Source organism: Lissotriton vulgaris, chromosome 2_1 (assembly GCF_964263255.1).
Source record: "Lissotriton vulgaris chromosome 2_1, aLisVul1.2, whole genome shotgun sequence".
NCBI lineage: Eukaryota > Metazoa > Chordata > Amphibia > Caudata > Salamandridae > Lissotriton > Lissotriton vulgaris.
In genome coordinates, this window is record NC_141687.1 from 2,073,252,180 (window position 1) to 2,073,396,358 (window position 144,179).

The window sequence follows — 144,179 nt, forward strand, 5'->3', positions numbered from 1 at the left end:
AAAAGACCAGATTAAAAGCTTGGGAGTTTGGCTAGATAAATCTTTTAACTTTAATAGCCAAGAAATAAAATTAGCCGCATCCTGTTTTGGCATTATCAGAATGCTGCAAAAAATCCTTCCACTCCTCCCCGATCCGGCACGAAGAGTTATAGTCCAGGCATTGGTGCTCTTGTGGTTAGATTAATGTTGTGTCTCCTTGAGGACTTGAAACAGAGTTCCAATCATGAATGAATTATATTGTTCACTTCTTTCAATCTCCAACTGCACAAGGCACCTCTATTCATAATATTTGCAGCAAAGGTCAAGCTAATATGTTTTATATTTTTAGTTTGGTAGTTTTAATACCAGGAATGCAAGACAAGCACTAACCTAATTATTATGTTTTGCCCTAATTAATATGTTTTGCTTCCTTAGGTCCTGCTATGTACAGCAATTCTTTTTCTCTCCTGTGTGTATGTAAAGTGTTCTGATACCCACGGGTCAAGCTAGCAATACATAAAACTTTTAAAATAAATAAATATGGGAATTCCTTATATCTAGGTTCCACAAATACCACCATAAGAAAATTACAGGTGTGCACAACTGCACAGCCAGGCTGCTTCATCATACCCCTTATCCCCAATCAGTCAAGCCGAAAAATAAAAAAACTCCATTAGCTGCCAATAAATGAAGGGATTAAGTTCAAGATGTTATGTAAAGCTCAAAAAACGGTCTGGAAGATAGGACCAAAAATAAACCACTATTTGATGGCCTTTTATCACCCTACAAGATGTCTTAGGTTCACCAACCAGTTCCTGGCAGTGGTACCCAGAATTAAAAGAGCACGATCAGGAGGCAGCACCTTTTCATACAATGCTGCCATACTATGGTATATGCTCCCTGTTCAGCTTCGCTCAACTATCCACCATCTTTCCTTCCAGAGGCAGTTGAAGACCTTGCTCTTCCTGAGTTTGCCCTGATGTGTCAATCTCTTGTTCTCTGCTTGTTACTGATAGCGCAGGAAAGCCTAAGGGTAGCCAGGAGCTCTATAAATACTCTGGGGGTATGGCTCGACAATAAATATCTTTCGAGCAACAGACGAAACAGCTGGCAGGGACTTGCTTTGGCATCCTGAGAGCTTTGAGGAAGACGCTGGATATACTCCCCCTACCTGCCAGAAAAACCATGGTGCATGCCCTTATTTCGTCCAGATTGGACTATGGAAACGTCCTGTATTTGGGGGATAGTGCAAAATGCATACATAGGCTACAGCGGGTACAGAATGCGGCGGTCCAGCTGGTTCTCCTGCTGCCCAGGAGGGCCTCTTCTAAGAGAGCACTCAAATCCCTACACTGGCTACCTATTAGGGACGAGTGAAATTCAAAGCCCTCTGTGTAGGACATCGCATCCTACAGGGGATATGTAAATTGAAACTTGTATAGCGCACTACTCACCCGCAAGGGTCTCAAGGCGCTTGTACGAATACCGCTGAGGAACCCATCCTGGCTTTCCCTGTGAGGCGTCCACTCCTGGGCACCCCCAAGGTGGAGGCCAGGCATCCTCAGCGTTGTGGGGGCCGTTGGGGAGATTAAGCAATCTATTGCCCAGAGTTGCAGAGTGGGACTCCATGATTGGAATAGGCACCGAGGCGAGAATTATCAGGTCCGTGGAATTTTGAGCCCAAGACCCGCCGAGGCGGGGAATTGAACCCTGGTCCCGGGCTAGACCTCTGAATCAGGGTCTGCCGCTCTAATCATTGAGCAACACTTCACATAGGACCCACCTATCTCCGTAATCTGTTAAGCCCCTATCACCCTACCCGTCAGTTAAGATCGTGCGGGACTGGACGAGTAGCTGTTCCCAAGTTTAGCAGAGTGAGAATGGGTGGACACTCCTTCAGAGTCCTGGCTGCCCAGCAATGGAATCAAGTACCACAGAAGCTACATCTGGAAACATCAGAGCAGGCCTTCCGCAAAGAGTTAAAAACCTTTCTGTTCCCAAAGGACATCTGATCTGCCGCTAAATACCTTGGCGGAACAAGTCAATATAGGCTAGTTATAGCGCGGGGACACACTAGTTAGTGTAACCAGGCGCATTATAAATTTAATAATAATAATTATTATTATTATTATTATTATTAATAATAATTTATTGTTCAGTTAATTAAAACTTATAAGTGTATCAAGAAAAACCACAAAATTAAAACAGCACAAAAAAATCCATAATTTACATGTATCTATACTGCTTTCCTTCCTTTATTATAAATCAGAGCACGTTACATACACTCGGGCGAGAAAAAGAATTGCATTACATAGCAGGACCTAAGGAAGCAAAAATAATATTTAGAGCAAAAACATAATAATTAGGTTAGTGCTTGTCTTACAATCCAGGTATTAAAACTACCAAACTAAAAATATAAAACATATTACCTTGACAAATGCGAATATTATGAATAGAGGTGCCTTGTGCAGTTTGAGATTGAAAGGAGTGAACAATAAAATGTATTCATGATTGGAACTCTGTTTCAAATCCTCAAGGAGACAAGACAGTGTGCTTGGCCTAATTTAAAAATTAATCACTGGTGATGCTGGAAACAACTGTCTAACAATCAAATAACTATATAATTACAAACACACAAGGAAATGTGCTCGGTGCGTGTCCTGGATTTCAAATCATTCTGCTGAACCCACAAAAATAAAAATTGCTAAAGGTTAAAACATAATTGCTATCCTAGAGTGCTTGATCCTGGAAAACAAGCCGTAGTTGTTTAATTTGGAAATGACCGAGTGGGGCGGGGGAGGGGGCTGGCACGGGAAAGGGTATTCAAAAACGGCCCCGGTAAATCCGTGACGGAGTTTTAGGCCGGGTGGCTCTCGTCAACGGAAATCCACTCGTCAACGCTGCGACACACAGACGGGAGTGGTGGAAATCTCTACACGAAGCGACACACCACTGACCTAATATCGAAACGCAGGGCTTTTTGGTGGAAATCTATTCGCCGAAATCTATTTCTCAGAACCGCAGTCTAACGGGGAGGCGGCCACAGGAAGTGACCTCCGTATGACGTGAGTGCCGGGTGGCTCTCGTTGGCGGAAGTCTGTCGGTGCTGTTGTGCGGGGAAAGTGGGCTGAAGGGGGCACAGTCTACTCCCCAGCAGCGGTTCTCGTCGCAAGGCCGATATACAGGGGTTTTCCAGCCGCCGTAGGCTGGGACGCCGGTGAGAGGAACTGACCGAATGCGGGACGCACAGCAGGTACGTTCTGTTCAAAAGGTACCTTTGTTAGGAAGCGGGAACAGGGCGCCTGACGAGCACGACTGGAAGCGGCGACCTCTTTCTCCCGCTCACAGCAGAGGGATGGCGATCAATGTCAGGCCGGGGGTCTCCATCGCGAATCCGCCTCTGCTACCTGCGGGGTGACTGCCGCTAACCCCAGCCCCGAAATGGTGTGGCTTTCAAGCCTTTGTCCTGTCCGCTTCCGCAGTATGACCGGCCCTGTGACTGGTGCATTGTTCGCATTAAAGGGTATTTTAGACCACGCGACTGACATCCCAAACTACGCTAGCCTGCATTCACTGTCTGATGGGCTTCATTTCAAAAGTCTGAAATCTTTTCAGTGCAGTGCGAAGGAGAATCGACTCATTGTGGCAGGACATTTAACAATTTCCTTTTGACATCTAGATTTGTACTAAAGAGCCAATTTGCCACTGCCAAAGAGATATGTTGTAGTTCTAGATGTAATTTTCAAAGTGTCAAAACACGTTAAGAGAATCAGTCTCTGACCCCGAATCAATTTGATAAAGCTGATTTCCCTTTAAAGCTTGCGTGTTTTGGTAACCGAATGGTAGAGGGGAAAGTCGGAAATAAATGTTAAATTAAATCATATACAGCTATGTTCTCCTGGTTTGTGTCGTGAATGTCACCTTTGATGGATTAAGTAAATATTGTTTTGTTTGGAGTTCAGTACTCTAGTCATGTTAGTGAGCGTCTGCGATTCTTTTGTTTTAGCTCTGTAATCACGACTAAGTAGAAACAACATTGGAAACCCATATATTTTGGCACATTCCTCCTCCGCCTCAATCTGCGGGTATCTCGATGAGTCATGGGTAACTGACAGTCACACTGTTCCCATTTTTAAAAAAACGAACTCCAACCCTATTGCCGAAAAGAAAATTATCATATGGAAAAAAAGAAGCACTGCAACTATTATAGCTTAAAGAGCTCAAATAGAATGTATTTTAAGATGGCGTAAAGGGTTAATGCAACTGCTGATGAGATGCATGTTTAAGTGTTTAATTCCATTGCGATCATTATGGTGAGTGTTTCACTTGCTAGAGAGCACTGCCACTGTGTGTAATAACCGATCATTGGGCTAAATGATTAAATTGGGGTAAGTGACTGTGGCAAAGAATTGCACAAAATGTGTAAAACACACATTTGTTATGTTGGATTGCTCAGTGAGTTAATGCTTTTGGTGCAGCAAGTCGTATTTAACCCACGGGGCATGGATTACACTCGGGTAAAATGTCTGAGTTACGCATCAATTACAAACATTTGTGTGCAACCTGCAACGCATAATTTTAAATCTGTGCATGTTTCAAATATTCGTGATTTAAGTTTGAATACATTTGATAGAAGGATTAAATAGGAATACTTACTTGTTACGTCTCAAAAACAATCGCTGTGTATTGCCTGCTTTATATAGATGATTGTTAATACATTGCATGTCTAAGAAGTGCGAACTATGGCCAAGTCTTAGAAGCTTGTTAGGTTACTTCGGTGTATATACCGCTGTTAGTCGCAATTTTGAAGTACGATTTAACGGAGCACGCAACCCCTACTGGGGTACTTATTGCCCAGCTCGGCAGGCTACATCTACGCACCGAGAACTGAACTGACAGCTCATGAATGTGACACGACGACATCGCAGATCGGGACTCATTTCGGAACGTACCGTGTGAATAGCACCAGGGATACGGCTGCATTCCTCTATATTTATACAGTATTTACCGGTGTTAGAACACATGTTTTCACTTGTCTAAGCTGATCACCAAAGAAAAGAGCTGTTTGTCTGTGATCGCTCGACGAGTCCGTTTTGATCAGACTCGGGACAGCCAACCCCTGCCTAGCCTTTTAACATACGTTCAGTTGTCTTAGGGCAGTTCTAGTGGCTGAGTCTAAAAGGAATCTGTTGCCGGACTGCTGCTACTATCCTCTGTGTAGTTTAAGCATCACAGGAGACCACTCATTTCTGGTCGGAACGTCCCGCCCTTCCACTCTGTAATACTGGAAGGCTTTTGAAACTCCGGACCATCTGCATTCGCAGTTCCTAATTCGGGTTGTTTGTGTGTCACTAATGCATAATGCATTTGTTAGTCATATGCAACAGGTTTCCCCGAAGAGTGTGAGTAGGAGGGCGGTGGAAATAGAGCAGTTTTCATGACTTCTCCCGTGACTCATGCTTTGCTCACTCAAGCGCAGGGTGGCTGGTGAATCTGTACAGTTAAGTGTGCGACGTGGCTGCGGTCTCTAGATTTGCAGTGTGGGACGTGGCTGCGCTCTCTACATCTGCAGTGTGCGACGTGGATGCGGTCTCTACACTTGCGGTGTGCATCCAGCTAGAGCGGATTTACTCACATTGTAGCTCGATAGCTGTACGGGGCTAACTAAACCCGAATATCTGACACGGCTTTACGTGGTTTTTGGTTACAAGATTTGCCTTCGAAGTACCTCCGTTCGGTGATGATTTAGCAATATATGTTCAGCAAGCCTTTTACCGAAGAGATCTGTCAAGAGTTCTGGCCCCCCGGCACGTCGTGATCTTTGTGTTTCGTAACATTTAAATTGCCTATAAGGACCTCCCCTAGCGCTTACGTCACTCCGACTCCTTGGATGGAGTGGCAACCGAGATCGGCAGTACACACGGAGCACACACATTCTCTTCTACCCGTGTGTCGAACCTTCTTCGGGAACTTGTAGTTGTGGTACCGATATCTATGCGTTTTGTTCCTCCTGTCAGATGTCTCCCGCTGCATTCGTTTCTGGTAAGCCCCCTCTCTTTGGTGTTAACTTTTGGAAAGCGACTCGTGTTCAGTGAATAGCGGCAGCGTCATACATCTAAGTTCAACAGAGTTCTGGACACATTGCAGTCAACTGTTTGCATTTTTGTCCCTTATCAATTGGCTGTTATGCTACTTTACGTATGCGCGGCAATAGTACTTTATTCTATTAGTTTGGCTTGTAGCAGCTCCCAAAGCAAGGTTTTTTGTTGTATAAATGGCGCTGCTCAGGGATATCATTTAGACGGAGTTGCATCAGACGCTGAAATTGATTCCCGAACATGTTATGATTTCTGCTGTAGTAAGAATGACGTGAAGACTAGTTTGTTCGACGTCAGTGCTCAGCGCATTGACATGCTGCTGATAAAAAGAAAGTTGATTGGTTTCCAGCGAGGTATTAGGGTGTAGTTTTTACTTACCAATTTAGCATATCCGTTAAAAGAGAGCAATTGTGTGTCGACCATGCCATACTTATTTATTTATAAAGTTTTATATAGCGCGAACAAGATTTTTACCTGTTCTCTCTGATTGGTTGGTTTACTTTGAACTTTATACACTGCCGAAGTACAGTCGGATCACATGATAGTCCACGTCATAACACCACTACAGGGGACAACCCTTTTCATGTAGTGTTTTATACAATTAGTACGAATACTAGTCAAATAACTTTGGTGTGCCTGTAATCGTACAGTCACAGTGTTGCAGACATATGGGCCCTCAGATTGCAAATAATATTTTACTGACGTTTACAGTAAAATCACGGTTGCACTAAGGGTGGAAAACGACTACATGTGAAGCGTAGCCCAGTGGTATGATGCTAGTGTGCAGACTTCCATAGTAATTGAACGTTAGACTTAGTCGAATATTCCTAGTCCAAGGTGAACACACAGCATTGCTCCCACAAGAAACCCATGGGTTCTCGTGCGCATATTAATCAATTGAATTGGGCTTTTGCTTAGTATTTTCTTTAGTCTTCAACATGACTGGAGCAAATCTTCCATCCAAGCCCTATCAAATATAGATTTTTGTAATGCATTAAAATAAATTAAATTTTGCTTATGTTTCTGAACAGTAAGAGATTTTTCATTCTTTGCCTACAAAACAATTAAGTTGGCATTTTCCCTGCTTACCTCCCTGCCCGTATTATATCCATTGGTGCCTAACCATCCATTTAACCACTTTTCTTAGGTTATATGTCCTCTGCCTGAGAACTGGAAACCATTTTTTTGTGTTTTTAGCAGCAAGGAAGGTATTTAGACAACAGTCCATCAGTAAAGTCAGTCAAAGACTAGGGGGCACTATTCTTGTCGGTCGGAAATACTGAATTTATGCCACAGGAATTCAAAAAAAGGATTCTTAGCTTGTAAATGGATCTTCTTCACCTGATTTTTTCATCCTTGAGCGCTGAGAATACAACAGACCGGAGACTAACTCCCCTGTCTTGGACATCAGTAATCCCACTTGTTTATGGAAATATTTTGTATTACAAAACAGGTGTTTCATGGCCTTCTAAGAGTTACACTAATCTAAAGGGTAACAGCCTTTACAACAAACTCTTTACTACACAGTGCCTTTACTAAGTATTTGAGGATTTACCACACAGGTAAGTATTTTTTTTTAAACTAGCATAATTAAGTCATTTGAAAAAAGGTGAGGGTAGTGGTAAAGGGAGATAAGAGTAATTTTAGTGTTTACGGATGGGCAGTGGTGAGAGTAAGTTTAGGGATGGGTAGTGGTAAGGGGAATTTAGGGGTAAATTTGGAACAAGAGGAGTTATGAAAGTTTACCAACTTCTGTCAAAAGCTATTACTTGATCCAAAAAGCATGCTTTTTGTGATTTGGTGTAAATCCGTTCAGGAGTTTTGGAGAAAGTAATGTATTTATCCTTTTATTGTGCCACGAAGGATCAGCGGATACAACAGACCGGAGACTAACTCCCCTGTCTTGGAAAAACTGTAGGGATGCAGGGTAAGGATACCTTGACCCCTTGGCCTGGTGGGATACGGGGGGGGGAGGGGGTTCATAGATCGACAAACACACCCAGAGCCAAAAGGGCAATTGTTTTTAACAGTACTGCTGTGCCGTTAAAAGGGGGAGGAGTACCTGCACTTCTGGAATTTAATCCCCCTTGGAGTCAGCACATTGGTTACCTTTTTAGGAGGGGTTCATGAGGCCTCCACCCTGGGCTTTTGGGACCTCCGCTCCTATGGCCAACTTGGTTATTTTAGAGGAGGGTGCACGCAACCCCCCTCACGAGCATTAGGTTGTCCCCAGTGATCTGCTTTGCTCCCTTGCTGGAGCAGATAAAAAAACCTGCCTCTTCCTGGGCAGGAGCAAAGGAACAGACCCAGCTCCCGCTGCACCCAGTATGGGTGCTGTCAGGGGCCGCTTAGCTCTCCCAGCGCCCCCCCAACATTTAGCAAAGGTGTTGGTGCCTCAGATGGCATCAGGGCATCCATGGTAAAATAATGTCTAGGACCTGTCGACCCCCAGTATGGATCCTGGCTGCGAAGCAGCGGGGGCCTTGAGTCCCCTCTCGTTTCCTCCAAGATTTAGCAATGGTGTGGGTGCCCCAGGTGGTAACCACCCTAAAATAACGGCTGTCTCCCATTGTCCCTCCTGCTGTGCCAAAGTGAATTTAAATTATGGGTGTCCCAGATGGGACCAGGGCACCCGAAAAATAAACAAACAAGCATTTGCAATGCAATAGGTCTCGCATTTATGAGAGTTTGATCTATTGGAATTGTACATGACAATGCCTTTTATTTATTTGTTGTTTTTAAAACTGATAAATAAAAGCCACTGTCATGTAGAATGCCAATTGCTTAAACTCTTGCAAATGCGAGACCTATTACATTGCAAATACGTGCTTTAAAAATAAAAATAAATATTTAAAAAAGAATTAGGACAGAGCAGGCCGACCAAAGCTATTTGAGAAAATAGTGCTCGGAGGCTGTAAGTAAAGCCTGCCGAGCAACAACAGACTTAACAAGAGGTGTCACCTTGGGAGGTTACAAAATGAGACCATGTGGAACTAAGGAGGGACTACTAAGCCTTTTGACCAATGAACAGCCGCAGTTTACAGTGGACAATGACACAAGCCAATGAAAAATGTGAGCAGAGCTTCAAGTCCCTACCTCAATACAGCCTGCCTCGCAGAGCAGTACATGTGCTGCCCAAGCACGACCTAAAAGGAGAACAGCAACATCTCTGTGTGTAGGTTTAAAAAATGAGGCCTCATTGCTTAACATGTATCATACATAATAAGGGTAGGGGGACGTTCAGAACACTGTGTGCACTGGAAAAGCAAGCTTAGAATATATAATGCAGAAAAAACATGAAGCAATTTACTGGGTGTATTGGTAAACAACCAGTTTATTGAATAGTGTAACTCCTTTACGCACGAGCTCTCAGCAGTCGCTCCACCTCATCAAGAAGGAAGCATATGGCTTCCAATGTCCATCTCCAGCACATTATGAAGAGCTAATAACTCTCATGCGCCACTCAAGAACACCACCTGACCGAATGTAGCTAAATATTCATTGAATATTTACACACAATGAAAATAATGTGAATCATGTCACGTCCTAATGCAGTCCTAGCTGAGTGTAGGTTAACCTACAATGTGTAACTCAAGTTATCCATTGCCATATGCAAGAAACTCCTCTTGACTTGTTTGTTCTATTTCAAAACTAACGGGAAAAAACTAAAACAGGCTTGATGAACTACTTCAAACATGACGTGGCCAAAACTAGATACCTAGGTAGATTTTCCTGAATGTATTTGTTGATTTATTTAAGGGTTTTACAGCACAACACTTTGTAAGGCCCACTTAAGAACGCTAAGCAGCAAGAGCATCACTCATGATAAAAATTCTGATACCACAAGAGTTAGAAACTAGTCACTCCTGTTTGAGGATCCGACATTCTTCGATTGTTCCCCCTGAAAATATACAATGTATGCAAAAGGCTCTTTGGGAACTTGGGCGCTCAGATGTTATGTTATGTTAAAACCACTCATATAGCGCTCAGCTGCCCCAGCAAAGGGGTGTCCCTGCGCTTCTAGCAGCACACAAACAACTGACTACGATGGAGCTCAGCAAGACAATGTCCAGGGAAGCTTAATTTAGGGGAAAAAGATGGGTTTTAATTGCCTTCCTAAAATCCAACAGACCTTCCAGTTCTCGTATGTGTGCTGGTAGGGAGTTCCACAGCTTTGCTGCCAAATAGCGGAAGGAACGTCCTCTCGCTCGGCAGCGTTTGAATCGGGGTACCCTGATCAAATGTGTTCCCGCAGAGCGTAAATCGTGGGTTGGAACATATGAGGTCAAAAGGTTGCAGAGCATTTTGGGCGTTGTTGTTTTAAAATTTTCAAAGAAAGACATAATGTCTTAAACTGAATTTGCTGAGCCATAGGGAGCCAGTGGAGCCTCCGGATGCTGTCGGTGATGGAGCAGAACCGGGGGAAGCCAACTAAGGCTCTGGCAGCCGCATTTTGGAGAAATCTCGGCTTGATTGGACTACGCTAGTTCCTTGCTTCTGGGAGCCAATCGAGAAAGAACAGTGGACTGGACTATCAGCTGTCTAGTAGATGGGTCAAAGAACTTCAAAATAGGTTTAAGACCTCGTAAGATGCCAAAGCGTGTAGCAGCAACTTTTTTTGTGTGGAAACAAAAACTAAGAGAGGAGTCCAACCACACCCCCAGGTTCTTGACTTCTCTCTTTGGTTCCGGGGCTTTTCCCATAGCATTGGGCCACCAGTGATCGCCCCATAAGTCGGTGTTCTTACCGACCAACAGCACTTCTGTCTTGTTTGCATTTAGTTGCAAACAATTAGATGTCATCCAGTCTGCCACGGCTGTGAGGCCGCTTTTAAACCTGGAGATATTCGTGGTTGATCCTTCAGTTAGGGCAACCACTAGCTGTGTCTCGTCCGCATATGAGACGATGGTGAGGTCCCATTGCCTGGCGACAGCAGCTAGTGGCTGAACATAGAGATTGAACAATGTGGAGCTCAATGCCGAGCCTTGGGGGATTCCCTGCTCAATGAGATGCGCCTGGGATAAGAAAGGAAGAGTGGAGACACGGAAGGAACTCTCGGTCAGAAAGGATCTGAACCTAGCAAGATCCAGGTCCGTGATCCCTGCCTCCTCAAGACAGTGGAGCAGAACCTTGTGAGAGACCGTACCGTGAGATCAGTACCGCAGTTTGACCATGGTCAAGGGTAGTCCGCAGGTGTTCAGTCATAGCCAAGAGAGCTATCTCGGTACTATGACCAGCGTGGAAGCCATGTTGCGTTGCGTCCAGAATGTTGTTGGAATGCAGGACGTTGGTGAGTATGGTGTTAACATGTTCTTCCGCAACCTTCGCTACCCAGGGAAGGAGAGAAATAGGCCTGAAGTTTTCAGGCTTAATAGGGTCCAAGCTAGGTTTTTTAAGTATGGGAGAGACCCACGCCTGTTTCCATTTCGCCGGAACAATGGTGGATGAGAAAGAGGTGTTGATTAGCTGGTATAGCGGTGTCATGCAGAGCAGGGAGGATTCTCTGAACTGAGCAGGCTTGAGTGGGTCGGCCGGAGAGACAGATTTAATTTTCACGGTCAGCCTGCTAAGTTCCTCAGAAGAGATCTCCGGGATAACCGTCAAGTTAGAGACTGGGACTGGTGTAGTGGAAGGAGGTAGACAGGAAATAGTCATGGGAGGAAAGGATCAATAGATTGCCTGAATTATCTCCACGAAGAAGGAGGCTAGTTCTTCACAGTGGAGTTCTGATGTAGGTATAGACATCGGGGATTTCTTGGCACTGAGATCTTTGAGAACTTTAAAAATTAATTTAGCGGGTTGGGTTTCAATTTAATCTCAGAAGCATAGTACTCCGCTCGAATCCTGCAAACGGCTCTGTGATATGCTTTAAGTTCAGCTAAGTAGTGAGCTTTTTTCCAGGATCATAATCTTTCCTCCACTCGCGCTCATATCTTTTACATGCCTTCTTCAGTACAGTCAGGGTGTCGTTATACCAGGGACTAGACTCCTGCGTGCGACCCTTAATCCATGTTACAGCGATAAGAGAGTCAAGTGCCGGGGTGAGCCAGGCACTGAATGACTCATAGCCTGTCTCAACATTGCTAAAAGGGCCTAAAGGGTCGGCTCCTAAAAGTGCGTGGATGTCTTTAAGTCGAAGCTTGCACCACAGTCTTTTATATACCGAGCGTTGAGTGTTATTACGTGATGGTTTTGATGTGGGGATGGTCATTTTGACTAGAAGATGATCGGACCAGGCCTTAGGGGTAGGGGTAGTCACTGTAGCAGTCTCAATGTTCGTAAATATGGGATCTAACAGATGCCCTCCTCTGTGTGTAGGGCTGACGACTAATTGATAGAGCTGGAATGCGGCTAGGACGGTAAGCAGAGTGCGAATAGTCTGGCCCTGATCCAGATCAAAATGGAGATTTAAATCGCCAAAAATGCTGAAATTAGCCGACCCCCACAGCCAGTGTTCCAACTGTCTCTAAGAGAGCATTTTTAAAACCGGTGGCAGGTCCGGGAGGCCTATGTATCAGTAGACCAGAAAGGGTAAAATGGGTGTTCACAGAGATACTAAAGCGAGCGCATTCACCTCCCTCCATATTAACTTTATTAAGGAGACAGGTGTAGCAGGACCTGGTGATCACAGCAATGCCGCCTCCCCTAGACGCTCTATTCACCAAAGAAATCGAGTATTCAGGGGTAACGCCAGATTAGGTACGGCCGCCATGTCGTCGCTAAGCCATGTCTCGGTCAAAAAGAATATGTCAGGAGTTTCATCAATGATCAGGTCGTATATTTCGGCATGGTGTTTAACTAATGACCTTACATTTAGCTGCAGTATTTTTAGCCGGTGTTGAGGGGGCGTGACAGAAAGAATGGGAAAAAGCACAGGTTTGGGAAGAACACACGTGCCACACGAGCAGCTGGTAGTGCCACTAAGGAGGTGACATGGGAGGTTGTTGCAGTGGTGAGATGGAGGGCACAGGTTTAATAAGGCCTCTCTGGAATAAATGCATTGTTGTTCATGAACATGAAGATGGCAAGATTCCATTTGGAGACGAGGACAAGGGTTGTTCCAAAGTGTTTTGGCGCTGCACCCCAAGGATCTTTCACCCTACTCTAGTCTCTAAAAGGAATTCTGTTGGATCAAGTGAGCCAATGAGAATTGTACGTTCCTTCTTGCGGCCTAGTATTGTGCCAGTTAAATCTAAGTGACTATGCTTCATGCACAGTGAGACTGCTTTTAACCCGACACAGCAGAGAGAGAGAAAACGAGGCAACAAGAGTGTATGGCAACGAAAGCCAACTGACTGAAAAAAAACAGTGCTTGCCGACTTATGAAGGAGACCGTGTAACACCACAAGTAAAAATCCAGTCAGATGGGCAGTCACAAAAGGAGACCGGAAGGTAATAAGGAGGGACTAAGAAGCCTCATTATCAATCAGAAGCCAGTATTTACCATGGACGATGACGCCAGCTAATGAAAAATATGGGCAGGCTTCCACGGCACTTCCACATCTGTCCCTACTACAAAATGCCTCGCAGAGCAAGGAGCGCATGCGCTGCAATGCTGGGCTCGACCTAAAAACCAGAATAATAAATTCGCATCAGGCACTGCACCAGCCCTATGCCATGCACGACGGTGAAAATCTTACTTAAAAAATAAAAAAAAATGAAATTCATTAAAAAATAAAGGTTAAATAAACATTATAGGTAGGTGAAAATGTCAGTTAAAACATACGATTTTAAAACAACAAAAATACTGAGATTCACCAATTAGTTGTCTCAATTAACTATAACTCGTGCTGGAAGATAGCTGTTACTCACACCCTCACCATACATCAATTACCTGGCATATTACATCACTCATGACATGTTCTAAAACATTTTTGATAACACTGTGCATAGCGAGGGGGCAAGAAATAGTTACTTGTGTTAACTAAAATGGTGCATTTCAGTTGTTTGATTAATTTAAAACAGTATATTTTAACTAACATTTTCACTTAACTGTTACATCCCTCTACCCTTTGTTTTTCAGAGTGTGTGTCGATATGTTTTTACTTACCCTGCATATACATGGCTCGCATTGTCATACATTCCATTTAAGTTTGAAACTCTCAAATTCTATCAATTAAGTTTGCATGTTCAAGAGATGTAATTGGTGAAAAGCTTCAATTTACAATTTTTTTTCCACTGTCTTGAACTCTAAAATTTCATGAAGGGAAAATATGTTTCTAAGGGAGTTTGGAAGCTGGCCAAGACTTGTTAGGATAATAGTGGGTGAGAGGGCAGTGCACAGAATTTTGCACAATAGTTTTGAGGGGAAAAATTATTTTTAACAATATTTAAAAGGTGTTGTTTTTGCTTGTAACTTTGGTGGCAGTTGGTGTTTTTGAAAATTGGCGTGTTTAGCTTTCTGTTAGTATGTCAAGATTCATGTAGGTGTGTCAAAGTAAAGAAAAAGGACGGCGGCGTGGGAGTAGCTATAACTTTCTAAACCTTTTGCCAGGCAGTTAGCAAGGATCGTGCTAAAAATCGTTTCATAATAAATGATTCTGATGAGTCTGCGCAAAACCTGTGACAATTCAAGTTTGATAATGATGTGTCTTTTTACCCCCATGTAATTACCATGTCGGAGGGGGGGGGGGGTATTTTTTGAGTGTTAAAGTCTATTAAAACGTTTGCTGAATTTCTACCTTTTTCAGCAAGGAAGTCTGTTGTTCATACCCTGATCACCTCAAGGCTTGACTATTGCACTTGTCTTCTTTTGGTCTGCCTAATTGTGATCCAGTAGTTTCTGATGGTACAAAATGCTGCAGCGAGATCGGTATTTAAACTCCTATTGTGCCTATTATCCAACCTGATCCAAATTCCGTTCCGATATCGACCACTGAGAACGCTGAGATCTGCCTGTGATGATCTTCTAGCTATCCCATAGTTCAGGTTACAGACTATGGTGGGGGTCAGATCTATATCTGTTCTCGGAGCAAAGGCATGGAACAATCTTCCATTCGCTCTAAAGCATGCTGCCAACCTTTCTACTTTCAGAAAGGTTCTGAAAATGGCTGTTCACGCAGTCTTAAGTGTTTTGCTGGATGGACCAGGTTTATTCTGTTTTTTTGTGGTGTTAGCGCTGAGTTGCCTCTGGAGGCAGTTGTTGTGCTTTACAAACGTGAAGGTGTTTCACTCAATAGAACTGAGATCAGTTTGCTTATTCTGTTTGCCGGCTTATTTATGTAAGCCTTTAGGCCTGATTCCCTCCATAGCGGAAAGCGTCCCTATTCATCCCCTTCACATCGGCCCACAAGTCCCTAGTGTTCTTCTCTCAAGAACGTTTTCAGTTTCTGAAGGAAACTTAATTTCTTGCTCCCCATCTTTCGCCCTGCCTATGGAAATATAGAGATTAGCCTAAACCTCCATTCCTCCCCATCCCATCCATTCGTAATTCCCTCTATGCTTAGTAAATAACACCTGGGTAGGACATTGTCAGTTGCAATATGTAATGGGCCTAGGGCTGCAGCAAATGTTGGTTCCTGCGTTTGTTTGCATTATTGTTTTCTAAATTCAGTTAATGTTGTACTGCACAAGTTATTAACTAAACACGATTGTAACCACAACTTTTTTTTGTTCTTGTTTTAGGTAGCCAAGGAATAAAATGGATAGTAGCTTTGATTGTGATTGTGGTGAGCTGGAGCCACCTGATCATTGACCTAAGGTATCTTCAGTAAATCAAGTGCCATCATAACTTCCTATTGAAAAAGAAAAAAAAATAGGACAAGGAGGAACGTACATCCATAGTGTTTACCAGCTCCATAGAATGCCGCTGCTCAGGACCAGTCCAACACTGAATGTATCTGCACTGGGAGGAGGATGTTGAGAAAGTCTGTGTTTATATTTATTCACGTTTTTGTTAGATGTTAACTCGTTTTGTCCTCTGGTGCAGAATACAGTATGTCATTTCATTCCGTTTCATTTCCTATGATTTTTCTCCTTGATGATAACTTCAAAGATGCTGCACATTTTTATTAACGACGAGTACTGTAATTGCTGCGAGGTACAGTTTGAGCTTTGGAGTGCTCGTTAATGGGAAACTTGAAGCTTGTCTGGATAAAAAAAGCAATGAGAATATTTGGAAACCATCTTGCATATAAATTAGTTTTACCTGTGTTTCATGAAGTTCTAAAATAACTGCTGAAGAGTATCCCCAAGCCTATACCGAAGTTTTACAATTTGAAACGAAAAATTTCAAAATGGCTGAAAAATTTGAAAGTCTTATGAACATTCATGGTTTTGATTTGGGCTCTCGATATATGGACTTAAAACCCCTTGGCTATGGTGGAAATGGCCTCGTTTTTTCAGCTGTTGACAATGACTGTGACAAACGTGTGGCAGTCAAAAAAATAATTCTCACAGACCCGCAGAGTGTTAAGCATGCTCTACGGGAGATCAAAATCATCAGGAGACTTGACCATGATAATATTGTGAAAGTGTTTGAAATTCTTGGTCCCAACGGAAGTCAGTTGACTGATGACGTGAACTCCCTTACAGAGCTGAACTCAGTTTACATTGTTCAAGAGTATATGGAGACAGATATGGCTAAATTGCTAGAGCAAGGTCCCTTACGAGAGGAACATGCCAGGCTTTTCATGTATCAGTTGTTACGTGGGCTCAAGTATATCCATTCAGCAAATGTTCTGCACCGTGATCTGAAACCAGCTAATCTTTTCATAAATACTGAAGATCTGGTGGTGAAAATTGGCGACTTTGGTTTAGCAAGAATTATGGATCCTCATTACTCTCACAAGGTAAGTGTAGTCTGTGAAATGCAGACACATTATTTCACTAGTTCATGTTAGTAATGACGAATTACTGGAAATGTGTTTTGAATTGACCATTTCATGAAAGGCAAACTAGAATCCGCTTGCAACAAATACCTTTTTGAAGAGCGATGGTACAAAAGAAACCTGTAGAACTATTTGAATTGTGAGTCTCCATTGTAGAAAAGGAATGCAGGAACGAATCCGTGGAAGGTTTTAGCCTAGTCTCTATACTTGCACATACAGCTGAGCCCTTTGGCACCTTCGGCTGAATGTCTTAAGACCATTTTGTCAAAGTTTTTTATTTTGTACTTGTAATTATTGTGCTCTGGACCTCATTCCTCTTGGCAATATGTGTGGTCTTCATTTCCCTTATAGCAATTAGAAGTTTTTTTCCCCTTGCAATAATGTTAATATCCAGAAGAGTGCTGATAGTTTGTTCGAGGCATTTCATCTACCACGCAAGAATAAAACCCCATTGGTGCCTGTTTCTTAGCCCCACATTTCTCCTTTTTTTTTTATCTCTCCTCTGTGTTACCCAAGCCTACGCCCGTCCCTATCTCCCCAGACGCACATTAGACAGGTGCATTTTTCTTACTTTGTTTTTTTGGATGGGCTGGCAGCTGCCATTTGCTGCTGGGCATGCCACATGATGCAAAGCGTATTTGTGCATTTACCCTTTTAATGTTTTTTTCAATTTACCAATGTAAGTAGCAGCTTGGGTAGATAAAGAAAAGCTCACCCACATTTTTCTGTAGGTGTGCACGTGCCTGGTGATAGATGTGTATATGCATACATCATAACCACGCCTATAGAATGACACATCCGGCGATGATAGCCACACCATGTGTTTTTTTTTTTCTCGTTTTTTTTCGCAGCTGCACAAAATTGGCAAAAAGGATTGACCTAGCCAGTAGACCTAATGCCTATCATTCCAGTTTGACTCCTGTGTGCTTATAAGCATGCCTATTAAAAAGACGTTTTACAGTTTTCTGTTTTAAAAGGTTGTTCATTGAGCGTAATAGTAAAATTGAAACCCTCCTGTTAGGTTTGCAATGGCTCTCCTGATAGAAAACTTATTTGTGCAGCAAGCATTAATAAAAAGAAAAGCCACTAAAATATCAACTTTTGAGACGAAACGTTTAGTGGAACTGCAGCTTGCAGCTCCAGTGATCGGTTGTGATCACTTGGGGTTAATTAGCAGTGAAATGGTCTTCCTGTTATGAATGTGATGTAATACAACCTCTCACAAGGGATTCATATATTTTGTCTTTCATGAATACTAATTTGCCACTTTCATATTGAGCACCTTTGTTGCTTTGTTACAATTTTTTTTGTTCAATTGCGTTCATTTGAATGGTAGCTTTCCGAAGGCGCCCTGGCAGAAAATATTTAACTTCTTTTACTAGATCGAAAATATTTTTTTCAAAAAGCCCTCTTCCTTGTAGGTACAACATCCCTGGAATGCTGCAGTCTCACACAGTGGTAATAAAGCACAGTTGCTAGGTGGGAGGCATAATGAATCCTTTTGCTAGTGCTTACTATTTTCCTTTGACACAGGGCTAAACAACGTCATATAATGCTCCTTTTCCCACTATTAAAGTGGACATTTAAAGTAACACTTCAATGTTTAAACACATTTTCTTATTAAACCACTTGAATATTCCCAAGAAAGGGGAACTCGCACGTCTTTTGCCTGCCGTCAAAGTTGGTAGTTTTCTTACCTCCTGTTCCTGAAGCTCTTGAGTAACAGAAGTACAGAGAAATGCTTTCCTGAAGAACAGTGTAGCATGGTTAATAAATCATTTATTCATTTTTGTATGATATCAAAAGCTAAGTGGAGTTTCTGCAGCGTTTGCCACTAACGTTTAATTTTGAAGTTTCAAAACGGGGATTCTGAACTACAAACAACTGCTGCTTAAAGGTCCTGCCTTTCGTCCCTGATAATATTGCCCAAGTCGGATCTCGCCCTGTTTGCATAGGGATAGCAGAACATTTTCACAATGGAGTGAGAACAGACACTTAATTCCTCTGAGGAGCAGCTAAGCCAGGTACAGATGGGGCACACTGCCTTGGTCTGCATTCGTACCCCTTGAACAGCATGTGCCGAACAGAGATTGGGTCAGTGTACCTTACAACAATGAATGCACTGTCCGAAGGGCAGTTATACACTTGTACATACACTGTCGGCAGAACAGTAGTGACATTTGGACAGGCTGTTGGAAGCTGCTGGTCTGCCTTTTACTTTACATACTGGCAGCAACCTGCCCTGTATTTGAAAGGGAAGTCAAGATCTCACATCTGCCTATGTTTTTTTTTTTTTGTGTGGTGAAGGGGTCCAAATGTCCATCCATCCTGTGGATGTCCTGGGGGACACACTGACGCACCAACTTTTTTAACTATTCCCATGAGACATAACTGCTGGATGCAAAGATCCAGCAGTTATGTCTCATCTACAGACCCCCTGGACAATGCACACAGTTCAGCGAAGACATCGCCGACTTCATCAGCCCACACGCCCTCTGCTCCGCTGACTACATCCTCCTCGGGGACCTCAACTTCCACCTGGAGAACAACAACGACCGCAACACCACCACCCTGCTGGACAACCTCGCCAACCTGGGACTCAAGCAACTGGTGACAACCCCCACCCACTACGCCGGACACACACTCGACCCCGTCTTCGCATCCAGCAAGGACATCGCCTTCAGCCACGCCACCGGACTCCACTGGACGGACCACAGCTGCGTCCACTTCAGCTTCGCAAGGACCACGATCCACCACCACCAGCAACAGGTTGCACGCAGGAACTGGAACAAGATCACAGCTCGCGTCCTCCCTGAGCATGAACCCTCCCACCAGCACAACGAACCCTAGCCAGGCGGCCACCAACCTCACGAAGTGGATCAGCGACTGCGCAGACGAGCTCGCCCCCCTGAGGACCCTGCCTAGCAGACCCGGCAGCAAGAAAGCCCCATGGTTCACCGACTAACTCAAGAGCTCCAAGAAGAACTGCCGAGCCCTCGAGAGAACCTGGCGCAGAGTCCCAACTCCGGACAACATGACTGCCCTCAAGCTCGCCACCCGAAAACACCACCAACTCATCCGCGGGACCAAGAAAACTGCATTCAAGGAACGACTGGACAACAACGCACACAACAGCAAAGAACTCTTCAACATCGTCAAAGAGCTCTCCAACCCCAACGCTGGAAACAACGACATCACCCCTTCGCAAGACCTCTGCAACTCCCTCGCCTCCTTCTTCCACAACAAGATCGCGGACATACACAACAGCTTCAGCACCCAACCGACGAACGCCACGACCGAACCACCGCCCCCCACCACCACCCTCCGCGCCTGGACTCCGATCAGCACCGAAGACACCGTCCGCACGATGAACTCCATCCACTCCGGATCTCCGACCGACCCCTGCCCTCACCACGTCTTCAACAAGGCCGACGCTGTCATCGCACCCCACCTGCGGGACATCATCAACACCTCCTTCGATACCGCTACCTTCCCGGAGAGCTGGAAGCCCGCCGAACTCAGCGCTCTACTCAAGAAACCATCGGCTGACCCCACCGATTTCAAGAACTACCGCCCCATCTCGCCGCTCCCGTTTCCTGCAAAAGTCATCGAGAAGACCGTCAACAAGCAGCTGGCCGCCTTCCTCGAGACGAGCGGATCCCTCGACCCCTCGCAGTCTGGCTTCCGGGCCAACCACAGCACCGAGACCGCCCTGATCGCAGTCACCGATAACATCCGAGCGCTGCTCGACAACGGAGAAACTGCGGCCCTCATCCTCCTAGACCTCTCCGCGGCCTTCGAAACCTGTCTGCCATCGTACCCTAGTACAACGCCTCAGCAACGTCAGAGTCCAGGAGAAGGCACTGGAGTGGATCATCTCCTTCCTCGCCGGGAGGACACCGAGAGTCCGCCTCCCCCCGTTCAGATCTGAAGCCACCGAAGTCATCTGCGGCGTCCCTCAGGGCTCCTCGCTCAGCCCAACCCTCTTCAACATCTACATGAGCCCACTCGCAGACATCGCACACCAGCACAACCTCAACATCATCTCCTACGCCGACGACACCCAGCTGATCCTCTCCCTTACCAACGACCCCGCCACCGCCAGAGCCAACCTTCATAAAGGGATGAAAGAGGTAGCCGAATGGATGAAGAACAGCCGCCTGAAACTGAACTCGGACAAGACGGAAGTCCTCATCCTGGGATCCTCACCCTCCGCCTGGGACGACTCCTGGTGGCCCCCCGCCTTAGGCAGCGCACCCAAACCAACAGACCACGCACGAAACCTGGGCTTCATCCTGGACTCCTCCCTCTCCATGACCAGACAAGTCAACGCCGTCTCCTTGTCGTGCTTCAACATTCTGCGCATGCTACGCAAGATCTTCCGGTGGATCCCCACCGAGACCAGGAAGACGGTCACCCAGGCCCTCATCACCAGCCGTCTGGACTACGGCAACACCCTCTACGCCGGAACCACCGCCAAACTCCAGAAGAGACTCCAGCGGATCCAGAACGCCTCAGCACGACTCATCCTGGACATCCCCCGTCGCAGCCACATCTCCGGACACCTGAGAGATCTGCACTGGCTCCCGGTCAACAAAAGAATCACCTTCCGTCTCCTCACCCACGCACACAAAGCCCTACACAGCCAAGGCCCAGGATACCTCAACAGCCGCCTCAACTTCTACGCTCCCAAACGCCAGCTTCGCTTGACCAGCCACACCCTCGCCGCCGTCCCCCGCATCCGTAGAACCACCACAGGGGGACGGTCCTTCTCCTACCTCGCCGCCAAGACTTGGAACTCCCTCCCCACCCACCTTCGCCTGACCCAGGACCACCTCGCCTTCAGGAAGCAACTCAAGACCTGGCTGTTCGAGCAGTGACAGACCCCCCCCCCCCCTCTCCCCCTCCCCCTGCCCCAGCGTTTTGAGACCCTCTGGGTAAGTAGTGCGCTATATAAATTCGACGATTGATTGATTGAAAGATGTCTGTGCTACAAGGTGATTTTGTTAAACACCTGTGTCCTATTATGGAAAAATACCCTCCTGCCAGCCTGGAGAGATATATATATATATGTGTATATATATATATATATATATATATATGTGTATATATATATATATATGTGTATATATATATATGTGTATATATCTATTATATAGTTCTTAAATCCAGACTGCCTTTATGTATATGCAACCTGTCACCAGACCATCCATGCACACTGGGCATGTGTAACACCTCCCACCCTGTCAGATGTCCCCTTGATTAGGACTGGACAGTTGATGCGGAGAAGAAGTGCAACCCAGCCATTTCTCTTACTCCTATCACTTCTGGATATTTAATCACCTAAATATTGTCAAGCGGTGTTGGAGGAGCTACCTCTGTCTTGTGATCATGGCATTGAGAAACCATGCTCTCCATGAACCACTTTGATTAAACACCTTCACCTCCATAACCTATTTAATGAAGCTGGCTGGGAAAAGGGATGGAGGTGCATTGTTTTGTATGGAATGGGTGTCTCCATTTGATATTGATTTCTGCATTGGCCTCCATTGTACACAGGCACTCTGATTGTGATCAGTATTGTTTAGCAGATTCCTCAAAGATTGATTTAGCCTCAGCAATATACAGTCCTTAAGGTCTTTACTCCCCAGTAGCAGCAGCTTCGACGGTTGATGGACTCCCTGCTAAGGTATCGTAGCAAAGACGCAGCACGAGGTTTCCTCCTAACTTTGACAGAGCCTAGCCCAAAACTAAAAAGAAAAACCATTTTGGTTGGCGCTTGGGAAAATAATTGAAGCTCTTGATCATGTAGGTCCATCATTGTTTGTGAATAATGTTGACGTTTGATACGTTCTGGCTTATATTCTGATAGTTTTAAATCCATTTGTCTGCTATTTCTAGTTGTACGAACACATTTGGGATGCATATTTTGTCATTCCCTTTCTTACTGACAATAGTGTGGAATAGGAAATATTTTTGAACAAAAACATAGTCCGCAGCTGATACTGTAGCGTCCTTAGAGTCTTCCTTACTTCCATCAGAGCACACTCTGTTCAATTCTTGGTAATGACTGTGGGTGCTTGAACTTCAATTTGCAAATGCAGGATTTACTAGGCTTGCTGTGAACATACTTTTCTGCCAAGCTGACATCTATACATTTGGGCAGCAGCAGTATAAAAAACTATTTTGTTTCCAGATAATTTATTTACTTTTAGGACAGCTTTTGTAATTACTGTATGCATTATAGTCTGGTTTCATACTTGCTAGAGAACACTGAAGAACATTGACATCAGCTATTTGATCTGCTTGAGAACAACATCACTTGCTATGGAACCCCTTGTGTTGATATGATGCCATTGACTCTTCCATCGGAGCTGCTGTCATAATGATGGCAGACGTTTTTTTTCCTTCAAAAGAGCAAAGGCTTATTTCTCCGACTATTCATGATTGATAACAATGTCTACCACTTGAGAATGCAACTTCCTGTTGCGCGCAAGATATTTTAATATATACAAATGCAGGAAAATGCATTTTAGCACCCAGACAGAGGTTCTTGCAAACAGGTCATTACTCTTAATAAGCTGATCTTTATTGAAATAGGCAAATCTTTGTAGTTATGTGGGGCATGCACAAACCGTGGTATGGAAAGAGCTAATACTGATAAATTTGTGTACCCTGGATTTGTCTCCTACAGTGCAGGTGCAAAATAGTTAAACAGAGGAGTAAAGGGCAACTAAGTAGTTGAGGCCTGATATTTTTTCACCCAAAAGGGAAGGAGAATCAAACCAGTAGAAAGCCAGATGAGCAATATACTAAGCCATATAAAGGGCATTACTAGAATTCCTCTGTGGAGACATAATGAGCAGACCACTAGGGTGAAAGAAGCAGGCAGGCACCACTGAATTCCGCTGGAGAGCTAAGGAAAGATCTCAGACTGGTTTAATTTGTCCATTGGATAATCTCCTAGAACTCACCTTCTCATTCTAAACTGTTTCTGAGGGTCCACTCTCATAAGTCTTGAGTTTTGACTCCTAGTTAAGCATGGGCTGAAAATTTGTTCCACTCGCGGAATTTGTGGATTTTTGGCAATTTTGCGGTCCGCGAAATTGTCAAACAATTCGCACATTTTTTTTGCTTGTTCGCACTTCAAAAATATAGTCTTGCGCACGCTGCGTTGACTACCTTGATTCTGAGTTTGCTGAGTTTTCCTCCCGCGAACAAGATGGCCGCTCCCAAAAACGACCGCATGGGTATGTTCGCGGTAGCTGCGCTGGAAAAAAAACCAGCGACCACGCAAAAATAAAAAAATCTGCAAGTTCGCACATCCGTGGATTTTGTGGACCGCGAATTCGCTTTCGCACGAATTCGCGTATCGCGAATTAGGTAATTTCGCCCATACTTACTCATAGTCGTCCCTTTGCTCCCATTGGTTATATGCTATTATGCTGGTTGTCTATATCAAATATCTGTTTTTGTTCATTTCTACCTGCAATTTATATTATTGTTTAGAAATCGCCCATTGTTTTCGCATCAGTCAATTATTTGCCTCCAAGCAGTTCAAAGTTTTCAATTTCTAATGGTCTCCATGGGTTTGTAGAGATGTGATGCTATGGTTAGAAATGCACCTTTGTTAGTTAACTGGGTCGGCATTGGTAGGTTTCACATTGGATAACTGTAGCTGGTCATGTAACGTGATCTTTTTACAGGATGGTTGGCTTTTCTACTCTGTTAAAAATACTCCAATCTTGCTACGTACACAAAGCCGTGCCTGACAGGGAGATCAAGTGGAATCCTCAAACCATGCATGTTGCATTTGTAATCATTAATAACTGCAGCGGAGGATACTCCAAGGGTTGACCAATTATGATTTTCCTTCTGCTAGCATATGTAATGCAGTAGTTGGGCTGGAGAGTTTTACCATGCTTGTCAAGAGGATATAAACTGGGATGAACAAACTAATTTGCCCTCTGAAACACTTTTACGTCATATGATCCAACCTTCCTGAATGTTAAGTCTTTCAATTGGTGTTTTGATTTCACCAAACTGATCAATAATTCACAATGGTGTGTGTACCAGTTGACATTTGAAGAACATCCACTGCTCATTCTTGCCGGGTTTCCATTGTAATGAACCAGTTGACTAGGCTAGGAATTATGTAGATGTGGTGCCTTTGCCGAAGAATGCAATTATCACTAGACCTTAATGAAGTAGGTTGATCTCAAACAGAAAGACCTTGAATTGGAATAGCCACCTATCATGAATCGGATTAAAATGTGAAGAAAGCACCCTGTAGGTTTGCTTAGAGTGCATGTAGCAACATTTAGCTTATTTTTTTAGACCATTACTTTAGTGTTCTGTGGCAGTCTATAATTAGTGGGATGTATGTGTGGTGGTTAGTGTCCTTTACCACCTTGTGTCATATGACTAAAACTTGTTTATACTTCAGTAAAACTTCTAGCCAGTGCTTTGACGTCGTTTAAAAACAAATGTAAAAATTATTTTAAAACTTCAATGGCAAAGCCATAGGTCTGGCCTTTTTTTAATGAATGTTCTGCATTTATTGTAAAATAGATATGCAGTGTACCTCCTTAATGAGGTCTGTTTTCTTCATGGAATCACTTGATTAGAAACTGGTTTTGTGTAATGCTTCTATTTTAGTTCTCAAAATCACAAGAATTTTGGGTCTGGCTATATACATTTTAAAGTTGTGTAGGTGGTGCATTCAGATTATTCTCTCACTATGACTTTTTTTTTTTTTTATTCTAAGTTTTTTAGAGTGCTCGAATTGCAATGAAAGCTGGGTATTTCAAACCTGCAAAGTACACAATCCTCTCACATTCAGTTCATATATGCATTCTGTACATACAACAATAATTTCTTCTTATTGTTTTTCACTGCAGACATCTTAATTAAATGTTTTTCAGGACTTAGGCTGCAAGCTTGGCCTTAATATGGCTGCTCTTTGGCACTGACTGTCAAACAACTTGGGGCAGCCGTCTTTGTTCAGGCAGATTTGTATTTTGGCTCGTTTTTCCTATTTAGTAAACACCTTACCTTTCAGTACACATTTTAGATTTGCCTCCTGTCCAGCAAGTCTTGAGCGTTTATATACATATTTACCTTTACAGACTCTATTCACAGGTAAAATCTCTACTTTAATTAAAAATTTAAAACGCGTTTTTAGAGAAGGATTTTTGTTATTTTCAAAATCTTTTAATGGCAGGGAAGCGTACCCAGCAAAATTACAAGCTACCCACAAGTTTTGTAGTAACTGAAATTAAAGGTATGGCATGAGCAAACAAAGTGATGCATTCGGTGCCTGGAAGAGCTACAACAATGGTAAAGTTGTATAATTTCATCTACGCCACAATGGTAGCTGAAAAAGTTTTTGTTTTCTTTATGGCTGTTCTGAACTGAAGTATATTTGAACCAAGTTTTGTGAAGAATACATCAAATTATTGAACACTTTTTAAACGACTGCAAATTAAGCAAACCCATATGCATGTTTTTTTTGTGTGATGGGTTAATTTCAGTAGCACTGAATTTGCTATGATTGTCAAATTTACCAACAATCCACGTTTACCTAATCTCATTTCAAATGCTTTGGTCCCGGTTCACTCTGCTTATACATATCTGTGTTGTACTTTTATGCTCTCCCTGCATTTTGCTTTTCCTGTTACAGTTGCTATTTTTGTTTCATTGACAAGGTAGTAACAGTCAGGTAGTGTTAATGCTCATCGGGGCTTGCCCTATTTTCAGCCACTATAACAAGCTTTGTGTTTCAGATAATAAGGCTACAAGCTATTCTGGTATTCTAGTATTAACCCCTTCCACACTCATGACGAGCTGGGCTCGTCATGGTGTAGCCTCCTCATACACTGATGACGAGCCCAGCTCGTCATAAAACAATATAAAATAGCAATTCCCAGCACAGGAGGGGAATTGCCTTAGCAGCCATGGAGTTAATTATCAGCAAAAACACATTGCTCCAAGATGCCACCTGGTGGCCTGCCAAACTCTGACCCATACTCCTACCGGCAACACATGCAAAGAACCTCAGAATGGTAATCAACAACTAACTTACCTTAAACAGCGAAGTGCATGCAGTCTCCATCTTCTGCTTGCACATAGTGGATGCTCAAGAACATTTTCAGATGGTGGAAAGTTCACAAATATAAATGAAACGATGAAATGGTAGAATAGAGGTTTATTAAGAAACACCTCATCCATCAGCTACCCGGGAGTAACTGACTCATTCAGAACATCCGTAAACTAAATATTCTAAGTTCCACAGATCTTATTCAAGGATGAAGACCAGTGAGGACACTACACATCTTCTTTCTTATAACAAAAGTACATAACTAAAATCTAAGAAAAATAAAGAACAAAATGCAAGAAAAGTCAATTACAGAATGCAGGAAAATAAATGGTTGTACAAAAACATACACATCTTTAGCTTACATAAGTCTTCCAAATAAACAGTTTTTCTTTTCCGAATACTACTCCTGACTTGTGAATTGCCAGAATCATTAGAACAAAAAGTCATACCTTTCTCAAAATTCCCATTTAAAGTACTTTCTGTAAGAATAGCAACACAATTGAAATTCATTCTCACAATTTTACAGAATTCTTAAAACACTTAATGACATGCATGGGAGCGGAATATTTAAACCAAGATAAAGCTCCAACAGGAGCCTTGACCCGTACAACATCACCAACTTTTACTGTACCTCTTTTTTACCCTCTTCCTTTCATCAAAATTCAATTTGTTTTTAAATTGAAGTCTTTCTTCTCGAAGTCTCCAATCACCAATACTGTTATTTTTAATACCTTTACCCCAAAACATCCAACCTGGACATAAACTTGTGTTAGGAGTTCTACCTTTAAATAATTCAAAAGAGGTCTTTTTAGTCGACATATGAGGAGAAAATCTATGAGCTAAAACACACTTCTGTAATTCTTCCTTCCAATTCAAAGAATTTACCCTTGAAAGTTGAATATTTTCCTTTATTACCCTATTAAACCTTTCTACGGTTCCATTGGTTTCAGGATGATAAACAGAGGATTTATTATGTATAATACCACAAGATACCAACAATTCTGACATCATACTAGAGCAAAACTGTGGTCCATTATCAGATAATGGACTTTTAGGAAACCCTTCTCTCCTGAAAATCTCTTTAAGAAAAGAAATTACACAGGAAGATGGGACTTCTGAGACAGAGGATATTTCAACCCATCTTGAATATAGATCAATCAAAACCAAAAGATAAGGAGTACGATGCTCTCCAGAAAGCGGACCCACAATGTTAATAGCAACATCTTCCCATGGACCATTCGGTAAATTACAACACAACAATGGGAAAGTCAGAGAAGTGAGAATCTTATCACTTAATTTGCATTGTAAACACTCCCTCACCTCCCTTTAAACTTCCAGATCCATACCTGGCCACCAAAATGAACTACAAATTCTTTCCTTAGTTTTAACAATGCCCAAATGACCCTGAAGAGCTTCTTCAACTAATCTTTTCCTTAAGGAATTTGGAGGAATCCGTTTTGAACCTCTTAACAGAATCCCATTCTCAACAGATAATTCCTTTACAACTAAATGCCAAACCTTGGGCAAAGAGTTGTCAAGATTGGAAATATTTAAGATTAAACCAATAACCTTAGAAATTTTATTATCATTTCTGATACCTTCTTTCCACTCCTCCTCCAGTATGACACCAGAAGTGACTTCACAAACCTTAACCTCATCCTCTAAAATTTCTTCCTCGCAACCTCCTTCAGTGACATCACATACCAAACGTGAAAGACAATCTGCAGACATACTATCTACACCAGGAATGTATTCAACACTAAAATTAAATTCTTGCAAGCCAATGCCCCACTTTCTTATCCGTGAAGAGATAAAATCCAAACCCTTTATTGTAAAAATTTCATTTAAAGGTTTATGATCCGAGCAAACTTTAAATTCTAGGCCCCACAGAAAATGTTTACATTTCCTAAGAGCCCAAAAAATGGCCAAAGCTTATTTTCCTATCACAGAATAGTTTAATTCTGCACCCCTTAAACTTCTGTAAGCACAAGCAATGAGTTTTTCTTTTCCACCTCTATTCTATTTCAAAATGGCCCCTAAACCCTTAGAGCTCGCATCAGTCACTACAAAAGTCTCTTCCTTGGGAATAAATGCTTGTAGATTGAGAGCATTAACCAAATCCTTTTTGATATCTTCAAATTCCTTTTGGCAGTCTTCTGACCAAATGAACTCCTATTCTTTCCCAGTAAGTTTCTCAAATTACTTGATTTACTAGCTACATTTTGAACAAATTTCCCATATTATTCAACCATTCCTAAAAAAGATACAATCTCTTCCTTGTTCTTAGGGGACGCTAAATTTTGTATAGTATCCACCAGATCCTTTTTTGGGGTCACACCTAAAGCCGAAATGCAATGCCCTAAATAGTTAACTTCAATTACTGAAAACTTGCATTTCTCAAATTTTAAAGTAAGACCAGCACACTCCAATCTTCTTAAAACTAATCTCGGAGTCTTGTCATGTTCTACTTGATTATTTCCCAAAATAAGCAAATCATCTTGATAACATTTTACCAATTTTATCCCTTTTTAAATATAAGCCATTACCCTCTGAAAAACCGATGCAGCAGACACAAGACCAAACGGAATTCTTTTATACTTAAATGCACCCATGGGAGTGATAAAAGCCGTCCGGTCTTGTGACTCATGCGTCAGCTCAATCTGATGATAAGCCGGAGAAAGATCAAACGTTGTAAAAACCTTTGCATCACCCAAAGAAGATAACAATTCATCAATATTTGGTAGTGGAAATTTATCCACAATTGCCTTCTTGTTGAGTGACCTCAAATCACAACATAATCTGATGTCACCATTGGGTTTGTTGGCGACAACAACCGGTGCCAACCATTCTGATGCTTCCACAGAAGTAATGATACCCTGTGTTTGTAATTTCTTTAATTCCTGTTCAACTTTATCCTGTACAGCCATGGGATTCCTTCTTACTTTAGCGATGACTAGAACAGCATTTTTCTTTAACCTTATACAATGCTTGCAACCTTTGAGACACCCCAATTCTGATCTGAAAAAAAGAGGAAATTCATTTACAAAAGAGATACTGTCAGATTTTACCTCTTGAATCTGAACTTGCGGATTAGAATTAGGATTTAACATTACCCCTAATAAGCGTTGATGTGGCCATCCAATTAAACAATCACCAACCTTCGAAACATTAATTTTCCCAAGTACCATTTTCTTTTCCTTTTCAATACAAGCATTAAAATAACCCAGCATGCTAATTGGAGATCCACCATACCCACCTGGATTCACATCCATTTTAAATAACTTGTTCTTCATTTGAAACCATTTTTCATAAATTGCCTTTGAAATAATTGAAATATGTGAACAAGAATTACATTTCATATCTATTACTATACCATCAATCTTAACTTTACCAACTGGATGATCGTTACATCTCTTTTCCTTTACTTGACATATAACCTCTTTTATCTCTTTATTAATCTATTTCTTCTCTTTTGACTTACAAAAATTCACAAAATGTCCCTTCTTCCCAAAACAGTGACACGGAAAGCTCAAAGCAGGACAAGACGTTGAGTTCGCCTTGTGTCCTGATTTTCCACGCCGAAAACATACTATTGTACCACATGATGAATCTTCTTTACCCAACTCTTTCACAGGAACCTTTACATCTTTAACTTGACAAACATTTTCTTTCACTTCTTCAACTACTGTTTGACTTTTAACTTTGTCACCCTTTAACTCATTCACACATTTTAACATATGCTCCACTTTTTTCGCTATACCTTCTTCTAAAGGTGGCTCATCCTTTAGCCACAATTCTTCTCTAATTTTGTCCTCTCTACATTTGAGAACAAACTGATCTCTTAAACGCTCTTCATTAGCTGCACCAAATTTGCAGGTAGAGGCAAATTTTCTTAAAGCAGTTAAATATTCTTCAACAGTATTATCCTTTCCTTGCTCCCTTTTTCCAAAATGATATCTCTCCATTATTGTGCTCACACAAGGTAAACAATGCTTATCTAACTGTAATAAACATATTTCATATTCATCTAAACCTCGTTGTTCCTGTGTGAATAAAGCCAGTAAATTCTCCAAAACCTCTTGACCCTCTCCTCTTAAGCAATGTAACAAAAGGGAACATTTTCTCTCTGCACTCAAATTAGTACCACATACTCTAGGTTAATGTGCAAATATTTTTTTCCACTTACTCCATTTCACCGTGGGTTCACCTGGATCACAGAGAAAAAATGGCGGAGTAGCAACATTTTGCATTTTCAATGTTTTTAAACTTCAATTTCACTAATGACTTTCTTTAAACTTCAAACTTAAATGAGGTCATAAAAGCCAAATATACCTAAAATTATAACATAAACAAAGCAAACCTTTTTACTTAAACTCATAAGGAAGCAATACAATGCTCTATCAAACTATATAACAACGAAATAATTATATTTTCCTCTAATTTTAAAATGTGTTAAATCTAGATACTGAGCAATGAAAATTACCGCCCAATACATCTGTTATTTAACACTATAATGCATACAGAACTAGAGGAGCTAAATAATATACTTTACAGTCCTCTTCAGTAAGTCCTCGGTCCCCGATCTTCATGTATACACACTCCTTTCTCCTCGAAACTTACTTCCTGCTCAGAGTATGCAAATTATTCAGGGGTGGGGGAATCATATCGCCCGACGCCCGAGCCATGTTGTTTTTTACCACGGGCAAGAAGATTTAATGTCTATTTTGTCCTACGGACAAGTAGACATTAAACCGCATACATAATATAGGCTGTGGGCTCTCCGGGACTCGCAGCCAATCAGAAAGCCTGACCGCCAGCCAGAGACGCTTTGGAGGCCTGTGATTGGCTGTCAGCCCATGACTGGGCTCTAGCCAGTGATTGGCTGGGTGACAAACGTCAGTCTAAAAAAGCGGTATTCTCTGCAATCGGGTGTATTGCTATCTCAAGATAATGGAGTGCACATGAAGAACCACGAGGGAGCAGTCTCAATTTTAACACAAGAGGGTCGCAGTAATATCTTGCTGCTAGTGGCGCGACCTGAGACACAGGTGAGGAGAAAGGGTGGCATTAATGTTACGAGATTAATGCCAAGTGACCTTGCGGCACCAGGTGGCGGGGCATAGGAGATAATTAACTTTATCCTCTCTCTCTCTTCAAGAAGGGAAGAAGAGAGGCAAACATCCTGCTGAGAGCTCAATGCATTGCGGTAAAAAAAAAACGGCATTTCGCTAGTGCTCCGTTCAGATTCCAAAAGAGAAAACAGAGCGCGCTAATTTGGGGTTTGGAGCGGACGGTCCTTTAAGTGGAGCCCCACTATGCAATGGCTCATATTATACTAAATGTGGGGTTAAAGAATTGTACCCGTTAGTAAACATTTGAAATTCCCATGATCAGTATCTCAGCTTCAACAAACGGTAGCATTTTGTTTAACCTCGTATTGCCCATAATAGCTGGTGGATTTTAAAAGTGGTGATTTATATTAATTTCCTTTCGGACAGAAGCTGCAATACATTATCTGCAAAGTTCCTGTTCGAAGTCGTCACTTTTAGCCTGGATGAGAATTGAGGTTATGAACAGTGAGTCCTGTATGCGGTTACATAAGTATGTAAAGACGAAAAGATGTTGAAATTCCAGTGTCCCAAATCAGTCATATATCTCAGACACTCATTCATTGGTGGGCTAATAGAGTGTGCTTGTCACATTGCACACGATGTGACATGAGTTAACACTATCGGTCTAGTTCTCTCCCCCTCGCCTTATTTTTCCCTCAGGGGCCCATGTTTCATGCTCTCTTTTCTCCTATTTTTGGGAACATGGGTCTGTTTAACCGCATTTTGAAATAACTGCTTGGCTCGTGAGGATCTTGAGTGCTGCCTGCAGCCAAGTGCTGCAAGCGCCTCGGCCCTGCCTCTTACTCCTCAAAGCGCCCTCCTAAGATGTTTCTCACACCTCATTACTTGCTTAACTGTTTGACTTGTATGGGTCAAACCCCGATCAGAGGACACCTAAAAAATAATGAGCATGCCCTTGTGTAATGTAACTGGTGCTCATGAGAAGGACTCCAATACCTTTGGGTCGTGATCGCGCTATATAAAAAAAAACTGCAAAAAATAAATGTCCACACCAAGCTCACATGACAAGCAAGGCGCTTCCCTTTTACAGATAAAGCAAATTCTGAAGCGTTACTTTCCCAGTTTTAAAGGTGAAAGGAAAGAATCCTGAAATCCGACTTTAATCTAACGTGCACTTTTAAAGCGCATGTTCACCCAGAAGGTTATCTTGGCGCTGAATAACAGATGTTTATATTGTTACCCAACACAATGGCACTCATGTTGTCTACCTCAGAAGGATAAAAGGCTGAGTGGACCCATCAGGATTTGAATCTGTGACCATAGGTCAAACACAGAGCCCTACAGTGGACGCATTAGTTCACTAAGCCACCAAACCCGATATATCACGAGAGGAAAGTTATTTAATCTAAAGCCGCTGAAGAATAAACCAACTTCATTCACAAGATGGCATTTGACTATCCAGGAGGTCAGGACGGTGTTTCCAACTCTACTGTGACTGAGCCAAGGCGTCCTTGCTGGGTGTGACATGACATTTTGATTGGTTGCAGTTACTCACTAGCCTCTTTCTCGATGCTCAGCTCTGCACTTCTAGATTTACTGTCTTTTCAACATAACACTCCTTCTCTTCGCTGTGAGTCTAACGCTTGCTTTCCAGCTCTGTGAGTATAAAGATTTCACTGCTGGTACATTTCCTACTTATCGGAGAGAGACAAACTTGATCAATTGGTGAGCTGCACTTTTTCTTGTTAGGGTAGCTTACTCAGCTGCTGCCATTGCTATATGCAAGAGAGAACCCTGTAATGCTCCTGCCAGGGCTGCACATGCTCTTTGTGTGGGATAAGAATGTAGAGATGTAGCTGTGAGTGCACAATAATATAAACACACTAAACCTGACCAGAATTAAAAAAAGGAGAGATTGATGTAACAGCCTATTACGGCCTCTTGTCTATTTGTACATGTGGATACTACCTCAGTGAGCCACAGCACATCTGCTACGTGATTTTGCTGCCCCATTAACCGTTCATAAGCTCTGCCAATAAGTGCAGTTACTTCCATTCTCAAGTTTATCTGAGCATCACATCTGAAGCTGGACAGCTATGAGTTCGCCCTATGATGAACACCCTTCTGTTCTACAGGTTCATATTTCGACAAAGTGTTGTCTGTGCCAAAAACACTTCAAGAAATGTAGTCAGTTACCAGTCTGCAATCTGCCTTTAGGTACTATTTCTCTTCACATGAAAATGTGCTACATGCAAATTAGTTGATAATTAGGTGCAGTACACACTGACACATCTGCATGCATGCTGTACAACCACCCACTACAACAGATGCTTTTAAGAGTGCATAACCATGCACTGCATAATTGGACTTGCACTTGAAATGTATATTGCATAGTATGTTGCACTAATTGCAGTACAGGTTCTCTTCGTGCATACCTCCCTTAGTAATTAATGGAATAGGCGGGGCAAGCTGTTACCTTCCCAGGACAAGTAGATTTGTGTAACATTTTGTCCCCTGGCCAAGTAGATTTTTGGAAAATTTCCACATCCCTGTTATTAATGACGCAGACTCAGAAGAAACACTCATTCAATGCGCATTCCTTTCTCCGCGAAGTTTACTTCCTGCTTCAGCTCATGCAAATTAACAAAGACGCAGACTCAGAAGAAACATTCGTTCGATGCGCCGTAGAGTGTCAGCTCAGCATGACGTACATTTTCCACCGAATCCCTTTGCTGAATTCGAATACGTCATCATTTGGGACACGGAGCCGACAGGACAAGATCTCCGATCCAATACTCAACAACGCTCGGAATATTCCCTGCAACTCTACAGCTCCCACAAACGTCAATGGCACGAAGAAAAACAGTGAAATCAACAGAAATCTCCCCCGTCTACCTCCTCACCACGCATCCAACTCCGATGACGAAACCTGCCGCTGGAGAAGTACGCTAATTTCCCAACTGATTCAGACTGCCGCTGGAGGAGGTAAAGTGTCTTTTTTTTTTTTTTTTTTCTCTCCCTCTCAATTTGACTTCACTTCTTCATATTTTTGCTGCCACAACTCATGTTCTTCCTCACTTTCTGAAATTTTTTACTCGTAAAATTATTCCTTCTCCATTCACTTCAAATGCTTTAATTCCACTTAGCTTGATGTTGAGGTGTTTAAATCCTCTTCTTTTCTTCCTCGATGACCCGCGCGACCAATGAAAAGTTCACAAATATAAATGAAACCATGAAATGGTAGAATAGAGGTTTATTTAAGAAACACCTCATCCATCAGCTACCAGGGAGTAACGAACTCATTCAGAACATCAGGAAACTAAACATTCTAAGTTCCACAGAGCTTATTCAAGGATGAAGACAAGTGAGGACACTACAGATGGCTCCCCACCAAAATTTGCAGAACCGTTACCCATGCCCTTATCACCAGCAAGCTAGACTGCAGCAGTGCGCTCTATGCTGGAATCCATTCTCAACTGACCAGAAGAATCCACTTCCCCCTCAATCCACAAATCACTCATCACGTACACATACACAGCCATACACGACATTGGCCCCCACATCCCTAAACAGCCACATACACTTCAGCAAACCTACCAACCTGATTGCTACTCATATGCAGAACATCATCTAGCAGTCGTGCCTTCTCCCTCGCTCCTAAAGCCTGGAACGACTTACACCTGCACATCAGAGCCTAATCCACAGTTCTTAAATTCCGCGAGAAACGGAGGACGTGACTCTTCACATATCCCTGGCTCTACCCACACAGCTACTGCTTCCATGCCAGGATACCCTCACAAGTGCGCTGTGCATTGTACAAATACACATAACAAAACATTGTGAAAGGAATTGGTGCTGTGTCGTGTTCGCCCTACATCTAAGGCAAACGTTCGTGAATCCAGCTGTGTGTTTGAAATTTGAGTACTTTGAATTGACCGCTTTGGAACATTTTGGACTAACATCATTGGCTGGATTTCAAAGTTAAATTTTCCAAGGCATTAAACGATTTTCTGGTCTTGAAAAACTGCGGGATTAGCAGTCTTGAAACACCCATACACAATTAATTTTCACTTGCTCCTTCTATCAGTTCACTAGCCCTTCTCACGTAGTACGTTTGCCCCCACATACTGTTGTTTCACGCGTCTTTCATTAAATGTACGGCCATTTAATTTATCCATACTCTCACTCTTCCAGATATACACTCATCCATCCATCATTCTTTTTTTCACTCAGCCATCAACACAACAATGCAAACATTAAAAAAGAATTTCACTTGAAGCATGACCTATTGGTTATGTCGCAGTGCAACCGCAGACGATGCCATGCAGCACAGACTTTCACTATGGCCAATATGCAGGGGAGAGAGCAGACCGTAGTGTAGTGCTGACACAGACGAAGCACCAGTGAAAGGGATGTTTGATGTTTTGGAAGTGACTGGAAAAGAGCAGCATGAAATGCCGCTCATGGTGAGGTTTGGAGAGTCTGAAAGAGAAACAAACTTTTTTGACTTAGTTGTTTTCGTGTGGAAACACATGTAATTGACAATTACTGTTACTTGTCATTACTTGCACTCCAATTACAAAACGACTAACCTGTGGGATGATGCAAAAGGAAAATGACATTACCAAAAAAAAACATGCTTTAAAAGGGCCGACCCAACGTTTGAATGGTATTAACTGCAGATTGGCTGATAAGGCTGGGCTAAAGCCCTTTTATTTACGGTCATTAGGGTCTAGCTTGACAGCCCAGCTGTGGTCACAGTTAGGTGAGCATCACTGGGACGGGGGGAATTTGGCACCGTCCACATGTTGGGAGCCAGGCGTACATGTTTTGACTGGGCGGAAGTTGTGTGTATCCAAAAAAAGGTGCTTGCCCTCCACGCGCCTGTGATCACTTTATTTCATCCAGCTGCCTAAGCTTGAACTTTTAGTGGCACACACAAGACATTGAAATGCTATTAAAGTGTCTTAACTAAATAGATAACTCAGTTGCTTTTATCTGGCAGCGGCACACCAGTTCTTTGCTTCCACACAGATACTTACCTATTACCATGTTATTGTCTTGTAATGCTTCACTTAGCATACACCATTCCTATAAAGCTGAGCCTATTGGCATTGCCAGTGCTTGTTTTAAATATATTATTCTGTTTAGTACTTGGAGCTGGCAGACGTATACACTAGTATCTAGCCCAGTGCGAAAAAAAATTAGTTTGTTAAAAGATGAGCAATGAGTTAAGTTGGGCACTGTTATGTCAGACTGTGATAATCTGCAATCCCTAGTGGCAAAGAGCTCTCTCCCCCAAGTGCAATTGAGACCTTTAAGGCCAAGCCACTGTGTTCTTCATATCTACACTGGAGTGCTGTTTTGTAAGTAAGTAAATTTTTTATGTCGTAAATGCAAACCTTGATAGAAAATTATGATCCAAAAAAAGTTTGACCAGTATTTTCTTAATGCTTAGGGTCATCTTTCTGAAGGATTGGTAACCAAATGGTACAGATCACCACGCCTCCTGCTTTCACCCAACAACTATACAAAAGCCATTGACATGTGGGCTGCAGGATGTATATATGCAGAAATGCTGACTGGAAAAACCCTCTTTGCAGGTTAGTGAACGTAACACATGTATGCAAAACGTAAACGTACTATGTGAAATATGCTCATTAATGAGTAATGTTTATGTGGTTGTATTGAGGCCCTAAACTTAAAGTTGACAGATGATGGACAGAAACAAGTGACTGAAAATTCCTGCACGATAGCTAGTACTTTTGCTTTGAAGGAGTAATGTCACTTAAGTTATGGCCTGGAACATTCTGCCTGCAAGCAAGCTCTGACAGCCTTCTCCAGATGCTTCCTGCGATGCTACATCACGTAGGACGCAACCTTGTTACTAGGGACTGCATAGAGGACCTGGAGTGGAGTAATCAGCAGGTTTTAACATGTCTGACGCAATGCCAGCCGCCTGGTATCCAGGACTCGATTGAGGCTGGAGGGTCTCCTCCAAGGTAGGACGCCATGGTCTAGATGGCCCCAGTTCAACGTTTGATCCTGCAGTGAAACTTCATCTGCAAAAGGGTCTGCATCATCTGTAGTTAATGCAAAAGAGTCCTTGTCAGAAGGCTGTGAAGGAAGGGAAGCCTTTTTAAGGCCTTCAAATTGATCCTTATTGACCACTACCTCGTAGGGCCTTTTAAGCTCCAAGGAGTTGGATCCCCTGAGGGGCCTGTGTGCAGGTGACGCAGCTGCACCAATTCTTCAACTTTGCGCTCCAAGGCCTAGAAAGGAGTGTGCTGGATGGAGGTGTCCACTGGCTCACTAAACTCTTTATCCAGGGGAAGGAAAGTTGTACTATAGGATGCTGGCATCGCAGTTTTAAATCGCGCTAGAACATCTAGCCAGTTCAAAGAGTCTTGGACTGAATCAAAAAGTCAGTGGGCCTTCACACCCTTAATATAAGGGTTGCAGCCTGGGCCTGCCCAGCGGTGCCCCCTAGGGGGGGAGTACCTAACTGATACAGACCCACTATGTGGGCATCATGGTCACTGCCTTGTTCACTGGTCTGTGAATGAAAAACACTTTAAACAATACAGACCCGTCTGAGCGGGCATTACACTCCAGGCAGCCTTTGGGGCACATAGAGCAGCCAATGCTACTCAGCGCAGGTATCTGCTCTCCCGCTGTGAGGAAGCTGAACACGCTGGGCAGGCTGCAACTCTATGGTGGACAGGCGCCCTCTGTGGGCCTCACCGCCAAGCAGCACTCACGCGGCCCAGGAGTTTACAACGCGTTGCATAGGATCAATGACCCTGTGGTAGGGTGACCAGAAAAGCCAAAAACCGGGACATTTCAAGGAAATAGAAGGACTACAATTTTACTTCAAAAATGACAGCGCTCTTCAACAGAAAATTACAGATTAGGCAGTTGGAACGTACATAAAAAGCATTTTTTTAAACCCATTATCTTGCTTGATAAGTAAATTGTTTTCTTGAAACGACTGATAATTTTCCCTGCTTTGTAAGCATTAAAAAAACACCTCCTACCGGTTTCAGACGACTCAGTCTAAAAACCGGGACAGGAGCTACATTCCCTGAAATCTGCCGGGACAGGTGGTGAAAAACCGGGACCGTCCGGGCAAATCCGTATCGCCTGGTCATCCTACCCTGTGGGCGCCTGAAAATAAAAGCACAGTTGGGCAATTAAATGCAAGACGCACAGCGTGATACCGTTTTTCTAGCACAACTTGCTTTAATAGCACAAGAAGGAGCACTTCCTTAACGGCTGCAGGAGCAGCGAAGAAAGGGTGAGCATAGAGACTGTTAATGGACTCTATTTGGATGAGGACATTCTGATTGGTGGTTGTTGTCGTGGTCCTTCCCAAGGGTTCATTGGAAAGGAAGTTTTTTTTCTTTGGAATATTTAAGCTGCTGTATAATAAAGAGGGAAGAAAGGATGAGCACAATCCCAGCCTTTGGTCCTGACATGGAATTATTTTGTGTCAAACTCTTATGCAAAATCATGTAAATACTAATATTATGCTTTTCTAACTGTGCCCCAGTTTTAATTGCTCCAAGTGGAGAAATGCTCATTTGCACAATTTTTTATTTTGTAGAATGAATGAATTTTGTGGGTTTTTTTGTTTTTATTTTATTAATTACACAGATTTGAATTTGAAAATCTGATACTGTCCTCCATCTACATAAGGACAGATTGGTAGTGCCAAGTCTCGCGTGTGTGTTACATTAATCTCCAAACTGTTTTTCATTCAGAATGTGTTAAGTTCGGAACTAAGCAGGCAAGCCCATCTATTCCCGAAATAGAATGAGGAAGATTAGTCCGCCCCCCTGCTGAAACAAGACTGGCCTCAAAGGTTAGGCTAGGATTCAGTTGTTCTGAAACAGTCACATAGGAATTGGACCCCCTCTTGAAGTACGAATGACTGGTCTGAGCCCAGACTGGTGGTGCTTGAAATATAAGGTAATGAACTATGACCTTCTACAGGGGCTCTTGTCCATCCCCAATCTTACTGCTTGCTCGACAGCTGTATGGCACCCAGTTGTTGAATCCACTGTATATACCTCCAGCCTAAGGTGAAACTAGTTATTTTTAATAATTTTTCTGATTTTGATAGTGTCCAACCTGTAACGGTCGCAGGTGTATCGGCGCATCTCTTGCAGTGGCTAAGGTATGCATCTTCAGGCACTGCAGAATACTGAATATCCTGATATGCATGATTGATCTGATCAATATAGCCTCTAACCAATGTACAAGACCCAGTGCATACTTTTTCAAGCATATGGGTGGCCATTCCTAAATAAAATGTTTGTGGGCTATTGGCAGTGATTATCGGTCACTATTCCTGTACATATTCACTCCCCTGCTTACATGTTGTGATGTAGCTTCTTTTCCCTGTTGTTAATGTCTTTACATTTCTCATGGTTCCTACGATGACCACGTTCAAATAATTATATATGATCCTAATTAAATAGTGCTTCTTTGTCTAGATTTATATGTGACATTATGGTTTACCCTTTTTTCCTGAATGCCATCACCCTAAATGCCATTTTTAGGTCGAGCTTTCGAGACCTCTTGTATATATTTTAGTATATACTTATATGTGGGTTTAGAGCCCACCCACTGCTTTCATTTGTCTGTTTCAGTGTCCTTTAAAAATACTTGCCTGCTAGTGGCCAATCCTTCCTCTTGTCCCTCCTTTTCTCTTTGGTTTCCTCCCACAGCAGCAAGGATCAACTACCATATAGTTAGGCACATTTGAGGGACTATTTTTTTTTTCTCTTTATTTCCTGCTCTCACCCCTCCTGCCACTTCTCCCACCTTATGCTACTGCTTTGTAAACATTAACAAAACACCTCCTACTGTCTAAAAAACGTGACTTTACGCGTTTTCCCATCGGCTTATGACTACGAGTAGACATTTGCACTAGAGGGTGGCGCTGGGTCATACCTCAGCTCAGGAAAAAAGTCCTGTTTCTGTTCCACATCTCTGTCTGAAGATTTCTACATTGAACAGAAAGTTAATACTCTAGCATATTACCAGCATTTTAGTGCTGTGCCAAAGTTGTACGTTTGTTGTACTTGGAATGTATTTGGATATTTGTGAGCTCCTAACCGCATGTTATGCTTAATACAGATGTTGAGGGAGACTTAACATTAGTGATGAGAGATTGCGATTATCCCATGGTACGCAAACATAAAAGGCTTCTAGTACTCTGAATAAAACTACAGTACCCACGCAAGACTTGACACGGGTCACAGATTAAAAGGACATCTACAAATCCACTTCTGATACTGAAGATTTGAAAGCAGATGCCATTTTAAAGGAAGATGGACTTCATGAGCCAGTCAAAAGTAGAATCCAAGCCAAAACCAGAAGTCTGTGGCTCCAGAAATATCCTGGTTAATGTATAAATTATTTTCACAAAATCTCTGCACTGCATGGATGTCAATTTAGTAATCTTTTGTGTGTGTGTGTGTGGGGGGGGGGGGGCGCAATCTAAATATGGTCATCAACCCCTGCCTGGATGCTACTGGCACCTGTCAAGGCAGCAAACTGCGTGCATTGCATGTTTCCGCAAGCTCATTGACAGCCAATGGCTGGTGAATGAGACTTACTGCTGCATTAGATTACACATTCTATTCTGTCCCACATGACACCTGGTCCCATGAAGACTAGTCATTCCCATCCCAGTCTGTTGCCTTATGGGTGGCCTAAGTTGCCCATCTACCACGTACAGTGTCCAGTCACACCCCGGTTAGAATGATCTTGGAGATATCCAGCGTTGGCAGCCCAAGGTCCCCTAGAGGTTCCCCACTGAGGCTTTGCAGGACTGTGTTTTGAGTTGAGCTGCATGACGCAATTGTAGAAAATTGTGCAATCCATAATGACATTTCTGCCCATGCAACAGTCTGGAATGCCTTTATGACCTTCATACGTGGACTTCGTTTAGGCAACCACACCGGAGTGTTGTAAGACATTCTCTCCCAACTGGGTCATCTTGAGGCTGGGTTGACTTGACTGCGGTGAGGTTGAGCCATGACTACCACCTGCATCGCTGTTCCCTGTTTATGGAGGAATTTCGGAAAATTGGCAGACCAAGATGTTGCTTATCTTTGAAAAGAAAGAATGCCCGGGCTTTTTCCTGTGACGAAGGTGAACAACCCAGCCAAACGTTAGCTCGACTGCCACGCCTCAATCAACAGAGTGGGTACACAACAGAGCTCCTGGGCTCAGGCGGCGAACCTATACTCGCCAAAGCAAGTGCTTATTTACTAGTTTAGGTACTTATTCATGTCCCGTACCACGGAGTCTACCCCGGCCCCAACGAACTACCTCCTAGAATGGGCTTACCGATGGGGAGTAGCAGTTTTTGAGTGCCCTATATCCTCTGTGGAAATGGTACTGGCTATTGATACTCTCAATGGCACTAAGGCCCCTCGACTTAATGGCCTTACTGGTAACTTTTACGAACCTTATAAACATTTACTTGCACTTTACTTGCTAGCGGTCAACACAGAAGCACAGGAGGCAGTGATCTCACTACTCCTGAAGCTGGGTAGGACTCCCAGCCTGCGTTTCTCATACAGTCCTAAAATATTTGCTACGGTTGTTGCTATCTACTTGTCTCTTCTTATGGAGCACATAATATCCCCAGCGCAGTCTGGCTTTGTTCTGCTCTGCATCATCTTCGCTATACTAAATAGAATATCTCCTGTCCTCCTTGTGGTAGTCGCGCTTCATGATGCTGAGAAAGCGTTTAACTCTGAATGGACATTCCTGAGCGCAGCCCTGCTCAAACTTTGGATACCGCGTGGGTTTCTGACTCTTATTATACTGCTTTATGCAGAGCCTGGGTGTGTACATGCGCCACTGATATTATTTCGTGCCTCTTCCCTGTGACTAGCGGTACTCTCCAGTGCTGCCCACTTTCCCCATTACTCCTTATTCTAGCTATCGGCCTGCTTGTCCGGCGTCTGCAGGAGAAACTCCTTCACTGCGGGATAATGGTCCGGCCAATTATTGATCGCTCTAAATTCTCAGGTCTCGCTTTTTCCCAGATGCTTGGCAAAAGGTTTTCTATCTTCCCTCCTATTAAAAAAAAAAAAAAACCAATCTGGATCCCAGTGACCACAACAATTATAGACCCATAGCGAGGATCCCTGTTCCAGCTAAGGTCTTGGAGAAGATCATAAACTCCCAGCCTTTGTGTCCTCGGAAGATCTGCTGGATTCCTCACAATACGGTTTCCGGCAAGGGCACGGCACAGAGACTGCCTTGGTCATGGAAGCAGAGGAGCTACGCTCCATGCTTGATTCTGGTGCAAAGGCTGCCTTGATCCTATTGGATCTTTCGGCGGTCGTTGACAACGTGAACCATGACATTCTCATCAAAAGGCTCCAAAAGTTGGGAGTTAATAACTCTGAGCTAAGTCAGATCAAATCTAACTCAAACCACAGATTGCAACTTGTTCAGATTAGAAATTCCCGTTCAGAACAGTTTATACTTCCATGTGGGGTGGCGTAGGGCTCCTCACTGAGCCATACTCTGTTCAATCTATATGTCACTTCCTTAGCTGATGTTATCAGGCAGTTTGGCTTCTCACTGGTGTCCTACGCAGACGATACCCAGATTGTAGTATCCATCTCCAGCAATCGGGAGGAAACGGCAGATCGCTTTAATCCATGTATGACCCACGTAGACCATTGGATGAGCACAAACTCCCTAAAGCTTAATGGAAGTAAAACAGAGTTTCTCCTGTTGGGAACCAACACCTCCTTTTGGTCTCAGAACTGGTCGCCGCTGAACGTGGGAACCCTTCCTATTCCAGTGCATAAGGTCAAAAATCTGGGCATCTTCTTTGATGACAGACTTGCATTTCAACCTCAATCTAGCGAAGTCGCCGCTCAGGTTCACTTAACACTAAAATTGATCCGGAAAGTGAGACCATTAATCCCCCCAGATGCATTAAAAACATTGGTAACAACCTTAGCAATTGCCAGACTGAACTAGGGAAATTACCTTTATTTTGGCCTTCAGAAACAGCACATGCTTAAACTGTAGCGGGTTCAAAACGCCGCTGCTCGGATGTTACTGAATATTCTTAAGTTCCAGTCTGTGTGCCAAGGCTTAAAAAACTACACTGGCTCCCTGTGAAAAAGAGGACAGAATTGAAAGCCTTGTGTCTAGCAAATAAAGCTGTACAGGGAATAGGACCTGCGTACCTGAAACCGCATTTCTCATAGTACCATCCTTGCAGAATGCTTCGTTCAGCTCAGAGCAAACTTCTCCAGACACCCAAATTCGGGAAAGTTCGCTGGGGAGGAAGCAGCTTTCTCCCGAACACCATGTGGAACGTGCTCCCTCTAGCCATAAAAAACTGCCCAACATTACTCTTTCAGAAAAGCACAGAAAACTTGGCTTTTCTCATACTAAATCCTACCTCCTACTGCTCATTTCTAAAACTCTTCCGTTGCAGCGCCTAGACGCCCCTCGACATTCGAGCGCTATATAAATTTCAAAATCTGAATGCTGCCGACATATTAGCCTTCGTACTGCAACCTGACAAATTTATCCCAACTAGTGCAGAAAATAATCCGCTTAAACAGCTTTTTTGGCCTCCTATATCAATTGGGCCAAGTCTAAGCTCCCCCCTCCCCCCCTCACAGACCAACTAAGCTTTTGATTGTTGGAATCCTCTCTCACATGGAGCACTGACTACACTGACATTTCACAGATAGAGACAAACTGATGTCTACCTAAACTGTCTCGGCTATTGATAAACTTGCTAAGCAAGTGGAGAATTGGATTACACTGCATTATCCATGGCTGGCTGCATTTCTATCACTAAGATAATAGTGTTGCCTAATTGCTCTATTTGTTTACCATCATTCCTATTCAATTGAAGCCTTTTTTTTCCCATGAACACAAGCTTAGGAGCCTTTACCTCTGGATCAAATGGAAGGTATTGACCTTGTCTTATCACAGAGTAGATTCGTGGGGTCAGATTTCGAGTCTTATTTTTTGGTTGCACAATGCTAGTTTGCAAGTTATTGGTACCATGTGGATGTTCACCCTCCATATCTTCTGTGGAGTGGAAACTAGGCAGGAGATGCTCCCTTGCAATACCTCCTTACAGCGGGGCTGCCTCGTAGTTCTGCCCTTATTCACACACTCTCCACCGCATGTAGGGCATTGGACACAGCTAAGTTGTAAGCTTTGTGGGAGACTGCTCTATTCGCCATCCTTTTCCCTTATGCGAAACCCATGGCTCCCACTCGCGATGAAGAGGTTGGTGCTAATCTCTGCGATGCAACGCCCACGTGCCTTTTCTTAACCGCTTCGCCGCGGCGGCTTTTCCCGCTGTGCGCGGCATTTTTAAAAATCCCGCGTAACGTGACAAAGCCAGCTCGTCATACGCGCAGCGCAGGTAACGCCCATGACGAGCTGGCTTTGTCATCCGCGGGGAAGGGGTTAATCTCAAGGCTGTATTGTACTTTGTGTGATTTAATCTTCTATCCTGCGCAGTAAAACCGGACGATTTTACTCCGTTAACCCTTACTATCACCTCTCCCTAACACCACAAGACTAGTGTCTAGGCTGTACCACACAAGCATTGCCCTGAGACTGAAGTCTGTGGATAGGTTTAGGGTTGCTTGGGAGAGAGATGTGGGTCACTCTATACCTGATGCGATATGGTAATACTGTTGTAATCAAACAAAACCCGTTTCTCCTAGTTATTGCTACAAACTGCCACACTACAACTACTTGCATTGCACTTATGCCACACCATAGAGATCTGCCAGGATTGAGCCTACCCGGTCCCACTGTTGCCCCAATTGTCAAGTCGACCACACTGACTGTATACTTCCTGATTGGACATGTCTGATGCAGCGCTTATAGTTTCCATGATGGAGACTCCACAGCGCTCAGTTAAGTTATGTCAAGGTTATCCTACCGGGCATCTGACAGTTCTTGGCCCTGACGAGCGCTAAACGCTGCATTGTAAAGCACAGGGGCAGTACATTTCCTCCAAAAGATGCAGACTGGCTGCGTGATATGATCTACTGTGACTCTACTAGTGAGGCCTATGTGGTGCTGCAACCCAATACATCACAACCGAAAGATACATATGGGCCCCTCCTCGAGCAACCTACTGTCCGTGGACATTGATGCTAGCTCATAGTCCTGCTACTTGACTTGCTGTGTTTACTTGTTCTAGTTAATCGATGCATGGGGCTTTTTGTATTACTAGCTTTGCTGACATTTTATTTGGTAGGTTTCTCCTCTTGTGTATTATATGATGCACCACCTATACCTTCATGACTTTTATCTGCTGAGATATGTTTCTTCTCTTGTTTGTAACTACACTTTTCCCCAGACAATGTGTATTTTGTTTCTGTTCCCATATCATTTTTGAGAGATTTCTGTGTGCATGTGCCATTTGAAAAGAGTAAATAAATATATATTTTTTAAGCCTGTGTCTCCATGACGAACAACTTAAGCACACTTGGTAGCCTTCACTAATGTTGGAAAGCAAGCAGCCTAAATCGTTAGCTCTCTGAGGCTTTAGCACACTGCATGGACAGGGAGAACCCTAAGATTGTTTTTCAAGGCTCACAGAAGGATACTAGGTTAGACACTCAAGACACTGGAATTCATATAGGCCTTTAACCCCTTTGCTGCTGGCTCCATTCCCCTGCTGTGCTGGGGGGAGGGGCGTGCACAGCGCCCCGGTGCTCATGACGAGCTCAGCTCGTCATGAGCCACGGTTCTCGTGTGCTCATGACGAGCTCAGCTCGTCACGACCACGCCCGTTTAATGGAACGCTCGGCACAGCAGGGGAATTAGCCCAGCGTGCGAGCTTTCCAAGGGCCATGACGAGCTGTGCTCGTCATCAGCATGGGAAGGGTTAATTGCCACACACTTCTTTCAATAGATCAACCAAGTAAAACTAGGAAGCTTGTTTTTAATAGGCTGTATCAGAGGAAATTCGCCATTTTCCGATTCTGAAAAACATGAAATACCTAAACTTCCATGATTTCCAGTTCGGAAAGAGCATTACATTGATGTGGCTCAGCTTGAGGGGCAAGATAAGAATGACTTATGGTGCAAGTATCTTGCCCTTTTTGACAATGAGACCTTGGATGTGTACCCCATTAAGGCATCTACACCCACTGCAACTTCCTACTACTATGCTGTTAAAGAAATGTTAAAGCTGTTTTTTTAGCATGTTCACTATGTAGATTAAGGGGGAAGAGAACTTCTTGTTGAAGAACCTTTCCCATACAGAATAGATCAATAATAAATACTTCACTGATTTTAAAGCCAGTACTCAAATCCACAAGTGCGAACTTTAAAGACCTACTTAAGACCAGGGTACTAGGGTGGAGATCTCCCTACTGTAAATTACGGTGGAAAGTAAAAAATAGAAAGATAGATGGATATCAAATTTGGAAAAAGTGGAAAATATTTATGTTAAATACTAATGAGAAATTATTTTGTATATTTTATTTTAAATGTAGATCGAAAGCATAAACAATAGTAAAGCTCTAGTAACTTAATTTCTAATAAAAAATGTGAATAATTTAAATATTCAATTATTATTTCTCAATTTTTTAAATTAAAATGCTACCCTGAAGTAAAAAGAAAAGACAAAACAATAATAAAAGTGGTATATAGAATAAATTCTAAGTAATGTCATCACTTTATAAATGCCATGTTACACTAATTTTATGTTACATTATTTAAATTGTTAAAATATAAATAAAATGTAACTTAAAATCGAACACCACAGAAAATAATAATAAATTAAGCCATACTTCCGTTGGTTTCTGTTGGAGGGTGTTGCAGTACCAGTCATTGCCCATTTGTGTTGCTGGACTTGTTCTGCTCTGAGTTGGAGTAATGTACTACCGTTTTGGGTCCCTATTTGGCTGTATTAACTTTAGAATGGCAGTTTGGGACTAGCAATAGATAGCTGGATGTGTGTGGGTAATCACAACTCCTTAACCCTTTCCTTTTTATAGTAAGTACACCCCATTATCCAGCCTTTTCCCTACGTTTCTCTGCATTTACTAATATATATATATATATATATGACCTGTGCAGTTAGGCAAAGATCTTCGCACAGAAGATAGGAGAGGCAGAAGCTCAGTATCTAGGTTTGTGAAACCATTTTGTAAAATATTTGTAGAACTACAAAATGCAGTTTATGAACCGGCCCATATGTTTTCTCCTCTTTTATCTGAAATATTAGATTTTTCATCTACTTACATTGCTTAAATTCTCAGTATAAACTAACCTGCATGAGTATACAATGTGAGATTTGTATCTTCTGTACTTATGTATAGCGTTTCGCTGCCTTCGGGTGCATAGATCCTATTTTCTTAAGTATTCAACTAATATCACATTTTCAAACCAGGTAGCTTTAAAAGAAAGGTTTGATTAAACGACGACTCAGTGCACTGTGACTACTAATCGGTGACTTGCTTTAATTGGTAAAAGGTGGGAAGCAAGAATCAAGGCTGTTGAATTGGGACATCTAAATACGTATTTCTTTTTCAGTTTTACTAAAGTCCAGGCACAGTTTACTTAGAACAATTAATTATAGACATTAGGATTTGTTTGATAATGGAAGTCGGGGGTGGGGGTGATAGTTCCAGTTATTTGTATTAATTACAAAAACAAATTTTTAAGCTGATCGCCTGAATAATAATTTTTAACAATTTTTTTTATTGATTTTTCAATATAACCTAACCTAAGTCATAAACATGCACATCAAAATTCTAAAAACGTGGTATGTGTTCCCGATGTGGTCCGTGACTATATTACAACATGCTTAGTCCGACAGGATTACCTCGCCCTAGGTTACAAACTAGTAAATAGAACAAGAATTGTCCTTGTTTAATTTTTTTTATTGTTTAAGATGGCCGACAGGTGAGGATCACTGGTCTGGAGCTCTCGGCCAGGGATTGCTTTTTTGGCTTAAATCTGCAGATTTTTACCATCCTCCTGGGACCTTCTTACTTACCCGAGGTCCTCGTTGCTCTAATCTACCGCTTGTGGGCTTGAGATACTTGAAAAAAACAGGATTGATGCTTTCTCCCTTGAAGACTGAGCAATCCTGTCCAATGCCTGGTGGAGGTGCCCAGACAGCTGTTAAGGCGATTGGCTCCGGTTTCTCTCCGTGGCTGCCACCTACCCAGCGGGGGCACAGCTCTCCTTGCATCTCCGCTGCTGGTCTTCTTCCTCCCCGCCTTCCTACGAATCTTTGATGACCTTTGGTCGATGGAGCGAATGTCAGCGATGCTGATGCCTGGTGGATTTCTCCAGATGGCAGTTGATGAGCTGGGCTGAGGATCCCCCTTCATGACCATCACCCTGCCTCCGGACTGCTGCATAGGCACCCATGCTCGACTTCTGGGGCTGCTGCATGTACCTCCAAATCACTTTTCTTCCTACTAAGCAGTTTGTGAATACTGCGACGCTGCTAACCCTGTGTTCCCCGAAGGTCTTTTCCCAGATGATCCTAGTGAGTACGGCGGTAACCTGTTTGCCCGCTCTCTGGACCACTTGACTGCCTCCCCCTTCCGGGGCTGATGCTTGGCGCCCGAGTCACTTTTCCCTGACAAAGCAGCGGGTGAAGACCATGATGCTGTGGCCCCTGTTGTCCCAGCGTGTTTGCCCTGACGAGCCAAGTAAGTCCGGCGATGTTCCTGTCCTGCTCCCTCACTGCCCTGTGGCTGCCTCCCCCTTCCAATCCAGCTCCCAGGGTTTGCTCGAATTTGTTTCTTGGGATTTTTGTTGTATCAGTGTTTCCTCCATTTTGTGCCGGAGGTATTGTGGGACCGACTGGTTTCTGAGTTAGCCGCATGCTGCCAGTCTGCTTCTTGTGTCGCCAGCCTTACTCCTGCTTCTTCTTCGACCCCCTCCGGGACACCTACACCCTTTCGGCGGGGTGGGTGACTATGTGGCATCCGTTCTCCCCTTCCTTCGGGACTCTCTACAGTCCAGGTACTCTGGCACATGAGAGTCCGGCCCGGTTGGCTTTGAAATCCCTTACCCCAAATGGCCTCTGGGCTCTGTGACTTTGGACTTTTGATGGGTCCCCTGATATATTACCTTCTCCATTGCCGGGAGGCATGACTCTGACCCTTTTGCCAGCTTCTAGCTCATCTCCCCTCCCTCCCTGTTTTTATTATATTTGTTTCCCTGTGTAACCAATGTAATTAAGTTTAACTGTAACTGATGTGATAAGTTTATTTCTCGACTTCCATATAAAGCGCTCCGATACCTCCAGGTCTAGCCATCACTATATAAAACTCGTCAAATAAAATAAATAATAACATTTAGGTCCTAAACAGCCATATATGGAAACATAAGTAATTAAGAAGCAATTTATTCATTTGTCCGTCCTTAGAGTAAATCTCCCTTTAGTGTGCATGTTTAAGCGTATTGGGGCAGTGCCAGGTGTGTGCTGATCCAGAACTGCTCGTATTTAATATCAACAGCAAGTGAGAGCTCCCCCCTGAGGGAAAGTGGTTTGGTGGAATCACCAGATTTCTCAATGCAGTACTAGTTTTTATTTTTATTTTTTAGAACTTTATTTTCAAATTCTTAAGTTAGAGTCCCATTGCATTACAAACGGGAAACTTGCATATCAATCAGGTCTTATCTGCCAGGTACATACACGGGTATTGTCGTCATAGTGTTCTTACATCATGGTCTAAAACAATATCTGGATAAACCACCCTCCCTCCCTTCACCACCCGCCCGTCAACAACCCTCTCAGAATAAGGATCTCGGCTAATGACACTCCCATAAATGGCAATGAAACATTGCATGTGTAAACCCACTGAATCTTAAAGACAGGCCATGGCACAAAGAAGGGAACCAACCGCCTCTCAACCCACCCCTTCAGGAACCAACCCTGCCTCCACCTGTGAGTCAGAGGACTGTCTGGCCTTCTCAAAGTAGGACCCCCAAATGTCTTGTGGTCGTGACGTAGCCGGCATAAGGCCAGCGTATATTTCAGCGTTGGTGTTGCAGCGTTTCAGGCTCCCCAACCAGTCCTGCAGTTTAGAAAGAGATTTCCTGCCCCAATGTGATGCCACCTCCCGCATGGCTAATAACAGACCCAACAATGAGGTTCTGGACTATTTGTCTAATGTCCAGAGGTGTCAGGGAAACAACACCCAAAGACCCCTGAGTTCCTTCCTGTCTCGGTGCACAAATAAACAGACACGGGCTTCTCGATGGTGGCGTCAGAGACCAAGGTTTATTTACTGCAGGGATACAGAAGTCACAGGAACCACACAAAGGCAGATTCTAGGAGACTGTTCAAATTGTACAAAGTGGGTCGCTCCTTATATACATGGAAAATGACTTTAGGCAACATTGTTAAAATATCTTTCATGCCTAACCCGGTATCCCAAACAAACAATAAACATATACCAAACGATAATTATTTGCAAGTTTCCATTATTCGATCAAGTCTTCATGTCAGTTTTCTATTCATATATCGATCCGCCTCATCGTAAAAAATGTTTCCTCCCCATTGTAAAAGCCCAGAAGGAAAGGAGCAGAGCCAGGTGTAGAAGATAGAAAAGCAGGATAAGAAATGCTTGTGGGTCATAAAACGGGCACGGCTACTGTCTTTGGCCTCCTAATCGTGATCAGGCCAACGAACATGAGAACCAGTATAGCAGGACTGGCCTCAGGCAAGGGAGGCAGCTTCTGCCAAGTCACGCAGCATCAGCTTTCTTGAACTAAAGCCTACGTGTCCCTAACAAGGTGATTCAGCCGGGGTCAACGTTCGGCCATTGACTATGTGAGGGCAAGAAACAAGATGGACGCCGTATCTAAAATGGATGCCGTGTGTTTTCAACAGAATGCACTGTTTCTCAGTGAATCCGTGCTTGTAGCACAGCGAAAACACTGCCACATACTAAATGGATCATTTACGGTTCACTGGTACCAAAATCGTGTCAGTACTACGATACCGAAAACACAGGTTCGGATTGCTACAGAACCTCAGACCGTCCTTTTGCCCTTACATAGGCAATAACTCACTCTATGTCAGAGTCTATCTCTATAATTATCAAATCACTGATATGGTGTTGGAGCATCATTCTATCTCGTAACGTCTTTCCCAAAACAGGCGGCCTTCTTACGCATGTTGCAGCACAGAGGCCACATAAGGCAGTACCACACTGAACAATGAGACAGCATGAGAATAGGAACACCAACACAACACCAATGACCATCAGAACCTTCCATCCCCATGCAGATATCAGATTCCAAAGCCATCCCATCAGCGACCAATCACCTTTATCTACGTGAATAGAGTCAGCGATCTTGTGTAACTTAGAAATGGCCTCGTACACTGGAGCATTATTAGGAATAAAAACACAGCAACTCGATTGGATCATCTTACATACTCCACCTCGGTCTGCAAGTATTACGTCAAGAACCATACGGTTCTGCAACGTCATGAGGTGATCCGCCTGGAGCTCAGCTGTCAGGTTACTAAGGGCACTGGCAGTTTCAGCAACAGTGGATTCAACTACCCATGTTAGTTGACACAAGTTCCTACTATTGGCCATGGGCCCCCAGAACGGAAGGAAACCCTTGAAAAAGTCTCCTGCTTCTTGGCCAGCAGTATCTTCCTTGTCGAAGACACCTCACAACTCTAGTCTTGTGATAATCCGGTGCAGCAGTGTATGTCGGAGGTAACAGTCGGGCAATATAACATGAGCCTGAAAAGTCAGCAGGCAGCCATGTATATGGTCTGTCTTGGCAGACAAAATAGGTACCCTTAGCAGCTAAGAATGCAGGGGAAGACTGTGATGGAAAAACGTACGTTTCAGTACAGTCGCTCTTCCCTAGCCGAGCTCTCGGATTCCTCCCATTCCCTTGCAAACAGACTTGACCTTGGTGGGGTACGACCCAAATCGGAGTCGAGCTCTTGCGCTTGTTCTCTCCCAAACTAATGCCATACTCCGTAGCATTCCAACCCATATAAACTTGCAACTCATCCTTGGGAATAAACGGAGTGTTATTGACATCTCTAACCATGCCAGTAATTCCCTTTACCAATGCTCTATTGGCGGAGTTATACCTAGTGGAACGCGGAGTGCGCGGGGGATAGGTCTCAAGAGCATAAACGAACATGGTCTGAAATGCCCAAAATGATCCATTATAACTAAAGGGCAGAACCAGATAGGGGATACCCTTGTCCATGGTATGCGGTATCAGACCGCACACCCGGCAGTTCATTGTATTTACTACCAGTTGGTGTCGGTGCAAGAGCTGAATGAAAGTGTTATTTATAAACTCAGAGCGTCAAGCTTGCTCATGTGCAGGAAAAGGGTGGAAAGAATGAAGAGAAACAATAGTCGGAGAAACAGAAACATTGGGAGGTACTGTAGATGTAACAGGTGCAAAAATTAACTGGATAACGAAAACAATTCCGCCCACCAAAGTTATTAAAACAGTCAAAAATGTCAGAGCACATTGCATTATGAAACATTTGCTATGCAGAATTTGGTACAGTTTTGTCTTGCGAGTATTGATAACGTTAACTCGTCGCAGTTCAGGAAGCTCCATCTTCTACAACCGTTCGCAATCGGATGATTTGTACCTGTTAAAAAATGCCTCTGTCTACCCTGGGAGTTCCCAAAATAAACAGAAGAAACCGACCTTGTGTCTGGCCCCCTGCAAGTTAAAACTAGGCACAAGTTGCGACCCTACGGCAACCCAGATGGCAAGGTTAAGAGAAACAAAACAAAAAATGAATGAGCAAAACTTCCTGACTGAAAAAAAAATGGTAAGATCGATCGATTTTCAAATAGAAAAGTACTTATGCAATGTTATTGGTTCATAAAATGAGAACGCAAGTTGTAACGGAATTTTTCAGGTTGTGTCTGATCTCGAAACAACGGATCTGAAGATGCGGCAATGTTCAAATCCACAGGTGGCAAATGTTCACTTTGTACAATGCTCTGTTCAGGGTTCAAAGAGACAGTTCCTGGTGCAGTGTCAGAGTTCTGTGTTTCAGTTGGTCTGTCCATTATATATACTCTGCATCGCTGAAAGGGACAAGCCTAGGAACAGGTTCTGTCTCGGAAACACCTGTCTAACCCAACTGTCATAGGGGAGTGGGAGAGGCACACGCTTCGTATGGGTAGCGTGCACCCATACGCCGGCTAGGCGTACAGCAGTTCTTGTGGCCAGGAGCACTTGAAAAGGACCAACAAATCTCGGCTGAAGGTTTCGGGTTCGTACCAAATTCCTTACGAGGACAAAGTCCCCGGGTTTCAGTGCGTGTCCTGGACCCTCTGGCGGCTTAGCAAGGATTCAAATACCTGTTGATGAATAAGACTCAATTTAGCAGTCAGGTCAAAAAGGTAATCAATCAACATTGGATATTCGATCTGTTTGAATTCCTTGGGCCTAGGAACTCCCCAAACATTAGCAGGGCGACCAAACACAATCTCATATGGGCTAAGCCCTACTCGAGAGTGTACAGTCACTCTGGTAGACAGTAAGGCCAAAGGCAGTGCGTCTGGCCAAGATAAACCAGTGGAAGCTTGGATTTTAGCAAGTTTCAGCTTCAAGGTACCATTGTACCCCTCAACCAAACCTGCTGACTGTGGATGATTCGCACTGTGGAATTTTTGCTTAATTCCCAAACCTACACACACACACACTTTGCATAACTTTCCCTAGGAACTCACTTCCATTGTCCGACCATGCAATCCGTGGCATGCCGTACCTAGGGAAATACTCTTTGAGGAGGATTTTGGCAGTGGACAGGGCAGTGTTATACTTTAATGGATAAGCTTCAATCCTTCTCGAAAATGCACAGACTACCACTAGGACATATTTGAGGTTGTTACACCTGTCCATGTGGATAAAATCTAACTGAATCACTTCAAAGGGACAAGAAGGGGGAGCAAAGTGACCAGCTGGGGTTGGGGTTCCCATACCAGGATTATGCATCAGGCATACCATGCAATTTTTCACCACTCTCTCCGCACACTTAGCAATTCCATCATTCTTCCTTACGGGAGCTAACATCTTACTGATGCCTTTCGTACTGATGTGCGCTATTCCATGAGCCATCGTAACCACCGCAAGTACGTACGTATCGGGCAACATCCATCGCTGATGCTCTGACAAATCAATCCAGCATCCATTCGAATCCAATTTACCCATTTTCTCCTTCCATGCATTCTTCTCACTTTCAGTGGCTTCATTCTGGATTGCCTTTACACTTTCAATCGTATTCTCGCACATCCCTGATTCAGCAATCCATCTTGCAGACATTGCAACATACATTCGACTCATCATATTCTTGGCCGTCTCCTTAGCGACCTCATCTGCGAACGCATTCCCACGACCAACGTCATCCGTAACCTTTCGATGGGCACTGCATTTCACAATCGCAACTTCCTTCGGTAAGGTCAGAGATTCCAACAGGTCATTGACTAATTGTCCATGTTGGATCTTAGTCCCATGCGACGTAAAGAAACCGCTGTCTGTCCACAAACGACCAAAACTGTGTGCTACACCGAAAGCATATTGACTATCAGTAAACACATTCACTCTCTTTCCCTCAGCTAAAACACACGCTCTCGTCAATGCAATTAATTCTGCAGCTTGGGCAGAATTCTGACTCACTCTTGCAGTCTCAACAATCGTGCTCAAAGTCGTAACTGCGTACGCACTAGTCACATCACCATTCTGGAGTTTAAAACAAGATCCGTCCACATACAAAATACCATTTGGGTCTAGTAATGGAGTATCTTTTAAATCAATCCGTCCTTTTGTCTCTTCCTCAGTTCTGAAACAACAATCATGGGGTTCCAAATCACTCGACTCCTGAGTAGTCGGCAACAGTGTTGCTGGATTCAATATGCTGCATCTCTTAATCTGAATGTGACTTGCCAAAAGCGTCAGCTCATAGCCTGATAGTCTAGCACTGGTGAGGTGCTGAGTTTTTGTTCGATTCATGAGTGTATCCACGGCATGTGGAACCATGACTACTAACATATTGTTCATGACCAATCCAGCAGACTGTCGAATAGACACTGCAGCTGTAGCTCTCAAACAACTTGGCAACGCTCTGGATACCGGATCTAATGTTGATGAGAAATACGCACAAGGTCGTTGCTTGTCACCGAATTGTTGCGTCAAAACACTCCACGCGCAACCCTCTCTTTCGTGGACATATAGTGTCTTACTGTAGTCGGGAGTACCCAACACAGGAGCTGAACACAACGCATCACGCAAATCGAAGAAACTCTGCTGACATTCATCAGACCATGGCAAAGGACTCGGAACACCTTTTCCGGTCAGAGCCACCAATGGTTTTGCCATAAGAGGAAAAATTTGGGATCCATTGTCTGCAATATGACGTAATACCCCAAAACGCATGCACTTCTCTCTGTGTGCTTGGTACCGTCATCTGCGAAATTGCTTTAATTCTCTCTGGGGTCAACCTTCTTCCCTCCTTTGACAAAAGATGACCTAAATAGGTCACTTCTTGGCAACAATATTGCAGTTTAGAAGGTGACACCTTGTGATGCAAGTTTGATAAATGATGCAGCAAAGAAATTGTAGCTGTTTTGCAAGTTTCCTCGTCATCAGCAGCCACTAAGAGATCGTCTACATATTGGATGAGAGCAGCACCAGGAGGAAGCACAAAAGTATCTAAATGACTTTTTAATGCTAGGCTGTAAATCGAAGGGCTCTCACAATTGCCTTGTGGAGCGCGCTTGAATCTAAAACTACGACCACCTAAGGAGAAACCAAAAATATCCCTACTTTCTTCGGCTATCGGAATGCTGAAGAAGGCATTCTTCAAGTCAATCACTGAAAACCATGTAGCTGAGGCAGGGATCAATGTCAGTAATGCAGTGATATCCGGGACCACGGGAAATTGCGGAACCACAATTTTATTAACCTCTCTAAGGTCAATCACAAATCTGTAGACTGGAGGTTTGGAAGGATCAGTGCGTTTCAAAATCGGCAAAACAGGACTGTTGCATATATTTCCTCTAGTTTCTTCTATCACATCTTTCTGTATCAAATCCTGTATGATCAGTAAAAGTGCACGTTCACCTTCATTTGAAATCCGATACTGTGGGATTCGTGGAAATCTAACATTCGCCTTCAAACTCACCACATAAGGAGGAATTTCCAAAAGACCTACATCATTAGGACCAGTTGCCCAAAGAGTATCAGCGAGAGAACGGAGCTCCGGTGGGAGCTTATCCATGGACAAATACATTGGAGAGATCACTCTTACCCAACGTGAGCTGTACTCCTGAAGGAGAGCAGTACAATGTCGCATGCAGGCGTTTTAACAGATCTAGACCAAGCATATTCTCATTACAACCAGTCGTTAGAATAAGGGGTGCTTCTAGATGACATGGTCCAACAGAAATGGACACAGGACCAGAAACAGGGTTGTGAACAGGGGCGCCTGAGAATCCTACCGAAATGTTTGTTAAGCCAGACAAAGATGCGCCAGGGAGTTTCGCATGCATAATTGAACTTTTAGCCGCACCAGTATCCAACAGAAACGGTTCAATCACACCTGATGTAGCTACTGCGACATAAGGTCCACTCTGATCGACTGGAACTGATACTACTCCCTCGCTTTGCCTATGGCTGTCCTAGTACTCACTTTGCTGAACTTCTCCATTACCCTCATCATAATCTTCAACATGGTATTGTTGAGATCTACCCGATGGCACATTCTGCTGATCAAAATAATTAGAGGAACGATCAGTCTGTGGAGGCACAGCACCGCGTCCTCTGCCTCTAGGAGCTTGCCTAAAACTACCACGGCCACTCGGAGCTGGGACACCACTAGTTTGTGGATGCAGAACTGGACACTCATTCTTATAATGACCCTCCTTTTTACAATAGGCACACTGATTCCATGCTAACTGTTGCCGTGGAATACCATAATCAAACCTTTGGGACATTCCTTGCTGGAACTGTGGCTGTTGCTGAAACTGGGGTCGCTGCTGTGAATCTGACTGATTCGAGCGAGGCGGATAGGCCTGTTTCAAAAGAACTTTAGTTTTCAAGTCTTTCATCTTCTTCTCTGACTTTTCCTTCTCTTCTCTTATTTTTCTCTATTTTCGTAATACTGAGCAGTTGCAAGTATCTGTGCTGTCGTCGATACCGCCCATGCACTCTCAGAATCCTTCAACTTATTACTTAATTCAGGCAATAAATTGAACACAAACTTATCGACAAACAATCTCTGGCCTCCCTCAGTACTCCTATCTTGACCACTATGGTCCTTCTTTTGCTTGCATGCTGATAATTTATCCCAGTTGACACGTAACGCTGGCATCAGAGTTTTCATCAAATCGATTATTCTGCCAGGCAAAGCAGCAATCAGGGGCTCAGGTTTAGCACCACCAATTTGTTGTGCATCTGCCGCTACAATAGCTGGCCAATCACCTTCTAAGGCAACTTGATGATCCTCATGGCGAATTTTGGCCCAAATAGGCTGTGGTACTACATTGCCAAATAGCATCTCAATGTCTGCAAAATTCATGACACAAGCTTGAACTGTCTGGGTCAACTCTTTATAATAGCCAGCAGTATTCTTACGCGGGTCTGGCAATGCCTGTTTTACTTCTAAAACTTCAGCCCATTTCCACGGAATGTGTATCCACACTCTCTGAAACTGTGCTGGGGTAGCTTGAATACCCAGATTCGCATTAGCTTGAACTGCTTTGCGCCATATTGGCGGAACTTCCCTCATCGGATACTGACCTCGCTTCTTCCTAGTAATCGGAGTCCCTTGATGATCGAAGAGGAGAATCAGACCTGTATGCTAAAATCAGTTCTATCGCTTCCTTTACGTCCGGACCTACTATCATTCCTGCAGCGAACCTTCGCTGAGTATGTATCAAATCAGCGGGAACTGAATCCAAGTCATCATCATCCCATTCCTCACGCAAAAGGGAACACATCACATCAAATACGTATCGCTGAGTTGGTTCATTCCATTGCATAAACGTATCCAACACTCTTTGTGCATCATATTTCACAGTTTTCGAAACCCACCTAAGAGCTGTCGAATCTAGCATTTCTCGTTCCTGGGGACCAGGAAGCTGACTACGTCTCTGTGTAGAGTCAGAAACGGGGGTCTTAATTAAAGACCTGTTAAAAGGAGTTAAAATATTAGTCAGTTATTTTCCGACAAACAGAAAGCGGAGTCAGAATGTTTAGAGGTCAGGGACAAGGAAGCTGGAGCAGATTAAATTGTAAGGGTAGGAGTAGTAGGCAAAGCAGTTTGCGAAAGGACAGCCACAGGCGGAATAGGCAACCCAGGAAGAGGGGGTGCCGGAGGAACATTAACCACAGGAAGGACAGGAGCTTGGATCAAAAGAGGAGGAACAACTATTCCAGGCTGACCCACAGCCGATTGTACAACAGGTGGCAACTGAGGTGCCGTAACACCCTGTGCATACGGTGGAGGTGATCTCAAAAGATAAGACAACAGGGGATCCTTTTCAGGGTCCTCTACTGGCTTAGCAGGACACGATGGCAAGGCAGGGTAGCACTTGTCAATCGCCAGATTATGCTCTCTATTCGCTACCTCTATCGCTTTTTCAGTTTCGTTGACATGCAACTGCCTAGCAGACTGCATTAAAGTCAACTCTTTCTCTTTCTGTTCCTTTTTTATTTTTCTTATTTCTCTCTGTCTGGCTTCCTTACGCCAAAAACGGAAAGAATCAAAAATTGCCGGCCGGGCTTTCTTCTTAAATAATTTCACTTCCAGATTATCTAGAATTTCAGTTTCGAAACTACCATGTGGTGGCCAACTAAGGACACCATCTTTCCTGGTGTATCGGACCCACACTTCATTATAAGTGATAGGACCCACACCATGTTTACAGTAGAGCTCATACGTTGGAGTTCCAATCGGAGGAACCGGAGACGAGTCCTCCAACCGGTAATCCCTGTTGCAACTTAACCAGGACAGGAAACAATTACTACGGCTAGCCATTGCAAACTAAGGACAAAATTCTAACCAAATGCACAAAGAACTTAGGCCTACCACGAGTATCCAAATGAACCAATACCAAAAACCAAAGATTATCTTGACAAGAGCAACCGGTGATAATCTACAAATCCAAAACAAGCGTATCCAGAAAACAAAAGGATTATCCGTACAAGAGCAACCAATGATAAATCCTTACAAGAGCAACCAGGAGCAACCAAGAGCAACCAAACTGGGTGTAACCCACTTAATACTTAACTGAAATGTCAAAGACGTCACCAAGGAGAACCCGTCTACGTCTCGCTGTACTAAGGTCTGCACCTCAGGTCCAAGACAGGGCGACAGTCAGGGCAGCGGTCCTCTGTAGCCGTCTGGAAACGGGAACCCTCGTGGAAGAGATCGTCGGGCCACTTTTACGACATTCAGGGATCGATGAAGCGGGGTACCTCCCTCCGGAATCTTCACACGAAGCTCCTCGAAATCTTCAGGCTTTGGACCGGTACCAGTTGACGTCGCCCCACGTTGGGCGTCAAATGAGGTTCTGGACTATTTGTCTAATGTCCAGAGGTGTCAGGGAAACAACACCCAAAGACCCCTGAGTTCCTTCCTGTCTCGGTGCACAAATAAACAGAGACACAGGCTTCTCGATGGTTGCGTCAGAGACCAAGGTTTATTTACTGCAGGGATACAGAAGTCACAGGAACCACACACAGGCAGATTCTTGGAGACTGTTCAAATTGTACAAAGTGGGTTGCTCCTTATATACATGGAAAATGACTTTAGGCAACATTGTTAAAATATCTTTCATGCCTAACCCGGTATCCCAAACAAACAATAAACATATACCAAACGATATTTATTTGCAAGTTTCCAGTATTCGATCAAGTCTTCATGTCAGTTTTCTATTCATAGATCGATCCGCCTCATCGTAAAAAATGTTTCCTCCCCATAGTAAAAGCCCAGAAGGAAAGGAGCAGAGCCAGGTGTAGAAGATAGAAAAGCAGGATAAGAAATGCTTGTGGGTCATAAAACGGGCACGGCTACTGTCTTCGGCCTCCTAATCATGATCAGGCCAACGAACACGAGAACCAGTATAGCAGGACTGGCCTCAGGCAAGGGAGGCAGCTTCCACCAAGTCACGCAGCATCAGCTTTCATGAATTAAAGCCTACGTGTCCCTAACAAGGTGATTCAGCCGGGGTCAACGTTCGTCCATTGACTATGTGAGGGCAAGAAACAAGATGGACGCCGTATCTAAAATGGATGCCGTGTGTTTTCAACAGAATGCCCTGTTTCTCAGTGAATCCGTGCTTGTAGCACAGCGAAAACACTGCCACATACTAAATGGATCATTTACGGTTCACTGGTACCAAAATCATGTCAGTACTACGATACCGAAAACACAGGTTCAGATCGCTACAGAACCTCAACGATGCAAGCTGTATAAAATCAGCATATGGTGCATTGCATTTCAAGCAAGTGTGCGGGCGTTCAGCGTCTATCCTGTGTGCCAATGCTGGGGTAAAGTAAGTGCGATGGAGGAATTTAAAATGTAACAGCTTATGACGGCTATTAAGTGAAGTGCTCTTGGTGGCTTCACAGCATTTGGCCCACTGCTAGTCTGTAATAGTGCACCCAGTGTCCGCTTCCCAGACCTGTCTAAGGCTGGCATCGTCCAACGGCAACAATTCGGCACAGGTCCTATACATTTTAGAAATGAGGTGTGCGCAGTCGGGACTCTCCAATACCAGTGCAAGTAGGGGAAGGAATCCGGCTCAACCGGGTATGAGGGAAAGGAAGCGCGCAGTGCAGACTTCATGCTGCTCAGTAGGAATCTTGTCATGAAGCTATAATCGGTGAACCTAGCGTCTTCATCTAACGAGAACACATGTCCCTCTGGGAATAGATCACCCACCTTTGTAATGTCTAGTGTAGTCAATGTATTCTGCACTAGTCTCTCCCCCGTAATTGGGAACCATCTGGCGTTGGGTAAGGGCAAAGCAGAGCAGTAGAGATATGGGGCACCCGTACGTGTTTTCAGCTTTTTGCACGCCCAAGCCGTTGTGGACACTGTTAGTTTGTCACGTGGCAGACCCGTGGGAAGTACCGCGCATAATTTGTATGGGAGTACCAGGTCTGCCTCTGGTCTTGGAAAGGGAATGCGTGCGTCAGGGTGGAACCAAGCGAACGCGTAATGACACTGCGCAACCAAGTAATAGAGATGGAAGTCCGGCGCGTTGAACCCACCCCTGTCGTATGGCAAAGTCATTGTAGTCCAGCGAACGCGCGGCCTCCTCCCACCCCACACCAGTCTGGTCAGAAGTGACTGCAAGGTGCTAAAGAATCCTTTCGATAGGGGGATCAGAATGTTATTAAAAGGGTATAAACATTTGGGGAGCACTACCATTTTCAAAATGGCAACTCGATCAGCCAACGACAAAGGCAACCGTAGCCATCGTTCAACCCGTTCTTCCAATTTCTGAAAAGTTTGCCCATAATTCAGACTAATGATCTGAGTGGTGTCCAGGTGCAAATGTATGCCAAGATACTTTACCAAATCCTGGCACTACTCTAGAGAGAACTCCCATTCCCATTGGGTAGTGCTTGTTGTAAGCGGAAATATAATTGATGTGTGCCAATTCATGGTTAGCCCCGAATATCGGCCGAAGCGAATGATTTCCCAGGTAAGCGGGGACAGGTTGATGTGCGGCTCTCGGATGTGAAGAATAGTGTCGTCTGCGTATAAAGAAGCAAGTAAGGGACCTATCTCAAACTGTAGTCCCCTATGTAAATGGCGTTCCTGTAGATGTCTGACCAGTCGGTCCATGGATAGGATGAACAACAGCGGGGAGAGGGGGCAGCCCTGTCTGGTCCCGCGATTCAGCCTAAACGTTCAGGCAAAGTCGCGCTGATGGCTGACTATATAACAAGGATACCGTAGAGATAAAGCCATAAGGCCGGCCCATGCATTGCATCACCTCCACTAAAAAAGGCCACTCCAAGGAGTCAATCGCCTTCTCTGCGTCTAAGAGCACCGCAGCAGTCGGGACCTCGGGCTGTATTCTGTGCACTACGGCAAACCATGTGCGGAGATTCAGGGACGTAGAGCACCGGGGAACGAGACCAGGCTGCATCGGAGAAATAATATACTCCATTAGTTGTGAAAGCTTATTGGCCAGTACTTTGGCTAAGATTTTGTAGTCCAGGTTCATCAGCGACAGTGGTCGATATGAACTGCACTGTTTGTGGTCCTTGCCTGGTTTCGGCAGGAGTATGATTACTGCCTCCAGCAACGTGGGGGGGAGAATCTGCTTCTCCAGTGCCTCAGCATAAACCTCGATTAATTGAGGGGCTAATATGTCCTTGAATTCCTTATAAATGTCTCCAGTGAAGCCATCCAGCCCCGGGGCAGAGGAACCACATAATGTGTCTATGGATAATTGTACATCTGTGACTGAAATTGGTTCCATAAAATCAAACACATACTTCTCCAGGAACACCAGCCTGACCTCATCTAGATAGGCGGTCTGGACAGCTCGATCAGAGTCAGCCCGCGAGGCGTATAGCGTGGTGTAATAGTCCAAGAACTCATCCCGAATAGACAAGGTGTTTGATAGCGTGTCCCTGGATGCCGCATGTATTTCAGTAATGTAGGACTTGCTGTAAGGGGGTCTCAGCATTTGTGCCAGCACTGTACAAGGACGTACGCCCTTGCCATACCTGCGCGCTGTCTGGTATTTTCTCATGTACAGTATCTCTCGGTCTGCCATGTCTCTATATTCCGTCAGTAGAGCGAGTCTTTTTGCATGGTCTTTCGGAATATGGGGAGGAGAGACTGGCGAATAGCCTGGAAATATCTTGTTTAATGCGGGTCAGCGTGTTGCGGAGATCTCGGAGCACTCCAGACTGTTTAGATATGCACCCCCCCCCCCCTCCACCCCCCCAATGACAGCTTTGAAACCCTCCCAAAGAACAGCTGCTGTGTCCACCGAGCCGGTGTTTATCTCAAAATAATCCTCTATTGCCTCACATACCTCTGCCTTAAACACTTCATCTAGGAGAGCTCTACTGGGGAACCTCCACTGCCTTTCATATCCTTCTGGGCGTGGGATCAGTAGACACAGGGTCACAGGGGAGTGGTCCGAATATGTGCTGGGAGGGTGTCGAGGGAACTGAACCAGTCCACTACACAAGGAGAAATGAGCCAGTAATCTATCCGTGACCATGTGCTGTGGGGGCCAGCTGGTGAGTGTGGGGTTGCGCTGTCGCCAGATGTCTTAACAGTGAGTAGCTTGCGCTGAGCGCCTTAAGGGCCCTCCTTGCTTGAGGTTTAGCGTCTGGGGCGTTAGAGGAACTATCCAGCGTAGGGTTTAATAATAAATTGAGGTCCCATCCCCCCTAGCAGCACCACCTGTGGGTTATGTTTTGAAATCCGAGCATCCAGGTCATGAAAAAAGTCTGGGTCATCCACGTTTGGGGCATACACATTCACCAGGGTGACTTTATGGCCATACAGGGATCCTGTGGCCAACACAAATCTACCCGCCGGGTTACTTGTGACGTCAGTAACAGTGAACGGTGTTCTTATGTGAATCAATATAGCAGTGCCTCTAGCATATTTACTATAATTGGCAAAATATATATGTGTGCCCCAGCTGGTGGCAAAATGAGCAGAGTCAGTTGGGGGGGTAAGTGCATATCCTGCAGGTATATTATGTCGACATTGTGTCGTAGAAGGTAATGAATCACCTGGCGTTGATTTCGAGTATTGTTAAGGCCTCGGATATTCCAAGTCATCACGGTAAGGGAGGAAGGCCCCTGTACATTACCCAGTCGAGACATCTAGAATGCGGAAGAACATAGTCCTGTCATAACTGTAATGCATCAACAAACTAGCAAGCAATGCGAAAATAGTGCGTAAGATGGAACCTATGTGGTTTACAACTTTCCCAAAGCCCCCCACCCAGCCACCTTTCTGCCCTAAGGTGGCCCACCCTTGTCACAATAGCCCGCTCTGCGATCATAACGATCACCGCTCAACTGGATTTGGTCCAATAAGTGGGCCACGAAAGATAAGAAACCAACCGTGCGGATACACCAAAAGGGGGGTGGCAGCCCAAGATCTAGCCGGCCATTGTAGAATCAATATGGAACATCTAATTAAAAATCACAATTTCTCAATTAAACAATGGAAATCACATAAGAGTATGCAATCCCCCCCCCCCCCCCACTCGGTACCAGTGTTCGACAACAGGTCCGTGTAGTAAATGTCCTCTCCACTGTTCTCCTCTGGACAGACTGTACTATGATGATGACTTTCCTGTGGTGTACCCTACTTAGGGGTGGTTGTGATTTTTAAGGGTTAGTACCCTATTTTTGGTGGAGCTTGTTAAGCATCGTTTCTTTTTGACACACTGCTTCTGTCAGTCTACCTGCCTTAGATTCGTGCCCAAGGATTTCATGTTGGTGGGACTTTGTGAGGAGTTTTATCACTTTTTCCTCTGTCAGCATGTTTTTGTCAGGGGAGCTTGTTTAGTGTCTGTGTCTACGCTCGCCTTTGTTTATCAGGGTTTTTACCCTCTGGTGTTCCCTTGTGTGAGCGTGACCACCTTTCTTTGCTACTTTGGTTCTCTTTCATCTAAACCATGCTTTTACCCTAAGGGAAGGGGATGTGGCATATAGTAGCTTTTAGTTTTTGTTTGTTTAACATCTAGCATGTTATTTTATTCCTGTTCATGCTAATGATTTCTCTTGCAGTACTTGTTACTTTTAAAGTACTTTGCCGATTGTTTCTTTATTCTGTTCTCACTCCATAAGGGAAGAGGATGTGTAGTAAATGTCCTCTTCACTGTTCTCCTCTGGACAGACTGTACTATGATGTCTGTGACATCATAGAATGCCTGGGTGTCCCTCTGGCTCACTGTGCCTCTCTATAACTTACTGTGGCAGTTGGTCATCTCAGGCTGAGCTGCTAACAGCTGGCTCCTGGTGCGGTCTTACTTCTGTACCTAATATCTTGGAAGGAACTTACAATAAAGGAACTTAACTCTACAGTGGACTCTGCATCTTCCTTTAATACAGTCCGCGCTGGCAACAGAGCCACTATGATGTGGGGAAGCAAGTGCACTCCCCGTCGAGTTTTGTGTGCTACGTAGCTTGTGCGTGCGGCAACATTCCTGAGCCTCCGTAGGGGTGTTGAATATCTTTGATCTGCCACCCACGTCCACCTTTAATCTCGCCGGGTTCAGCATGCCGTATTTGAGTCCAAGATTTCGCAGCGTAGCCTTGACCCCAGGAATTTACGTCTTGCCTCCTGCACTATTGGAGTGAAGTCTGCGAAGAATGGTAGTTTGGACCCCTGCCATTCAATTGTTCCTCGCTCCCGCGTCATTCTGAGCGCTGTGTCACGATCCCTGAAATTTAAGAGGCGCGCTATGATGGGTCGGGGGGGGAAGGCCCGGATTAGGCCGAGGGCCCAAGGGCCTGTGAGCTCGCTCCAAAACAAAGCTAGGTGTGAATGCTTCGCTACCAAACAAATCTACAAGCAGCTTCTCCACGAAGAGGTCCAGTCGGCCAGTGGATGCCGTCTCTGGAACCCCCACTATGCGAATGTTGTTGTGACGTCCACGCTCCTCCAAATCCTCGTTTTTTATAGCCACCTCCTTGAGTAGATGCTCCGCCCTCTCCAACTCTTTCAGTGATTGTGCTGCCCCATCTTCCTGGTTGGACACTCGTGCCTCCGCCACATCCAGACGCCTATCGTGGCCCCGTACCTTGGCGCCCAATGCTGCGATTGTCTGGTCTAGGCAGTCAAAGTGGGAGTCTAAAGCCTTAAAACCAGCCTTCATTTCCAGTAACAAGGATGCAACTGATATCTCGGGAGCCTCAGGCGGTGCCGCGGCCGCACCCTTTTCAGCCATGTTTACACTTGATGTTGTGCTGTCGCCCATCGGTTCAAAAGGCAGGGTATGCTGTTTGGGGTCTTTGCGTCCCATACCGTGGATGTAGAGTGGCGGAATGCGAAAGGGGGGGGGGGGGCAGGAGCGAGGCAGTGATGTTTGGCACCTGGCTCCCAATGACAATACTTATCTGAGCAGCTTTCAAGCACCACAGCCCAAAGGATCAGAGCGCAGCCAGGGCAGAGCCTGTTTATTGATGTAGTGTCCCAAATAATACCAAGTCTAAAGCAACTCACTGCTCCCAGATGGATTGGAGGTTGTTACTTCACGAGAGGATTTCACAGGGCAGGCGGGATGCAGCAGAGGAAGCCTCTTAGCTGGTGGTGGAGCTGCACACTATTAGAGGCCTCCGGTTATTATCACAGGCAAGATTACAGCGAGCAGTCACTGCCGGAGGGGCCAGCTGGTTCTCCGAGTCAGTGCGAGCCGCGCACACCCTCCAGGCGTCCCCGGGAGCTCCCGCATTAAAATTAGGACGATGTCGGGCGGCCGTCGCGTGCACTCCCGCGGCCGCACCAGGCCGCCACAGTGCCAGGTCAGCGCCCGACCCCCAGAATGCGAGGCCTGAGGGCCCTATCTCCACACAGCCACAGGGCGCTAAATCAACGGGGGGCGGTCGGCCAACCCGGCCATCGCGGACATCCAGGGAACAGCAGAGGGGAAGCGCCCGACTCACTGGTTCTGCAGAGCAGTGGTCTAGTGGAGAGCCCAGGTCCCGCCGGGAGGAGCCGCACCCCGCGCCCGGGGCTGACGGTCACCACAGGGCCGTTCCGGCCCACAGCATCTCCGGCACGGCAGATCTCAGCCGCTGTAGCGCGTCAGCATCAACCCTCAGGTTGCTGCCTGCCTCATCGCCCCTGCCATCAGGTACGCCAGTGTAAGGGGGCGGATGGTGGAATTAGATGGGGGAAATTGTGTATTTAGGCCGGCTATGCCCCGGAGCTAGACTCGCTGGCGGCCATCATCGCTGCCAGCTCGGCCACGCCCCCTACCCCCCCCCCCCCCCCCCCCCCCCCCCCCTCTACTCCTCCCCAATGCAGTACTAGTTAATGCCCTGGCCGTGGTTTCCCTCAATCAGGTATGTCTTCTTTGAATTCTTGCAGTTCATGTAGACTTGTCCAATTCCACCGCCATGGGGACCTTGCCCAGGCCTCTGGTCTCCTTCCACCGGAGGGCTACAGAGTCAGTCCTACCCCCCACTTAAGTATTCCTGCGCACCACTGTTTTAATCTAGGTAGTGTATTGGCCTTCCATTGCATAGCAGTGGATCTCCAGGCTATGAACAGTGCCAAATCGATAAAGCGGCTGGTAGCGCTCCCCTGATTGCCAGAATAATAAACTTGTATTTTGCTTTTTTTATTTTTTAAACCAATCCTGTGATTTTATTAATTTTTTTTGTCTTTTGTTTCTCCACTTGTACAGGGGCACATGAGCTTGAACAGATGCAGCTTATTCTTGAATCAATTCCTGTTGTTCATGAAGAAGATCGTCAGGAGCTTCTCAGTGTAATTCCAGTTTACATAAAAAATGACATGTCTGAGCCACACACGCCTTTAATGCAGCTGCTTCCTGGAATCAGTCCTGAAGGTATCTTAATATTTAATGGAAACATTCTAATCATTGTGAATGTTTTGTAAACCTTTGAGGTTAATCCCTCTAGGAAGGTGTTGCAAATGAATGATGTTTTTCAAATCCAATAGTGATGGGTTAGTTTACACTTCTTAGTCTATTGTGATTACTGTTTTTTGTCTAATTCCATCCATGCATTCAGTGTTGTGTAAAACATCTTCAAATAACTAAGATTGCCAATGAAGTGTTGGGTATTAATTTAAATTGATGAAACTTTATCATTGGGAATGTTGCACTAATGAATCTGGCAGAAAGGTTTTTCTGTGCTAAATTCCAGTGCCTGTTCCATATCTGGCACTCCCAATACGAACGTACGAGATGTACTCCTCAGAATTGGAAGGCTGACCGAAGGGGAACTGGGTGTCTGTTCTTATTCTGACATTTGGAAGTGAGGATCTCTAGTGGGCGGCATGCTCCCTCTTCGGAGTACCTTCAAGCAGCTCCCAAGATAGCAATAGTGATTTGCCCATGCCTGTGTGTGCGCAGTTTGGGGAAGACGTCATTTATTACAACAAGGACCTAAGAGAGTTCATTGTATTCTGTGTGTTTTTTTGTTAATGTTTTGTTGTTTAATTTTTTTCATTAGGACTATTAACACTATCATCTCATGCAATTAAACCTAAACATACAATGTGAAGGAAATGTAACAACTTTGAACAACTACAGTTTCACATTCGGTTCTGTAGTCTCACTTAATAGACTTGCCATGACACACCTGCCACCTGGGATTCCTGTACCTATGACTCCCATTCAGCATGCTACTCCCACTATAAGCTGTGTCTAACATTGTCAAAGTGCTCCCACCATGCCCCCGAATATTAGCATATTTCTTAGGACAGTCCCTTACCTTATAGACAGATCCTTCTGCGAGGGCTCAGTAATCCATTCCCCTCTATGCAGGTCAGAAGCAAACCCTGCACCCCTCTCTCCCCACACCCTGCTTGCAGGTGCCCTTAGCCAGTACTTTCGCAGGGGTTAAATTCAGCAGCAAGTGATTCAAATAGTCAGGCATGATGGGACCCAAGGACCAAATGGGCTCCCTCAGGTTTTATTTAAATGTAACATTTTGGGCCAGCAGGTTAACACAGGTTCACTATTACATCCCATTTTAAGGAGGATAATGGACATCAACCAGGTAACAATTACCCTCCAAGATAAAGATACTAAACAGCTAGCCTGCTGCTTTTAGATCTATTAAAATGGGAAAGTGAAAACAAAATTATCCCTCCAAATCAGACAGGATTCATCCAAGGCGTGTTAACTGATATCCATTTTCAATGCCTGGTTCTAGTAATGGACAAACAAGTCTAAAAAACAGCGACTGTATCTGTTACTGTAACTCAGCATTTTACTTTGTAAACCACAACCTGCTATGGTGTCCCGCCTTATTTACTAAAATCAATCCAGTTGCGTTATTCAAGAACGTGGGGGTGGTTGAGAATCTGGGATGGATCTAGGCTCTCTAGGACCATTGTAAGTCCCTAGTACATGGTACACCAGTTACCTAAGGCATGGGTACTAAAAAGGGTGCCTAAGGGCTGCAGCATATCGTTTGCCACCCTAAGGTACCCACACACAAATTCCACACTGACTGCTAGTGCAGTCAGTGTGACATGGTGCGAACCATGAGTGAAAACATGACTTGGCACACTCCTTTATGCTATGCCAAAGTAACTAAAGCAGGGTGCATTATATTTTATAGCAGGACATATCTGCACAAGCAAATATGCCCCTGTGATATCTAGGTCTTTTTTATATTCAATGAGCTTCATTGAAGATAAATAATAACAAAGAGGAGACAAAAAAGAAAGATTACATAACAAACCGAATGCGTGAGCAAATAAGCAGTATCCTAGAAAAAAAAAGCTTTTTATCACTATCAAAGGGAGGGGGGAAAAATGGAAACAAAAAAAAAACGTACAACTGAAGACCAGCTGTCAGTACGTAATAATATCTAATAACCATGATAAAAAAGGAAATAAAATCATTTAGGAAAAGAACAGAAATAAGATAATAAATCATGAGGAAGTGGAGTTTAAAATGTTCAGAGCATGTATGGAGTAAATGCATTTTTGAAATCTTAATTAAGTAGTTATTGGTAACCAAAATAAATCTCTTTTAACTGACTGTGTACCAGAAGAGGCAAACGCAATATACAATCTATGATAATGACCTACATTAGTTCACCAAGCCTTAACTGTGGATTAGAGAAACATTTCCAGTTCAGTGTAATCTGTTGGAAGGTCAAAGCCAGCATAAGGTCAAATAAAGCAGTGTCACATGAAGCTAAATCCAACTTATCAAATAAACTTCTTATAAAAAGAACAACATTACACAAAGGAATACATAGAATAAAAATATGTGAAATATGATTCCAGGAAGATACAACATCCGGGCAAAGGAAAAGAAGCTGTAACAAATCGGCAGAGGGAGAACCACATGACCAACAGTTTTGTATCAGTAGTATGGGCAAAAAGACCTATGGAGACAGGTGTATGTAAAAAACAACCTATGATATAAAAAGAACATAGATTGAGTGGTAGGTGCAGATCTGGACATTTTTAATGAAGAAGCCCGGAGTCTATTCCAGAAATCGATGCTCCAAACACAACCCAAGTCCACCTCCCATGAAAGCTCTATCTTGGTTTAACACGAGCAGGGTCAGTGGCTGAGAAAAGCATATAAATTAACAATAGTTTTGGAAAAGATGCAAGAAGATGGAGAAGCGAATCTTCGGTAGGAATCCTTTCAGGAGAGAAAAATGAATAAATTACATCTTCATGAGAACTGAGAATTTAGGCCAAAACGAGCAAGGACACTGAAAGCCTAAAAATGTGGAAAAGAACATGGAACCATACCATCAAATAAATCCTGAACCCAAATTATCTCTGTAAGTTGCCAACATTTCCAATAAATCTATTTTTAATAGTAATAAAACGATTATGCCGGAGAGGAGATTGAAGCAAAGAGACCCTATATGTGACCTTTGACTGACTAAAGGACGCAATAGTGAACATGTATGTTTAAAAAGTGGAAGAGAAGTAATAGTATTCTTCAAATCAAAGGCAATGGCCTTTTTCATAGAAAATGGTGCAATCAAAGCACGTTGAATAGCAAGCCATAGAGGTGCAAAAGGGGAGGGATCTGAAGAAAGCCAATGAGAGGCTTGTTGGAGGCAAAAGTCTTAATGATGAACCCTAAAGTCATGAAAATTGACGCCACTAATAGATTAGCATTTCCGAAGATGTGATGAGGACAATCTAGATTTTCTATTCTAGAGAAATTTGGAAAGAGAATCTATTTTCTTAAAGTAAATGGATGGGATATGGGTTGGGAATCCTAGAAAAAAATATATAACAAAATAGGAGTAACCATCATTTTAATGGAATCAAGACCTCCCCACCAACAGAGGAAGAGGGGATTCCAGAAAGAAAGAAGCTTATCTAATCGATTAAGCCCATCTCTCATATTGAGTTTAACCATGTTCAGGCTAGAAGTAGGTAAATCATTTTTACCGATTCTAAAATACCGAATTTAGTTAGAAAACCAAATGCCTAAATATTTGATTTTGGAATTATTCCATGAGAACCCCATAGAACCAAAAGGGTGTGGAACACAAAGTTTGGAAATAGGATGAATTTCTGTTTTATCAGAGTTAATTTTATAACCTGAAAACTAAAAAAAATTCTCCCTATGAGTTAAATTATAGCTTCCTGAAAGTACCCCCGCCACACCTGCAGTGCAAAATAATTGAAAAGCTGTAAAAGTTTAGGAAGAAAAAATTGTTTGAAATGCTTGTAAAACTCCACCGTAAACTCATCCGGGCCTGGAGTTTTATCTTAATTTGAGTGACTTTACATCTGTAGATATCTCAAAGCGACACATCCGATTCAAGAGACATCAAATCTATATTGTCATGAGAAGGGGGAGGATTATTTTTAAGGTAAGTGTCAATTAGAAGAAGATTCTGGGGTGTGTTTATACATTTTCATAGACCTTCAGGAATGCATTTAAAATATCTGGGTCTTTAAAAAGAAGCTGTCCGACCGATGAATGAATGGAATCAATCCACACTCTCTCTTTCCGAAATTTAAGATAATTAGCTGAAAGCGTACCTACTTTCATCTGTCCTCTGTAACAATGAGCACTACGTAGTAGTAGGATAGATGAAGCATGGTCAGTAGTTATTTTGTTAAAATCCATTTTCGCATGGAGAGCTCCTGGAGAGTAGTCTGAAGCAGAGGTATTAAACTGATGTTCTAAACGTTTAATATTAGCCAATAGAAGTTTATGCTGAAGATCTGTTCCTTCTTTTTAGCAACAAAATCAACAATAAAACCACAAGCAGTAGCCTTAAAAGAATGCCACAATTGAGGAGAAATTCTCGGATCTGTATTTTTAATAGAAAGAATTCACCATCCTTGAAAAAAGTTAAGGGGAAGAAAAAACTGGGTCATGCAAAAGAGAATGATTATATCTCCATCTATAGACTTGGAATGTGCTTGGAGCAAATTAACGTCTGCAAAAACCGGGGCATGATCAGAAAAAGCAATGGGTTCAATTGAGGAAGCATGAAGGTTTTGGACCAAAGATTGAGAAAAGAACATATTCAATTTGGTAAGGGAACCATGCGTAGGGGAATAAAAAAAGAATGTGGTCATTTTAGGATTGGATAATCCTCCAGCATCCACAAAATGAGACTAAGAAATGTGTTATAAATTGTTTGAGATTTATGGGGACTAAAACTAACTTGGGAATGAAGAACGATAATCGTATACTTAATCTGGTTGAGGTCTTCTCCTAGAATAAAAGGTAATCTTAATATTGGAGACACAACTGTGTAATAGTAGGCCAAAATGAAGAGTCCGAGTCTGGTCATAAACATTAAAAACAGTCAGCGAAATATTGTTAATAAGTAAGTTAACTAATAACTATCTACTCTCAGAATCATTTTCTTGAGATAGAACGGTGCATTCTAACTTCTTATAATATAAATTATGTACCCTATTTTTCTCGGTGGGAGTAAGATACCAGAACATAAGTTACCCAATGCCTTTTGAGTTTGAGCCTCTGTTGCAGTGAGACGAGTTTCTTGTAAAAGAACAATATCTGGTTAAAAGGCCAAGTGCGACCAGATTCTCTGTCTTTTTATAGGGTTGATAAAACCTTTAACATTCTAGGATATCACTCTGAATGTAGTATATAAAAAACAGATATCATTATAGAACTATGACTGTAAATAATAAAACAGACTCAGGAATACATATTAAAAACTCCAACAGTAATGAACCGGAAAAAAGCAAATAGGTGGAACGAAAATAATAGGAAAGAGAATGTGCCAGAGTATAGTCAGAAATAGGAAGAGAAATCCGGGAAGAGAATAAACAGCAGAAGTAACAATAAGGGACGGTACATGTCAAAATGATGACTGTAATACAGAGGTCTTCAAACTCTTGTAGGTTGAGCCCCTCCAGCTGAATGCTTTTAGATGTTGGGGCCTCCCACCACCTGACAAACATTTCTGGAATCTGGTACACTACATAATCCTTGATGGGGCACGACATGCCCACACTTGTGTACAGGGGCGCAACTAGACCCAAAATTCGGGGGGGGCAAACACTCCCATCCAGGGCTGGCCCTAGCACTGAACCCACATAGTGCAACGGTCTGTTTTGGCCCCCCTTCCCCATTTCCTCCTTCTCCCTGAATTTCCTCACTACCACTCGCCAACAATGCACCCCATCTCTCTATAGCACCTTTCTGGCAAACATTTCATTTTTTATATTTGCATGGTACACATTCTTTATAGCAGGCACATTAACCTTCTACACTTTTTGGGTGGTAGGAGTGCCCATGTGAGTGCACAGTGAGTTATGAGACAGTGTGAGAGCAGGGTAAGAGGCGTGACTGCAGGGTGAGGTGACCATATGAATTTGGGTGCGGATGTCGGTGCAGTGTGGGACAAATGAATGTATGGTTAGTGATGGTCTTATTTGAGTGAGTATGCACATTGAGAAGAAAGGGAGACATGTGAGTGAAGTGTTTCATGATTGCAGGGTGAGTAGTGTGCTTGTGTGACTGCAGGGTGTGGTACAGGGTGAACAGCACAAGTGCATTGTGAGTGCAGAGTAATCACTGTGAGTTCAGGGTGAGCGGGTGATCGGCGCGAGTCCCTGGTGATCGGCGCGAGTGCCTGGTGATCGGCGCGAGTGCCTGGTGATCGGCGCGAGGGCCTGGTGATCGGCGCGAGGGCCGGGTGATCGGCGTGAGTGCAGGGTGAATGGTGTGAGTGCATGGGGAGCATGAAAGTGAAGGGCGAGAATGAGAGCGAGTTGTCTGAATGCAGGGTGCATTCCCAGACACGTGAACTAACTCAGCAGGTTATTGACGGCAGCGTAGGGTTTCAGATATGTTAAACTATTGCTATTATGGCATTAACCAGGGAACAGGGTGGACGAAATAAATGTGCTGATCTTCCAACGTACTTCCAGTTTTATGGTTAGGGTTGCCAGCTCATTATTTTGATGGCCCAGTTGGTACAAAAATAACAGTCTCCTGAAGCTGTATTGTCAGCACTTGTCTGTGCATACTTTGAGCAGCAAATATAAATAGTAGCACTTTTAATTGTGTTGTATAGCTCCCTGAATGGTCCATGACTGATAATAAAATGGAACAAAGACAGAAACATCACATTACAAATGTTTATTTATAAGCATATTTGGTGTCAAGACAAGCAGGCTGCTTAAACACATGGCTCATTTTTCATGTGTAAATGTAAAATAAACTGTCTCCTTTCTACTAAGAGCTTCCTCCCAGGAGAGGGTTAAACTGGTAAAGCTGAAATGCTTCAACTGCTTTGGGAGGCAGGATGTCTACTTTGCTAAAACTGAAAGCAAGGAAAGACCGTCCTTTCCTCTGCAGTGGGAGGCAAAGGGTCTCCTCTGCTTTGAAATAGAACAAAGGAACAGGACTGTCTGTTCGTTTTTTAGCAGAGGAGACCATGCCTCCCACTGCAGCTGAAGCATCCAAGCTCTACCAGTTAACCCCCTCCTGGGAAGGTTAACTGTTAGGGCAGGACATGTGCCTTTGTCACATTAAGAGCTATCTATTTCCCCTCCCTCCCCCCTCCAGCCCTCAGTTACGGTAGAATTCCCATTTGAACTTGTGACACCTCGGGACAGTAAAAGACTCTGAAAAGGAAGATCTTTGTGTGGAGTGTGCGCCCCCCTGAGATGTTGTCGCGCCCCCCAGATTGAAGAACTCTGCTGTAATACATACCTAAAAGGGGAATAAGCGAGAAAAGCAAGGAGTGATGACAGAAAAAGACTGCACCGCCAACAGGGGAGGAGGTACCGCAACGGGACGTCTTGGTGAACAAATAAGAAACTAGCACAAATGGAATCCAAAAAAAATCAGCAAGGAAAAGAGAAGAATACTACATCAGCTAGAAAGGACATTAAGTAGCAAAATAGAACCTGCAACAAGAAAAAAAGATTAAACTTATTGTAACAAAACGGTGTTCCATGAAAGTCAAGTTAAATAGAAATAAGAGGAGGCAGCAATCTCCATGGATGGTGCAGAATTGAATGGATACATTTCCTGAGGTCCACCGGGTCTTTAAATGAAGAGGTATTATTTTGATAAGTAACCTTAAAGAGACATGGATGGAATAAATCATAACGCGCACCTATGGCACACAATACAGGACGATGGTTTTGGAAGTTCTTACGACGTTTAGCCGTTGCTGTGGAGACTTCTTGAGACACAAATAATTTCGCACCAGATCTGAGAAGCTGCTTCTTCAATTTGGCTGCATTGTGAACTTGTAGAAGGTCAGTAAATTTCAAGGGAAGAATCGCACCACTGGGTTTGGACGGGGCAGATGCAGAGAACAAGTGGGGGCCCAGCCTCTGAGCTGGTTGAATATTCAAAGTAGTAGACGTAGGAAGATCCAGAAGCCTTGGAAGAAAAGCGCTAAAGAAGAAACGGGATTATCTCTTTCAGTACCCTCCTGAAGGCCATACAAGCAAAGGTTATTGGGACTGTTCCATTTTCAAAATCTTCAGTAGACCTCTTTAACAACAAGACCTCCTTCTCTAAAGATGCAGTTTTGTGTGAAGCATCCTGAACATCACGAATATGCTGCTCTACAAGGGACAAACAGGATTCATAGATGACCATTTGTTATCTAAAACTTGTAAACTATTATTAGTTTTCTCAATAAAAAGTTGCGGAGCACGTATTTCATCAAGAACAATATCTAAATAAGCAGGAGAAGCGGGTTTCGGCAGAGAGGGATCTTGTTTAAGCCGCTTTGTGGCTGAGGAGGACGATGGTTTTTGATGGCGTAATAGATGGGGACACAGGTCAAGACGAACCAGACTGAGCCATAACACTAGTGGTGAGCAAGCAGTCCCCAGAATGCACAAAAGTCGATAGAGATTTATTTATGGTAGTAGGTGTACGTTTTTTTTATTTAGTTTAGTAAGTTCTTGCTCCTGCTCTTATATGAAGCAGACCTTTGTTGTCCTCATAAGAAAACAGCACAAGTAGGGCAAAAAAGCATAGCACTGGCAGAAGGAACTATAGAATGATGCAACAAATCAACACTTCCCACATTAATCCAGCGCTGAAGAAACAGCAGCCACAGTGAGGGAAAATTCAAAACGGCGTTCTACGCGCAGCCACCGAAGGCCGTCGACGCGAAAGTAGCAAAATACCTCGGGAAAGTAGCAGGGATGTTAGGCAGTCAAGCAAGAGTCATTTTGTTACACCCACATTCCTCAGACAGTCTCACTGGTGTTCAAAAATCACGATATAAACAAGCAGTTGTCTCACGGTGGAACGGAGCTTCGAATAATGTCACGCATACTACCCACACACAGGGCTAATTTTGTTAATGAATGACTCTCCAGTGGTCAGCTCAAAACAGCCAGCAGCAAACCAGTGCGAGTATGTATCTTTGTTAGTTCATGGGAAACTGCAAATATGCAATGTTTATCCAGAAGAAAAATTATCGCAAGAGAATTGAAAATGGTAGTCTGAATACAGCCGCCAAGGACCATCAACTAGAAAATGTCCAAATATCTCAGGAGAGTAGGAAAGAAGATAAGCAGGAGGTATTCCGCTACATCTACACGCCCCTTTCAGTAACCTAGCTGCGGAAAAAACAAGCGGCTGTCCCACGGCTACACAGTCCCAACGCTAAGCGGCTGTCCATCTTGATTCACGCCTCAAGTGCTCCCCTGTAATATCTAATTTCATTATTGGATATTACAGAAAACATGAAAGCCATCTTAATGTGTGTACTGGGTACTGGTCTCAATGAGTTACCCAGCTACTAAATGACTTCACTGAAACACTTCGTATTAATAAACCCACACTGATTCCAGTGATGGATTTATTGATACATGCACCCAGAGAGTACCTTACAGGTACCCCCTGAATCCTACTAGTCCGCTAGTGTGCTGGCTGACTGTTCCAGAAGCGTGGAAAAGCGTGGCTCAATGGTTAGAGTGGCAGACCCTGATGCAGAGGTCTGGCCCGGTACCAGGGTTCAATTCCGCCTCTGCAGCTCTTGGACTCAATCTCCCTGGACCTGATAATTCTCGCCTCGGTGCCTAGTCTAATCATGGGTCCCACTCTGTGACTCTGGGCAATAGCTTGCTTAATCTCCACAACGGCCCCATCAGCGCTTGGATGCCTAGCTTCACCTTGGGGGTGCCCAGGAGTGGACATCTCACAGGAAAGCCAGGAAGGGTTCCACAGCGGTATGAATACGCTACGAGACCTCGGAGTAGAAGGCGCTATATAAATACAAACACATTTACGTTTACATTCCTGCCCAGCTTGCCACCACAGACTAGTTTGACTTCTCAGGAGGTGAGCCCCCGCTCTGAGGTCGGACACAATACTCGCTTTGGCAGAAGGATGGCTAGTAAATTAGCATGTCAAGGAAGGGTGCTTCAAAGAGCACATTGCCTTTGATATGTGAGCTTGATTCGCCTTCCCTCCCTGACCCCCTCCCACCGCCTATACCCGGAGGATGCCACTCCCTTCCCTGGGGCCTATTTGGCATCAGGACATGTGGGAAAGTAGCTATGCAAGGAGACCTTTGCACCTCTAGGCTAGTCATACCCTTAAATTGCACAGCCTGATGTGAACACAAAAGAGCGAATACCCACATCTTGAGCGCAGTGGAATTAGGATCTCTGGTACAGGATGATGCCCACTCCCCAAAGGAAGTGGTCAACTAGGGGATTTAGTGACCTCAGCTGTATGAAGCCCATTGACTGCTACCCTTCACTCGCCTTGCCCCTAAATTGAGTATTTAGCTGGCCCCCTGACAACAGGAAATCAGATCCGTCTGCCTGGAGAAGTAACCAGGACAAAGAAGAGCCCCCAAACAGCACTGAGGAGCAGCAACTGACTTGGTGACAACCCTGCCTGCCAGCATGCCTGCTGTCCCAGACAATTGCACAGGTGTCCAGACCGCCATATCCCCTCCTAAAGCTGTGGCAGTGGCTGTGGCAGTGTGACCCACAACCTCACCTTGCCAGCAACATCTCCCTTGAGAGCAGAGGAGCTGCTTCCCTGCATGAGAGAGCCTCTGCCAGCGCGACCCCACCAGACCAAACCGCTCTGCACATGAGCTCCCTAACCCGAGTTGCAATGGACAGTGCTCTTGAGGCACAGACACCCTCAAGAGCTACGCCCCGTTGTGTTTAGTCGTTGGGTTTATCTGGGCTGATCCCCATTTCCCGCCTGTAGCCTCACTTGCCAGACAGCAGGAACTGCAAGATCCTCCTGATCATAGTGACCTGGTGCCTGGAAACACCACTACACCAGAGCCCCACAGCTCGAGGAGACTTAGACCCCTCCATATCTGATTCAACCCACCCCCTTTTAGGTTATACCAGACTGGACCCCCTAGCCCCCGCCTGCTGTCTGTTTTGCAGGTCCTCTTACAACTGCGAGTGCTTCCCACAGTGCGACCCCTGCCAGAGAAACCACCACTGCAGCTGAGACCATCAGACAGAGTTCTAGTGGATCAGTGGTCTGCCTACAAGCCTGAGAATCTCAAGAGCTGAGGCCTGCTGGTGGGTTCGCCTGGACTGGTTTCCCAGTCCGTGCATGCGACCTCTTTGTGACCAGACTGTCCCCATTGATTTAAACGGGCACCCAACGCTAAATTGCCCTTTGGCACCCAGACACCCCGACACCCCAGACTGAGATGACTTTCTGTTGCTGCCTTGGACCGTGTCCCATAATTTCCTTAAATCCAGAAGGACAGTCCTGTAAGTTGCTGCAAAGTGCTCAAATGCAGTAAATGTTTCTTTTCCATAGGATAGTGTTACTGTTTTACCAATATAAGTGTCAGTGTGTGTATGTAAAGTGGAAACCAGTGATATATGAAAACAAAGTACTTACCCAATTACGAAGTTCTTGTTAAAAATATATATATGACTGCTATTTTTCTAAATTCATGTGGATCTCCTGTTTGAGTGCATGCATAATTTGACTGTGTGTAACAAATGTCTAACACTCCTCCTTGATAAGATGAACGCTGCTCGACCACATTACTACAAAAAGAGCACCTTGGAATTGTTAAAGCAAGCCCTTCCCACTCATAAGGGATACGTGGGGACTCTCTACGCAATATACCTCTTTGGTATATCCTAAAAAGAGCCAAGTTCCTATACTCCTCTACTCATCATATGTAACTGCAGATTACTCAAAGCAATCAGTTAGTCATATGATCTTTGACATTTTGGGCCAGGAAGACAACGCACAAGTCCCAGCTCTCCTGATGTTGTGAAATAGTCATAACCACATATCTAATATTTCCCTTCTTTACCCAGACAATTGGTGCTCTCACAAGCCCCTCCCCAACTATCAGAACTATGGATTGGTTACTCCAGTTTACTCTGAGGTAAAAGGCTTCACTTTAGATCCTCTGGATGTGCATCACCCTCCGTATTGAGAGAGCAAGACTTCGCACAAATAACAATGCTTTCTTCCGCATATAGAGAAATGTGATCCTCCATCTCATCTAAAGCCCCATAACAGTGCATTAAAACTTCACTATACTAGTAAGTGTTCTATAGCCAAAGCAAGAGGGAGAGGAAACAAGGGGTGTAGTGCCACCTGTTATTGTTATTGGAAAGGGCCTGGGCACCCTACCTTTCAACCAGACCCCTGCCATTGGTATTAAAGTGTGTGTATACTGTTCCCAATAAAGAACGTAAGGGCAATAATTAATTCTATCTCCACATCGGAGACCTTCTCAAAATCTAGCAAGGCTGTAGGCTCCTCCAACTCGTCTAAATGTTCTCAGGTCATATGTATTCGACTAATATAATGCCTAGTCCCTCGTTTTGGCATGAATACATTTTGTTTATTAATTAGAGAGCCCACCCCTTCACCAGTCTTTTCTGGAGGGCCTTTGCCACAATTTTAGCCTGTGTTAATCGGGAGATGAGCTTATATGAAGCTCAAACTCTGGGTGGTTTGTCCGGCTGGACTAGCCAGCCGGGCAAGCGGACAATTCCCCGGGGGGTTGGAGCCCCAGGAGGCCGGTATTGACACTTGAAGGCCGAGATCAGCCTCTAGAAATGGTGGTGCTCATTACCGATCCCGGCGGCAACTTGAAAGAGTTGCTTTTATTCTAGCGCACATTAGGACGTCCGCCCATGTGGGCTGAATTTTTTATTTTTGTCAGGGCTGTTTTAAGTTTCCTGTCCGGCCCTGGGGCTGGGCAAATAATATCGAAGTTTTGTCTCATGTGGGTCACCAATAAAGTTGGCAAGCGCTTGTTTTACAGAGCAAAATGATGCTAAAAATCCACATGAGCAGCGTGGCATGCCAAATTCCACCCGCCAAACTCAGCTGAATTTCTCAGAGTTTTTATGTCACTCCGTGGAATTCTGCTGAGTGAAACGGAGTTCCGCCTACCCCTACTAAGAAGCCAGGCGATACACAAGTGATACAATATTTTAATCAAACTGTAAACTACAAACATTTACTATTAATTTGCTATTGCCTAATTACTAATAAATCAGCATCTGGGGGATGGAATGCAGTTACAGTCCTGCCAAGACTGTTAACATTTGCAAATGAATTTATTTGACCAATGGCTCATATCAGAGGGGCATAGAGCTCTCCCCTGACTTCAGAGAAACAATGAGTACAGTACAAGGATTTATGTATGACACATATTCCACTTTAGAAACGGGAGTTGCCTAATATCTAGAAGAGATAATATTCCTTCTCACTTTATGTGCTATAGAACTACTAACAGTTAGTAGAGTTAGTACCCCGGTGTACGTGACCTAAGCCTAATATTTGGGAGGGAGTAAGTAAGTAGCAGTTTAAGTTAAGTTGGTTTGCCAAGGGTTTGCTTCAAGAATTCTCTCAAGGGTTTAGTCAACACCGTACCTCTGGAATAGAATGTTGGAGGTCTGGTATCTCCTCAGGACTCGATATTCCAGTTACCCGCAAGGGTAGGCTGGAAACGCCGGAGCTGGATTTTCTCGGCAGGAGAAAAGACAGCGTCTTTCTCAGCGCGTCAAGGAGGAGGAGGGGCAGCGTCCGTGGGCTTCTCGCATCTGCTGGGCTTTGCAAGGGACAGCTGTTCTGCTCCTGCATTCACCACCACCATCGCGTTTGCTTAAGGCAACGTTGGTATTATTTATACCTGAAAGGTGCCTTGTTTGACGTAAGTTTTTGGACATAAGACGTCACTAAGAACTGGTCGTTCTTACAGTGCTCGTTAGAGTTCTATTACTAATCAAAGCAAGCAGGGCTTTCCCAGGTTGCTGGGGGTTTTATCTGTTGAAAGAACTCGGTGTGTTATCTAGGAATATAAGATAGTGGCTTCTGCTGTGTCATGTACTGTAATGAGCTGCAGAGACGAGTTACTGAAATATGGCTTTGATCGTTTATGCCATTATAGGAATATGAATCGATTATAGCCGTATAGGGGCATAAGGTCACAATATTGATCAGGGTCCTAGATAAAACACAACACAGTTTGCTAAAATAGCAAATGAATGATGTGCCCCTCGACAAGTGCAGAATGCAAACCATGAACACCTTTCTATAACCTAGGTTTCTTGTTAAAATTGTCAACCTCTCGCAAATGTAGGTAAATAAACTCTGTTCATGTTTTCAGTTTCATACTCACCCATGGATCGGAATCTCTGTGCAAAAACAAGCATGATCTAGTTATTTATAGGGCCACACTTATTGCATTGTGTTCAACAAGAAAAAAGTAGTTTTTAAAAAAAACTTTTTATTTGATTGAGTAAACAAATGTGGTACATTAATATATGCATGACATAAATACAGATCAGAAAAAACGTACACAAAGATATTCACAACTGCAGCTGTGTGGGACCTTTTCCACTGTATCCGAACCAAGAACTCTCCCAATCCACAGTGTGGTAGTCCAGTCTTCGGAAAGAAAAGGCGTCTAGTCTCTCTCGTCTGAATCACTGTCCTCCGGAAGCGTCGGGTCGCAAATGCCTCCCTTATAAGAGTTCCATTTACCCCAAATTCTTTCCCACTTTTTGGGACATCTCCTGTATACAAAAACAGATTTCTCCCCACCATTGCCAGGTCCATATATGCACACCACTGGGTTAGGGTTGGGCTAGTCCCGGAGCCCCATTTCTGCGCAATGTTCCGCTTGGCCACTGTTACTCACCCCTGCATCGTCGCGTTCAGATCTGTTGGTTCCCAGATGTTTAATAAGCAATATTTTGGCTCAGGCAACATCGCGAGTTCTGGTACTTGGGAAAGTGTTCTCATTACTGCCATCCAGTACCTCCCTATCACTGGGCAGGCCCACACTGTATGAAAGAAGGTCCCTAGTTCCCCACACCTTCTCAAGCACTGTGGAGTATCTGCGCTCCCAATTTTGTGTAATAGCAACCTCGTGTAGTATGTGCGATGTAGTATTTTAAGCTGCACCAGACGCAGTCTGGGCGGGGTTGCAGCCTCTCTTGGGGAGACGAGCGCATCCCGCCAATCCGCCTCATCAATGTCTCCTACATCCCTTTCCCATGCATCTTCACTGTTCCTGTGGGGTCAGGTCTATTGTTAATGATTTTCTTATAAGCTGTCGATATCACCTTTTTTTAAGGTGGTCAGTCAGGAGCCTATCCTCTAACGGCGAGGACTAGTCCGGGGTCTCGCCAGGCGGCAGAGCCGATGTCAGAGCATGCTTAATTTGCGTATTGCGGAAGTGCTCCGTCTCATCAAGGCCATAGGTGGCCTGTAGTTGCGCAAAAGGAATTACCGTTCCCTTCTGCCATAGATCTCCACTGACAAGATCCCAATGTTGTCCCAATTCCGAAATCCCTCAGAGTTACCAAGTCTACCTAGCTTTCGGGTGTCCACAATGGCGTTGCCAATGTAATCACTACCTCCCACCCTAATGCACGCTGCGTCGTAAACCAAATGTTAATTGTATGGAGTGTCGGTCCGGTGGCCGATTGCTTACGCCTCTTATTATATAGTATTAGAACAGAGCCACCCAATAATCCCACCGGGACTGGGTAAAGTAAATCATACAAGCTAGGTGTCCAAGTAGGAATAATTCAAAACATAAATTTTGTTTCCGACAGTGTCAATGCAATGATCACTAAATTCAAGAAGGTAACCAGAGGGGTTTCAGCAACAACAAGTAGTATCAAAAATATATTTTTAATTTTTGTTTTTCAAAATATAAAACTTTTTCTGTGTTTTACAGTTTTTTACAAATCAAAACAAAAAAGTCCGGCAACATTCAACCACCAAAACCATATCCTATAAATCCAATGGTGGCAAATAAACACCTTTAACACATAGTGTGGACGCACTGAAGGACCACATGCACGTTATTACATATGCAGCCTAATTCACAATTTATAATATTAGGTGAATTATACAGTGAGGTTGTAAAAAGGTGTTTAGGCGTCGACGTTTTGGTCCAGGAAGGCCATACAGATCCGGAGGACCATCTTCAGGACAAAAGAAGTTGCACAGGGGTATCTAATACAAACATAACAATATCAATAATCAGTGAAACCCTAGGGATAGATAGAAGTCCTTAGTCATGGGCTATCATTCGTCCCGACCAATAGGAATGATCTGTTCTCAGTTCTAATAGAGGCTCATCGCTTTTTCAGAACCCTAAGACTGAAACATTATTTTCATAACACCACCACTAGTATGCCGAGTAACATCAGTGGCCTAAAATGTCCTTCTACATTTTTTCCAGCCAATAATCTTATACCCAAAGAGATGATCACATTCGAAAATGTGGTGCTTACTGAAATCGAACAGCTTTTTGAACATAGAAAGTTTGTGAGGTTCAATCTCTCAAAAGACGATATGGCAATCATTAAGACTTTATCAGAACAGGAAGATCTAGTAGTCAAACCGGCTGATAAAGGGGGAGGAATCATTTTGCAGGATAAAACGGCATACGATCAAGAGGCCCTGAGACAATTAAATAACCCAGAACACTATAAGAAACTTTCTGGTGACCCTACGGCCAGAATCCGTAAATTGATCCTCACATTGACTACTAAAGGCCAGGAAGGACTCTGGTTAAGTAAAAAGGAGTTCGATTACCTTAATAAGGATGATTTCAGTATTCCTGCGTTTTATACGCTACCAAAGATCCACAAGAACAGTCAAGCTCCACCGGGAAGACCTATCGTGGCTGGCTGTCAATCCATTCTCCAACCTTTGGCTGAATACGTGGACTATTTCTTAAAACCATTCGTTACCACCACCAAATCATTCACCCAAGACAGTAGAGATGCAATTGTCAAACTTGAAGGTGTCCATTTTAGCCCTAACCACAACATCTTGGCTACTATGGACATAGAAAGTCTATACACTAACATCCACCAGGCTGAAGCATTACAAGTTATCTATAACACCTTGGAAACCCGCACTCGGCCGCACCAGGTCCCTACTTGGTTTATCACCGAATGTGCAAGACTTGCTTTAAATGAGAACTACTTTCTCTTTAACAATGACTTTTTTGCACAATTGAAGGGGGTGGCAATGGGAGCAGTTTTTGCTCCCACGATAGCGAATCTGTTTGTAGCAGACTTCGAAGAAAGAGTCATTTACAACAACAACCCCTTTGCTACTAATCTAGTACATTTTCTAAGATACATCGATGATGTCTGCCTAGTCTGGGAGGGTAGTAAAGAAAGACTGGAAGAATTCCACCTGTGGCTCAACGCACAAGATGTGAACCTGCAGTTCACCCTTGAGAGCAGTTGCGAATCCTTGAGTTTCCTTGATCTGAAAATTCTACACGTAGAAGGGACACTTGCCGTGAGTCTATATACTAAGCCCACGGCACGTAATACCTTGTTGAGGTATAATAGTCACCACCCCCGTAATTTACGGGATAATCTCCCTTTTGGTCAGTTCCTACGCATTCGGAGGAACTGTACCAAAAGGGAAGATTATTTTAGGGAAGCCAAAATTTTGCAAGAAAAACTTGTGACTCGGTTATACCCTTATCGGCTGGTAAAGCATGCTATGAAGCGTGCATGGTTCTATGACCGCCAAGCACTTCTACAATCTAAACAACTTACAAACCCAAATACTATACCAGACACTAGACCCCCTACATGCGTTTTGACCTTCGGTACTGAATCTACAGAAATAAAAAAGATCATCAAACGCAATTGGCATTTGATTCAAAAGGTTGAACCCCAGTTAGCTATTCCTAGATTTGCCTTTAAAAGAGGTAAAAACCTACGAGACCACTTGGTCAAAGCTTACAGGGAACCCAAGATCAGTACCTTAAGCAGTATGTGGGGCATGGCACCTGTTGTCGGACACTATCCATGTGGTGGATGCACAGCTTGTGCGACCACACAGACAACAAAAACGTGCTGCATAAATGGGAGACAGTTGACGCTAAAACATCTTTCAAATTGCATGACAAAAAATGTAATTTATTGTATCCAGTGCCCATGTGGACTTAACTACCTAGGTAAAACAACACAGGAAGTAAGGAAACGTATAACACAACACCAATCACGCATTAGGTGCAAAATTCAGACGGCGCCTTTAGTAGAACATTTCATCACCATGTCGCATGCTCCCACCGATATGAAATGGTTTGTCATAGAATGTGTAAAGGGTACAAGGAGACGTCCCAATGTGGATAAACTTCTTGCTCAAAGGGAGAACAAACTGATTTGGCTTTGTGACACAGTACAGAATGGGCTTAACATCCTGATAGAATGGCATTCATTGGCCACTCTTCACTAAAGTTAGCTTGATTCCAGATTACTACATAAGGCTGTATGTGATATATACCTGACTGGATGCTTTTCTCTGCAATATAAGGACATTTGGGGACTACTTTAGTGTTTTTCAGTTTTTTAGTTTGTAAGTTTTTTATTATTATTTTTTGAGTTGGTTACGATTGTGTCCCTATATAAGTATTGTGGTTATTAAACCCTTGTAGGATATTGTGCGCCCCTTTTTCATAATATGATACCATAATATAACGTGCCTCTATTGCCGACTCGTATTTCGTACTGGCAAAAGCATTACTGTTGGTATCAACCTTTAGACCCCTTGTGTACTGCTTAAGATGGCCGCCACATTAACCCGGTAAAACTGACGTCTTGACGCTTACATACGTCAGACGCGACTTCAGCACACTTCCGCGTTCACTCACGGAGAAGACACACGGACTCTCGAGAGCCGGCGTCTTTGGGTAAGTTTACAGTTGGACAACGGTATACTTATACAAGGTTTGGCATTAGCATGTGCGCTGACGTTTTGCCTATCTTTACAGAGCTTTTGGCGGCTGCCAGACGTAAGTTACATTTCTGGCATGCTTTTCCTCACTACTGGTCTTTATTGTTTTAAAGGGCAATTTGACTACACGCAGTGTAACTGATTCATTGGTTATTGTTTGTTCGCAGAACGACCTGTGAGGCGTTTTTGTTGGCTTTGTATACATGAATTAAAAACACAGGTACATTTTTACTTGGCATGTCATTATTAAGGTTTCACAGGCACTTGGGCACAGTTGGTTTTTGGAAGTACATTTGTTGGTTGTGTGTTTTGGCACAGTGGTATTGGTTTAGCATAGACATGGCTATAGGTGCATGTCCCACCTGTCTAGGTTAGTAGTTATGTGTTTGTGTCACTGGTGCCTTGTCATTTTTGTTCTTTGTTTTGAGCTGAAAATATCTTCGTGTACCCTAGGGTTTCACTGATTATTGATATTGTTATGTTTGTATTAGATACCCCTGTGCAACTTCTTTTGTCCTGAAGATGGTCCTCCGGATCTGTATGGCCTTCCTGGACCGAAACGTCGACGCCTAAACACCTTTTTACAACCTCACTGTATAATTCACCTAATATTATAAATTGTGAATTAGGCTGCATATGTAATAACGTGCATGTGGTCCTTCAGTGCGTCCACACTATGTGTTAAAGGTGTTTATTTGCCACCATTGGATTTATAGGATATGGTTTTGGTGGTTGAATGTTGCCGGACTTTTTTGTTTTGATTTGTAAAAAACTGTAAAACACAGAAAAAGTTTTATATTTTGAAAAACAAAAATTAAAAATATATTTTTGATACTACTTGTTGTTGCTGAAACCCCTCTGGTTACCTTCTTGAATTTAGTGATCATTGCATTGACACTGTCGGAAACAAAATTTATGTTTTGAATTATTCCTACTTGGACACCTAGCTTGTATGATGTCTTATTATATAGGGCATCCATGATACCATCTTTCTCCATGATATGCCTGTCTAGTCTAAACGCTGGCTTATCTTGGGGGACATGCAGTCATTGATTAATCGGAACAAGGTGTGCAGCCCAATAGTAGGCCCTAATATCCGATAAAGCTATTCCTCCGTCAAACCAGCCTCTATTCAGTTTCTTCATGGCAATGCGAGGCGTCTTCTCTTCCCACAGCAGCGTGGTTACTTCTGCCTCTATTGCTCTAAGATATGTAGACGGGACCAAGAATGGGGGGGTTTGTAGTGCGTAGGGAATCTCGGCAGCGCCACCATCTTAAACAGCGCAGCTCGGCCGAGGAGCGTGAGGGGCAGCGTGCGCCAATGCTGGACATCCTGCTTGAGGCGCCGTTACGGCTGCATCAAATTTGTATCTATAAATTGTAGCCTGTCAGGTGTAATGAAGATCCCCAAGATGTAAAGCCATCTGTAACTGTCTGTAGCAAACACCCTCTTGGTAATTGAGGTGGCGGGCCACGGAGGACATACAATAGCGACTTATCCCAGTTTATCATATAGCCAGATGCTCTTCTGTACGCAGTGCAGATCTCCAGTAGACAATTAATAGACCTCCCTGGGGAGGTAAGATACAATAGGATGTCGTCTGCGTACAATGAGATTCGATCTTCCCATCCCATAGCCCATCGTATACCCTTTATCATTGGGTCCTGTCTCACCCACGCCGCTAATGGCTCCAAGAATATAGCAAACAGCAGGGGAGATAGCGGGCAGCCCTGCCGTGTCTCTCTACCCAGGCTGAATTTCCTGGAGAGACATCCGTTTACCACCACTCTTGCCAGTGGCCGCTCATATAGTAACCCCACCCGCCCACAGAATTTAGGGCCAAAACCCAGATGTTGGAGGACTGCAAATAGGAATGGCCATTCCACCAGATCAAATGCCGTACACGCATCCAGGGAGAGGATGGCTGCGTCCTACTCTAGTATCTCTCTTCGCTCTAGCACACCGAACAACCGCCGCAGGTTGAGGGCCGTGTTGCGGTTGGGCATGAAACCCGATTGGTCCTGGTGAATGATGTCAGCTAGATAGTAATGGAGTCTAGTAGCCAGGGCCTTCGCTAATATCTTTGCCTCTGCATTTAACAGCGAAATTGGCCTGTATGATACACACTCCTGCGCTGGCTTGCCCGGCTTGTGGATTGCAACTATTGTGGCCAGACGCTGGTCCCACGGAAGAGCCCCATATAGCAAGCTTTTATTGTACATGGCGAAGAAGGCACGGGGCTAGCTGCACGTTCCCCAGCTTATAGAATTCTATTGGGATGCCATTTGGCCCCAGCGCCTTTCTCGTGTGCAGTGCCCTAATTGCTTGCGCTATCTCTTCCTGCGTCATGTCTTCCTCAAGCGCTGATACCGCTTCTTCCCCCAGCATGGGAGTCTGTATATCTTGTAAAAATGCCCGATTATCTTCAGCTCTTGCAGTAGCCACTGGCGTGTATACCGATTCGTAGTGACGTGCTAGTTCATCTGCAATCTGCTGTGGGGCCTGTACCAGTATGTCTTCCTGCGTACGTATTTGCATTATCCAATTTTATTTCCCTTTCTTTCTTTCCTAACCATGCCAGCAGCTTCCCTGCCTTGTCTCCCTGCCCGTAAATTGTATGCTGGGTTTTTGTAAGTCTGTCAGTGACCTCCTCCCGTGTGTATGCCCTGTATTCCTGCTGTGCTAGTTTCAATGCATGTGCTGTGTCCTCAGTAGTATCCAATGTATGCGCCCTTTCGGCCTGGTCTACTGCTTCCTCAAGGTCTTCTACATGTTTCTGCTGATCTCTCTTTTTACCTGTATTTGCCAATATAGCCTGGCCTCTCAAGACCGTTTTATATGCCTCCCACAGTGTTGATGGTGAGGAGACCGAATGCTCGTTTTCCTCAAAATAGTGTTTGGTTGTCTGGAGTAATGTTTTCCGAATCGTCTTATCTTGTAAATTACCTGGTTTAATAAGAAAGAGTCATCGATTCTGTAAGTTTGACGACGTGTATGTGATACTAACCGGGGAATGATCCGAGATACCTCTCGGGAGATGTTGTATGTCTGTCATGCCCAATATCCCAGTGGCTAAAGTGAAGACATAGTCCAGTCTAGAGAGACTATTATGGGCCCTAGAGTGAAACGTAAACTGCTTATCAGTTGGGTATCTAGTTCTCCACACATCCATAAGACCCATCGCTTCCACAAAGTCACTTAATTTTCGTGTCTCCCAGCTGGCCTCCCTCGCAGGTTGTCTATCTAAGTCTGGGTCCATAACTGCGTTTAAATCTCCCCCTATAATCAATTCTCCCTCAGGGAGGGCGAGAAGGAACTTCCCCAAATCTGCCAATGTAGCCTGGTGCAGCGTTGGTGGGACATATACCGAGACCATATTATATTTCTTGTCATCTCATTGACCCGATATAGCAGCGAACTTTCCATAGTCATCATTATAAGTTTGGGACACCACCATTGGAAGACGCTTGTTCACTAAGACACCAACTCCCCTAGACCCGGAGGAGAATTCTGCTTGTGCTGCCATGTGGAGCCTCCATCTATTCAGTCCCTTGACCGCTGTACCCAGCAGGTGTGTCTCCTGAATCAATGCTACTGCCGGGGTTTTCCTTCTGATGCATTGCAGCACTAAGCCCGCTTTATTTTGTCCCCCAGTCCATTAACGTTCCAGGAGAGCACTGTTAGTCGCGGCGCCCGCTGTTGGGCCTCCTGAGTCCCTGTGGGTGTGGTACTAGTGTTCTGATGTGTATCTGTGAGTTGATGTTCACACCCTGTACCTGGATTATCACAATACGATCTAATCTGTCATGCATCAGTTTTAAAAAAAAACAAACTCCCCATGAACATTGGGGACATGGCCTCAGTAACTTCTCCCCTCTCCCCCGGCCCCAACCACCTCCCTGCCTCCATGCCTAGCGGATTTAAAACTACCCGCCTCCCCAACATAGCAGAGTGCTTCAATCCCCAACCCTTATACATCTGTAACTTGGGGGGTGAGCGAACCCGCCTATCCCGCCGCCCGACCCCTTGGAATACTCATCTAAAGCCTGTAACGGAGTCTCTGCTTAGTTCATGGCTAATAGACCCAACATTGCAGTGTCCTCTCCTTGTTGAGACAAGTCGGCGTTATCCTACTCAGTTCTGTGCGGTCCAGGTGCTTGAGTTGAGTTATCCCAGCTGCTCGAACTTCCCACCAGTGGTGTTGGACCCAGTATAAGTCCGTATCGTTATCAACCGTTCCGTGGATTCCACTCGGACCTCCAATCCTTCACTCGCCTTCATTGCCAGCTCTTTGTTCCTCGCTTACCTCCTGTATCCCCTCCTCTCGTTCTACACCTCCGTCTTGCTGGGAGGGCCGCCGGCACCGTTTCCTCTGCCCCCGATGTTTGTTAGCTGGCATCCAGCCTTCCAGCCAGTCAGCAGCCTCTCCAGGTGATTAAACAAAACCGGTTTTTCTCTCCACCTCCTCTTTCAGTTTTGCCGGGAATAGCATTGCATACTTCAGTTCCCTGTTTCGAAGTTCCTTCTTCACTTCCGTGAAACTGCGCCTTTGGGCTGTTACTGCAGCCGTATAGTCAGCCGGCTCATTAGTTAAGTGTCTCTGCCCCATGACTCGTCACAATTCCTTGCGATGAATCTCACGCGCTGGCACGTGGCTTTCGTTCATCACAGCACTGGTGTTAATCAAATTCACCTGGGACATAGAAGGGGTGATCGCTATTTTTTGTCGCTACTTCACTTCATCCACTAACTTTTTGTGGTCAGATCTTTGATCTTCTCGGCACACCTGAATGCGTGGTTGTAGGTCTAGACGGCTGGTACATCTTTAATTTGCTGTAACCAACAAACAATTGGTTTTTAAATGTGTGATCGCTTTTAAAATGCCCTAATTTGTGTGTTCTGTCCCCCCTCCCCCTTTTCTTGCTTTTGTATCAATATATGTTGTGGCAATTGGTGCCCACAGTACGGGCTTAAAAGTTTATTTTGACTTTTCAAATAAGAAGGCATGCATTGTTTGTCTTGAAGATGAACCTTGAATAAGTATAAGGTTCGAAACGTCGTCGACCATGTCACACTATATGCATACGAATTATGCTAATGGACGCTAGCAATAGTGTATTAACTGTATTGTCTGACTGTGAATTGTGATACACAGACTATTTGAATTGTCCCTAAATTCTTGTTTTTCTTTTCGTTAAGTGTGTTAGTCGGACATCGGCTGGTGTCCTCCCAGTATCACACTAAATTCCTTTTATATTTTACTTATCAGAAATTAAAACTGTCCGGCTGGACAATGAATATAGTTGCGATCTAGTCTATATTTATTTCTCAGAATTTTCCTTTTTGTCTAGGGACCACTGTCCTGTGTAAAGACGTTATTCCCTAAGGTCCCTAGCATATTGCTTCCTTGGGTTCCCTTGTGCATTAAAATGGTATAGTCAGGGTAGAGCGTTACCGTACTGTTCTCAACTTGGATAGGGGGATCACTAGGGGCCGCCTGGAGGATCGCATCCCTGTCTCGGAAGTTGAACAGTCGTGCGAGAATCGGCCTGGGTGGAGCTCCCGGTCTGGGTCACCCGCCCGGGAGCCTGTGCGCCTTCTCTACCGAAAAGAATTTAGATAGTCCTCGGGGGCATAGCTTAATTTGGATCAGGTCTTCCACATACAAGTCCAGTTCTGGCCCACGAATACTCTCCGGCACACCAACTAGGCGCACGTTGTTGCGCCGAGAGCGCCCCTCCTGATCATCCAGCTTCGCCGAGAGTTGTAGGTTCATTTTTTCCAGGTGCGCCATTTGTTTCTTCAGTGTTGCTGTGTCCGACGTGAGAGTTTTTGTCGTGGCCTCTACCCTAGAGCTCATTTTAGAGAGGTCAGCCCTCAACAGAGACACCTCAGTGGAGATTGAACTAATGGATGTTTGCATCTGTAGTAATGTTGCCATCACGTCTTGCAATGTGACTTCTTTATGGGGCCTGTCCGCCTTGTCGCCCTTGGGCGGGGATCCCGATTGTGGCTCTGCCTGCGGACTCTTCGTCAGCGTATATTTGTCAATTCGATTGTTTTGCACCTGCCTCGCCCCCCTGGAGCTTATCCTGTCCCTCTCCAGTTATCCTGCATTAAGTAACCCCTGGGGGGCTGTCGCACCTCAATTACGGTCCGTTGCCACCTCACTGACACTGGCCCTCACCGGGTCTCGTCTCCGGCCTCGGAGGCCCTTTCTGTCGATCACCATCGTTTCACCGTTTGGGCCACACCAGCACTAAATGTGTCGCGCTGTCCCGGGCGTCCTTCTGTCTCCTGCGTTGTAGTTTGATCCCCAGTTGTTCCTCCGGACCCCTCGCTGTGTCCCGTCCAGGCACTCCGCTCCGATGTCGCACTTTCAATCTTTGCCAGGGGTACCGCTCCGAGTCCTTGTAATTATGCCAGCTGTGGAAATCACTCGCGACCAGGAACTCTCCAGCCTGGCTCTGAGACAGGAGCCGGTCGCCGTCCGGCCATCCTGCGTGCTCCGACGTGCAGCCCTCGCCTTCACTATGGCCTTTTATGGATGTTAGCCCTCAGCTCCGCCCCTCTCTTTTCCCGGTTCTGGGAACACTGCACTCCTTACTGGAACTAGTTTTTTAGTAGCGAGGGACACACTGCCGCTGTTCCAACGCTCTGGGCACTTCAGGTTACAGGATTAGTGCAGGATTTGTGGGTCAAGGCTGTCTGGTATCCGGAGCCTCTCTTGGTCGTGGCCATCTTGATTCGGTCGCAAGCCACGCCCCCAAGAAAGTCGTTTTAATGGCTGCTCAAGTTTTTTTTCATTTTGACAAATGTATGTTGAGCACACATTTACATCCAGCGAAAACACATGGAAGATTTATTGCGTAGTCTCACTCCGCTGGGAACGCTTCGGCAGGCAGGCCTCCTATTGAAAGGAGGAAGGCAAGGCATTCTGGGAGGGTTATTAACGCCTGCTCCCAGGGGCAGGTCAGTACCAGGTCTCTTACTTGCAAACAGGCCAGGAGTGTGGCAGGTGAACCTTCCAGCTTTCGAAAGGAGAAGCTTGAGTGAAGATGGGGGAGGGTGGGATATGGGTTTTTAAATATCCAGAAGTTAAACAGAGGTGCAAACTGAGGCCCTTTTATGCTTTCATGTCCTATCAATCTTCAAGTAAGAGAAATGAGGCGCTGGGACTTAAATTTGCTCAGATCACACAGTTTGGTCTAGAGGAGAAGTGGATTAACAATAGGGACTCCTGGATCCAACGCCAGAAAATGTGACTTGAAGCATATATCACCATTTCACTGAGGCCTTGACATAATTTAGGATTGAATCAGTGCCGGATTGAACCCTGTGGAAGCCCCTATGCAGTCAAAATCTCGGAGGCCCCTTCGTAAATTATCTTCTAATACTCAACGTACCAGATTTATTTGCACACTGACCACTGCCAGAAAATGAGCTTTTAAGAGACAAACTCTTATGTATTCCTGATGTCTCTTGTTTATATGCTTTAAGTTAATGGGTACATTACATCTATACAATATTTTCTCTATGGAGTCTTTAATGCAAAGTTTTCGATTTTTTTGAGTTTATTAATTTTTTCTATCTTTTTTGGAAACAATACTTAAAAAGCTTGATAGTAATTTCCTTTCAAGATCAAATCAATATTATTTTGATCCGTTATCGCAGGCCCCTAAAAGGAGTGGGGCCCATGGGCCGGTGCCTACTTTGACTATTTGGTAATCCGGAACTGGATCGAATGGAGTATCATTGGTAGATATTGACACGAAATACATGCGGTTTGGTCCATCATATCTTTCCTTTGACTTGATTGCATGAACATAATACCCTCTTACTAGGCCTTGATTACAATTGTGCTGGCAATACCATTTAGGGAGCAAACCTCTGTTCATTCCCGTAAATAGGATTATAAATTCGGTTTATATTCCAGCCCCTACAGCTGCCTGTCACACGATTTGCAGCAGCCTTTAGCAAATGGCTCAGGCAAGTAGTGCATATTAAAGTTTTGCCCACTTCTGAATGAGGGAAAACTCATGCAGTGAATGAGTTATTCTTCATTCAAGGTCTTCAACTTGGAATTGGGTAATGGAGTTACACTTTGAAAAAAATACACACACACATTCACACACCCTACACATACACACACCCTACCCCCACACAGACATAAATACACACACGCATACACTCACACACATTCACCCACACACATTCACCCACATTCACCCACACACACCTCACTCCACCACACAAACACACCCTACCCACACACACCCTACACCAGAGGTCTTCAAAATTTTTGATGCTGAGACCCCCCTGTCATAAAATGTTAGGCATAAGGACCCCCTCGGACAAAAAAATTCCAGAACTTGATACTCATCATAGACAACCAAAAGCACCCCCAGTTATTACTGCCCTTATGTGTTTGTTATGTGCAGAGAAGGATGCTTCAGATTTATTTGGCTGGGGGCACAGGGTCATGCTAATTCACCTGAGATTTTTTGGGGGTTTATTTGTTTCAGTTTTTGGTATCATTTAGACCAAGTGAACTGTAAGTTCTGAACGCCACGAGAAATTGCTAAGAGGTTGGCTGCCCTGGTGTCCAGTAACCCGGGCTATAATTACGTTAATGTGGTGAAAGGATGACCATGGAGTATGCCCTTGTGATGTGTGTGCATGGGCTATACCCAAAGGTCATCTTGAAGTAGACTACCTATGCTCACAGTGTATCTCCTGTCCCTAGCAGGTGACCTATCGCCTTGTTCAGGTCAGTGTCCCTAGAAGTGACCTTCTTTTCAGGAAAGACATTCAGTACAGTGGGAGGCTTAGTGTCTGGAAGGAGCATGGCACCCATTGTGAACACGTGGTCCCAAGCATTTTATTGCAGGTGGAGGACAACATGTTGCACGGTCAGACTGGCTCAACTGAGCCTTAGTCTTGGAAAGGCCTCCTCAGGGTGAGGGTCAGAAGAGATGTTGTGAAAGGTAGCAAAACTCCCTCGTCTAGAGAGGGAAGCCAAAAGACACCAGTTGTTTCTTTTTTGTGGATGAGGTTCATTGTGCCCAGAGGCCGGTAATCTAACAGACAGGTAAACTAGATCATTCAAGATCACACAGGCAGTCGGTGAGGTGCTGAGTAGCCTCCAAATTAGCACACATGGCGATTCTGTGAGAGCCTGTCCTTGACATGAGACAGGCAGCTGTTTACCGCACGCCATTGTCTCCTCCTTCCTTCCCTGGTACCTGGGTGATTTATGACGATTTATTGCTGACAAACCTATAGGCCAGTCATGGAAAATGCTGCCACAAGAGAACAGTTTTGGCACAAATTCAATACCACAATGACAATAGCTTATATGCAGATTAACCATTCAGCATTGAGTCACATGTGCTTAGTTTAGGACACAAAATCTCATTGCAAATAAAATGGAGGGATGTGTTCTATATGAACTGAAGACCCACAAAGCATTCACTGCTGCAGTGTGTCTAATATATTGTATTTTATAGTAGTTGCATTTATATAACGCGTATTACCCCTCACCAAGTGTCAGAGCGCTTTTTCAGCAAGTAGCACGCTTCTCCAGAACCTATTAAGGATTAGTGGTGAATTAGTATAGTGAAAAAGGAAAGTCATTTGACTGGTGGATATGGTATTCTGTTATTTGGATTGAGAAGGATAGTGGAGGGATGTTTTGGTTCTCACAGTAGTAGTAGGAGGCTTGGGATGAGTAAAAGGGAGACGGAAGGGGAAGAGTCAGAGGGAGGGGGTTTAGAAAGGTTTGTTTGGGAGGGGAAATCAGAATAGTAAAAGAGGTATGAAAAAGTTAAGAATGAACTTAATGGACATTTCTAGAGTTAGTGCTTAGCCATGTTTGTGGACTAATGCTATGATTTTATTCATGAGAAGATACTTATGCATTGAAACTGTAGTTGTATCCACATGGTTGACTAAATGTTCTGGCATATTCTTATGTTTTGCTGTATTATCGAAAATAGTACTTCCATTGCTCGTCATTTATAGAAGCTTTCTTAATACATTTGAACTACACAATTTAAAATACTCCATGTCTTGTTTCTTTGCAAAACACATAAATAAACATGATTTTGTAATTACAAATATTGGCATTTTTGTAATGTGTATAGCATCATTAACTTTCTGTGCAGGACATAATTATCTGTTTCTAAGCACAGCTAAAATTCAGAAGGCTATTTAGGTTTCCATGAGCCCATATCCACCAATCTATTTAGACCTTTTTGACAAAAAAAAAATGATCAGATGAACTCTCCCCAGACCGGTTTTAAATGATTCCTCCATTTGATAACGTTTTTTGTACTACAAAAACCACTACATCAAGTAAGGTGCAATCATGGATGCTTTACACAAGACAAATAACTAACGCTTTTTTTTGGAAAGTGTGGCAACTGAAGTTGGACATAGGCATCATGTTAATCTGCTGCGTCAAGTATAAAAACGGAAAGAACAGGGAAAATAAACATTTCAATATCACAAAAATGAATATAAAACTGCTGCAACAAAAACAAAGTACACCGAAATAAACACCATTGCATTGTCATAAAATTTAACCAGAGCCTTTTTCCTGCCCAACACCCCCCACCCCCCACATCCCCCATCCACATGGCTCAATCAAGGAAACCGATAAAATTCTGTGTGTGTCTTTGCGTGCATGCAAGTTTCAATGTCGTCTGCAGCTGAAAAGCCAGGGCATGGGGCATGAGCTTACCTAATTGTTCCTGGAAGCTTTGGATTGCCTTGGAAACCAGCCGGGGTGGAGATCCTAATGCAGAGTCAGCAATGAGCCATGAAAATGAGTTTGAAAAAAGAACAGGAGGTGAAAGCAGCCAGGGTCAAGAAAGACAGCAGGACCCAGTGAAAGGCAGCAGTGACAGCGCAGAACTCCTGCATTACGAAGGTGCTGGTCCAGCTTTATGGACAAAGTTTGCGTGCATTTCCTGGTGTGCATGCTGCAGTCTCTCTGATTGGAGGACAGGCATTAATGACGTAGCCACATTAGGATTGGCTTATTTTGCCCTGTCCTCCAATCAGAGATGCTCCTTAGATGTAATTATTTCGAATCCAAAACGAAACGTAAACGTTTTGGATTCGAGGCAGCAGTGAGGCAGGTGAATGCGCGACCCCCTTCCAATGACTCCACGCTCCATAGATTGAAGACCAATGCCCTGCACACACACACCCTGCACACACACACCCTGCACACACACACACCCTGCACACACACACACCCTGCGCGCTCGGACACACACACACACACACACCGCACCCACCCACCCCGGCGGTGCCACCAGGGGATGCGATGGCAACATGAGGGCTTGTGTCACGGCGACCATGTTATGGAGTTAAACCGTGAGTTATTCCTCGCTATTTTCACTCAGTAAAGGTATACGGGCCAGGCACATGGACGCCGCTCGCTGCAGTCCCAGCACTTCTTTTCTGTGTGAGGTAGTACAGTGTTTGAGGCACTTAAAGGGCACATGAGGTTCTTTGGGGCTCATAGAAAATAACACACATTTGATGTGATAGAATTAAGAAGTGTAGGGTAGTAACTGGTCAGCTGGCAGTGCAAAGATTTTCAGGAGTTGATGGGGTGTGGCACAGAAGTGTGCATCTCTCCTATTTTTATTTTGCATTGGAGAAGTAGGGAATGGAGTTAGACTTTGAAAAAAATACGCACACACATATTCACACACCCTACACACATTCACACACCCTACACACACACACACATACACAAATCCTACCCCCCACACACATAAATACACACACACATTCACCTACACACACCACACTCCCCCACACACATTCACACACCCCACCACAGACAATCAAACCCTACACACACTTGCATATACTTGCACCCAAATGTAAACCTTTTCTTCAAAAAAAGTACAGCCAAATGTTGAAAGTCGCTATTTTTGTTATTTTGGGAGAGCAAAGCGGTGGCCTTGGATACTTGATAATTGCACACAAACGTCTGCGTTCTACTTCCCAGTGATATCTTTATATCATACACCCTCTCCTCATGTTCTGTGTTTGGTAAAGTGTAAAATACGTCACAAACTTCTTTTTGAGCAGCCTTGGAAGTGCGTTATTGATAGAGTTGAACCACTGCCGATTTTGTTCCTTCTGCTTCGTTTGGAGTTTATCACTGCTATCCTCCTAGCTCTGCAATCACTGCTGTGATTACTCTGTTGCTTCTCATACTACTAACACTAATGTTATGTTACTGCTCTTACTACTTTTTTACATATTATACTGTTACTACTAATGCTCCTGTCACAAAGCTACTCACGCCCCTATTACTGCTCTCCTGCTGCTATTCTGTGGGACACCCCCGCGCCGCACGGCCACCAGCTGCTGCGTGTGTTCCCCTCTGCCTGCCTTCTGCCTCGCTGACGCCGTGGTCGCTCCCCTCTGGTTTCCCAGTTGTTTTGCCCTAAATTTGTGCTTGTCTGTTTCTGCCGTCTGCTCGCGTATTTTGCCGTTTTTCCTTGTTTTGCCCTAAATTTGTGCTTGTCTGTTTCTGCCGTCTGCTCGCGTATTTTGCTGTTTTTCCTCGTTTTGCCCGTAATTTGTGCTTGTCTGTTTCTGCCGTCTGCTCGCGTATTTTGCCGTTTTTATTTGTTTTGCCCTAAATTTGTGCCTGTTAATTTCTTTGGTTTTTTTTTTTTTTTTATTTTTTTTTTATTTTTTTTTTTTTATTTCACAGAGTTTTTTATTGAGAGAGTTTGGTATTGATATGAGCAGAACAAATAATAGCAGATAAAGTCCATGGTACACGTACATAATAAACCGAGAGGCGGTGAAGTAACATAATATGGAGTAAACATAACATGCGGGGGGAAAAATATACCAGGTAAATAAAGAAAATGACAATCAAGCATCAAGTCCGTACAACACGAAGGCATATGTCAGCGGGCAGATCGGTCATATAGCACAGCAGGGTGAATCACAGCCATCAAATGACATATTGAGAAATTGCTTGCCACAACAATGTTTTAGGTGCCTCACGGAGGTTTGAAGAGATCAAAGTGAGCGTCAAGTGAGACCCATATTTTCCTGTGTTGTGGGCGCCAGGGGTGAGAGGCAAGTGCAATGGTATCGGCACCCCTGAGATTAGAAACCCAGTTGAGCCAATGGGGGAAGGAGGCTTTGGCTGTATTTTTCCAGTTGGACGTTATGACTTTAACCGCCGCCGTCAGTAAAAGATCAAGTAGGGCTTTGTCATTTTCATTTAAAGTGACAGCTTTGGAAGAACCCATAACTAGAGTAGCAAATTCTCTCGGGAGAGAAACGTGCAGGGCTTTGTTAACAAAGTCAAATATCCTGTCCCAGTATGTGGCAACCCGGGGGCATTTAAATATTAGATGTTCAAGGTCTCCTCCCGCTTCCAAACAGTTCCAGCAGGAGTCATTGTCTTTGATGTTGTGCAGAAAAAGTCTCCTGGGGGTCCAAAAGGCTTTGTGTAGGAGCCAGAATTTAGTTTGGGATAGAGTTGGGCTAATTTTGTGTCTTGTGGTCGATTCCCAAATTCTGGCCCACTCGTTATCAGATGTGGGAGTGGAGGAGTATGATTCCCAATAGGATTGTAATGCAGAGACCAGGTTAGATGTCTGTGGTTTGATCATTTTGTACATTCTGGAAACCTGGTGGCCAAGTCTATTAAGGGTGGATAAAAGGCCAGGGAGTGAGGGGGATGTGTTGCCCAAGTTTGCTTTGGTTAGGGCCACCTTAACTTGTAGAAAATAGTAGAAGTCAATGTTCTCGAGTTGAAATCTATCCTGTAATTCCTTGAATGTGAGTGGTGTTTGGCCCTCGTAGAGGTGGTGAGGGAAGTGTATTCCCTTCCTGATCCAAGAAGGATTATACAGCGGTTTACCTTTGTATGTTATAGTGTTATTTCGCCATAGGGATTCCCACTTTGAATTGCGAAATTGATGGGGTAGAGATTTACTTATATGGAGGAGGGAGTTCTTAGTGTTTTTAAATATGATGTTAGAGTCGATATCGGGACGCACTTTGTTGGTAAGGAGGGAGGAGGGGTCAAGGCCTTGCACTAGGGATTTTTCGATGTGTAACCACACAGGTGTGTAATCAGGCTGTGGAGTGAGCCAGATCGCACCTTGCCTGGCCAGGAAGGCGGTCTGGTAGAGTCTAAAGTCGGCCAGATTGACGCCACCCAAGGATTTATCTAGTCGTAGCTTTTTCATGCTGATCCTGGCTTTTTTCCCCTGCCAGAGGAAGGAGGTGATTACCTTATCCAGTTTTGAGTGGAAATCGTTAGAGAGCGTTAGGGGAAGCATCGAGCTCAGGTAATTGACCAATGGGGAGATCATCATTTTTATCGTCTCTATCCGACCCCACCATGTAATGAATCGCGGCGACCAACCATCCAAGATTCTTTTAATTTTCGCTAGTGTGGTTGATTCATTGTGCTTGAGTGTACTTAGTATGTTGTCAGTGAATTCTATTCCTAGGTACTTAATGACATCCGGTTGCCAGGCTAGACCTGAATTTCCAAGGACCTCTTTGGTAGTATGTACATTAAGGGGTTTAACTTCGGATTTGTCCTTGTTTAACTTATAGCCGGACAAAACCGAGTACTTACTGATGGAGGACATAAGCCCCTTAATTGATAGGGTTGGGTGTTCTGTGGCTATTAAGATGTCGTCGGCATATGCCGCTAGTTTTATCTGAGTGTTTCCGAATGTGACACCTGCGATGTCCTCATTTTTCTTGATGTCGGTGAGTAGTGGCTCAAGAGCCAGCAGAAATAGAGCCGGTGAAAGTGGGCAACCCTGTCTAGTTCCTTGGAATAGGCGGAACGGGTCAGAGAGTGTTCCATTAATAGATATACGGGCAGAGGGGGCGGAGTATAAGGCCATCACCATTTTAATGAAAGAATTACCCAGATTGAATGCGCTCATACAATGCTGAAGAAATGGCCATGAGACTTTGTCGAATGCTTTCTCAGCATCTAGGGTTATTGCAACCATCGGCATTTTGCAGTTTTTCGCTTTTTCAAGTATGTGGCATAGGAGTCTGGTGTTGTCGTTCGACATCCTGTGTTTCAAAAATCCTACTTGTGATGGACTTATCAATTTGGGCAGTACGGCGTTTAGTCTAGTTGCTAAGATCTTGGCATAGATCTTACAGTCAATATTTATGAGTGAAATGGGGCGGTAATTTTTGGTCTGGAGGGGATCTTTCCCTTCCTTGGGTATAACAATTATTGTGGCTTCACTCATCGAGGGAGAGATACTCCCACTGGAGGCGGTGGAGTTGAACACGGTTTGGAGTGTCGGGGAGAGTTGGCTGTCAAAGGCTTTGTAGAAAGAGGCAGAAAAGCCATCAGGGCCCGGGGCTTTGTTGCTTTTGAGTGTTTTTATGGCCGTCGAGATTTCTGTGATGCTGATGGGTGACCCTAGATTTAATTCGTCTATCTCTGAGAGTCTGGGGAGGTCTAGGGTCTTTAGGTAATCTATGCATGACTGTGGGTCCAGGGGCTTATCATTCTTGTATAATTCTTCGTAAAATTGCTTAAAGGTATCAAGAATCTTGGACTGGTTGGTGTGCGTGTTATTAGCGGGATCCTTTATAGAGGATATGGTTGTTAATTTCTGCTTGTGTTTAAGGTAGGAGGCCAACAGCTTCCCGGCTCTGTTTCCCTCACACAGCTTCAAGGCTTTGAAGCGGTTGATCCACACGCCTGCTCTCTTGCTCACAATGGAATTATACTCGTATTTCTTTTTTATGAGTTGGTCAAGGGGTTTGGAGTCTTGAGGATTGGTTTTGTGTAAGGATTCTAGTGATCTGATCTCCTGCTCCAGTTGCTCTAGTTCTTTGTTTATCGCTTTGTTGGCTCTGGTTCTTATATTAATAATAACTCCACGGATCGTGGCTTTGAGCGCGTCCCAGAGGATGTTTGGATCTGTGTCAGGGACATTATTTAAGAGTAAGTACTCTTCAATGGCTTTAGTAATCTGTAGTTTGTCGTCCGGGTTGGTTAGTGTTTCATCGTTGAAACGCCATCTTCTGGGCGGTCTGATTGAGCGGGAGCCTGCAAGTTTGGTGTGGATACATGCATGATCGGAGATCAGTTTAGGGGCGATGTCGGTTTCCTCGATTAGGTGTGCAAATGTAGAAGATATTAGGATAAAGTCAATACGCGAGTAGGAGTTGTGGGGAGTGGAGTAAAAGGTGAAGTCTCTCCCATCAGGGTTTTGGAGACGCCATGAGTCTTTAAGGCAGTACCTTTCGCATAGCCGCAGGAGTGCCTCATGTGAGCGTGATGGGTGAAAAGCGCATTTGGACTGCCGGTCTAGTCGGGGGTCTAGAGGAAGATTAAAATCGCCTCCCACAATGAGAAGGTCGTCCTGAGGGATATGCTCCATCGAGCGGGAAACGGAGTCCCAAAACCCGGGGTCGTCTGAGTTAGGGCCGTAAATGTTCACAACGTGAATTGGGTCATCTTCCCTGCGTAGATGGGCCACCAGAACCCTTCCCTCCGTATCATGAGTGTGTGAAACTAGTGTTATGTTCGACTTCTTTGATATCAGGGTAATTAGACCTCCTTTCTTGTGCGGTGCAGGGGATGACAGTATATGGGAAGACCAATGGACGTTTAAGAAACGTGTGTCCTCTTCCGATAGTTTAGTTTCCTGTAGGAGGATAATATCCCCCTTAGTTTTGGCGATGTAGTCGAACACCTTCCTCCTTTTTACAGGGTGGTTAAGACCCTTAACATTTAACGAAACTATGTTGAGGTCATCCGCTAATGACTTAGTGTTAGACATTAGTGGGCAAGGTTATCGCTAAGTGGTGATCTGGTGGGGGGCAGAAGAATGAGACAAACATCCCCGTGGGAGCCTGTGTGCTAATACAATACCAAGTGGACAGAGCTAGCGAAGTGGCTAGGGGTATAACTAGCGTCCTTGTGTTGTAGCTGAATGTGTTGTAGCTGAATGGAACAGACAGAAAAAGGGACAAAAAATAACACAAAAAGATATACAATGCTATAAGGTACCAACAATTATTATCTGCTGAAAACTCTCTCTTTTTCCCAATCCCCATGCAAGCCCTCCCAATCCCCCCTCCCCCCCTCCCCCCCCAATACGTACGTAGGGAGTACGACGACAGTACCTAGCTAGGCAAAACAGGAGTTATTAAACATTAGCAATCGATATTCATTAGTTCCAATGTTAAACTTAAGAGGATTTAGATGTCCAGACTGTGTGGCAGCGGGTAACATTTACTGCAGCAATAATACGTGCGTAATGGTAGTGTTTGTGCGCAATAATATGCTGTGTTAAACCAGGAGTGACTGTCTGCAACGTGCAGACGAAAGCAGTAAGAAGGTTAGAACCAGCTAAACGTTGCGTTAAGAAAACTTGAATCGTTAAATTGGATTGAACTCCCTGTAGTAAGGGCAATATATGTGCACAGAAACATATAATAGCAATAATGACAAACTAGTAGCGACTATTTGCGTCGTGCAATAGAGTCTAAGTGTGAGAGTAGAACTTGCCCGACATTATGCAAGCAATCACCAATCCTGTTGCAAACCAAAGGAGATCATAAAACGTCACTTATCGAGTGGGCGGACTAGCAAACAACTAGAGAAGGCAACTATTACCAAACTATTACAAAACTACAAGTACACAATAGTGCGACCTGGAAAGGATAGAGATCCGATAGACCTGTTCTTTGTCATGACAGTCACGTGGTCTTCCTTTTGTTGGAAGGGCCATTCGATTGGTCCATTTCCTGAGGTGGGCCATTTTGCAGGTAGTTTTCCAGATCTTTCGGGTCCGTGAAGAATTTTGTGCGGCCGTTTATTGTGATTTTGAACTTGGCTGGCCCTGCAAAGGAGTAGGGTATGTTCTTGGATCTAAGCTTGGCGCGGATTTCCAGAAACCCCTTGCGAACCTCCACTGTGTCCTTGGAGTAGTCCTGTGTAAAGATGATCCTCTGACCTTCCCAAACGATGGAGTGCTGCTTCCTTGCGTATTGTAGGATCAGATCGACATGCTGATATCGGAGTGGTTTGCATATCATTGGTCTGGGGCCCTTCTCGCGGTTAGTAGTGAATGTGGGGATTCTATGCGCACGGTCTAGCTCCAGACCATGCGGGAAAGCAATGCCGGTAATCATGGGGATCCATGCTTCCAGGAAAGTCACGCAAGAGTCTGCATCTTTTTCTGCGTTTTCGGGTATGCCAAAAATTCTAATGTTCCCTCGCCTGTTGCGGTCTTCCAACTCAGCATGTTGGCGTCTGAGGGTGTTAGTGGTGTCTTCAAGGCGCTGTATTCTAGCAGCTGATTGACGTGCGAGGTCCTCCACGTCGCTGATGCGCTGTTCCGCTGTGTTCAGCCCGGATTTTAGGTCATTCATATCAGCTCTGATGGCCGTTAGCTCAAGCTGCATAGCGTCAGTATTCGCCTTAGTGGATTTGGAGATAACAGTGAGGTCTCCTAATTTTTTCAGAATCATTTCCATCGTGGCCGCCATGTCTGGTTTGCCCTTAATGGGAGAGTCAGAAATTTGTGGCTCTGGTTTCACCTTCTTAGAATTTGTCTTTTCCTCTCTGCCTGCCATTCTGGACGTGGGGTGCGAGAAGAGATGTGATTACCAGTTAGCTAGCTAGCGACGATGGTGGGATCAGACAGGGAGTTGCCAAACAGGTTAGGGCTGTTGAGACTCTCAAGGTTGGCTCCACGCGGTGATTCTCCCAGAGCCAGGCGAGCCTAGTGCAGGCTAGTTTATTGGCGTTGTTAGTGTAGTTGCGCTGTGTTGTCTCCTGATCCAAGGCTTCCTTGTGAGGCTGGTAATATTAGGAGATTAGCTGAGTCAGCTTATAGGGAGAGCAGAGCTAGGTGCCGGTTAGTGAGATGATGGTTAGGGGCACGATACCAAAGTGCTTTAGAAAAGTGACCTAGAAAATGCGACCCCCCAAGGATCGAGGAAAACCACACAGAAAGCAGACAGGAGGTCTTCTGTCTGAAGGTAGAGGAGAACCGCTTCACTTTACAGGCTCCCACATGTTGAATTGCTGGTTTTCGGAGCAGGTAGGAGTCGGAGCATTTTTTCGATGGCGGCCGCCATCTTTAGGTCAGGCGAGAAGGGCAGAGAGTGTCAGCACAGCGCTGTGAGAGCGTGTTAGCTCTCGCTTCTTACCGGCATAGGTGGAAAACCGGGGAGCAGCTGACATCCTCGGCTGTGTCGAACTCGTCCAGGTGTTGCTGGTTACCAGAGACCAGAGAGGTCGTCAGGCATCTCCGACGTGACGGAGCGGCGCCATTTTCGAGAAATCGGCGCTGGCGCGCGATCGTCCCAAAAGATTGCAGAACTCCTCGTCAGAAGCCTCGAGAGGAGAGATCAAGGCACCGGAGGGCTCAGCAGGGTGTGAGGCATCAGGAACACCGCTTTTGCTGCTGGAAAGGACAGCGGGTCAGCAGGAAACCGATGGAGTCGTTCTCCTGTGTTGCGGAGCTCGAGGTTAGGCGGCCATGCGCACTGCCGTCCAAGCCACGCCCCCCGCCTGTTAATTTCTTTGTATCCCCTGTGCCGTGTCCAGTTTCCTTCCTGATTGGCCGCCTACCTCGCCGCCCTCCGCTCTCGCTTCCCGCCACCGACATTGGCCCCGCCCCTTTTTCTCTTCTGTTCCCTCCCCGCTCCCGCCTCCCAGCTGCTCCGCCCACCCGCGCACTTCGCCTTAAATGGCGACCGTGCGGACGCGCAGCGGTCACGCGCAGCGGGCGCGCCGATTGTGCGCCGAAGGCGCGCCAAAGGTAAGCCCGTCTACGCCCGTCCGCGACCGGATCGCGACCAGCGCCAGGACCCCTGGCCCACGAAGACCCCGACCGACCCGCCTGACGTACTCCGCCGCCACCCTCACCGCTCTCAACACCGGCCGACTCCCAGAATGCCATCAAGCCTCTCCACGACGTACCCACGGACCCTTCAGCTGCCACGCCTGCAAGTTCACCTGCATCCGGACCTGCCTCGCACCAGCACCCACCAAGCCGAACACCAGCAGTACCCACCTCAAGTGCATCCTGCTCAACACCCGCTCCATCCACAGACATGCCATCGAACTCTGGAACCTCCTCGACACCACAGCTCCAGACGTTGCCTTCCTCACGGAGACCTGGATGAACGCCTCTTCAGCTCCCGACATCGCCATCGCCATCCCAGAGGGCTACAAGATCGTCCGGAGGGACCGAAACGCCAACCAGATGGGAGGAGGCATCGCCATCATCCACAGGAGCACCATCCGTCTCACGACCAGCACCGACAACTCCCTGACCACCGCCGAACACCTGCATTTCCAGATCCACACCAACCCGAACACCACCCTCAGAGGCACCCTGATCTACCGACCCCCTGGACCACGCACACAATTCAGCGAGGACATCGCCGACTTCGTCAGCCCACATGCCCTCCCCTCCGCTGACTACATCCTCCTGGGAGACCTCAACTTCCATCTGGAGAACAACAACGACCGCAACACCAGCACCCTGCTCGACAACCTCACCAACCTGGGACTCAAGCAACTGGTGTCCACCCCCACCCACCTCGCCGGACACACACTCGACGCTGTCTTCTCATCCAGCAAGGACATCAACTTCAGCCACACCACAGAGCTTCAATGGACGGACCACAGCTGCGTCCACTTCACCTTCAAGAAAACAACGACCCACCACCACCAGCAACAGACCGCCCGCAGAAGCTGGAACAAGATCACAGCAGACCAGCTCGCCACCTCCCTGAGCCAGCACCCTCCTGCCAGCTCAGCGAACCCCAGCCAGGCCGCCGACAACCTCACGAAGTGGATCAGCAACTGCGCGGACGAACTCGCCCCACTGAGGACCCCGCCCAGCAGACCCGGCAGCAAGAAAGCCCCATGGTTCACCGACGAACTCAAGAGCTCCAAGAAGAACTGCCGAGCCCTCGAGAGTCTGGAGAAGGGAACCGACACCGGACAACAGGACCTCCTTCAAACTTGCCACCCGGAAACACCACCAGCTGATCCGCGCCGCCAAGAAAACAGCATTCAAGGACCGGTTGGACAACAACGCACACAACTGCAAGGAACTCTTCAACATCGTCAAAGAGCTTTCCAACCCCAGCGCAGGAAACAACGACATCACCCCATCGCAAGACCTCTGCAACTCCCTGGCTTCATACTTTCACAACAAGATCGCGGACATACACAACAGCTTCAACAACCAACCAACGCACACCATGACCGAACAACCACCCCCCACCACCACCCTCCGCGCCTGGACCCCGATCAGCACCGAAGACACCATCCGCACGATGAACTCCATCCACTCCGGATCACCGACCGACCCCTGCCCTCACCACGTCTTCAACAAAGCCGACGCTGTCATCGCACCCCACCTGCGAGACATCATCAACACATCCCTCGACACCACCATCTTCCCCGAGAGCTGGAAACACGCCGAACTCAGCGCCCTACTCAAGAAACCAACAGCGGACCCCACCGACCTCAAGAATTACCGCCCCATCTCGCTCCTCCCGTTTCCAGCCAAAGTCATCGAGAAGACCGTCAACAAGCAGATGGCCGCTTTCCTCGAGACGAACGGATCCCTCGACCCCTCACAGTCCGGCTTCCGAGCCAACCACAGCACCGAGACCGCCCTCACCGCCGCCACCGACGACATCCGAGCCCTGATGGACAATGGAGAAACAGCGGCCTTCATCCTCCTAGACCTCTCCGCGGCATTCGACACGGTCTGCCACCGCACCCTAGTACGGCGCCTCAGCAACGTCGGAATCCAGGACAAGGCGCTGGAGTGGATCACCTCCTTCCTCGACGGGAGAACACAGAGAGTCCGCCTACCACCGTACAAGTCAGAGGCCACCGAAGTCATCTGCGGCGTCCCCCAAGGATCATCTCTGAGCCCCACCCTCTTCAACGTCTACATGAGCCCCCTTGCGGCCATCGTACGCAAACACAACCTCAGCATAATCTCCTACGCCGACGACACCCAGCTGATCCTCTCCCTGACCAACGACCCCGCCGCCGCCAGAGCCAACCTGCACGAAGGGATGAAAGAGGTAGCCGAGTGGATGACGACCAGCCGCCTGAAACTGAACTCGGACAAGACGGAGGTCCTCATCCTGGGCTCCTCTCCCTCCGCCTGGAACGACTCCTGGTGGCCTCCCGCCCTGGGCACCGCACCCAAACCGACAGACCATGCACGCAACCTGGGCTTCATCCTGGACTCCTCCCTCTCCATGACCAGGCAAGTCAACAACGTCTCCTCGGCATGCTTCAACATCCTACGCATGCTACGGAAGATCTTCTGGTGGATCCCCACCGAGACCAGGAAGACCGTCACCCAGGCCCTCGTCACCAGCCGACTGGACTACGGCAACGCCCTCTACGCCGGGACCACCGCCAAGCTCCAGAAGAGACTCCAGCGGATCCAGAACGCCTCAGCCAGACTCATCCTCGACATCCCACGAACCAGCCACATCTCCGGACATCTGCGAGACCTTCACTGGCTCCCCGTCAACAAAAGAATCACCTTCCGCCTCCTCACCCACGCACACAAAGCCCTACACGACCAAGGCCCGAGCTACCTCAACAGCCGAGTCAACTTCTACGCTCCCAAACGCCACCTCCGATCAGCCAACCACGCCCTCGCCGCCGTCCCCCGCATCCGAAGAGCGACTACAGGAGGAAGGTCCTTCTCCCACCTGGCCGCCAAGACCTGGAACTCCCTCCCGACCGACCTGCGCCTGACCCAAGACCACCTCTCCTTCAGGAAGAAGCTGAAGACCTGGCTGTTCGAGCAGTAGCGGCTCCCCCCCCCCCCCCAGCGCCTTGAGACCCCACGGGTATGTAGCGCGCTTTATAAGTGTCACTGATTGATTGATTGATTCTGTTCTTCACCTGTATTACTGTTACTGCTATCCTGTTAACTGCTAACACTGCCTGCTGTGAGTGCCTACTGCTGTGTTTGCTATTCCTGGCACTTCTGTTACTGCTGTTCTACTCACACTTCTGTTACTGTTGTACTCCTCACACTACTATCTTTTACGAACACTACTATTAATGCTCTCTTGCTAACTTTTATCACTGCTCTCCTGGAAACTTAACTGCTATCACTACTCTTGCTCATCCTTACTGCTTCACCAGTATAACTGTTGCATTACTATTCTGCTACTTCTGAAGTCATTGCTAACCTGCTAACTTATAATTCTGGCACTAAACACAGTATATTAATATATTTACAATAGCAACTACACCACTAAGCTCATTAATATGCAGAGCGCAATGGGCATGGCCAATTCTTGTCTTTCCGGGTGGGAAGAAGATAAAAATGTGATGCCCTTTTCTCACCTGCAATATCCCTGATGTTGAATCAGCCTTCCAGAAGGTTGGTTATTGCTCAGGGGCCTTCTGTTTAATTGCTGTCTCTTCTGTATTTGGTTTATTTAAAAATGTTTGGACCAGCACAGTGTTGAAGCGGCTACTACCTTTACCCATGACGTAGTAGAATGCCTTGGCAATCGGTGTTGATTGAATCTGTCTAGAAGCGTTAGACCTTGAGCATAACCTCAACTCTGCATTTGATTCCTTTGGATAGCTCTGCATTGAACGTCGGGCCCAACTGGTGACTTTTTTAAACAATTTTCGTCCAAAAGAACACTTCACAAAAGCATGTTGTCGACTGTGGCAAAAATCTGAAAAAAGGCTAAAAATCTAAAATGGTAGAAAATAAAAGGCTATATTTCAAGCTGTTCATAGACGAGATGATTAGATCCAACATTACTAGTACTTTCAGTTTTAAAATGCTTAATGAACAGAGCCCACTGTTCCGCAATGTAGTGACTGAGAGGCAGAAATTTGAACTCCAAGTTGTGTTCGTTATGAAAGCAGGGGTCAGACTGGAGCCTTTCAGGGAATAGGATTTTTTTCTTTATTTTTCTAAATGTTCATGAGGCATACGCCTCTGCTCTTTCTACCTTGCTTTTAAAAAAAACCTATGCCGAACTGACCTTTTCAGCAATTTCATTTGAGATTACGTTCTTTTTTTACAAAGGTGTATATTTCTATAGTATTCTCAGTAAGTATCCCATGTTGGAGACATTTAGTTATAAGTAAGCAGTTTATTTTTTGTTAACATAATTTGTTTCCTAGGTCTCAAGAGGCTACCATTTTTGTGGAGAACTGAAACATTGAAAATGAACTGTCAAGGATTTATGGAACCGAATAGTGTAGTTATTTTCATTGCTGTGAATAAAAAATGAGTATCAAATTAGTTGCTTGCTTAGAATTATTGTCATGACTTCATAATTTCTATTTTAAAGTGTTTAACGCTTCTATAAAACTAAGCCAATGATTGCTCAGTCTTTGAATGTGGACTTGAAACGTGGGCTATATCGAGATCATAATTGTTAAGCACCTTGCTCAGTATGTTTAGTGTATATGGGCAAACGTTTTTACTAACACGGGCATGTATGTTTTTAAAGGAAAAGGTGGATGACTTTTGAGTTCTCCTTGCGGTATATTTGAGTACCAATACAGACATGTATGTTTTTTCTAATTGCCACTTTGATTTCTATTTGCAGCTCTCGATTTCCTGGAGCAGATTTTGACATTTAGTCCTATGGACAGGTTAACAGCAGAGGAAGCCTTGTCACATCCATACATGAGCATTTATTCCTTTCCTTTGGATGAGCCCATTGCCAACCATCCCTTTCACATTGAAGATGAGGTGGATGATATTTTACTCATGGATGAAAGTCACAGTCATGTCTACAACTGGGAGAGGTAAGCATACATGCCTTACTATTTAGAGGCTTAGTGAACCTCTGAATTCAAAATGTTTTGAATGTACATGGGAATGTCATACCGTTGTATGCTAAGGTAGTAATTCGGAGGTCCAGGATTCCTTGACAGCATTTTTTAAATGCCCTAAACTTATCCCTACTAAATAGCTATTTGGTATGCGTTTCTAAATTCATTTTGGAATTTGGTCAAGTGTTAGTGAAACACAAAATGGGTTTAGTAAATAACAAAATGCTGATTTGCAGCCACAACCCTGTGATTTGGCTAATCGCAGGCTTTGTAACCGAAAAATAATATTGTACATCAGGCTTCAAGGTATTTAATGAAATGCTAAAGGTCAGAAGACAAATCTATATAGAAGGCAACAAAACTTCCAAGTGCGAGCATTCCATTGAAAATGTACAGAAACTAGTCTGAGCCTCTTGCACATTAAAAAGATGGAACAGACCAGAAAGCTTGAGCTGACAAAATTTACTTGTAGAGGGCTGGAAACAATGGCTAGTTTGAGTGAAATATGGAGGACTTTTCATCCACGAGAGAGGATAAGCTGGGATGATGGATCTGTGAGTGTGGGGCCTTCTGGAAATCCTATTAGGAAGAATCTTTTGAAATAAAGCAGGACCCCGCAACCATTTCTACCAACTTAATAGTTAAAAAAACAAAAACCCTGGCCCTTTTTTTTTTTGTACCTTCCCTATATCCATAGGAATGAGAGAAGTGGGAGAAAGTAAAAATATCCATTCATCAGGGCAATTTGATAGAGGATTGGAAGCCACTTATTCTTCAGAACCTCCTTCTATATTGACTGGCATATCCATGATGGAAGAATCAACTAAAGGGTTTGCAACTGAAGAATACCCTCCTGTCGACTTTCAGTTAAAAGGACACCTTGATGGTGGAACGGGTGTAGTCCAGAGAAAAGAAGACTTTGAATTTGGAGCTCTCATTGAAAAAATAATCACTGAAAATAAACCTCCAAGAGAGTTTAAATGCTTTTCTGCGCCCATGTCTATTTTTATTAAGGTCAAGGAAGGACATTCAGCAAAGAGGATGGCGTTTGCATCCCCAAGGAGTTATACTGTTGTTTACGTCCAGTTCTTCTGGAATTGAGGTGAATTGCCTTGGAAGAGGAGACATCATGGTCCAGCATATTCAACAAATCTACAAGAGGCCTGAATCATCAAGGATGTGATCAGGGTGCAGTTCGTGCACTCCTAGTATCGCTGCCTGAGCAAAGGGGGAACAAAAATACGATTAGGATTACTCTCTGGAGTGATGCAGGCTTTGTGTCCTAAAGTGGGCTTAATGTGCCCTGCTTTTAGACTATCTGGAGGAATCATCCTAAGTCTAGCAGACTGAGAAACATGTTCAAGATTAAACCATTTCCAGGACTTTGGATGGCAGAGTTCTCTGGGTGAACAATGGCATCACCATTTAGATCTAGGAAGGAAGTATAGTGCATGACATGGTCTGCAGAATCAGTAAGTCATTAGTGTTTTCACTCTGTATCCATATCAATAGCCAGCTCAACCTCCTGACTTGTTGCCAGATGAAAGAAAGTTACGTACTCCTCTCTCAAAATCTCTCTTAATAGGAAGCATAGTGTGATGGCATAAAGGTGTTTAGGGTGTAGGTTCTTGTGCTTCTTTGCAAGCTTCCTGCCTCTAATTATACCAGTATGTGATGTCCTTGCATACATTTTATTCCCAGCATGCGTCAGTAGGTAGGAGCAATTTGAGCACTGTGAGGCACCAGGTACATCTGTGAAGAGTGGGAGACTTGATGAGAACGATTTCAATCTGCAGATTGGTTTTGGCTTGACTAGCAGTGGACATGCTAGCCACGATGAGCTGTAGGAAGGCTTGCAGTTTTGTAATGGAATTTGTGATGAGGTTCATCACTTTACTTTTGGAAAGCCCTGAGGGATGGGGATAGATAGGTCTTTGCCAGTCATATTATCATATTAGTCAATTGTAACATTCTGAATTGGTAAGGGGGTTATGGACTGAAAGCTTCATCCTTAATGGGTAGCTTTGGTTTGAGTCTGATGACAAAATCCTTTCTATCCTTAGCATACCATCTCTTTTCCCAGCTTATGCCAAGATGATAGTGGCAAAACAAGAAATATATCTAATAAGTGATCTTCAGGTCTGGTTATCAAACTGTGAATCTTCTCCTTCCCTCTCAATTTATTTTGACCACTCGCTGCCCCTTAGTTTTCTTTTCTTTCAAGTGGTTGGCAGTATGAATGAAGAGCACTGTGGGATGGCAGTCAGATAACCCGCTGCTGGCAAAACAGCAGAGGTGTCTCGTGCTTTGACAGAACTGGGATCTTAAGGGCTAAAACACTAATAGTGTAAAAAGCCTCTGAGCATCTGTGCATTCCAGTGCTTCCAACTCGCGCAATTCATTGTGCACAGTTTAGGTTAAATGGAGGGGAACATTCTTTGACGGATGTATTGACACTTGGTGTGTCACTGACGGTGAGTGAACAATGCAGCACCTATCCGTGCACAGACCAGTACACCCCTGCATGCATAATGCAGACAAGTAGAACAGATTTTACTGTAGCCTGAGGACATTCAGACGATACCAGTGCTCTTATGTTGAAATCTGGCCCTGATCCCTTATATGCTGTGTGTAGGGAAAATTTAAAAAGCCTAATACATTTTTCTGTTAGTCATTCCATTGAAAGAGAGGGGGGCATTCTAGCTTCAGCAAAATTATAAACCGCATCAGGAAGACAACCAAAAGCTCAGCAAGTGTAGCACTCTGGCAAAGCTTCCAATTGATTATCCCACGACCAACCTGGACAACTATGATTCCGATTGAAATTTCTAACTGTGGGTTCCTCGCTGTTTATTAAATCTACAGGCACCTGAGTTCCCTTTTTTTTTTTTTTTACCATTCCAATGTGTAAAGGGAAATGTCACTCCATAAGAACACGGGCGTTAAGCCTTGCATGGACTGTCGCAAGCAAATGACCTTGACAGAGCCCCACTAGGTTTACCTCTACGGTGGGACCATGATTGGTGCTAGTAGTGTGGGCTGATGAATATGAAGGCGATACAGTACCTAATGATAAACCAGTTCTTCAAATGATCCTGTTGCACTCCGAGGTCACGGGTCCATCAGTGACCCCACAACAGATTGCAGTGTTTAAAGGGGGCATGTTTGGCATGTCTGCACCTTACTAGTTTCCTGTGGACCCCACAGATCTGCAAAGACCTCCAGCTGGCCTACTGCTTGAAGGTTTGACCTCTGTGCCAGCTAAGCCTTCCAAACCAAAAATGGGTTCAGCTCCGGGTCCAGAGCCGATTACAAACCTAGTGCTGCGAGCTACGCTGGTCCCTGCCACGCCATCAGCAGACCCAACACCGCAGGCACTAGAGGAGAATGATGATCCCATAGATCTGTCCGACTCTGAACTAAATCTGTCCTGACCTGGTATAGAGCAGTGCACCTATTCACTGCTTACTAGCACGGTGTCAATTCCTTCCGACTCTGACAAGAATATGTATATGATATGTCCTATTTTATACCCCAGGCCTCTCAATTTCGTCCCGGAAAAGGCATTTTCAAGATGCTCACATTGACTCATCTGTTCTGATTCCAGAAGACTGGATGGTATCTTTTAACTGGCAAGGTGCCTTTTTTCACATTCCTATCGTGAATCGACTGAGGATCAGGATGGTTTATGTGCATTTTCATTTCTCTTTGCTCCCCTTCGGGCTCACCAGTATACCTCAGGAGTTTGCAAAAGTGATGGCCATGGCCACTGCACAACTTTGGTGGTTGGAAATACCAGTCTTCCCATATTTGACTGCCTGCTGAAGGTTGGTTCACCACAGTCCGTCTTAGACAGCATCCAGAGGATGACAAACCTCCTGACATCTTTGAGGTTCTGCTAGACTTACACCTATCTCCTTGGCAGATGCTCTCACTCCTCAGAGGCATCCTAGACATGGTGCGTTTTCAGGCCTTTCCTCCAGACCAAGTCCACGGCATTCAGCCTACGATTCCGATTCAGCCTCTGTAAGGACGATTAAGGCATTTGGGCCGCCTAACCTCTTCCATCCTGCGCCTCGACAATGCCAGGTTGCACATGCAAGCTTTGCAGTGGAACTTGAGGTATCAGTAGGTCCAGCACCAAGGGAGTCAGTCAAATTACAACCAGGTGTCAGAGGAGACTGCAAAAAAAACAGTGTTTGTTTGCATTTTGACATGATAGCCCAGCGGCAGACCCCACTCCCTGCCCCACACAGAGTAGACAGTGGTTACAGATGTATAGCTACTCGATTGAGCAGGTCATCTGGGAGAGGTCGCGATCGAACGCCTGGTTGTCATGGGAATACCTACCTCCATATCAATTTGCTCGACTTTGCAGGCAATTTACCCTCTCACTTCACTGTTCTGAGGAATGCACGGTTTCCCAATATAAAAAGGTCACTGTTCTAGAGAGTTACACAGTGGCGTAATTGATTATTAGTACACTCCAAGTCTGAAGGCACAGACCGTGTTCTGAAAGAAACTGACATCCGCACCTATGAGTTGCGCCTATGTATGGTTTCGGTCGTGACTTCTGCGGCAGAGCTGAGTCGCACACATCCTTCTACTGACGGTCCGGGATTAGACTGAAAAAAATCTGCCAGATCCAGTGTGGTGCTTGTGGATATTCACACACTGAGGAATCTGCGGTTATAGTATCCAACTTAAAGACCACTGCTGAAGTTAGGTAACTTGTTTCTTTCATGTCTCTTCCCCTCTTTAATTGCAAGTGGATAGCTGTCTTTCAAAATAGCACACCTTAAAAATAATTGATTGGTTCTGTTTTATTCCTTTATGACCATGTCCTTCCTATGCAAAAATTCGAACACGCACAGTTTTTAATAGCTTAAAAGTGAATGTTAAGGCTTTAATGACGGGCTGCTGTGGGGAATGGGCTTTCAATAGTTGAAGGTGTGACCATATTATCATAATGCTGTATAATCTGAAAGAATGCAAAGCTTAGTCAATATAGTTACTTTGTGAAAAATATGTATACCCTAAATTATAATGTGTTAAAAATTACCCTAGATTAAGACTTTCCCAGTATTCAAGTTACAGCAAAGTAATGTGTGGTTCAGGGTGCATCACTTCTCCCTTAAAGGTCTGTGTAATTCTTTTGGTAGTCTTTGAGACTGGTTCATAAAAGAGACTCCTTCTATTCAAAGAGAGGATATTTATTTTATAATTGCAAATGGGAGCAAGCAAAACTGAGAAGAATGTAATTGTGTTTTTCAATTATTTCTCAAATTGATTAAAAAAATGCATTAGTTGTAATCCAATTTGTCATTGGGTAGACTATCCGAAAACAAATCATACACTTGAGATACTTTTCATACTAATTTGTACAATTACTTCTTACAGATACCAAGAGAGTGAGTTTTCAGACCACGACTGGCCTATACATAATAATTTTGATGCTGATGAGGTTCAGCGTGACCCAAGGGCTCTTTCTGATGTCACAGATGATGAAGAAGTGCAACTAGATCCGCGCAAATATCTTGATGGAGACCGAGAAAAGTATCTAGAGGATCCAGCTTTTGATACACACTTTCCTACTGAGCCAGTCTGGCCGTACCTAGATCACCATGAAAATAAGTACTGTGATCTGGAATGTAGCCACACCTGTAATTACAAAATGAGATCTTCCTATCTCGATAATTTAGTATGGCGAGAAAGTGAAGTTAACCATTACTATGAGCCTAAACTTATTATAGATCTTTCTAACTGGAAGGAGCAAAGTAAAGAGAAAGCTGATAAGAAGGGCAAGTCAAAATGTGAAAGAAATGGATTAGTGAAAGCTCAGATAGCCCTTGAGGAAGCATCGCAGCAGATTGTTGAAAAGGAGAAAAATCAAGGATTTGATTTTGATTCGTTCATAGCAGATACTATACAATTGAGCTTGCAAAGTGATTCTGCTGAAATTGGCAAATTAAATGACTTGAATAGCTCTGTGTCTCAGCTTGAATTAAAAAGTATGGTGATAAAGTCACTAAATCAGGGAAAGCAAAAAAAAGGAATGGCCAATTTGGCCCAATTTGAAGCCCTCTATCAAAATTCTTGGGATAGTCAATTTGTAAGCAGTGCTGACGAGAGCTTCCTTATAGGCCAGTTTTGCTGTGAAGTAAGGAAAGATGAGCACATTGAAAAGGAAAACACTTACCCCAGTTACTTAGACTCCTTCTTTAGCAAGAAGGAAGATGTAGAATTATCCGAAACTGAACAAGTGGAAGAAGGGAAGCTTGGAGAAAAAGATAGAGATGAAGGATTTATTAGTTTTAATGGGGACATCATCTTCAACAAGCAGTTAGAATGCATTGGCATCCCTCAGTTTCACAGTCCTGTTGGTTCACCCCTTAAATCAATACAAGCTACGTTAACACCTTCAGTCATGAAATCATCCCCCAAAGTACCCCACAAAACCTACAGCAGCATTTTGAAACATCTAAATTAAAACACTCCCCAGTCAGTTGTTTTGTGTTCTTCATGAAACTTTTTTTATTAAGTATTTTTTTACTTGAATCAAATTCATTCATTTTAGTGCGTCTTTCATTTTAGTGTTCAGTTTAGCATTGTTTTTACAATTCTGACTTACTTTGTCATCATTTGTTTAGTTATTGTTTTAAATGGCATGTTGTTTGCACACTATGTAAATTGAAGAACTGAGCAAACTAATGCAATGCAGGAAGAAAAATGCACTAAACCAAGTTAAACATTCTATCATAAAACAGTTGCCCCTTGTTTTGACGGGACATACATTATCTTGCCTTGAATTGTACACAGTGAGACTACATAATTGCATGAAAATGCCAATTTGTTAGTCGTAATCCATCTTTCATCAGTGAGCAATGTAGAGTTTTTCTTATTTAACACATTTCTTAAAACACATGATACCAGCAGCAACTGAAGATATACATTTTGGTACGCATGTGTTATCTACCTCAAGATAACAGCAGTATGTGGCAAACCATTAGCCACCGGTAGTGCTTTTCATCATGCACTTCTGTTAAACCAGCATTACTGTAGTAGCTATCCACATTGAAAAAATCACTCAATGTTTGTAAATGTTCTGGCATGCATTATTTGTAGTGAAGTGTTAATATGCAGTATTTTTTTATTTATTCTATTATTCTAGCGAAGTTAAGATATGTATTTAAAATCAACTTCATTTTCAAAAATGGTTCATTTAGCACTATGGTTTTACTGCCTTCATTGCAAATGATATAACATCAGCCTATTTGTAGGCTTTACTCTTAACTCATCACTGATTTATTTTTTTATAGCTTTCATTTCATGGAAAGCTCTCACTGTGTATAGGAATTTGTATCTTGGAGGTGCTTGACCTATATCTGCAAATAAAAATTAGGAACTGTGTTAATATCAATTGCTCATAGAAGTCTTAATTGTGTTAATTTTTATACAAAAAAGAAAATGTAATGTCAAAGTTGTGTGCATGAAGGTAATTAAGGTACAACTTTACTGTAGGTTACATGGTGTATGTTAACACACTTTTCGTTTTTATCGTATGTTTTAATTGAATGCTATATTTTCTGAGCCAGCATGGATACAATTAGGTTTAATATAGCATGTAGCATCTCGATCTTTTGCAAATTTGTTCTGCCTTTGAATTTTGAAAATCCTTTCTGTATCAATGGTCCCCTATTTAAAAGAAAGAAATAAAACAAGGCCAGCAATTCAGACTTGATTTCTTACTGAGTGCCACAATGATTAACATTCTAAACAGTAGGTGCACTTGCAAAATATTCTAACTGGTGGAGCCAACCATTGCCTTGTGTGGAGACTGGTCATTTCTTAGTAGTGCTGCCTAAAAAAAATTCAAAATGCAGGACCAATGAAATTTATAAATATACCGGTCTACAGCCCCCTTCGCTCACTTGTATGCCTGCAGTGTGCATCCTGTGTAGTAGGTTTGCCGAAAGAGGAGTACATGAATTTAAATTTCTCCCCAAATTTTCTCCAACTTTGGATCTTTTATAGAAGTTTATTTTTACGTAGAACTCTCAGCTTATAGTGACTATTCTCAGCAATACATGAACAACTTGTGTGTGTTTAAATTATTGCCTATGGACTTATTTAACCAAATATGTCACTGAAGCATTAAGATAGGCTGCACCTGTCAGCAGAATTTAGGTTGCTTTATTGCACCTGCTTTTGAGGAAACCTTAACTGAACTGATTTCTCAACACTTTTGTTCAAGTGGTACAGGGTCTGGATTTATAATCATACCTATATTTGTTAAGCTCATTTTTTCCTCATACAGTTACATTCTTTAAGTGAAAACGTAAAAGGTTCTTTAATCTGTAAACTCAGTGACCATGAGTTTTTCTGACCCTCTTGACAAGGTAATGAACTTTCCTGCTGTAATAGTTTAGTTGATGCTTATAATTTAACCATAAATCACAAATGGACATGAAAGCAGTGACTGGTTGGCCTCTAAATAAAGCAGAAACCTTAGAATTAGCACAGATTTGAATTACAGCTGTCTTAATGTGAGCAATAACTTCTCCCTCAAAATCTGAACTGGAGAATCGAAACCACCGGCTAATTATTTTTCCTCTGATCAATTATTTTGCACACCTAATAGTTTGCTCAAAGCAGATAGAACCAGGGGTCTCCAACCTTTTCTGTACTAAAAGCTACTTATGCTCAATGAAACTCATCGAGAGCTACTAATTTTATCACTGTTGTATAATCTCAGATTTGTTATCTGTATATTAATTCAACCAAGCAAATGCTTTCTAATTTAATAAACTGGGCTAAACACAGGTGAGCTACTCTGAGGTAGATGGAGAGGTACTGGTTGGATTAAGGTATGTGATGTCACAAACAACAGTACAGTTAAGTTATACAGACTTAACATTTGAACCAAATTGTAATATAGAGAGTACAACGGCACAAAATTATAGAAAGCATAAATGGTTACAAATATTGAATAAAATCATCCTTAAAAGGAAATATGTTAATGCTGATAGATACTTCGGCAGATTGCTCACCTGAAGAATAGCCCCAGTCACCAGACTGGATCTGGAGAATTTTCTCAGCATTGCTCTTGTGCGCTATGTGGCTCTACGGTAACTCTCCTTTTTGCTAGTGAAGAAGCATCATATAAACCCCATTACTGAAATCAGATCCTTTATTTCCACACCCTTCTAAGTGGATCTGGAGCTTTGCTCCAAATTTTTTCGGCTTTCTGGTGACTTTCAAAACTTTACAGTGTGCCCGGGATGATGTCTCCCCTGGAAACTGAGATTAAAGCCATGCTGTGACTAGGTGGCAGATGTGGGACACACACCAACACAGCTTGTGCATTTGTTGCTTGGTCTTCAGCCTCAATCAATTCTCCCTCATCCAAACTCTTAAGTCGCCAAACATAAGAAGAGGTTGTGGTAAAAAAATAGATCCCGCTCCCAGTTGCGGGCTGTTCACAATCCTGTTTAAAGAGCTGGTCCTGTGCAAAGTCTTGTTCTTGCCGAAACCCTTCCAAGAAGTTGATGTCAAAAATATGTAAGAAGACCAGGTAGGACTCCACTCCATTCTGCCACTGGAAATTAATGTTAAGGCACAAGAGTATCAATCATGTGGGCAAAACATACAAGCATCTTTCTAATCTAATCCTGTCCTGCAGTTGTTTGTGACTCTTCCCCAATTCTCCAGGCCATCGTCAACCCTTATTTATTTAAAGTTTTGTATAACGCGTACATGACCCAGGTGGCTATCAGAGCGCTTTCCATACGGTTGAGGAAGACCGGAAAAGTGCTTGGAGAGAAAAATCAAGTTAACAGTGGGACAATATACAACTGGAGCAAGATAAAATTAAGATGAACATAGAAGGCAGGTTGGGTGAGAACGGAAAGGGCAATAAACATCTAGAGCAAACAAGACCATATGGCCTGCGACAATGGGTTGCAACAAATATGTATACAGTAAGCTAGAGGCAGGAGGAGCGAAGCATCTAGTTCAAGGCATTGTTCATTAGTAGAGCTTTAACTTCCCTTTTGAAGGCAATTGTAGAGGAAATCCGTATTGGTTCCATCGGAAGTGAGTTCCAGATTCTCGGGCGATGCCAGAGAATGTACGATTGTAGGTTTTAAGCTTATTAAATTTATTTGGCTTGAGCAGCAGTGTGCCGGTGCTTCTTGTGGACCTGGAGCCTCCGGATAGTTCCAGCTTGTTTGTCATGTAGAGTGGTGTGCTGAAGTGTAGTTCTCCATGCGTCATACAAGCAATCTTTAGATGGATTCTTGCCTCAAAGGGAAGCCAATTGAGCGATTTCAGGTCTGGCGAAATGTGGTTGGTCTTCTTGGAACCCGTGATGAGTCTAGTAGCAGCATTTAGCGATGCTCTGTGGGGGCTAAATTTGGTTTTCGGCACTCCGCATAGAGTAGTACTGCTGTATTCTAGTCTAGAGATGACCAGTATTTGCACTGCCGGTTTAAAGTCGTTTTGGGGAAGGTAGGGTTTCAGTTTTCTTGGTATACAAAGTTGGAAGTTCGCTCCTTTGGTCGATGATCTGATGTGGTCTTGTTTTTGTCTACCACAACTCTTAATGATTTAGCGAAGTCAATGATGTGTGATGTGCAGTTAAGGGCGGTAAGGCTGCAGAGATATTTCACAACAATGGGGGCTTGCCTAGCGAGTGCAATGAGGAGGAATTTGGTCTTGAGGGCGTTTAATTTGAGATGGTTGGAGGAAGGCAAGTTAGTTTTGAGAAGTGTTCTGATGGGAGATTCGATGTTGTCAAGGGAGGAGATTTTCATGTAGAGTTGGGTGTCGTCGGCATACATGTGATATTGGATGTTGGAGGCTTTAAGAATTGCAGTCAGTGGTTCCAGTAAAAGGTTAGAGTGTGAGAGATTGAGGATCCTTGGGGGAACACCCAGTGTGCATGGACAAGGCTGGATAGAGACTGGTTGGATTTGACTTTGTGTGTTCTGTTTTTGATGAAAGCCATTTAAGGACTGTGCTTGAGAGCCCAATCCTGCGTTCCAAGAGGTAGAGTAGATTGTCATATTTGACAGTGTCGAATGCAGATGAGAGAGAGAGAGAGCAGAATTAAAAGGCAGGCTTCATGTTGGTCAAGTAAAATGAGAGCGACGTCCATTATGTGAGTGATCACTGTTTCAGTGCAGTTGCCAGTGCGGAAGCCCGATTGGAATAGGTCAAGAAGCTGGGATTGATCAATGTGTTTTTGTGTAGTTGTTCATGAACACAACCCTGCTGCAAATTCTGCCCTTCAAGGTGTGCCTTCTGGTCGGGTACACCAAAGCGGTTTCAGATGCTTCAGGTTCACTCTGGCACTCCTTTGGACTCCATGGAGTTTTAAGTTGCTCCAGTTGGGCATCCACCAGCAGATACTAACTGACTCTTTAGGAACTATGGCCGGGCCCATTGTACCCAAGGTCCATGTTTCCATTTTGGCTCTAGCATCCACGCAAGTCCCTTCCAGCCAGAGATGAAATGTATCCTGCTTACTACCGGCTGAGCTCTTAAAGCAACTTGGCAGCTGCTGTAACATGGGAGAGAAAAGGTAGAGAACATCACTAACTGCTGGTGTAAATGCGGTCAGCCACCTCAACTTCTGCACTGAAAGGACTGGGCCCACTGATTAACAAATTGGTAGGCCTAGTGTAGTCTATTGCCTAGCCCCCTTGAACTTCTTGGCAGACACAAGAGGGCAAAAGCCTCATAATGTGGCTCAACAGTCTAACTCATGAAAGCATGAAATTCGCCTTCTCACAAAACTAGGGCTGTCAAAGAGCATGAAAAACAATGGTTAAGGAGGGTCAAGGGGACTATATTTATAGACCATCCAAACTCAATACCCCTAATCAAACTACAACGAACACAAAGAGTTGGAGGGTCTGTTAACCAACAAAGCTGAGTCTATAAGGTCCTATTTAGGAGACCAACCTTTTGAATTGCACTAAACCAGACCAAGTGGTCATATGACACAAGTATATGATAGATATCCTATCAGCCCACCCATTTGGCGGAGCCTGGTCATGTAGGACGTCTAACCAGGGTGGTGAGTCCAAGCCCAGATGAATTGGCCAGACAACACACACTACTGGTTCATATTGTCAAAGTGTCCATGCCACAGAGTGGTGCTGAAAAAGTGCAGTGCAAAACGGGGAGTGAAAAAAGTGATGTTTAAAATGACGGTTGAGGCAAAAGAAATTTTTTTTTATTGATATTCACCAGGACGCCAGGTTAAAAAGAAGTGTAAAACAGTGTGAAAAAATCACTGTGATGCTTTGCTGTGTTATGTATTAGGCCAACATGTTTCTGCCAATGGTGAAACTACACCGGCATTCTTCAGGGCCAGATACAAAAGATGTTGCTACTGCAAAGGTACACTCAAATATTTTGTGTGAGGTGAAAAAATGAACAGGACAGACCAAATTATTTGTTAACGAACTGTCCGAACTACTGGAGTGGTCATGTAGACCATCCTACCGTATCCTCCCGAACCAGTAGTTGATAGAGGACGTGATCCTGTGAATGGAAACAAAAAAACAACTATTGTTTGTTCTACAAACATAACAAACTTGTCACGCTTTAAGGACCATTTAATAGACTCAGCTGGGCCAGTCCCTACTAGAACGGCCACACAGATCAAAGGTAGTATTAAGAGTAGACCACCAGTCATTGCTGAACATTATTTTCAAACAAAGTGTAGAAGACTTACCCAGCAGTATGTGGGAGTCGAGCCTCGCCTCACCCGGCAACGGCTCGGAGATTGAGGCCCCGCTCTATGCACAGAACATAAAATAAAGCGTTAAACCTAAGTGACTCAGAGGTCTGTAGTCAGTGTTAAGTTTTACAATCTGTGCAAGTTAAAAACTGGTTGTATGACTGCCCTCACCGATCGCTGTCCCATGGAGATCCAGAGAAGGTATAACTAATAGACAAAACTAGTGTCTAATCTCTGACTGGCTAGGTCAATCAGGAGTAAATACCCCTACTAACCAAGTAATAATTATTGAGTTGTAAGCTTATTGACCACTCAGAACCCTCACACAGTCAAGAGATAGAAATAAACTGTGTGGCTCAAAGATGACTATTGAAGGGTAGTGAGCCTGAATTAAAGGACCTTAGCCCTATATTTATCTGTAAACAAAACTAAACCTACACCTATAACCATGATCCGGTGGTGAAGGAAAGGTGAAAAAGCTCAGTCCTGAAGTCCAGCTGGGAAATTCCGTCAGCCTGGAGGGAATCAATCTCAAAATCAAAGTGCTTAAGGAGAGACCCTCAATAAGCCTAAAGAGCCTAAAGGAGCGTGCCACGATCTGTCTATTCACCTCTCCGTCGGTACCTCTCGGCTATCACCAAAGCCGAAGGGGAGGCAACGAGGAGAGGTGAGGCTCGTGTTTTTATACCCTTCCTGATTGGGGAAACAAGCAACAGCTGTAGTCCTATCGCTGTTGCCGATGTTACGCAGAACCATGCACTGCGCATGCGCGGCAGTGCAACACATCTCGGCCCGCTGTATACAGAGCACCGAGCATGCGCAATGATGTAGAGCAAGCTACCGCATACAAGAGGTGTGTCCGTAGCGGCGCACACAGAGGGCATGCGCGAAGAAGTAGAGCATGCCTAAGGTTAGGTGGAGATTCGCCTGTAGTATACGCATGCCCAATTATGTGTAAACAATACACGAGATCGACTAGCGGAGGACATAGCGGTCCTGTGTTTGCCCGACCCCTGCCACATGTCCGTGTCACCCGGGATAGTCTCAATTATGGCGACATGGAATTCTAGGAAGCACTAGAAGTCAGCCCAAAATCAAGTATAATTATGCATGGTCACGCCCCTGTAATAGAACAGTACACACTCGAGGGATAATGAATACCAGGCGCTATGCCCACATATAATGAGCTAGTATACATAGCATTGAACAAAAATTGTTCAGTCTACAGTGCAAATGTAGAAGCAGTTTGTGAAAAATATGTAAAAGGCACGCTAAGCCAGAATGTTAATCCATATATGAAGAATGGGTCTAAACCACGGTGGATTTTATCACTGTGAGTTAGAGGAGTCCTAACCTTTAGCATCAAAAGCTAGCTGAACCCATGGCTTAAATTAAATGGACACAACAGCGGAGCGACCAGGAAAAAGAGCATGCCCATAAAAAAACACCTGGACAATCCCTGAAAATCCGGCTGTCCACATCCAAGTGCCTTCTAAGCGCAACCCTGGTACCAGGAGCTATGCCCACATAGTGCATGGTGTCTGTTCGAGCAAGGCTGGAAAGATTTTGCTTGACCTAACAGAAAGCTTTGGTGTACCTTTCCGGAAGGGGCACCACATTTAAGGACCTCAAGTTCGAACCTGCTGAAGAGAACGAGCTCTTTCTGACAGCATTAATACGTTTTGACTTACTATCTAGAGGAATGGTCCGGTATTGAGGGTAGGCTACTATATTCACCATCACCTACAACATCAGGCTTTCGGGTGCACGTTGATTGGTCATAAAATCAGGATTATCTAGTGCCAGCCTATATCTCCTGTCTACAGGTTGACTGAGCAGACTGGACAAAGGAGCAATAAGGGTGGGTGTGATATCCTTGTTAAATCACAATTGTGGCTCAATAGAACTTTAACCTCTTCGGAGGACCTCCTCGTTTCAACAGAAAACAATAAATCAAGCACTTCCGATTAATTTTCTTACAAATTTTGCAAAAGAGACACTTTAATTCCATTGGTGGCCTAGATAGCAAGGCGACATGTACTAGATATTTATCTTCCAGGGGATACTCATTAATAGTCATAGGCACTGAATAATCTCCGCCCATGAGCGGGAACCCGGAACACATAACTAAATACATATATATGTGTAAATATATAATAAGAGTACATAGTACTAAAGAAATTATACACATATACATGTATACACTAATAATATGCAGCCCAACCATAACCTATAGGCTAATAAAGCCATAATTACATATTTTCTGCAGAATGAAAATAAACCATAGAAACAATGCAATAAAAAGGCAGGGGCCTAAAATGCATTCCACAGAAAGAAAGAAAAACTATTTTTTTCATCAAGGAAACAGTAATAAAAGGCAATTAGCCTATGTAGGCTGCATAAAGAAATAACATCCCTGTACATAAAATCAGACTGGCACCTCGCCTTTAAGGCCTCAGATAATCTGAACACTGCCTTTAAAGCCTCCAGGGGGAACTCTGCTCCCATCATGCCCCACAGGTGACAGTTAGGTCAGTTCTTTTTTCCGACTTGTTCTGTGAGGAACCTGGAACTTAAGCTATGCTGAATTTGACTGTTTTCAGTCAGAATTGGTTTTTTTCCTGTCTTATTTGACCGTATTTGCTGTTGGTGGTGTTTTTTCTACCTTTTCTGACTAATTTTTCAGAAATTTCTTAGTCAGTTATGCCACCTTTATTCTACAAATGTCCTTCCTGTGGGAAGATGTCTAAAACAGAACCTCATTCTGTTTGTGTGGTTTGTCTTCCTTCCACACATGATGTGGAAAAATGTTATCATTGCCTCAAGCTTTCCAGAAGAACTTTGAAGGAAAGAGAGAAGATTCAGCTTTTGGGACGTCGGGAGAGAGAAAGACATCATGAAAAGGGGGCAAGAAGTGTATTGTCATCTGGAAGGCCCTCTTCTTTGACAGAACGTCGAAGGTCTGCTTCTCCTGAAGGTAAAAGCAAGAAAAAACTACATCAGGAAGCGGCAACGTTGAAGAAAGTGAGTTAGACGTCGAAATCTAGATCGCAGCCGGGTATGCTGGCGTCGAGACCAGAGAAAAGAGCATTGACGTCTAAGACATCGCCGGTAAGCACAAATCGGCATCGAAGCGAAGATCGAGGTCGCCGTCTAAGTTTGTCGACGTCGAGTCATTTGGTGTCGGTTGCTGCGAGGACGACGTTGAGAGTGAGGCGTTTGACGTCCAGAGACAGTGCGTTCGACGTTGAGGAAGAGTGAGGTCGACTAGATGCAGCGTCGAGACCTGAAAAAGATGATTATCAAGGTCGCAGTGTAGACATGGTTCAACGTCGAGACATGCCTCGGGCTCGAAGCTTGAAAGGGTCCTGTCGACGTCGAAAGTATTCGACGCCGAGGAAGTCAACGTTGAAGTCTCCAACACCTGTGTCACGGTCGGCGTCGAGACATTCCAGATCGGCCTCTTGGACCTCTCATAGGTCTTTGTCGGAGCCGGCGTCGAGGGCATTGGCTGACCCTCCAAGGTCTATGTCTCAAGACCTGAAGTCGAATGCATCTGTGGGCAGGTCTTCAGTGGTTAGAGCCTCTCCGCACAAAGAATCTTCTATTGTGGCGGATTCTGGCTCGATGTCGAGGAATTCAACGTCCGGGGATGGACAGTTGGTCCCTAGAGAGGTGCCTACTCCGGCTCCTAGATCTCCGCATTCTATTCTGAGTTCTTCAGTCTCTTCTTCCTCTATGGGAATCCAGATTGTGCAGGTTACCCCGGAGGGCTCTCGGTACGTAGAACACCTCCTGTGAACATGTCTGCAAGATGGCTAGAAAGCATCCGCCATTGGAAGATGCAGCCAAGGCCTAATGAAAGACCGCTTGCTTTGGAAGCTTCAGAACCACCGGCTGGTGGTTCCCCCAGAAGATCTACGTCTCCGGTGAGGAGGCGTTCACGTTCTAGAGAGCGCAGTAGGTCTCATCGGTCCCCTACTCCTCAGAGAGGGCATATGTCTCCTGCATCTTCCTCTCCGAGGTAGTCTTACAGAGACTATTCACCCACGATTTCAACAACGCCACCCTCCAGGGTATCTCCGGTGGATGATTTAGGAACCTTCAATGAGGTATTGTGCCGTGGGGCTAGCAAATTCACCATCACGATGGCAGTGCCTCCTGTGAAGTCTTCTGTCATTGGTGCCTGGTTTGTTGGAGCTTGCAATTAAGACGTTCTTGATGCCAGCGACAGTGGGTTCAGGCCCTTCAAGAGTTACGAAAAAGTATAAAGCACCTGATCAAGATCCTCTTTTCCTGCGCACAGATCCACCACCAGATTCTCTTATAGTGGCGGCAGCCAGAAAGGCCCAATCGGCTACATCGGTCTCATCTGCTTCTCCGGAGAAAGACAGTAAAAACATGGACTCCTTGGGCCGTAGGATGTGTAACACAGCTGGATCGGTCATGAGAGTGGCCAGTGCTGCTGCTTTACTGGATCGCTATGATCGTCTTCTATGGAACTCAATGGCTAGGTTTGCGGAGAAGCTCCCTAAGGAAGATCAGAAGGATTTCCTGGAGATTGTTGGAGAAGGTGGATTGGTGGCAAATCAAAGTATAAGTGCGGCGGCGGATTTGGCGGATCTTGCAGCGCACGGTTATGTCACGGCATATGTTCCAGAAGGTCGGCATGGCTGCGCCTCACAGGCCTTAAGCCAGATGCCCAAAGGAAAATAGTCAACCTACCATTCAACGGGACAACATTATTTGGGTCTCATGCAGATGAGATGGCCAAGATGAAGGCGGAACTGGACACACTGAAGGCGGTGGGCCTAGAGAAAACGAAGGAGTTCCGCCGTCGTTTTCGTCCCTACTACAAGAGGTCGTTTCAACAGCGTGGGCAAACATCAAACTGGTCTTCGCTAAACCAGGGCCATTCTCAACAGAGGTCGCAGTTTCAACAGCGCAGACCTGGGCGAGGCATAGGAGGAAACAGACAACAGTCCTCTGCTGCGAAGCCGCCTCAAAAGCAATGAGAAAGATCTTCCTCCGCAGCTGTGGTCCACTCCGGTAGGAGGAAGCATTGCATTATACTTGGACGAGTGTTGAAGATTGACCAAGGACAAGTGGGTCATCGGCATAATACAAAATAGCAATCTCCTCAAATTCAAAAGACCTCCTGTCATAAGTCCAAAGACGGTATTTCATCAAAATCTAAAGCTTTTGCAAAAGGAAGCAAACCTCCTTCTGTGCAAGAAAGCCATAGAAAAAAATCCTCTTCCACAGAGAAACCAAGGTCTGTACTCCCGCTTCTTCTTGGTGAGAAAGAAAGGTCCCAATTCAGAATTCAGACCTATACTGGATTTAAGATTGTTGAACAGATTTATTCGAAAGGAGAAGTTTTGGATGTTAGCACTCAATCAAATATTCCCCCAGTTACATCAGGGGGACTGGATGTGTTCCATCAACCTGAAGGACGCATATTTTCAGGTTCCAATCTCAAAAAGACATAGCAAATTTCTCAGGTTTCAAGTGTCTGTTCACCACTACCAGTATGCAGTTCTTCATTTGGGCTAAAGTCCTCTCCCCGAACATTCTCCAAGTGTATGGCGGTGGTTGCTGCCTTCTTCAGAAACAGAGGATTTTCATATACCCTTACTTGGACGACTGGCTCCTGAAAAGTTCGTCCCTATCTCTTCTGGAAGATCATCTTGCAATATGCCTTTATCTCCTGCACAAGTTGGGTCTTCAGGTCAATTTCAAGAAATCGATAATGAATCTGTAAGATTCAGGTTTTGAAGAAGGATGAGGCTGACTCAGTATTATAGTTGAAAGGAAGCTCAGGTTTATTCCAGGAAAGAGAGACACATCAAAACACCCTTTGACTTTCATTGTTTGTGTCATACTCAGAATCACCAACTTTCGAGTCAACCTCAGAATCACACATTTGATGATTGCCTGAGAAAACACAAACTCTATTCAAGTTCCAGATTCTATGATCCAAAGTTCTCACAGCATTTTTGAACCCTTTTATCACTTTAATTGGTTTTGAAAATTTAACTTTTTTACCCGGAAGCTTAATCACAACCAAATGTTGTTTATTTCGAAGGGGCATTGGTAGTAGGAAGGACGCGCTGCTGTTTGCTTAAGCGTGCTGCGCTTCAGGGCAATTTACAATCAGTATTTTGCAACTATTTTAAAAACGCCCGTTTTTTGTATTGAGTTGTACCTTATCCCCTGTTTTTAATACCCACTTACTTGCACTGTAATCTGGAAAACCCACCGCTCTTTGCGCGTCCTTGTCCCTATCTCTGCCTTCCTGATTCCGACTTTGGCGGCCATCTTGGGGGTAAGTGGGACGCGATTCCTCACACGGTCTAGTCGTCATAAGGACGCTAGACCTCCTACAAAAGACGGCCATGCTAACGCGCAGCGGGTACGCACAGCGGGTCCGCCGGAGTTACGCCGGAGTTACGCCAGAGTTCAGCCCGTCTGTGCCCGTCCGGGCCCAGACGGGCTTAGGGCTAGATACGCTGGCTTTTTCCCCTAAGGTCGGTATAACATATACTAGAAATGATGTGATATCATTACGCCCTTCTGATGAAGTGCCCTGCAACTTAATCCTTAAAAATTATTTACCGTTTGTGACGTGTAGTCGATGCATTAAGGACCAGAGAGCCATAGGAAATAAGTCTCTTCTAATGGCTCTGCTGAATTGTCGGTCCCTCCCTAGTCATTCCACCGAAATCAACTCCCTAGTACTGGATTTTGAGTTGGATATCTTATTTCTATCAGAAACCTGGACCACGTCTAGTTCGGGTCCAGATATGGTGCAAGCTCTCCCCCCTGGCTATCTAATTTATCATCTAGATAGGCCTATTGGACGAGGAGGTGGCCTTGCTATCATTTATAGGGACACGCTGGTCTGTAGAGCCCAGGATGGAGGGGTGCTTGACTGTGAGAGCTGTCAATTCTCACTACGGATGTCAGCCACGACCTCCATATCAGGCCTCCTAGTGTACCGCCCTCCGGGGTGTGTAGGCAATTTCGCCAGTTCATTGATGGAAACTGTTACGCTTTTGGCATCATCGACTGCCAATTTTGTGGCACTTGGAGAGTGTAAGGGCCACCTACTGGATCCAGTCTTTTCGAATATGGACAGGATTGAAGCCTCAACTCCCTTGCCTTTACCGTGGTCAGACCATTTTCTGGTTCCTTTCAATTGGCAGTACGATTTAACGGATGTAACTATTCCTAGGACCTACTCGGTTGACAGGGCTTGGTCTAGGTTACCAGTAGAGCGCTAGATTGCTAACTTGGATGCTACCTGCCCGCGCCCGGTGTTGGATCCACTAATTGCTGATATAAACTTGGAAAATTGGCTAAACAGGTCCTTGGACGCCATCCTCCCTAAAAAGAAAATGCCGAAGAGGGAAAAAAGAGTGGGATCAGTTCCCTGGTACACCCAGACGTTGAGAACTCTCAGGAAAGGCTGCAAAAGGCTAGAGAGGATGTGGAGAAAGGACTAGGGAGAGACAACCCGGAATGAGTATCGTACGGCAATGAGAGGATATAAAGCCGCTATCCGGGATGCCAAAGCCAAGTTCTATGAGGAGAGAATTGGCAACTCGGCTAACTCTTCTAGAGAGTCGTTCAAGGTCTTTAGATACCTTTTGAAAACTCCGGAACCACCAGTGAGCCATGGAGTCCTCAAAAGAAATGTACGGAACTGGCTAACTACTTTCATAAGAAAGTAGAAAACCTCATTAGTTCCTTACCAGAACCAGCCCAGGAATCAGATGTAGGCGAACAGCGAGCTGATGCCCAGATTAAGCTTGACGTCTTTGGTCCAGTGACCTCTGACGAAGTCCTCAAGGTTCTAGGGGCCACGAAGAGTGGTTCACCGAGGGATCCTGTCCCGATGAGATACCTCAAGCAGATAGCAACTACTATTGTGGCACCAGTAACTGATCTTATCAATGCATCTTTTGCGCGGGGGTTGGTTCCACCTAGTTGGAAAAAAGCGGTTGTAAAGGCCCTTCTGAAAAAGCCCCGTCTAGATCCATCGGACCTGGCTAATTTCAGACCGATCTCCTTGCTGCCCGGGTTTGGTAAGATCGCAGAGAGACTGGTGAACAGGCGACTGTCACAGTTCCTGGAGTCCAATGGCTTGTTGTGGAATTCCCAAACGGGATTCAGGCCGGGCCAAGGCACTGATACTGCCCTTCTGGCAGTCATGGAAGAAGCCAGGAGCATTTTGGATTCAGGGGGATCGGTGGCAGTGATCCTCCTGGACCTTAGTGCGGCTTTTGACACCGTAAACCATCAGGTGTTGCTCCAACGACTGTCAGAGGTGGGCTTGACTGGAATGGCCTTGAAGTGGCTCGCGCCGTTTTTGCACCAACAAACTTACCAAGTCTGGGAAGGTAGTGCACAATCTGCCCCCATCCCCCTACAATGTGGTGTGCCTCAGGGCTCCTCCCTGAGCCCCACATTGTTTAATGTCTATATGGCACCATTGGAGGATGTGGTGGCACCACTGGGTATCAAAATAATCAGCTATGCTGATGATACCCAGTTGTTGGTGGCCCTTTCCCAATTGAGGGATCATCCGGACCTGCTGCACTCCTGTTTGTCAAAGGTGTACACTTGGATGGGCAACTCAGCATTAACATTGAACGGCACCAAAACAGAGCTGATGTTGCTGGGACATGCAGGGCCTTCTTTGCTGCCAGGCAGCTGGCCGAGTTGCCTTGGCGATTCTCCAAGCCCCAAAAAGGAGATCAAAAGCCTGGGTGTGTGACTTGAACAAGACTTGTCTTTCAAGACCCATGCAAAAAAAACTGCCGGAGTCTGCTTTGCTCTGCTTCGATCAGCCCGTAAGATTTTACCCCTTCTCCCTCCGACCTCCAGGAAACTTCTTATCCAGGGGCTGATTGTCTCGAGGTTGGACTACAGCAATGCGCTTTTCTTGTGCACTCCGGAAGCAACGCTCAAACTTCAACAAGTGTAGAATGCAGCAGCAAGGCTGCTGATGAATATTCCAAAGAGACAGTCGGCAAAACCAGCATTACGAGCACTGCATTGGCTTCCAGTACGGGAGAGGATAACATTTAAATCTCTCTGTAAGGCTCATAAGATCCTGAGAGGGAAAGGGCCTCCTATCTTGGATAATATGGTGCTCCCCTACAAGGCTACTAGAGCCCTACGCTCTGATCACAAATCCTTGGTACAAGTGGTCAGAGTAAAAAGAGCCCGGACGGGCGGTAGAAGATTCTCGGTGAATGCAGCCAAGTTATGGAATGCGCTGCCCTTGAATTTACGGATAGACTGGTATTATTCAGTTTCGAAAGTTACTTAAGACCCACCTATTACCCGCTTAATGCTGTCTCTTCTTAGCTCCTTTCCTCTGAGTCATGAACGAGCGCTGGGATGCCCGAGGGTAACCGTGCGCTATATAAGATTCCAAATAATAATAATAATAAAAAATCACCAACCTTTACAGATGTAACTTTTGCAGCAAGTTTAGAGTCAAAATAAAGTTTCCTATTAGAAGAATTCAGTATCTCTTTCTCACGCCAGTCTAAATCTTTATTTACATTACAATCCCTAGAGCAATTAGCAATTTCTTTTTCCAGGTCTCTCAGGTTGGTTCTAACAAGGTGATCTTTCTTTAAAGAGAACGAAAGGCGATTTACCAGTGGAGGTGTGAGGAGTGAGCCTATAGTTCTCTACCTTCTTAAGAACTTGTTCTTTCAAATTAAGGCCTGCCCCTTTAGCCCAAGAGATGGTTTCCTTAAGTACCTTATTAAATCTTTCCACCATTCCATTTGTTTCAGGGTGATAAAGAGCACATTTCTTGTGACTTATACCACACTTATGTAAGAGACTCCATTTCTCTTGAAACCAATTGGACCCCATTATCAGTAAGGATGGATTGTGGAAAACCTTCTCTTGCAAACAGGGCCTCTAAAAATTTCACAACATTGCTAGTCTCAATGCTCGATGTGCAGTGTATCTCAGGCCATCTGGAAAACAAATCCATTAACACAAAAATGAAAACCTGTTGACCATCAGTATAAAAGGGACCCAGAATATCAAACGAGATCTCCTTCCAAGGACCAATAGGGAGGACCCTGATGACCATAGGTTGCACTCTCACAACTTTAGACTTATCACTCAAATTACAAATCACACACTCCCTTATGAACCGCTCAATCTGCAAATCCATACCAGGCCACCAGTATGATGAGCGAACTCTTTCTTTTTGTCATTCCAGAGTGTGATTGATGAGCCAAATCAATGATGTTCTTACGCCGTTCAGAAGGAGGAACTAATCTAATGCCACGAACCAAAAGATCATTGCACACTGCCAACTCATCTTTGACACCCCAGAACTTGGCACACTCAATAGAGGCCTGTTTCTTAGAATGCCAACCCTTCTGCAAAAGAGACATAACACATGAGAGAATTGGATCCGAAAACAATTTTAAGCGCCACTCAGCCTCATAAATAACTTCCACAGACACTGGGCAAACTTGATAGCTATCTTCATCACTGTCACATTCCAATAACTCATCATGAGAAACATCAACCAACCTCGACAGGGTGTCAGCCACACAATTATCAACACCAGGAATGTATTTTATTGTAAAATCATACTCTTGCAACGCAATGACCCATCTGGTTATTCTGCTGGACACTAAATCAATACCTTTCTTAGAGAAATTTTCACACAATGGCTTGTGATCAGTTTTAATTATAAATTTGCTTCCCCACAAGAATTTTTTGGCAGACCAAAACACAGCAAGCGCTTCCCGTTCAATAACAGAATAGCGGGTTTCAGGATCTTTGAGACCACAGTGAGGCAAACATAATAGCATCCAAACCTCCAACATTCTCCTGTTGAAGAACTGCACCAAGTCCCTTGAGACTGGCATCAGTGGTGAGAATAGAAACCTTTTGAGGATCAAAGCTTCTAAGATTAGGAGCTTTCTCAAGCTTCTCTTTTAGGGATTTGAATTCTGATTCACAATCAGCATTCCAAATAAACTCAGAACCCTTTTTTAGCAGACCTCTTAAACTGACACACTGTTCAGCAAAACCTTTTTCAAATGTATTGTAGTACTCGATCATTCCAAAGAATTTCATGAGTTCCTCTCTAGAAGAGGGAGGAGGCATCCTAGTTATAGTATCCACCAAGTTTACCTTTGGTGCAATTCCATCTTTGGAAATGGTGTGACCCAAATAATGGATTGAGGAGACTCCAAAATGACACTTATCAATCTTGATCGTGAGATTGGCCCTTTCAAGTCTACTCAGCACATCAAAAAGAATATACTCATGCTCTTCATCATTCTTACCAAAAACCAAAATGTCGTCTTGGTACACACACACACTCCTTTGCAACCTTTAAGTACCCTTTCCATGATGCGCTGAAAAACAGAAGCCGCTGAGACAAGCCCAAATGGCTTTCTGATGAACCTATACGTCCCAAAAGGCGTAGTAAAAGACGTAAGGTTTCTTGAAGATTCTTCTAGCTCAATCTGGTGATAGTCTGAAGCCAAATCTAATGTACTAAACATTTCGGCACCACCCACTTTAGTTAAAAGATCTGAGATATTAGCAATAAGCAATATAAGCAATTGAAAACCCACCTCTTCCCTTAAACTGTTTCTCCCCTTCCCTTGCTGACTCCTAGTTGTACTGATTTTAGCGAGGGGATACTTACGGGAGACTACGCGCTCTATAAAATTAAATAATAATAATAATTAGGCAGAGGGTATCTATCACTAATGACACACTTGTTAAACTGCCTCAAATCGATGCATAGACGAAATGACCCGTTGGGTTTGCGAGCAGCCACCACAGGTGCAATCCAATTAGTTCCAGTGACCTCTTCAATAATCCCTCCTAACTTCAACTTCTCCAACTCACTTATCATTTCATCCCTTAAAGCTATGGGAACACATCTAGGCTTGCAAGTATAAGGTTGAGAATCGGCTCTTATGGGAATCTCCAGTTTGAAATCTTTGAGACATCCTAGTTCATCCCTAAATACTTTAGGAAATTGCATTCTAATGCGACGCAATAAATCAACATTAGAATCCGTTTGAACAGAACTAACCAGTTCCTGGAGTATAATAGGATTAGGAGAACCAGGATCAAGCATTATATTTAGATCACCCTGATGGAACCAACTGATGATACTGTCCCCTTTTTGCGAAACATAGATCTTTCCTACAGTATGACGATCCTTATATTCTATGCGTCCTGTAAAACATCCCAACAAAGGTATGAGTTTACCTCCATACGCTAAAGGACGAATGTCGGCTCTTGACAACTGAACTTTGTTGGTTAGTTTTCCCAAATAGAAATTTCTAGATATAATTGTTATTTTGGCCCCAGAATCAAAAAGGACATCAGTTGACTCACCCTCAATAAAAATTTTGTCAACAGGACAGTTTCTAAGATCAGCTATCGAAGTGACTTGGACTACCACCTGTCCACAAACAAAATCCTCCTCCAAGGACTCATTATCAACAACTTTTACTGAAGCAGAGGGAATTTTACTTTTGCACAGATTGAATAGTGACCCTTCTTCTTACACTTTGAACATATAGCATTAAAGGCAGGACATTTTGTGTCATTAGCATAATGACCAACCTTGTCACACCTAAAACATTTAGGTACAAAAGATTTCTTTTTAGTCTTAACCGGATTATCAGAATTTGAGCCTTTCTGTGAGTCACTCACAGCATTTTTAACAACTTGAACCAAGGGTTGCTTGTCTTTATTCAAGGTATCAACACATTTTAGTGAATGTTCCACCCTCTTAGCTAGTTGAAGAACTTCATCTAAGATGGTTCATCTTTTAACCGCAATTCATCGCAAACCTTCTCAATGTTACATCCCAGCATGAATTGATCTGATTCTTTCTTCAATGGAACTATCAAATTTGCAAGAAGATGCTAATTTTCTTAACTGAGTGACATACCCCTCAACAGTTTTGCCCTCATTTGGTAATCTTTTTGCAAACTGGTACCTTTCTAATATGGTACTAACTTTGGGCAAATAATGATTGTCCAATTTTTTCATGCAAATTTCAAACTCATTAAGACCTCTCTTTTCTTCAGAACGAAGTTCTGCCAAATGGTCAAAAACATCTTGACCTTCTGAGCCAAGACAATGGAGTAGAAGGGAGGTTTTGCGTTTAGCACTTAAGCTAACACCACAAACCTTAGCCTAACGCTCAAACTTTTTTCCACTTCTGCCATTTAATAGGAGGATCACTCGGGGATGACAGAAAAAATGGTGCTGCAGTTACATTCTGCATAACTAAAATTAAATAATGAATTACTAAAACCTTGAGTCTCCTTTAGAACCAGTAAGCACTTAGTAAAAGAACAGTGTGCAGTAAATATGAATAAAATTAGATCACAACAATATACATCAAATATACATCACACTGTAATGGGAAGAGAAAATAATTAAAAATAAATAAATAAAACCATCCACTAGGTGGAGCTGTGGCAATAAAGTGAGAAGAATAATGGGATGGACGGGGGGCGGAGCTTGCAGGCGTCGATGCTGGATGCGTGCGCGCTGAGCTCCGCGCCATCACCTACAAAATCCGCATAATTATCCTCCATTGAAGGGACTTTGCTGTCGCCAGCGAGCGCTGCTATCAGGGAAGACTGTGTGCGACACTCGGCTGCCTTCCCACGACTGAATTGCTGCTATCTGCGGCGAGACAGGGTAATAGTAGCCCGGCGGACCTGGGCCCCAAAGCAGCGGTCTTTCCTGGAAGCTTGGCCGGCGTGCGTGCCGCGACGTGCGGCCAGCGGATCAAAGAGACCCCGCGGAGCGGCTCGCGACCTCAGCCCCGGGAGCCGGAATCAGTGTGCTGCCCTGACGGCTTGGCCGCCCGGCACACGTTCACAGAGGCGGTCCCTGGCATCGAGCAGAGAGGTGAGCAGACGGGCCGAGGCTGGTGCGGAACAGCGGGAGCCGGCGGAGACGGCCGGTCTAAGAACACGTGGGCAGCGAGCAGGGCCTAGTGCTGCGGTCCGGTGCTGAGACTCTTGTGGGTTCTCCCATCTGGGGGGCTCATTGGTGTTCCCCCCCCCCCCCCCACCCCCATCGCACAGTGCCACGAGCGGTTGGGCGGCGCAGAGGACAGGACCACATCGGATCAACCCTACACCGGGGATCCGGGGGTGTCGCTCCTGGAGCGTCACGGCGACGGTACAATTACTGTGAGTTTTGGCCAGCTGACCCGTTATCTCACCCTGCCCAGCGGTGACTCAGACCACCCCCCCCATATCCGCGATCAGCAGAACTAGCGCCCCTTCCAGCCCCCCCTTCACTTTTGGAGGAGACTGCGGAGGGCTGAGCTGTGTTTGGGGTACTGAGCTAACTACCACTTCTACACCCGACGAGAGAAACGCGGCTGAATGGTTGGACGCTTAATGTCATGGGTAGGTGCACTTGGACACTGGTGGTGCCCACGAGTGTCCAGCTGTCGTGCAGGTAGCTGGGTGCCCACTGACACTGCCATCGCTGGGGTCTAGTGCGGGAGCTGATTGCGCAGCCGGGTCGGGCTGCCCTCGTGGTTGCTGTAACGTAGGCCCACGCACCTCGGCCTACTTGCAAAATTCACCATGAAGACGACGAGGCGAAGCCACAGAGGGGGCTGCGGACAAGATTAAGTGTGCCTGGAAAGTGTAGCGCAGTGTACCTGTTGCCTTCTTTCGGCGGCACACATAGGACGAGTACCATCACCGAGAAGTGCGGCCCCTACCGCCTCGGACGTTCAATCATGGGCAAAAACGACAGAACGCAATCCAAATTGGCCTTTGACCAACGCAAGTCGAAATCAGCTGAAGAGCAACAGCCGGACCCCCCGGCAAAGGCTGCGGGCTCTGAAAACACGCTCTATACAGACATCTAGGACATGCTGGTGTCCATGGTGAGGAAATATAAATATTTGGTCAAGTTGTGTTCCCTATCGTGTACCCCACCGTCTCCATGTACCAGCTTAAAGTGCATGTAACTTCCCTCCTGTGCCAGCTATGAAGACGCAAATACATTTGCGTCCAACGTTAACATGTCCTCTTTCAGACCCACCCTGAATGGGTTGAATAGTCCGTTCCTAAGTATGCTATGCCAACGTCTTTTTGTAGTGTACTTTACACGTTTTTCAGCTCTGGCAAAGTAGGCCCTGAATCCTGCCATCGAGCCTTTTTCCTGGCTTCTGACTCTGAAAGCCTCAGCCCAGGCTGCCTCTGTACTCGTGACCTCTGACTTACTTCCAGCGCGCCCACCGCGCTCAGCTCAGCCTGCTGCCTGCCAAGACTGACTTCAACCTTCGAATTATCTGTTCCGCTCCTCGAAAATGCATTCCTGCCTACTAGTTTAAGTAAACATTCCCCCAGCTGCAGAGCAGAAGGGCCGGCCTCACTGTCTCCGTGCAAGTAATTCATAGCCTCTGTTACCATGCTCCCATGGAAGGCCCATGCCCCCCTCGCTTCTCATGCAGACACTTAGGCGCTTATACACGCACTCACAGTCCGTATAGAATAGCTTCTGCCCCAGAGACCTTTTCCGTTCAGATAATATGGTTCCCAAACATCAGATATCAGATATGATAGAAGTACGAGTTGATCTGACATGCCAGACTTCTGTCTCTTTCCGCCAGTGTAAATGTCAAGTCCCCTGCACCCTCCAGTTTCCACGTCAATCACACGTCATGCAGCTGCGTGCGCATCCAGGCCTCAGATTTCTGCTGACATTACAAGATTCTGCTTTGTTGCCACCCACTTATGATACCTATCTGTGACGTTTCTAGCACACACCTCTATGTTCACGCCTAGTTCACGCCTTCTAATTACGTATCACTACCACATGAATGTTGTTATCTTGTTTCTCTCAGCTGTTACGCCTACTGTATTGGTTTCTATAATGTAACTTAAGTATATAAGCTATGTATTGTCAATAAAATATTGCTCTATCCCTTCCTGAACCCTCGTGGTTGCAGGAACATGATATCCAGTTCTAGAACGATTCCTCTTTAAGGAATAAAACCCCTAAGAACTCTAACACCACGGACTCTGTTTTTTTCTTTCCGATTGAGTTATTATTGATTAAGTACTTACCTGCATAGAAATTAAGACGGTAAATTAAATATTTACGACAATGGAACGGGGGCTACAAGAAAGTATGGCGTCCATAGGTACGAAGATAGACGCACTCACCTACCGCATGGACCACATGGCGGAAAGGATTGACAAACATGCGGAAAGACTCAACATGTCGGAAAGGCGCATCACAGAGGTGGAGGAGGCACAAACTGAATGGGACAAGGATCGTAAGCAATTCTCCAGGCTCCTACAAGTTATCCAGGAGAAGTCTGAGGATTTGGAGGCGCGCTCGAGACGCTCCAATATCCGCATCACGGGAATTTCGGAGACGACAAACACCGGAAGGATGAAACTGTTGGTGGAGAAATTGCTAGTTACTTTGCTTGGAGATGATGTCTTCTCCCCGATGTTCGTAGTGGAGAGGGCACACCGGACCTTGGCTCAGCGACCACCCACGGGGGCTGCCCCCAGGCCGATCATAGCGAAACTGCTGAACTATAGAGACCGGGACGCCGCACTGAGGGTAGCCAGAGAGAAAGGGAAGCTGCAGTACGAAGGCATGGATATTTCCTTGTACCCGGACTTCACTGCGAAAGTCCAAGAAGAAAGGAGGCGCTTTGCTCCCTACAAAAGACAATTACGGGAACTGGGACTCGATTATGCAATGCTGTACCCTGCGAAACTGCGAATCAACAGGAGAGGGCACTCACATTTTTTCACCGATCGAAAGGCACTCCAGAAATCGCTTAAGGAATGGACCAAGGAACAGAGGGCCAGTCCTAACAGAGAATCCGACGACCTAGCGGACAGTAGCAGGCTGGATGAACAGGAATGATGCTCAAGCTGGCTATTTGGAGGTGTACTTTGGTAACTACTGTCAGCTGCGCGGTGCAGCGGCGCTGAGGCGCTGCACGGCCGAGACTCCATGCGGTTTGAACTCTGAGGCACGCAGAAGCAGAGGCATGCATGACATTCCAGAAGCCAGACAGTTAGGTGAGATCGCTCTTATTTCTTTATAGTTAATTTCTTCCCTTCACTTTTTCCTGAATTTTAAGCGCAAGGCTGCGACACGAGACTAAGTTGGGACATTCCTGAAGGCAGCACGATGTGTCTTCCAGTTTTGTTCTGCTCTTTCATCCCGTAGATGGACATTTCATAGGGTGGTGGCGCCTGGGGCAGTGACAGGTTGTTCCATAAATGTGGTCCTCTTGTGATTTTCCTCTAGCGACCTCTTCCCCAGTGCGCATAGCTCAAGCTGACCCCAGATGGACTATAACTGGGGAACTTCAGTATGGTTCTATGTTTCTGTATTTTGAGGGTGGGGATAGGACCCTGTCAGGCCAGGTTGGGGGAGGTCTGCAGTGGGTGGGGGGTGGCTCGGGTTTCGGGGGGTAATGGTTTCAATTGGGGAGTTCTAGGGGATTCGCCATGCAGGCTACTCACTGACTGCTTTTTTATAGGAACTGTTGCTCTTCTAATATGTATATGGACAATATCTAATTGCAAAAGGGAAATGCTGTTGGCTGCCATACTGCTCTCTCACCGACAATGGCTGATGTAGGTAGAAGAACAACTATGAGTGGGCCTGATTCATTGAATGCATTAACATGGAATGTAAGGGGTCTGAATGATCACCGCAAGCTTAGAAAAGTGTTAAACTACCTACATAGACACCATGTTGATCTTGCACTCATACAGGAGACGCACCTCCCTCCCAAGAGCAAGATGCTTGATACTTCAGGTATCAGGGGTAGCTGTCTCGCAGCGGGATTCACCACACACTCGAGGGGGGTACTCATATGGGCCAATCCTCGCTCGCAGCTGCGGCTGTCCTTAATTGAGGCGGACCCTGAGGGGTGCTTCCTGATTGCGCGATGCTTAGGCAAAGGTTTGGACCTTGTGGTGATTAATGTTTATGGGCCCAATTATGACCACCCCGAGTTTTACGCGGGGTTAGCAACACGTTGTCGGCCCTATGAGGCTTCCAGTATGTTATGGGGGGGGGGGGGGGTACTTTAACTTTGTCTATGACCCTGATAAGGACAGATCCAGGGGGCCGACGCGCCGCCTGGCGGCCGCGGCCCTCCTCATGCAGGCGGAAATATTGAAGCTAGACATGGTGGATGTCTGGCGCACTAGGCACCCTACACGGGGAGGATTCACGCACTATTCTGCCTACCATGACATACATACAGGCATTGATCACTTCCTTGCCTCACAACCGTTAATTGCTGCCCCGTACGCTCTCGGATCATTCCCCCTTGCTGCTGCGGCTGGTGGTCCTGACGAAAAGAATTCCCCCTTTCACTTGGAGGTTTCCTCCCTACGCGCTCCTAGACGAGGGGTTCAGGGGTGACCTTGCTGAAGACATTGACTCTTTCTGCGACACAAACCTAGGCTCTGTGGATAGCTTCCTAACACTGTGGGACGCATTTAAGGCTTACATTAGAGGGATGGCCATGGCCAAACATTCCAGTACACTCAGGGCCATCAGGCAGCGGTTGCGGACTCTTGAATCCCAACTGAGAGAGTTGGAAGAGGGGCAAAGCGCCTGCCCCGCCTCGGGCTCCGCGGAACGTCTAAAATCACTGCTGGCTGAATTCCATGAGGAGGCTGATCGGGAAGTTCAGCACATGGGTAAGTACGCCACGGCGAGGGTATATGGGGAGGGTGATAGGCCCAGCTCAGTTCTAGCCCGCATCATGAGGCAGGAACGGAAACCCTTGGTAATAGATGAATTAACTTCACCAACAGGGCGTACCCTTACGGACGAAACAGAGATTATTGCATCCCTTAAAAATTATTACTCTGATCTTTATCAGTCCAAATCCTCTCACATGGAAGAGGAGATAGAGGACTACCTTAGTTACATTAGGATGCCCTTCCTGCCGGAGTCAATGAGGGAGTTCCTGGCGGCGCCGGTGCAGG

At 44.6% G+C, this 144,179-nt stretch overlaps 1 protein-coding gene and 1 long non-coding RNA gene across 3 annotated transcripts; both read left to right on the forward strand.

Moving 5' to 3' along the window:
* The first annotated feature begins 2,728 nt into the window (after window positions 1-2,728).
* Window positions 2,729-120,113, forward strand: MAPK6 (mitogen-activated protein kinase 6). Of its 2 annotated transcripts, none has more exons than XM_086958301.1 (6): window positions 2,729-3,232; window positions 15,702-16,867; window positions 37,536-37,680; window positions 68,506-68,670; window positions 112,151-112,352; window positions 117,780-120,113. In XM_086958301.1, the coding sequence occupies exons 2-6, from the start codon at window positions 16,313-16,315 to the stop codon at window positions 118,867-118,869; spliced, it is 2,157 nt and encodes a 718-aa protein (XP_086814427.1). In that variant the 5' UTR covers window positions 2,729-3,232; window positions 15,702-16,312; the 3' UTR covers window positions 118,870-120,113. The 2 variants fall into 2 exon arrangements, with proteins under 2 accessions (XP_086814427.1, XP_086814428.1); XM_086958302.1 differs by lacking the exon at window positions 2,729-3,232 and adding an exon at window positions 5,447-6,021.
* LOC147733743 (uncharacterized) lies at window positions 22,374-29,490 on the forward strand. Its single transcript, XR_015308540.1, has 2 exons — window positions 22,374-26,723; window positions 26,869-29,490. It is a non-coding gene; the product is annotated as an uncharacterized LOC147733743 (long non-coding RNA).
* Window positions 120,114-144,179: the final 24,066 nt, after the last annotated feature.

Excerpts from the sequence above, each read along its gene's own strand:
- MAPK6 (XM_086958301.1), top strand. The coding sequence starts at position 16,313 with ATGGCTGAAAAATTTGAAAGTCTTATGAACATTCATGGTTTTGATTTG. Across the intron at positions 16,868-37,535 it reads ATCCTCATTACTCTCACAAG|GGTCATCTTTCTGAAGGATT; the intron begins GTAAGTGTAGTC and ends CTTAATGCTTAG. Across the intron at positions 37,681-68,505 it reads TGGAAAAACCCTCTTTGCAG|GGGCACATGAGCTTGAACAG; the intron begins GTTAGTGAACGT and ends CCACTTGTACAG.